Source organism: Eretmochelys imbricata, chromosome 25 (genome assembly GCF_965152235.1).
Source record: "Eretmochelys imbricata isolate rEreImb1 chromosome 25, rEreImb1.hap1, whole genome shotgun sequence".
Lineage (NCBI taxonomy): Eukaryota > Metazoa > Chordata > Testudines > Cheloniidae > Eretmochelys > Eretmochelys imbricata.
This window is the reverse complement of record NC_135596.1, coordinates 4,361,979-4,505,743: the sequence shown is the minus strand read 5'-3', so window position 1 is coordinate 4,505,743 and position 143,765 is coordinate 4,361,979. Positions and strand designations below refer to the sequence as shown.

Genomic DNA, 143,765 nt, shown 5'->3' with positions numbered 1-143,765 from the left:
TGGATGGCCTTGGCTGCACGCCTGCGAATGGTCCATGTAGAGCATGTGTGAATGCGAGGAACCTGTCTGTTGCAGTCCCCACCCTCACCTTTCTCCTCTCCTCCCACAGACAGGAGCCTGTGGCTGCTTTGACGAGTTCAACCGCTTCAACATTGTTAGCCGACGGCCAAGGATGTTTGGTGAGGTGCTAGCTATGCCCGTTTATACCATCCGTGACTTTAACCGCTAGGACGCACTGTCCCTTCGCGGCGGGCAGCCCGGGCTAGGCTGACGGATGCCCCAAGGTCCTAACCACCCGTGACTTTAACTGCTAGAGCTCAGAGCTCCTTCGCAGCGGGCAGCCAGGATTGACTGACGGGTGCCCCAAGAGTTTGCCCCGTGGAGGCGGCACAACTCAACGCTAGGCTCTTAGTACTCTCACCTAATGGCCAGGCTTTAGAGCCAAAACGACTGAGGTTCTTTCATTGTGTTGGCTGCTTTACAGTAAACCAGAGAAAACAAGTCAGGCTTATGCACAAATGGTTACCAAAATTTATTAAGCTAGATTCTAATCATGTGGTTACAAAATTGCTAGTGCCTACTTATTTAAATGTAGAGATGTTACACACACAAACAAGTTACAAAACTGAAGCCACAATCCCAAAGAAAGAAAACAAAGTATAGAGCTCTATTTCAAAATATGTGTACACTAAAGATAGGAGATCAGGTGTGGGTGCTTCTTACCCTCCTTGCATCTCTCGATTCCAGCGGTGCCAAGCCAGGATCGGTCACTCAATTCCGCGGAAAGACGAATAAGGGACAAGGCTTAGGGACCCTCTTAGCTGCAGAAGCCTTGGGAGGCTGTCACTTATCTGACCAGCAGATAGATAGTGAAAAGCACTCCAAAATCATGGTGCTGTAGGTCCCCTACTTATACCTCTGTACTCCTTTATTCTCTTTCTCCTTTCTTATGCCAAATTGAGGCTGGTCTGTCTGGGTGACGCCAGCTTTCGCAAGAGTAGTTTACACTTGCAAGGGAGAGAAACAATAAGTTTCGACTACTGGACATTCCTTTTATTAGGGTAAATATTTTCCCACCTAGGATGTTGGTGTGTGCGCATCACGCTATTTAGTAGGGGCTAAGAGCCATGTCTGTCACAGGGCCTCTGCCTGCTGTGAGCTTAATCGTTGTATCTGTTCCCAGAGGCACATTGTAGCAGCACACCTGTGCTTTCACACCTTCAAAGGCTGTGCTGGAATATATGTTAAGTGCCCTGTTCCGGCTTCCTCCTGTGTTTCCAGCAATGCTGGTCTGCGGGGGGCGGGGGGCTGTCTGTCTGGCTACAAACATTGAGATGCTGTTTGTGGTGGCCCAGCAGATCCTGTCCGTTCTCTCTGCCTTGGCTGCCAACGTGACCTCCTTCACCTTTGAGGGCCATAAGATCAAGCTGGTGTGGTCCTGTGGCATCTTCATCACCATGAACACAGGAGGGAGACACGGCTGTGCTCACGGAAAGGTCCCTCTCGCTGGCAGAGTCGCTGGCTCGGGTGTGGCAGGCCCCTCCCCATTCAGAGTTCAGATGGGCACCATATGGCCACTAGGGAAGAACCCAAGACCAGCCCATCCCTATGCAGGGGCCTCGGCTCAGCATCCCGGGCCTGGAGTTGGGGTAAAGGGAGCGGGGCAGAGATGGCAGGTGGCCAGGGCTAATGTGCTGCTGGGTGTCACGGGGCAGGTTACACTGGACGCACAGAGCTGCCCGACAACCTCAATCCATGTTCCGCCCCATCTCCATGGTGGTGCCAGACTTCACGCTCATCGCAGAGATCATCCTCTTCAGAAAAGGGTTCAGCAACTGTAAGGTACTTGCAGGCCTGGGGCCGCTGGGGCTCAGAGAGTCGTCCTTGCTGGGAACACTCATGGCCTGGTCAGTGGGTCCAGTCCCAGCCGGGGCAGGGACTGGCTGGCTCAGAGAATGTGACATGGGGCCTTTCCCATCCAGGGGCACGGGCTCCCATCTGGCCCCAGGGCAGGGACTGGCTGGCTCAGAGAATGTGACATGGGGCCTTTCCCATCTAGGTGGCATGGGCTCCCATCTGGCCCCAGGGCAGGGACTGGCTAGCTCAGAGAATGGGACATGGGGCCTTTCTCATCTGGGTTGCATGGGCTCCCATCTAGCCCAGGCTGGGGGACTGGCTGGGTCAGCGGGTGGGGAATGGGACATGGGGCCTTTCCTGTCCAGGGGCATGGGCTCCCATCCGGCCCCAAGATTGGGGGACTGGCTCTCCAGGGTGAGGGGGTTTCTGTTCTTGGCGGTGCTGGCTCTGGTATGGCCCCAGGTTGGAGCAATGGTTGTTAGATGGGGGTCAGAGGACGGTAGGTGGGGCCTTTCCTGGCTGGCGCACTGCAGCCTGGGGTGAGCTGGGGGTTCCCATGGCTCTTAGCAAGATGCCACCTCCGAAGCCTGGTTCCCTGGCCCCCTGAAATGGAGCCAGTTTGCCCCTGACTGCCTCACCCCTGCTGATGGGCTCTGCTCTGTTCCAGCTTCTGGCTAACATCTACACCCTGTATTCGCTGGCAATGCAGCAGCTGACCAAGCAGGACCGCTTTGACTTTGGCCTGCGGGCGCTGACGTCGCTGCTCCGTTACGCTGGGAAGAAGCTCAGGGTGCACCTCAACATCACCAACAAAGAGGTGAGGTGCCCCCGGGATCCTGCACTTAGGGAGGCCCTGGGTCCGTGCCAGGTGGTGTCGGGATGGCACGGGCAGCGCTGGAGTGGAGCTTTGCCGTGTAACATTTTTCAGCTGCCTTTCTGCTGGGGGCCTTAGGCCATGATGCTAGCGCCATCCCATTGGTTTAGAAGGGCCTCTAGTGCTACTTTTAATTTCTGAAGAAATAATTTGGAAAGTTTCAGGAAAAACAAACCAAGTCTAAGTTCTACAATTTGGTTTTGTTGTATCATCTAGATGAAGGACTCGGATTAGCTTCATTTTTTCCACCTCTGAAATAGATAGAGACCTGTAGGGCACAGCAGACCTCTGCAAATTCTGATTTTACGATCCTTTTCATTTGTTTAATACAATGAAGTAAAAACTGAAGTGCTCTAAATAAGATCCGCTCCCCCTGCTGAGACTTCTTTGATGTCTCTGAAATTGTGTATTGTGAATACTAACCTCTCGCTGCTTGCATCTTACCCGGAGTTCAGTGTTATGCTAACATGTGCTGCTGTCAACAACTCGCTCATCTAAGGTGCTTGTTGTTTAGTGGCATAAATGTTAGTTTAATCTTTTGTTCAGGCGTTTGACGTGGTACATATGGGATCAGGCTATTGGAGCCCAGCTAGAGTTACCTTGGCAACAAGCTAGTTTAGTCTGGACTTGGCGGTCCGACTCTTGGATATGGCCTTTGCAAGGGCAGTTATGACCCAGCTAAGGGCTGCACGCAATGAAAGGTTATGGAGAGCGATTGATTTAAATTGCATGAGGGCAGGTACAATGGGTATTCTTCCTCTTCCCGCTCTTTCATTTACAAATTTCGTCTTGTTAACTTGCACAACCATTGCTTATTTACGTTGCTACAAAAATTGACAATTCTGTGGCTGCGCTTGAAAGGAAAAGAAGAGACCCACCTCCCAGGGCAGGAAGGACACTGCTTGTACACCTACTTCCAAACCACAGCTGGCCCCATCACTTTTGTCCCTGTTCCTGAGGGAACATTTTCCACTCCCTCTTTTAAAATTTTGTTGCATAGAATAGTGCACCTGGGATGCTGTGGGTAAGACAGTTCCTCCGCCACCCACCCTGGTTCTGCAGGAATTTGTGTCCATCAGGTAACACCTATAGACTCTGGAGCTTTTTCTACCTGGCTCAGAAATCTATTTAATTTGAACTGAGAAGTGTTTTCTCTTAGATGCCTATCAACTCTACAGATCATTTGGGATATGAATGAGTTTCCAAAAGAAAAATATTTAATTCCACCAAGACACTCTCTGTGTGGGAAATTAGCCAGCTCTGCTGACGCGGGCTCTTGCGTGCTTGGCCAGAGGAATAAGTTGATTGTGTGTGTAATACGATTTCTATTTTTAGGGCAATCAGTTCACACTGTTGTGGGTTAAGATTTATTGTCCATTCTCCCAGAGCTAAGTGATTTCTCTCATGACTCCCTGAGAATTCAACCTGCCACAGCACCTGTTATCTCAGGATTTTCCATCTCATAAAGGTTTGAATATTTGTGACTCTCTGCACCCCACAATTTGCAGAATCAGCAGCACAAATGTTACCCCACTGACCGAGCTCTGCTGTGAAGCTGATCCAATAGTAATAAGCTTGACAGGATTAGATTTTTATCAGTAAACATTGATTTCACTGTACATGCACAGACAGACAACCAGAATTTACAGACAGGCAAAGCAAGAAAAATACTGCTGGAGAACTTGTTCGTTTGATTTAACGATATTACTTTGTATCTTTTGACATGTGAGATGGACACTTTGTGTTTTAACGGTTATAAACCTTTAAGTTTTTGAATGTGTCTACTGTAATTAAATAATTAGTCTGACCCCCCTCCTCAATTTCCTGCAACTGTGAAAATTTAAATAGATAAACACTGGGAAAATGCTTAAAACCCATAACTTTGCACAACTGTGAAAATTTAAAAATAGAAAAAATGCTTTAAAATAATCGCTGTGAGTGGCAATTACAAGCAAATGAAAATCGAATTCTGCCAAGGCCAAATAATAAGCAATGGACTCCGAGCCTCTCATTTCCCCTAATCCTGCCAAGTTAGGAAGTAGAATTTAGATGGAGTTATTCTTCTGGGTTCGAATTCACTAATGCAGAAGGCCAGCTGAAGGCCAGTTCATCACTTAAGTCCCATTTAAACCCTTAGTGGTGCTGAACCGTTCCTAATTCACTTGGGACTGGGAATGTCAGGGAGGCAATACCTCAGGCCCTGGTGGCATATTGGCACAGTGGCCTCTAAGCCACTCCTGCTTGTTTATCAGTATTGAAAAGAGTCCCGATTCAGTGCAGTCCTGCAGGTGAGATGGCTTGTAGCTTCAGGGGGTAATGTTTCAGAAAGTCAACTGCTGTTGCTCTATATTAACCCCAGGTTGTCGGGAGCATCAGTGTATTTATGCAGAGAAGTCAAGGATGTTTTCATTTTTCCCATCCACAATGGCAAAACCTTGATCCTTTGGCACGTTTAGCTGTGCAGTGTCTTAGAGGAGGAATATGAGCTACTGGTTAGAGAAGAACCTTGAGCTCTTTGACTATCAGGCACTAAATAAATGTCAGCTACCATTTTTCAGTAGGAAAGAGATATATTATGCCCCTCAGTGAAAAGAAAATGGATGCAGCGTCCAATGAGAAATATCTCTGCTTTGTTCTGTGTAAAGCCGGTCACGCTTCACAGAGGGCTAGCCAAAGATTTAAGAAAAGGCAAAATTTGGTTGGTTTGATGACACCCCCTTCCCCCCCATGTTGAGGGGTAATGAATAAAGATAGGTCTGAACCAGAATTCTGCATCTGAATGCACCCAATGGGAACTCTGTACTTGACCCCTAGGCTGAGCGACAACCACAGCTCTGACCCTCTCTGTGGAAAAAACCCAGATCCGAACTCTGTGGCTCCAGTTCGTTTTTGGGAATTAGGGATGTTGGGTTTGCTCCCTGCTGCTGCTGTGCTAAACCTACTGTAGGGACTGAGGCACCCAGTCTGGTGACCTGCGCATTGTTACATGACACCTTCTTCCTTAAAGATCTGCCTACCCAGTAACTGTAGCACCCAGAGTTCTTTGGAGAGGCCCTTGGGCCAGGTCACTTTCCGCAACAGTAAAACACATCGGAGGGAGATCTGGGGAGGAAGAGGTCTGTATCTCTGTAAAGATCTCCTTCCTGTGAGAGTCTCCCCAAATCCTCATGTTGCCTTGTGTGGTGGTGCCCTCCCTTGTTGGAGAAGTCACAGGATTCAACCCCAAACCCTCCCTGCTCTGCTGGCTGATTGTGGGGCTGGTTATGAGAGTATTCTATAAAAAGGAGATGTCTATATCTGTTTGATTAGTTGGTTAATAGCTAAGGTGCCAATGGACACAAGTATATCTGGGTTTTGTAAGACCAATAAAATATCTTGTTGTGCACTGCAAGTGGCTTTTTGGGTGCAGCTCTTAACAGGGCTCCCCCCAGTAGCCTGGCCCTGTTAGCTCTCTCTGCCTCTCTTTGTCCCAGGGAAGGGGTGAGGAATATGTGGAGAAGATCACATGGCCCCAGGCTGTATTATGTTTCCTGGGGAATAGCTGTAGGGCTGGACGGGGGATAGGTACAAGCTCTGCTGGCTCTAGCCTGCCTCTACCCCTCTCTCCTGCCATGGAGCCAGGGTAGAATTAACACTCTTTTTAGGGATTTTTTTACTTAAATACATTTTTCTTTTTAAAATTTTATTAAAATTTAAAATTAGAAATTGACAACCCATGTTAAGGCCTAGACTTCATATAATCTGCTAAGATAATGTAAGCAAAATTAAAAAATACTAAACATGGTTCCTGCCAAAATTTTTAAGAAAGTCAAAGCACTGGATGGGTGGAAGTCACTGGTCAGCACCTGGAACCCGAATTTGCTGATGGGGTAAATCAGACATTGCCGGCAGATGCAGAGAGACAATTTACTTCATTTCAGTTTATTCAACTCGTGCAATTCAACGACTAGGCCATTCAAAGTTGAGAAGCTGCTTGGGAGCTGAAAACCCAGGGAAGCTTATTTCCCTCCTCCAACCAATGAATAAAACTAGGGTTAAGAGAATGAGATCTACTAGTTCTAAAATCTTGAAGGACATGGTGACCAGAAACAACCAGTTCAAGTCACTAAACGCAGATAATACTTCCTTTTGCTTAATAAATCAGTATTAAATGCAGAACATGGTGCTTTTCCCCTACATATTCAGCACCTTAAGTTGGTTGTATTTAATTAATGAAAACAATTTTAAGATGCTGTTTGTGCATTTGTAATTGAATTCTTTCAATTTCCATCCAAATGCAGTTTGACACAAATTACAAGTGAAAAATTAATCATATCTAGTAAATAAGAAACGAGTCATTCACCATTTTCTAATGTAATAACTGTAAAAATTAAGAATCTCAATAAATGTGTGCTAAGCTATATAATTGCTTAAATAAAGATATACGTGTACAGATATAGTCTATCCTCTGTGACAAAGTTCTACCTTGGTGGGTCTTGTGCTTATTGGCGGATTTGCTCACCTTGGAGCTTCACGGCAGCCCCCAGCTTGGCCGTTTTTCTGAATTCACAGTCCAGGTCGACTCTTCCTGTGTCTGACCAGGAGTTGGGAGGATTTGGGGGGGAACCTGGGCCTGCCCTCTACTCCGGGTTCCAGCCCAGGGCCCTGTGGAATGCATCTGTACTGACTGCCTCCTGGAACAGCTGTGCGACAGCTGCAACTCCCTGGGCTACTTCCCCACGGCCTCCTCCCAACACCTTCTTTATCCTCACCACAGGACCTTCCTCCTGGGGTCTGATAATGCGTGTACACCTCAGTCCTCCAACAGTCCGCGTTCTCACTCTCAGCTCCTAGTGCCTCTTGCTCCCAGCTCCTCCCACGCACACCACAAACTGAAGCAAGCTCCTTTTTAAAACCCAGGTGCCCTGATTAGCCTTCCTTACTTGATTCTAGCAGCTTCTTGATTGGCTGCAGGTGTTCTAATCAGCCTGTCTTAATTGTCTCCAGAAGGTTCCTGATTGTTCTGGAATCTTCCCTGTTACCTTACCCAGGGAAAAGGGACCTACTTAGCCTGGGGCTAATATATCTGCCTTCTATTACTCTCCTATAGCCATCTGGCCTGCCTCTGTCACACCTCGTTAACTAAAAAGTACGAACTACTGTGAATTGACCTTTCTTTAGCAAAATAACTGAAAGTACAAATGCAAACCAAAATTTAAACTGATTTATTTTTATCAAGGTTTCCAGCTTGGTGATTTAAATCAATCCATACGGAGCACCTGCTGGGAGCTTTGGGGTGGGAGATGGCTCAAGCCCCAATCTACGGTTTCTCCAATGTGGCCACTATGGCCGCATGTGGCCACCAGGGGTTTTCCCTGCGGCCATGGCAGTTTCCTGGGCAGCATCAGCCCCTCCCCTTCCTACCTGTTGCTCCTGCGTGCGCCGCCTCGCCGGAGACATAGGTGGGACACACGAGCCTTAAGAGCAAGGTGAGGCGGCGAGGAAGGGGGGAGAAGGCAGGCAGCGGGCGGCGGGGGAGGAGGTGAATGGCGGGGGGGCCTGGCAGATGAGTAAGGAGGAGAGCGGTGAGCAGAGGGGGGATGAGGAGACAAAAGGGGGGGGTGGAGTGAGGAGGCGGGAGGCAGAGGGGTGAGGAGATGAGCAGGGGGGTGAGGAGGCGAGCTGTGGGGCAGTGAGGAGGTGGGAGGATGGGGGTGAGGAGACAGGAAGCGAGCTGTGGGGGGGTGAGGAGGTGGGGCTGGGGGTGAGGAGATGAGCGGAGGGTGAGGAGGCGGGGGTGGGGGTGAGGTAAGCAGGGGGTTGAGGAGGCAGGAGGCAAGCTGCGGGTGGGTGAGGAGGCGGGGGTGGGGGTGAGCAGGGGGGTGAGGAGGCGGGAGGCGAGCTGTGGGGGGGTGAGGAGGCGGGGGTTGGGGGTGAGCAGGCGGGAGGCGAGCTGGCGGGGGGATGAGGGACGAGGCAGCAACGGATATTGGGCCGCTCTGCAAATCATAACATCTTTATAGGCACAAGTTGGTGTCAGCTCTGCCCAGCCTGCCGGATGGCCCATTAAGGACCACCAGCTGTACGAGTGACCCACTGCGAGACGGCAGACACGCCTGGGGACTCAGCCAGGCGTGCAGGGACCTGCCCATGGACAGAACTCGGAGGTGTTTCCAGGCCAGGTGCTGGGCAGCTTGTCCTTGGGACAAAGAAAGCAGAGGCCACATGGCAAGAGACTGTACAAAGCTGCTGCAGCTCCTCCATCTTGTCTTCAGTCCTGCTTCCTACCTCTGGAGGGACTTTGCTACAGACGGAAGCTCTGAACAAAGGACTGAAAGACGCATCCCAGCGGGGGATGTTCTCCAGAGACTGGATTTGAACCTGCCGTTTATTCCATCACTGCTGCAAGCCTGAACCATGAACTTTGCCATTCCTGTATGTCATTGATTCCATTTAACCCATTCTAGCTCTCGTCTCTATTTCTTTCCTTTTTATGAATAAACCGTTAGATTTTAGATTCTAAAGGACTGGCAACAGCGTGCTTTGTGGGTAAGATCTAATTTGTTTATTGACCTGGGTCTGGGGCTTGGTCCTTTGGGATCGAGAGAACCGTTTTTCTTTTACTGGGGTATTGGTTTTCATAACCATTTGTCCCCATAACGAGAGGCACTGGTGGGGATACTGGAAAACTGGAGTGTCTATGGTTAGCCAGCGGGGTGAGACCGAAGTCCTCTCTGTTTGGCTGGTTTGGTTTGCCTTGGTGTGCAAAGGAACCCCAACCTTGGGCTGTAACTGCCCTGCTCTGAGCAATTTGTCCTCAATTGATACTCTCAATTGTGTCCCACCGAAGGCTGCATCCTTACACCAGGACTCCTGGATTTTCTCCCCAGCTCTGGGAGGGGAATGGGGCCTAATGGTTAGAGCAGGGGGCTGGGAGCCAGGACTCCTAGGTTCTATCTCTGGCTGTGGGAGGGGAGTAGGGGCTAGTGGTTAGAGTGGGGGGGGACTGGGAGTCAGGACTCCTGGGTTCTATTCCCAGCTCTGGGAGGAGAGTGGGGTGTAGTTGGTTAGAGTAGGAATGTGATATAGCCCACCTAGGGACTATTCTTAGTCTCATCTGGCTTTGAACTTTACCAAGTGTGACAAAGTTGGGGATTTTTGTAGTGTTTTACATGAATAGTGTGTGCGCGCCTCAGTTTCCCTGTGTACTGCATGTTTAACAACATGGTGGGAGAGGATTTATTGTTGCAGAGGACCAGGTGTGACCTCACCTACTGGCCGGGACCCCTGGACATCAGCCTGGAGATGGGGAACCCTAACAACTGGTGACCTGGTGACTAAGAGGCCCACCCCAGCTTGGCAGTCAGTGGGTTCTGGCCAGTGGGAGGACAAAGGGCTGAGGAGAGAGGACCCCAGTGACCTGACCAGGCAGTTCCATCCAGAGGGAACAAAAGACAGAAGAGAGAGGGCTCCAGCGACAGTTTACCTGGGATGGAAGACAAAGGACAGGGGAGGAGCTGTTGGGGGTGGTGATATCGGATGCTCAGCTGGAAAGCGCAGGGTCTCGGGACTGGACAGAGAGAGCAGGCAGAGCCTATGGGACGCAGGAGAGACTTAGATGTACTTGTGCTGAGGGAGGCCAGGCCTGAGGCCCGGAGAGTTTCCTGCGCTGGGGTCAGACGCTCACTAAACCCTCCTGTGTTACACTGGCTGAGAGTCGCTCCGGTCTAGAGAACAGGGGGGGCATTATTCCCTAGGGGAGGCCTGGCTCCTACCGCCATGCTCTAATCACTTCATCGTTCAGCCTCCCTTGTCCTCTCCAAGCGCAGGAAAAGGGTCCCTGGCCGATGGCCCAGCCATCCAGAAGAGGCGCAGCATGGGCAGAAGCAGCTGAGCTCTTTGTTGCGCAGGTCCATTCACCAGTGCTGTGAGATGCCCCTGGAGCAGATCACGGCGCTGCGGCAGCTGCTGGCCACCATGAAGGATGAGGAGATCACCCTGCGCTCCAGCCTGGGCATCTTCAAAATGGGACGGCCTGCTTCCAAAGACCTGCAAAAGCTCGAGAAGGTGGGAACCCCTCCGTGGCACGGCAGCCTCCAAGGCCCGAGCTCCCCTCTCCTCCTTAGGGGGCAGCGATGAGGCTCAGTCAGGGTAGGTTGGAGGGATCATGCTTGCTCTGCTGCTGTCTGAGAGCAGATCCGCATCCAGCCCCCAGGGTCAGCACACTACCCTTGGAAGTGGGGGTCATAGCCAGCTGAGGGGAGTCCACTGCTGGACTGGCCGGAAAGTGGGCCCAGGTGTCTCTCCAGCTGTTGCTAAGCTCTCTCTGTGCAGCGCCTTGCAGGCGCCGGACTACCTGCAGCACGTGTGGGAGATCACCGAAGAGTGGGAAGACAGGAAGCTCCAAAACCCCGTGTAACGAGGCTGGTTCTGGTGGGACCCAACTGAGAGTGCCAATTCAGGACAAATTGCTTCAAGCAGGGCAGTTACAGCCCAAGGTTGGGGTTCCTTTGCACACCAAGGCAAACCAAACCAGCCAAACAGAGAGGGCTTCGGTCTCACCCCACTGGCAATTCCCTTAGACACTCCAGTTTCCCAGTATCCCCACCAGTGCCTCTCGTTATGGGGACAGATGGTTATGAAAACCAATACCCCAGTAAAAGAAAAACGGTTCTCTCGATTCCAAAGGACCAAGCCCCAGACCCAGGTCAACAGACAAATCAGATCTTACCCACAAATCATGCTGTTGCCAATCCTTTAGAATCTAAAATCTAACGGTTTATTCATAAAAGGAAAAAGATAGAGACGAGAGCTAGAATGGGTTAAATGGAATCAATGACATACAGGAATGGCAAAGTTCTTACTTCAGGCTTGTAGCAGTGATGGAATAAACGGCAGGTTCAAATCAAGTCTCTGGAGAACGTCCACACCTGGGATGGGTCATTCAGTCCTTTGTGCAGAGCTTCCGTCTGTAGCAAAGCCCCTCCAGACGTACGAAGTAGGATTGAAGACCAGATGGAGGAGCTGCAGCAGTCTTTTATAATCTTTTCCAGGTGTAAGAGCCCCTCTCTGTTCTTACTGTGGAAAATTACAGCAAAATGGAGTCTGGAGTCACATGGGCAAGTCCCGGCATACTTTGCTAAGTCGCAAGGCGTATCTGCCTTCTCTCAATGGGTCATTGTATAGCTGATAGTCCTTAATGGGCCATCCAGCAGGCTAGGCAGAGCTGACCCCAACTTGTCTGGGGTGTCACCCAGAAGCACAGCATAAGTTTGAAATACAGACAGTATAGAGCCAATATTCATAACTTCAACTACAAAAATGATACACACATATAGACAGCACAATCATAACCAGCAAACCATAATCTCTCCATAGATCCCTTACACAACAACCTCTATACAATATTTGCTGCAAATATATAACAGTGGTGGCAACAGTGATCTATACAGTTACAGGTTATGTTAATAATGTCACACCCTGCAACAGAGGTGATGGATGGAGACCATGACTTATGGGCTCTTCCAGAAGCTCAACAAACTGAGTTGGGAGCTCAAGGTAAGAGAGGCTCCCCTGGCCCGGCACTGCTGGCTGGTCCCCTTGTGGTGTACAGGAAGGGCTCTTTGGAGGGCAACAGCTGGGGAACCAGGGCACTTGGAGGACAGAAGAGAGGGGGCTCTGCACCCGGTTCCTGCAGACCGTAGCTGGAGGTCATTGGAGGGGCACTGTGGGATTGTGCTGGGAGGACCAATAGGACTGGTGCAGCTGCAGGGCCCTCACTTCCTGTCCTCATTAGGCGTGGTGCAGAGGCTCACCCCGAGCAGCCCACTGGGGACGTGATCTCTTGTTCACCACTGCATGAAGTTCTAGGGGTGGGTGTGATGCACATGAAAGGTGTGTCAAGGGGCCACCCAAATGAGTATTCCCCCCTTCCTGCTAACACCCCCCCCCCACCCAACCTGACATTGCTTCCTTTCCAACCAAAGCATCAGAACTGGGAAAGTACTGAGATTTCCAAGGTGAAGGTCAAGCAGTTTAAGAGGACGTTGCCCCTGATCTCAGGAATCTGGCCTTGCAGGAGAGGTAGGTACGGCTCATCCAAGGGCACTGTCTGCACACACGTTGCTGGCCCAAGCTTCTGGGACATTGGAGAAGCTCTGCTGCCCTCTGGAGAGTGGCTGAAAGCTGCTCCTCCGTGGAGTAATATACGGGATACTGCGTCCCTAGCTCTGTCTGTGATGCCGCAGGATCCCACTGAGGGAATGAATCGTCCTCTGCCTTTCCTTAGCTCCTGTCATCTGAGAAGCTCGCACACCTTACCATGCATTTAAGAAAGAAGTTCCCCCACCGCTCTGTGACATGGGTAAATTCGCTGATCCTGTGAGGCCCAGAGAGGAGAAGGGATGTATCCAAGGTCACAGAAAGTGAGTGGTACGAATTGAACCCCGGAGTCCTGAGAGCATCCTCCCCCCCCGCCCCCAGACTACGCTCCCCTTCCCCAATAGGAAAGAGAACCCAGGAGTCCTAACCTCCTGCTTTAACCACCAGACCCCACTCCTCTCCCACAGCTGGGGAGAGAACCCCAGAGTCCTGGCTCGCAGCCCCCTGCTCTAACCACCAGACCTAGATTGCCCCCAGCCCAGTCAGGCCTGTTGACACACAAATTGTCTCACTCTAACCACGGCCCACCCAGAGCGTGGATGCATCAACCCTGGTGTAAAGAGGACTTATGCCTACAGAGCTGGCCCTGAACAGGAAGGGGAACGAGCTATACTGGGATATGGCGTCTGTAGATCAGTATAACCCTGGCCCCAGGAGAGGCTGTGCTGGTCTGATGCATGGTTCAAAATCACCTCTGAGCTCCCAAGACAAATGCTGTGTTCAAACCAGGCAAGTCCTGCCTTTGCCTGTCTCCAAGCCCATACACCGTCCCAGTCTATATGCTGTCCCCTCCCACATGCTATCCCCACTCATACACTAGCTGGTGGCCCATATACCAGCTTCCAGCCCATATGCTGCCCTGGCCCAATACTAACGTCCAACACATACAATATCTAGCCCATATGCTACCCTGGCCCCCAACCGGCACCTCCCAGCCCACAGGCTCTCCTGCTTAAAAGCGCAGGCTCCTCTGCGGGCCAGACTTTGCTCCCAACTGGAATCCCTCAAGCCCTTGTTTATTGTCTCCTAAATCCTCGTGCTCATTAGCAGCTCCAAGAGATCATCTGTTCCCTGTCCCCATTAAACAACCCCAGGGATGCGCTTCACACTCTTAGGGGAGCTGGGGAGGATTGGCAGCCAGACTGCAGGCTGGTCTGGTCCACGAGGAATCTGAAAGCGGCTGCAGACAGCACTGGCCTTGTTATTTCTGTATCCACAACAGCCTTAGGGCTTGCACAAAAGCTTCTGCTTCTCACATCCCATGCTCCAGCACCCTGGCGACCTAGAGGGTTCAATACGCTGAGCTGCGTTTCCAGCTCCCCGGCCTTTGCTGCCTCCTGCTCACGGCCAGGAAACTGCAATTCGAAGAGCTGAGGGGCCTGGGAGCAGGCACTGGGAGCGTGTGCCCTTCTTGGATGGGGGCAGACCCTGGGCCCTCCTTGCCGCCCTCTCCCTGGGCCCTCAGCCAAGGCGAGATGGGTCTGGAGAAGGAGCTGTCAGGACCAGCCCGTGAGACTTCCACTTGGCTTAAAAAGGGGGGTGGCAGGGGGAGATGCAGCTGGAGAGGGGCAGCTTGGGAGGTGCCAGCTGCTGACAGGCCAGGACTGTCCTAGGCACATGGCCCAGGTGACCATCTGTAGAACCGGACAGCGCGCTCGATCCAAGTTCAGCAACAGAGCAACAGCTGGTGGGTAAAAACCTCCCTGCATGGCCCCCTGACCCCGTGCTCACCCTCCCAGCTAGACACCAGCCCTCAGCTACTTTCATCTTAGCCCCGGAAGGCAGTGTGGGTCCTGGAAAGGGGCAGAGGTGGTATCAGCAGGAGCAGAGGGTGCTGGGCTCCCAGCAGAGAATTGAATCTAGGCTAGCTGAGAAGGGAGGGAAGCATCCCAGGGCAAGCTCCCAAAGCAGGATCTCTCATTGAAGGCCCCACAAGAAAGGGCGTTGAGGCCACTTCTGGGGAACATCTCCATTGAGAGGAGTCTGGCATGGGCTGCTCAGGCCTGGAAACCATCAGCAGGGGAAGGCCCAGTCAGCTGAGGACACAGAGTCAGCTCCTCGGTGCTAGGCCTGTCAGCACACAGGGCGCTGGCTGCTAGTGTGTGACCCTTGCTCCCTACAACAGGGGAGTTAGGAGCTTGCAGAGTGGCCTGGCAGGGCAGGCTGGGGTAGCAGGGGATAGCCCCACATTGAAGGCAGGCCACTGGTGAGCATATGGGGCAATTTGAGTAAAGAAGGCTGGGAGGCAGGACGCCTGGGTTCTATTCTGCACCTCTGTACCCCTCTGGACAATCAGGTGACAGTGGGAGGGGGCACAGAGCATGGCAAGGGGCTGGACTGATGCAGTCAGACTGGGGCAGCAGGTGCTCAGATGACTGATGGGGAGCCAGGGAGGCTCAAAGGGACCCTGGAGAAGCAAGGCCCCAGCTGAGGGCTGAGCCAGGAACGGAGCGGGGGGGCCTGTGTGCCGAGCAGCAGTTGCTGGAAGCTTGCAGCACCTTGCTGGCTGCTCACCATCCCCTCCCCCTGAGACACCAACTGATGCCTTCAGCCCCGCTACGCTCTCACTGGCCCCCAAGGCTGGGAATCGTCCCAGCAGCGAGGGGAAGGGGGCAGGTCTGGCACAGTGGTTTTACTTCATGCCACATCCCTCTGCTTGTGCACGCACACTTCCACTTCCACACTAGTGCACCTGTGGGGGGGGGGTTCCCAGGAGCGGCTGGTGGCAGCTCAGCGTCTGTGGTTATCTGGGATGGGCTGATGGCTATGGGCGGCGCCCTGGGATTCTAGCTTCCCACAGCAAGGATGGACAGGGGAGAGGAGGGGAGCTCCCATGGGAGCAGACGGCTTTTCCATGGAGCGACTGGTCGAACTGAAGACACAGTTAAGCATGAGTGCTGGCCACCCTCTAGCAGCTGCTTTGCAGATGGCAAGAGGAGGATAGCACTGCCTCAGGGCTCTCCTGGCCCCTTGCGGCCCAGACGCCATGCGGGGCTCTTGCTCACGGAGCGCCAGGTTTAGAGAATCTAGGTTTATTTTGCTGGGTGAGTCGCACCACACCCATCCCAGGATCCCCTACCAGAGCTCATTAAAAACACAAGGAGAGGAGAGCCCCCTCTCTGCCCTCCTCCCCCCCCCGACACGAAGCAATATACAGAGTGCGCCAGAGGGCCCACTGGCAGGGAATGCCCCTACAGTACAGGGCAGGGGCTGTGTACGCAGAAGGTGAAAGAGCTCGCCCACGGGTCCGGCAATGACGCAAAGGGACCCTCCAAAAGGGAGGCAGCCCAGAGTCAGCGGGTGGAAGGCCGACGCCCTCACCTGCGGTAACGGTACCGCTTGAAGTGGAACCAGAGCTGGAAGATGCCATTGGCGAACTGGCAGCGGAAGCCATGGCGGTGCGAGTACTCCCACTCGCGGTTGACAATCTTGAAGGCGATGTCTTCGTAGGGCGGGCCAGCGTGGAAGCGCAGGATGGCGAAGTCCTTGTTGTCCTGGCAGGCCTCCAGGAAGTACTCAGGCGTGGAGCGCTTGTCAATCAGGTCGGGGTAGAAGATGTTGAACTTGTAGCCCTGCACGATCTTGGGTGGCGGGTTGTCGAAGTCATAGTGCGTCTGGTTGTACTTGTTCCACTCAAAGCCTGTGTGGACCCGGTTGAAGAAGCGGGGCTTCCGGGGCCGGTACTTGTCGGCCCATAGGTAGGCCTTGCCCGTCAGGGGCATCTCCACACTGAACTGGGCCTCGTCGGCTCCCATTCCCTCCTTGGCCCTGCGGAAGAAAATGTCCTCGGCGCTCTCGCTAGCATCTCCTGTGGAGAAGGGGCAGGGGGTTGGTTAGAGGGAAGCCTGGGGGGCGGGGCCTGCAGCACGGCTACTCCGGGGGCGCAGGCCTGGCACCCTCCCAGGGCAGCCCAGGATGAGGCAACACCACTGGATCTACCCCAACAGGACCCAATCTGGGAAGGGGGACTTGAGGCCTGACGGTTCCACCCCCAGCAGCCCGAGGCTTGCGCTGGGGGCCAGTCTGTGGCATACTAAGGAGGGAAGGGAGGAGCCCCTTCAATTGGTTACAATGCAAGTGGCCACGCTGGAGGCTGCTGAGAACAGGGGAGAGCAGAGGGCTCCGGCTTGGGCTCCAAGGGAATGGGCTGGCTGCTTGATACCCAAACCCCAGGTTAGTGGGTCCCAGGTCTGCTCAAGCTCCTCCAGCCCCTCATCTCCCACACACCCTGAAGCAGGCACAGACTCCCCAGGGCTTTGCCGAGTCTGTCCCCAGCAAGGAGGCTGCTAGGCCTTCCCCAGGGAGCTGCTCTGCAGCCCCCATGCGAACTGCTGTTATCTTAGAGACCCAGGCCTTGCGCCCAGTGGGGAAGGCCCTGAAATCTGGACATAGGCAGTGCCTTAATGAACTTGCCAGCCAGCACCTCTCAGTGACACAGAGACCCTGAGAAGATGGGCACACCCAGGCCATGGGGCACCCGCGCCATCCAGCAGCTGTACCTGTGGCCTGGAGCTGTTGTCTCAAGAGCAGCAGTCGCTGGAGATCCTCCTCAGCCTCTAGCACATGGGCGTCGCAGGGCAGCTCGTGGGAGTTCAGCAGCCTGGGGCTGTACCTCCCGGCGTCGTAGTCATCCAGGCTCTGCTGAATCAGGTCCTCCTCCATCAGCACTGCTTCCCCTTCCCCCTCGCCCTTGGCCTCTGCCTCTCCACCCCCCTCCGAGGAGGCTCCCGCTGTGGAGGGGCCAGGGTGCGCTGGAGCGCTCTCCTCTGGGTCCGGCCTGCAAGGCAGAGGGGAGAGAGGTTACGGCACTGGGGGCCGGGTGAGAACCTGGACGGACAGGTCACACAGGGCAGGCTCAGGCAGCGTGGAAGGACAGTGAGGACAGCTCTAACGCCTGCGGGTGTCTGTGCTCCCACAGGGCACTGCCTTCTGCAGGGTGAATCCACCATGCCTCTTCTGCAGACACTCGTCCTACCTGTGCCGTCCTGGCACCGTCCAGCTTTTGCAGCCTACAGAGGCCAAACACAGTGAAGCTGCCTCACAAATATGAACGTTCCGCGGGCTACTCCTGCTCCAGGGCAACCCCACCCTGCCCTTCCTCCCAGGAGAGAGGACTTCTGGCAGGCGGGGGCATGGGGATGGGCTGTTGATGTGAACACCCCCAAAACACTACACTCAGAACGGGGCATTCTGTTGTCCAGGGCTGGTGCAAGGCTGCTGAGGGAGGGTGGATGATCCATGCCCCAGAAGGGAAGAATCCACCCTGCAGTGCTCGTGACAAGGCACTGATGCTGGCCTCTGGAAGGATGGTGGCACCTTGATGGATCCATCGTCTGGGGGTCAATGGGGGGGAATATTTGCCTAAAACGGCAGGAACTCGACTGGAGGGAACCCCCTCAGGTGCCGTTAGCCTCTCTGATTGAAGCTGAGTAGGTGGAAACGAGGAGAGGTAAGCCCAGAGATGGAGGGGGTCACATGAAACCTGCCCATACCTACGCTTCCTATCTGTGTGCACAACAATGCTCAAAGCCAGCCGACCTTCCCATTGCTTGGGAGCTGGCTCTTGGGAACTTCTCAGTCCAATCAACTCCCCCCAGCCCGACACGGCAGCTCAATAGTCAACCCAACTTCACAGGTGGATTTTAGAGAGGTTTGAGAATCCAACTGTTACTAAAAACCTCATTGCAAACCTTGTCCATGGGACACGCCAGCAACCCTCTGTCCTTCATCCACAGATCTCAAGGCACTTTATGAAGGAGGCTTCACTTGGTTAGCACTGCTGTGCAGATGGGGAAGCCGAGGACAGCAAGGGGAAGTGACTTCAGCAAAGTCACAGCGAGGCAGCAGCAAAACCTGGAACTGAACCCCAGATTCCTGTGCTCTACCTGCTGGGCTGTGCTGTTCAGCCATCACTAGGCCTTGGGGGATGCTCAGCAGAGGGAGTACTCTCAGGGGTCGGAGCTAAATAACCCTGCTTAGCTTCTGGCATCAGAAGGAAATTGCCCACCCTGTCGGATGCATACCGTGGAAACTGCAGAAGACATTATATACACACAGAGACCATAAAACAATACTTCCTCCCACCCCACCGTCCTGCGCATGTCTTCTGCGGTTTCCACGGTATGCATCCGATGAAGTGAGCTGTAGCTCACGAAAGCTCATGCTCAAATAAATTGGTTAGTCTCTAAGGTGCCACAAGTATTCCTTTTCTTTTTGTGAATACAGACTAACATGACTGTTACTCTGAAACCTGCCCACCCTGTGTACCTGTTGCTGGGAGAAGACGGCTCCTTCTTCAGGATGGGGAAAAGAGGCTCACTCTCCACTCCCTGCTCCTGCTTCAGCTTGTACAGCTTCTGGCGCAGCACGTCCTGGTGCCGCTCCCGAAGCCTGCAAAGAAGCGACGAGAGCAAAAGGGTGAGGCCCCCAGCACAGCCTTCCCCCGAGCCCTCTGGGCTGGGACCCCCTGGGCATCCAGCAGAAACTCACTATGTTTCACTCACACAACACCAGAACAAGGTGCGAAACATGGGCTCAGCGCCCAGGGTCCTGCCCCGAAGGTTTCAGCAATGCTCCCAGCGAGACCTACACAGACAGGGTCCATGGTGGGCACGCAGCTGACTCCTGCAATCTGATGGTTCGTGATCAGACAGCTTGAGCCCCAGTCATTGTGGGGGGGCGACGAAAGAAGAGCGGACTCCTTATTAGCCTTTGTCCTGTGCAGCATCTGAACCAGTCACCCAGGCTAAAGGAGACGTTAGGCACTCTCCTTCCCCTCAACCCCAGAAGGGAAGCAACCCATAACCAGCTGGGAGGGGACTAAAATGCCCACGTCCAGCTTGGCATCTTGGCACACCTCCCACTCCCGTGATCTGTGCCACAATTCCCCAATACCACCCACTGCAGGCAGGTGTTGATACCCCACCTTGAGGGTGCAGCCCTGACGGGATATGTTCCCCCTCCTGCTCACCTGGCCCGGGCCATATACGCTTTAAGTTGCTGCAGCAGACTCTCCCAGTAACCGATGTCCAGGTTGGGCCCCCCGGCTCGGATCTTGCCCTCGATCCCTTGGAAGATCACTTGCAGCTGGTTGTATGTCTTCCCCTTGAACACTGACTGCACGTCCAAGCTAACGGAGGCATTGACTCCTTCTCGGCGCTCTCCTGTCGCAAGACAAATGAGGGTTAACACGAGTGAGTCTCAATGGGCGCTAAGGGGGAGAATGACCCACCAGTTACTGAGCCACAGTGCAGAGTCTAGGCCTGCACTGGGCCACCCTCCAAAATCGGACACTCCATCAGTGCACCTCACTGCCTGGTGCACGAACCCCACTGAACCCCTGCTGGATTCTCCCTGCCCAGATGTTAGGTATTGCTCGGCTAATCCCAGCACTTTCCGTCCAGCCAGAGCCCACCAGTTACAGACTGAAGGCCATTTGAACAGGGTCATTTGGCAGGGCCCAAACCCGCCAAGCACAGAGTGCCCTCGATTCAGAGAATATTAGAGTTGGAAGGGACCTCAGGAGGTCATCTAGTCCAACCCCCTGCTCAAAGCAGGACCTACCCCAACTAAATCATCCCAGCCAGGGCTTTGTCAAGCCTGACCGTAAAAACTTCAAAGGAAGGAGATTCCACCACCTCCCTGGGTAACCCATTCCAGTGCTTCACCACCCTCCTAGCTAAAGTTTCTCCTAATATCCAACCTAAACCTCCCTCCCTTTGATGTGCACTGAGTACCGAGCACCATTCAGGATGGGGGCCTGGGCTACGATGCACATGCCACACGCAGTCCTTTACCAGGCTCTTGGCTGAGAGTTCCTAACCCAGGAGCTTTGGCACAAGCTTGGGCTCAGGTGACAGGATCGTGCTCTGAGCGTGGGAAGCTGTCGCTCACTGTGCCAGTGGTTCTGCAGCGACCTCCGGGCCCCATCTCTTCGCAGGCAGGACGGAGCCATGGGGCCTCAGTTCCACTTAGCTCAAACAGGAAGAGCAATAACTGCACATGGGCACTCCCTGGCAGCAGCAACAGAAATTGCAACTGCCAGCGAGCAAAGCTCTTTGATACAGGCCATGGAAGCAAGGCTGGGGAGCCGCAATCATGAGACTCAGGATTTTACCTGCCAGAGCTGACATCACCACTGGGCAGACAAGCAACTGTACACGTTACTGAGTTCTCTGTACAAAGGCAAGGGAATTCACTTGGCTTGGTTACAGCCTCCAGGCTCAGCCTGCACCTGCAATCCGGGACAGCTGAGGGCTCTTTACTAGAGCCAGACAACCAAGAGTTCCAGGCCCGGGAATCGCCCACACTCCAGAACCACGGTTTCATGTAGCTCTGTGATTATTTTACAGCACCCTCAAGCCTGCTTGGCACTATACAGACAGTGCAGACCTCACAGCAGGGAGGTCACCGCATCAGTGACAACAGCTCAGAGTGGAGAAGCAATTTGACAAAAGGTCAGAGAGTGAGATGGGGCAGAGCAAAAGCACAGGCCTCTACTCTAACTACTAGGCCATGTTCCCCTCTATCACCTGCACTGCTGTGCATAAGCAATGCAGGTGCCAACAGCCAGCATTCTCCTCCCCCTTACCTGGGCCTTTCCCAGAAGCCTCTAGTTTACGGAGTTTGGCTATCTCGTCCTCAGTGATAATGGTCATGTCCCTCCAGAAATCCACATTCTTGCCCTGCTCCAGTTCCATATAAACCTGAAACAAAGAGCCACATGAAGTCAGAGGCGAAGCCTGGCCTGGTGCTGCTATTTGAATCAGGCCATTTGCAGCTGCAGGTGTTGCTATTCCAGTGAGCACTGGAGGCAGGGCTGATGAGCACCAGAGGTGGGGCACAGGGACAGCGTGCAAAGGACAGGAAGGAAGGTCGGACAGCACCTAATCTCCCCAGCTAGAGAATGGAGGCCTGGAAGCAGCAGTACTGGGGAGAGGTACCTGGATATCCTCCAGCAGATCCTCCATGTCGGAGACCGTCAGGCCATTCAGGAACGTGTATGGCTCATGCATTTCCACCGCCAGGTCATCATCCTCTGCACTGATGTACTTGGCCAGCAAGTCGATGGGTTTGGCACGGCCATCCCGGATCCGGATTTTTGATCTGCAGGTAACAAGAGAACACGCTGAGCTCTGGCTACCAGGTCTCAGACCGTGCCTGCCCCCAGCACACAGGCCTGAGACAAGTCGCTGGTGCCCACCTACCGCAGCTTAGCCTGGTGGAGGTGGAAGTTGTCCTCTTGCTCCTCCCAGGTTTTGAAGTGCTCCGCCTCCTTCTCCCGCTGCAGCATCTCCAGCTCCTGCTCGCGCATTGCCTTTTCTCGCTCCCGTTCCAAGCGCAGCTGCTTCACCTGTCTCAGAGAGAGGGAAAACTGTTGCAGTGCAGAGCCTGGGGCACCATCCATTCCCCAAAGGCTCAGCCGGTCCCAGCATGTGAACTAATGGATGCTATCTTCAAATCCAACCCAGCGCAAAACTGCCCCATTCCCCACGACTGGCCCTGCTGGCTGGGGGGCACCGAGATCTCTATTGGTTTACTAGTGTGTCATTAAAGAGACCACGGACCAGCTCATTCTGAGGATTCAGTATTGAGAATAGGACACCATCTCTGTGCAGAGACAAGAACCTGCTTGGACCACCACATCCCTGTCACCACACATGCCAAAGATGGGAGCGTTAGACTTGGTGGAGGCAGGGGGGAATAAGACAGCCACCAGTAACCAAGTGACTTATATTGGGGTCAGTGCCCTCGCCCGCATTAAGCTCCGCTGCAGATCACAGGCAGAGAAGGTCTATTGGCGCTCACCTTCTGCAGCTCCAGGCGGTTGTCTTCCTGGATTCGTTTGTTTCTTTCCTTCAGTTCTTTCTCCTCCAGGTGACCGATCCCTTTCTTCTCCAGGGCCTATAATCAATCACACACCAAGAGGAATTAGGCCCCCAACAGGCCTCTCAGTTGCCATTTGTGAAGTGGCAGGAAGTCCCCAACACAAGCCCTCTGCAGGGTGCTAAGTACATACCATCCACACACTCCACCTCACTGCAGATGATGCTGTGGAACTAAAACTCAGCCAGTGGACCCCAGGAATTTAGCTGGGGCAGCCTCAATGTGGATACACAAGAACCCACCATCCCATTTAAATTAAGTTCTATGTAATGCACAGGTTTTCAGCAGCAGGATGAATAAAACTGCACTGGATCTTTAAGAGAATTGCTCAAAACAAGTGGGTGCCTCTCCAGCATGTCCTCAGTGCAGGTTTCACCCTCACTTTTGCTTTGCTGTTCCTAGCATTTTCCAATTCCTCCCTCAACTCACTCCAGGCAAACGCGTACCTCCCTGCGCCTCATCATCCCTGACCCTGCACCATCACCCCTTGGCCCTCTCCGCAGCAGCTCAGCCAGTACGTGCAATGCTGAACAGACTGAGGGTCCATGGGGGAAGCTCTACCATGGGGAGCAGCACGGCCCTGATTATCTCAGGACATGGGATGCTTGGGGGAGGGAAGACCTCATTTATCCCCCCACCTCACTGCCAGCTGAGGTAGAGAGAGGCCTCACCTTGCTCCAGATGAAGGTGCCTAGCAGATTGTTGTCCCCGAAGGGGTTATCAGTGTTGGTGTAGCCCATGTATTCCTCCCCCCAGCCCATCTTCTCACGCTTTTTCCTCTCCTTGGCTTCCTTCTTCGCCAGCCGCCTAGCCCTCTTCTCCTCTGGTGTTTCCAACGCCTTCATCATCTCAGCCTGCTTCTTCTTCTCCTCTTTCAGCCTGAGTCGCTCCTGAAGGCTCAGCTGTTGCCCCAGCTCCTCCCTGGAGCTGTGGGAACGTGAAGGAGAGGGAGATGTGACGGAGGACACAGAAGACCTAGAATGGGATCGCTTTCTTCTCCTCTCTCTGCTGCGGCCTCTTTTTTTCTCTCTCTCTGCCTCCGAGTCCGAGCTAGAGAAGTGATCCCGTGACCGAGAGCGGCGTTTCTTCTGGCTTTTGCGGTGCCGGTCCCTGCTTTTGCTTTTCTTCTTTCCCCATCTCTGCCTCTCATCAGAGTCAGAGCTAGAAAAAAAATAATGACACTCTAGTGATAGCTACCACCTCAGAGAAAGACTGCATAGCAGCACAGGGCTGACATAGCACCCTGCCCATCTAGCCGTGCAAACGTTCGTTCATTCACTCATCCTCACAACAGCCCTGAGATGGGTAAGCGCTCGCCACGTTTCACCGGCAGAGAAAGTACAGAGGTAAAGCGGGCTCCCTAGAGCCAGGCAGCGAGTTAATGGCAGAGCCAGGGAAAGAACCCGGCTCTCGTGACTTTCGGCCCTGGGCTCGTGCCTCGCAGTCAGGCCGCCTCTCCTGCTGCCAGCTCGCAACTTGCATTGGGGATGAAGCCACAGCCAGCCAGACAACGCACGTACGAGACTCAGGCCTCCAGGGGTGACCCAGGAGAAGGCTGCGGGCTGGGGCTGTGATTTCTCAGAGCCCTTACACCCGAGGCTGGGCACAAAGGGGCTTGACGCCGCTTCGCTCTCGGGCCGGCTCGGACTGCCCCGGGACGGGGGAGGCGCTGGCGCTTTGGAGCGGGGCCCGGACCCGGGAGCTGGGCGTGAAGCGACGCGCCCCAGGCCAGAGACCCCCGGGCTGGGGCTGTCCCGACCCCCCCCACGCCCCCGCGTCCGGGGCGGCGCCTCACCCCGAGCCCGGCTTCCTGCGCCGCCGCGTCTCGCGACCCCGAGCCCGGCCGCCTCCATCGCTGCTGGCGCCGCTGGAGCCAGAGCGGGACCGGCGGCGGCGGCGGCGGCGCCTCCTCTCCCGGGACCCGCCCGCCTCCCTGCGGCTCCGGTGCCGCGAGCGCCCCGCGGGGCTCCGCGACCCGGACCCCATCAGCGCGCCGCTGCTCTCCGCCGCGCGGCCGCTTCCGGGCCAACGGGGGCCTCTCTCCCCAGCGGCGCATTCCCAGGAGACTCCCGGCGCCTGACTGGAGCGGGCCTTTCCCCAGCGGTCCCGGTCCCGGCCGCCGGCTCCCACGCCCAGCCGCCCCCCCTCCCCGAGCCTCAGCGATACAGAGCGGCGAGGCCGAGGCAGCAGCAGCAGCTCCGACCCCTACTGCTGGGCTCTCCCGACAGGCACCTACTAGGGCAACCATAAGCGCCGGCGGCCTCGCAGGGATGAAAGCCCTGAGCGGGAGCATCCGGTGCGTCACGGCGATGAGGGGCGGGACCAGCCCTTAAAGGGGCAGGCGCCAGGAACACTTGCGGGGGTCGGGCCCCCGCCGAGGCTGCAGCAGCGGGTGCTGGGCTTGACGCCGGGCCGGGCCGGGCCGGGCCGGGCCGGGCCGACGCGCGCACAAGGGGCCTCCGGCTCCCTGGGGCAGGAGCCAAGGGGAGGGAGAGCTCAGTGGTTTGAGCATTGGCCTGCTAAACCCAGGGTTGTGAGTTCAATCCTGGAGGGGGCCATTTAGGGATCTGGGGCAAGAATTGGGGACTGGCCCTGCTTTGAGCAGGGGGTTGGACTAGCTGACCTCCTGAGGTCCCTTCCAACCCTGAGATTCTATGAGGCGGGAGGCGATGGGCCAGGGCCCTGGTGTAGACAGCGCTCTGCCCTTGGGGGGGGGGCTTCCCCCACCGGCCACAGCTGCCCCCGCCCGTGGACGAAGCTCTCCCGTCAGCAGAGGTGAAATCTTCGCTAAGCACTACAGGGGTGCAGCCGCACCAGTAAACAAGCCCTGTGAGCATGGAGGAGCCCTGAGAAGGGCCTGGGGGAGGGGAGGAAGAGGAGGGTATTTTTACCTAGTTGCCATGGTCGATCCTTGTTTTTAAACACCCCTGCCATGCAGAAGTCTTGAGGTTAAACTATCCACAGCCTCTTTGCCACTCCTAAAGTTTCCCCTTCTCAGGCTGGACAGCATGGAAGCTTCTTGCCACAACAAGTCCTGTAAACAGGTCACCACACCCTGTCCCCTCTCTTCCAAGAGGCTCCCCCTCTTCCAACACAAAGTTCTTGTTATTACTTACAAAGCTTCCACAATTTAGCCTCACCCCCTCTGACCTGTCATAAGATCATCAGAACGGCCAGACTGGGTCAGACCAAAGGTCCATCTAGCCCAGTCTCCTGTCTTCCGACAGTGGCCAGTGCCAGGTGCCCCAGAGGGAATGAACAGAACAGGGAATCGTCAACTGATCCAGCCCCTGTCGCCCATTCCCAGCTTCCGGTGAACAGAGGCTAGGGACACCTTCCCTGCCCATCCTGGGCAATAGCCATTGATGGACTTAGGGTATGTCTACACTATGGAATAAGGTCGAATTTATAGAAGTCGGTTTTTTAGAAATCGGTTTTATATATTCGAGTGTGTGTGTCCCCACAGAAAATGCTCTAAGTGCATTAAGTGCATTAACTCGGCGGAGTGCTTCCACAGGACCGAGGCTAGAGTCGACTTCCGGAGCGTTGCACTGTGGGTAGCTATCCCACAGTTCCCGCAGTCTCCTCTGCCCATTGGAATTCTGGGTTGAGATCCCAATGCCTGATGGAGCTAAAACAGTGTCGCGGGTGGTTCTGGGTACATATTGTCAGGCCCCCGTTCCCTCCCTCCCTCCGTGAAAGCAAGGGCAGACAATCGTTTCGCGCCTTTTTTCCTGAGTTACCTGTGCAGACGCCATACCACGGCAAGCATGGAGCCCGCTCAGGTAACTGTCACCGTATGTCTCCTGGGTGCTGGCAGACGCGGTACTGCATTGCTACACAGCAGCAGCAACCCCTTGCCTTGTGGCAGCAGACGGTGCAATAGGACTGGTAGCCGTCATCGTCATGTCCGAGGTGCTCCTGGTCGCCTCTGTGAGGTCGATCAGGAGTGCCTGGGCAGACATGGGCTCAGGGACTAAATTTGGAGTGATTTGACCAGGTCATTCTCTTTAGTCCTGCAGTCAGTCCTACTGAACCGTCTTATGGTGAGCAGGCAGGCGATACGGATTGCTAGCAGTCCTATTGCATCATCTTCTGCCGGGCAGGCAAGAGATGAGGATGGCTAGCAGTCCTATTGCACCATCTTCTGCCGAGCAGCCATGAGATGTGGATGGCTTGCAGTCCTTCTGCACCGTCTGCTGCCAGCCAAAGATGTAAAAGATAGATGGAGTGGATCAAAACAAGAAATAGACCAGATTTGTTTTGTACTCATTTGCCTCCTCCCCTGTCTAGGGGACTCATTCCTCTAGGTCACACTGCAGTCACTCACAGGGAAGGTGCAGTGAGGTAAATCTAGCCATGTATCAATCAGAGGCCAGACTAACCTCCTTGTTCCAATAAGAACAATAACTTAGGTGCACCATTTCTTATTGGAACCCTCCGTGAAGTCCTGCCTGAAATACTCCTTGATGTAAAGCCACCCCCTTTGTTGATTTTAGCTCCCTGAAGCCAACCCTGTAAGCCATGTCGTCAGTCGCCCCTCCCTCCGTCAGAGCAACGGCAGACAATCATTCCGCGCCTTTTTTCTGTGCAGACGCCATACCAAGGCAAGCATGGAGGCCACTCAGCTCACTTTGGCAATTAGGAGCACATTAAACACCACACTCATTATCCAGCAGTATATGCAGCACCAGAACCTGGCAAAGCGATACTGGGTGAGGAGGCGACGTCGGCGCGGTCACGTGAGTGATCAGGACATGGACACAGATTTCTCTGAAAGCACGGGCCCTGCCAATGCATGCATCATGGTGCTAATGGGGCAGGTTCATGCCGTGGAACGCTGATTCTGGGCTCGGGAAACAAGCACAGACTGGTGGGACCGCATAGTGTTGCAGGTCTAGGACGATTCCCAGTGGCTGCGAAACTTTCGCATGCATAAGGGCACTTTCATGAAACTTTGTGACTTGCTTTCCCCTGTCCTGAAGCACATGAATACCAAGATGAGAGCAGCCCTCACAGTTGAGAAGCAAGTGGCGATAGCCCTGTGGAAGCTTGCAACGCCAGACAGCTACCAGTCAGTTGGGAATCAATTTGGAGTGGGCAAATCTACTGTTGGGGATGCTGTGATGCAAGTAGCCCACGCAATCAAAGATCTGCTGATATCAAGGGTAGTGACCCTGGGAAATGTGCAGGTAACAGTGGATGGCTTTGCTGCAATGGGATTCCCTAACTGTGGTGGGGCCATAGACGGAACCCATATCCCTATCTTGGCACCGGAGCACCAAGCCGCCGAGTACATAAACCGCAAGGGGTACTTTTCAATAGTGCTGCAAGCTCTGGTGGATCACAAGGGACGTTTCACCAACATCAATGTGGGATGGCCGGGAAAGGTACATGACTCTCGCATCTTCAGGAACTCTGGTCTGTTTCAAAAGCTGCAGGAAGGGACTTTATTCCCAGACCAGAAAATAACTGTTGGGGATGTTGAAATGCCCATAGTTATCCTTGGGGACCCAGCCTACCCCTTAATGCCATGGCTCATGAAGCCGTACACAGGCAGCCTGGACAGTGGTCAGGAGCTGTTCAACTACAGGCTGAGCAAGTGCAGAATGGTGGTAGAATGTGCATTTGGACATTTAAAGGCGTGCTGGCGCAGTTTACTGACTCGCTTAGACCTCAGCGAAACCAATATTCCCACTGTTATTACTGCTTGCTGTGTGCTCCACAATATCTGTGAGAGTAAGGGGGAGACGTTTATGGCGGGGTGGGAGGTTGAGGCAAATCGCCTGGCTGCTGGTTACGCGCAGCCAGACACCAGGGCGGTTAGAAGAGCACAGGAGGGTGCGGTACGCATCAGAGAAGCTTTGAAAACCAGTTTCATGACTAGCCAGGCTACGGTGTGAAAGTTCTGTTTGTTTCTCCTTGATGAAACCCCCCCGCCCACCCCCCTTGGTTCACTCTGCTTCCCTGTAAGCTAACCACCCTCCCCTCCTCCCTTCGATCACCGCTTGCAGAGGCAATAAAGTCATTGTTGCTTCACATTCATGCATTCTTTATTCATTCATCACACAAATAGGGGGATGACTACCAAGGTAGCCCAGGAGGGGTGGTGGAGGAGGGAAGGAAAATCACACACAGCACTTTAAAAGTTTACAACTTTAACATTTATTGAATGCCAGCCTTCTTTTTTTTGGGCAATCCTCTGTGGCGGAGTGGCTGGTTGGCCGGTGGCCCCCGCACTGCGTTCTTGGGCGTCTGGGTGTGGAGGCTATGGAACTAGGGGAGGAGGGCGGTTGGTTACAGAGGGGCTGCAGTGGCAGTCTGTGCTCCAGCTGCCTTTGCTGCAGCTCAACCATACACTGGAGCATACTGGTTTGGTCCTCCAGCAGCCTCAGCATTGAATCCTGCCTCCTCTCATCACGCTGCCGCCACATTTGAGCTTCAGCCCTGTCTTCATCCTGCCACTTACTCTCTTCAGCCCGCTACCTCTCCTCCCAGTCATTTTGTGCTTTCCTGCACTCTGACATTCTTTGCCTCCACGCATTCGTCTGTGCTTTGTCAGCGTGGGAGGACAGCATGAGCTCGGAGAACATTTCATCACGAGTGCGTTTTTTTTTCTTTCTAATCTTCACTAGCCTCTGGGAAGGAGAAGATCCTGTGATCATTGAAACACATGCAGCTGGTGGAGAAAAAAAAAGAGACAGCGGTATTTAAAAAGACACATTTTATAAAACAGTGGCTACACTCTTTCAGGGTAAACCTTGCTGTTAACATTACATACATAGCACATGTGCTTTCGTTACAAGGTCGCATTTTGCCTCCCCCCACCGCGTGGCTACCCCCTCAAACCTCCCCCCTCCCCGTGGCTAACAGCGGGGAACATTTCTGTTTAGCCACAGGCAAACAGCCCAGCAGGAATGGGCTCCTCTGAGTGTCCCCTGAAGAAAAGCACTCTATTTCAACCAGGTGACCATGAATGATATCTCACTCTCCTGAGGATAACACAGAGAGATAAAGAACGGATGTTGTTTGAACGCCAGCAAACATACACTGCAATGCTTTGTTGTACAATGATTCCCGAGTACGTGTTACTGGCCTGGAGTGGTAAAGTGTCCTACCATGAAGGACGCAATAAGGCTGCCCTCCTCAGAAACCTTTTGCAAAGGCTTTGGGAGTCCATCCAGGAGAGCCGCGAATGCCAGGGCAAAGTAATCCTTTCACATGCTTGCTTTTAAACCATGTGTAGTATTTTAAAAGGTACACTCACCGGAGGTCCCTTCTCTGCCTGCCGGGTCCAGGAAGCAGCCTTGGGTGGGTTCAGGGGGTACTGGCTCCAGGTCAAGGGTGAGAAACAGTTCCTGGCTGTCGGGAAAACTGGTTTCTCCGCTTGCTTGCTGTGAGCTATCTACAACCTCATCATCATCATCATCATCATCTTCTTCGTCCCCCAAACCTGCTTCCGTGTTGCCTCCATCTCCATTGAAGGAGTCAAACAACGCGGCTGGGGTAGTGGTGGCTGAACCCCCTAAAATGGCATGCAGCTCATCATAGAAGCGGCATGTTTGGGGCTTTGACCCGGAGCGGCCGTTTGCCTCTCTGGTTTTCTGGTAGACTTGCCTCAGCTCCTTAAGTTTCACGTGGCACTGCTTCGGGTCCCTGTTATGGCCCATGTCCTTCATGCCCTGGGAGATTTTGACAAAGGTTTTGGCATTTCAAAAACTGGAACGGAGTTCTGATAGCACGGATTCCTCTCCCCAAACAGCGATCAGATCCCATACCTCCCGTTCAGTCCATGCTGGAGCTCTTTTGCGATTCTGGGACTCCATCATGGTCACCTCTGCTGATGAGCTCTGCACTCACCTGCAACTTGCCACGCTGGCCAAACAGGAAATGAGATTCAAAAGTTCGCAGTTCTTTTCCTGTCTACCTGGCCAGTGCATCTGAGTTGAGAGTGCTGTCCAGAGCGGTCACAATGGAGCACTCTGGGATAGCTCCCGGAGGCCAATACCGTCAAATTGTGTCCACAGTACCCCAAATTCGAGCCGGCAAGGCCAATTTAAGCGCTAATCCACTTGTCACGGGTGGAGTAAGGAAATCGATTTTAAGAGCCCTTTAAGTCGAAATAAAGGGCTTCATCGTGTGGATGGGTGCAGGTTTATATCGATTTAACGCTGCTAAATTCGACCTAAAGTCCTAGTGTAGACCAGGGCTTTTTCTCCATGAATTTATCTAGTTCTTTTTTTAACCCTGTTATAGTTTTGGCCTTCACAGCATCCTCTGGCAAAGAGTTCCACAGGTTGCCTGTGTGTTGGGTGAAAAAAATACTTCCTTTTGTTTGTTTTAAGTCTGCTGCCTATTAATTTCATTTGGTGGCCCCTAGTTCTTGTGTTATGAGAAGGAGTAAATAACACTTCCTTATTTACTTTCTCCACAACAGTCATGATTTTATAGACCTCTATCATATCCCCCCTTAGTCATCTCTTTTCAAAGCTGAAAAGTCCCGGTCTTATTAATCTCTCCTCACACAGAAGCCGTTCCATAGAATCATAGAATATCAGGGTTGGAAGACACCTCAGGAGGTCATCTAGTCCAACCCCCTGCTCAAAGCAGGACCAATCCCCAACTAAATCATCCCAGCCAGGGCTTTGTCAAGCCTGACCTTAAAAACTTCTAAGGAAGGAGATTCCACCACCTCCCTAGGGAACACATTCCAGGGCTTCACTACCCTCCTAGTGAAAAAGTTTTTCCTAATATCCAGCCTAAACCTCCCCCACTGCAACTTGAGACCATTACTCCTTGTTCTGTCATCTGCTACCACTGAGAACAGTCTAGATCCATCCTCTTTGGAACCCCCTTTCAGGTAGTTGAAAGCAGCTTTCAAATCCCCCCTCATTCTTCTCTTCTGCAGACTAAACAATCCCAGTTCCCTCAGCTTCTCCTCATAAGTCATGTGTTCCAGTCCCCTAACCATTTTTGTTGCCCTCCGCTGGATGCTTTCCAATTTTTTTACATCCTTCTTGTAGTGTGGGGCCCAAAACTGGACACAGTACTCCAGATGAGGCCTCACCAATGTCTAATAGAGGGGAACGATCACGTCCCTCGATCTGCTGGTAATGCCCCTACTTATACATCCCAAAATGCCATTGGCCTTCTTGGCAACAAGGGCACACTGTTGACTCATATCCAACTTCTCATCCACTGTAAAAGACGATTACTCACCTTTGTAACTGTAACCCTTCTGCCCATCAGAGTTGGCAGCAAAAAGGGCCAGGTTCAGTATCTAGGGGTTCCATTCCAATAACACAATGCAAAACCAGCTCGAGCCCCCACCCAGTGACCTGGGACAAATATATACCACCCCCGCTGGGCGCCTCCAGGAGAGGAAGCCCTCTCGCAAGCACAGAGTCTGAGTGTAGCAAAAGCCTTTTAATAACAGAGAGAAACCATGTGGCATTATGTTGGGGAAACACCACCAACAGGATTCATAACACAAGCCATGAGCAAAAAACCCACCCCAAGCAAATTGGGACGTGTCCTTTCCCTTTGGTTCTTGAGTCCAGCAACCCAAGTCCCAAAAGTCCAACAACCCAAAAGTCTCTGTCCCTGGTCAGTGCAGCGCCAGAGTTCAAAAGTTTATCTGCAGAGTTTTACCTCCCAACCTGGGTGGAGATGGGGGATTAAGGGGCACCTTACGTGGTCCAAAGCTGATTGCCCCACCTCTCCATGGGGCTCCGCTCTACCAGCCATCGCTCCGCTCTGCTAGCCACACCCCATGAGCTGCTCCAGTTGCCCCACAAACCGCTCTGCTCCACCAGCCGCTCTGCTCTGCCAGCCGTCCCATGAGCCGCTCCAGCCATCTCACGAACTGCTCCGCCATATATCTTCCGGCCCCCCCACTACTGAACACGACACTCAGTGATTTCAGCTCTTAGTAATTTTAGCTCTTTTGTGATTTCAGCATGTAGTAGGGGAGTTTCAGTGCTGGTGTACCATTGGCCAAAAGTGAATTCAGCTCAGTATAGAGTATAAAAATATTGCTCGGGCATGTAGGAATGAAATTAGGAGGGCCAAATCGCACCTGGAGCTGCAGCTAGCGAGAGATGTTAAGAGTAACAAGAAGGGTTTCTTCAGGTATGTTGGCAACAAGAAGAAAGCCAAGGAAAGTGTGGGCCCCTTAATGAATGAGGGAGGCAACCTAGTGACGGAGGATGTGGAAAAAGCTAATGTACTCAATGCTTTTTTGCCTCTGTCTTCACGAACAAGGTCAGCTCCCAGGCTGCTGTGCTGGGCATCACAACATGGGGAATAGATGGCCAGCCCTCTGTGGAGAAAGAGGTGGTTAGGGACTATTTAGAAAAACTGGACGTGCACAAGTCCATGGGGCCAGATGAGTTGCATCCGAGAGTGCTAAAGGAACTGGCGGCTGTGATTGCAGAGCCATTGGCCATTATCTTTGAAAACTCGTGGCGAACGGGGGAAGTCCCGGATGACTGGAAAAAGGCTAATGTAGTGCCAATCTTTAAAAAAGGGAAGAAGGAGGATCCTGGGAACTACAGGCCAGTAAGCCTCACTTCAGTCCCCGGAAAAATCATGGAGCAGGTCCTCAAAGAATCAATCCTGAAGCACTTACATGAGAGGAAAGTGACCAGGAACAGTCAGCATGGATTCACCAAGGGAAGGTCATGCCTGACTAATCTAATCGCCTTCTATGATGAGATTACTGGTTCTGTGGATGAAGGGAAAGCAGTGGATGTATCGTATCTTGACTTTAGCAAAGCTTTTGACACGGTCTCCCACAGTATTCTTGTCAGCAAGTTAAGGAAATATGGGCTGGATGAATGCACTATAAGGTGGGTAGAAAGTTGGCTAGATTGTTGGGCTCAACGGGTAGTGATCAATGGCTCCATGTCTAGTTGGCAGCCGGTGTCAAGTGGAGTGCCCCAGGGGTCGGTCCTGGGGCCGGTTTTGTTCAATATCTTCATAAATGATCTGGAAGATGGTGTGGATTGCACTCTCAGCAAATTTGCGGATGATACTAAACTGGGAGGAGTGGTAGATACGCTGGAGGGCAGGGATAGGATACAGAGGGACCTAGACAAATTGGAGGATTGGGCCAAAAGAAATCTGATGAGGTTCAATAAGGATAAGTGCAGGGTCCTGCACTTAGGACAGAAGAACCCAATGCACAGCTACAGACTAGGGACCGAATGGCTAGGCAGCAGTTCTGCAGAAAAGGACCTAGGGGTGACAGTGGACGAGAAGCTGGATATGAGCCAGCAGTGTGCCCTTGTTGCTAAGAAGGCCAATGGCATTTTGGGATGTATAAGTAGGGGCATAGCGAGCAGATCAAGGGACGTGATCGTCCCCCTCTATTCGACATTGGTGAGGCCTCATCTGGAGTACTGTGTCCAGTTTTGGGCCCCACACTACAAGAAGGATGTGGATAAATTGGAGAGAGTCCAGCGAAGGGCAACAAAAATGATTAGGGGACTGGAACACATGACTTATGAGGAGAGGCTGAGGGAACTGGGATTGTTTAGTCTGCAGAAGAGAAGAATGAGGGGGGATTTGATAGCTGCTTTCAACTACCTGAGAGGTAGTTCCAGACAGGATGGTTCTAGACTATTCTTAGTGGTGGAAGAGGACAGGACAAGGAGTAATGGTCTCAAGTTGCAGTGGGGGAGGTTTAGGTTGGATATTAGGAAAAACGTTTTCACTAGGAGGGTGGTGAAACACTGGAATGCGTTGCCTAAGGAGGTGGTGGAATCTCCTTCCTTAGAAGTTTTTAAGGTCAGGCTTGAGAAAGCCCTGGCTGGGATGATTTAATTGGGGATGGGTCCTGCTTTTGAGCAGGGGGTTGGACTAGATGACCTCCTGAGGTCCCTTCCAACCCTGATATTCTATGATTCAGTAGCCTGTAACTATATTCCTAATGGAAAAAAAATTAGCTCTAAGAAAAGGAGTACTTGTGGCACCTTAGAGACTAACAAATTTATTTGAGCATAAGCTTTCGTGAGCTACAGCTCACTTCATCAGATACATTCAGTAGAAAATACAGTGGGGAGATTTATATACACAGAGAACATGAAACAATGGGTGTTACCATACACACTGTAAGGAGAGTGATCACTTAAGATGAGCTAATACCGGCGGGGGGGGGGGGGGTGAGAACGGGACGAGACAACGACATTCTACAGTGGAGAGAGGAGAAAGTGCAATTAGCATGTAAGGCCTTCACCAAAGGGCCCATACCACCAATTATTAATACCTACCCTCAGCCTCTCTCAATTTGCTGAGTTTTGGAACCCATGTCCCTTGCCTAGTGATTGCTACTCAGTTGATGGCGAGTCCCTCCATCATAACAAAAGGCCAAGTACAGTTCCAGTGTCCTTGATTCACATAATCAGGATAATAATAATTTATCCTTCCTGCCCCAATAACAGAGAAACTGGGGATCCGACAGCAGCCAAAGTGACTATTTGGGCTCATGCTAGGGGGGGTGGGTGTGCCTATGCAAATGAGATCAGCCCCTGAAGTTCTTTTCCATAACTTGCCACAACTCACCACCAGAGGTCAGGGTGGAGCTTATCCTGGCTCTGCTTACATAACTGTTGTTCTTCGAGATGTGTTGCTCATATCCATTCCAATGAGGTGTGTGTGTGCTGCGTGCACGATTGTCGGAAGATTTTTACCCCAGCAACACTCAGTGGGTTGGCTGAGGCACCCCCTGGAGTGGCGCTTCCATGGCGCCGGATATATGCCCCAGCCGATCCAGCGCCCCCTCAGTTCCTTCTTGCGGGCTACTCCGACAGAGGGGAAGGAGGGTGGGTTTGGAATGGATATGAGCAACACATCTCGAAGAACAACAGTTACAAAGGTGAGTAACCATCTTTTCTTCTTCGAGTGCTTGCTCATATCAATTCCAATTAGGTGACTTCCAAGCCTTACCTAGGTGGTGGGGTCGGAGTGAGATGTCGCTGAGTGAAGGACTGCTGAACCAAATGCAGCATCACTCCTGGAATGCTGAATTATCGCATAGTGGGCAGCGAAGGTATGCACCGATTACCAAGTCGCTGCCCTACATATCTCCTGTAGGGGTACGTGTGCCAGGAAAGTAGAAGATGAAGCCTGAGCCCGCGTGGAGTGGGCGGTAAGGTGCGTAGTTGGGACACCAGCCAAGTCATAGCACACATGAATGCATGATGTGATCTAGGACGAGATGCGCTGGAGGAGACCAGAAGGCCCTTCATCCGGTCTGCCACAGCAACAAACAGCTGCAACGTTTTCCTGAAAGGTTTCGTTCACTTGATGTAGAAGGTGAGGGTCCTGTGAACGTCCAGGGAGTGCAGCTGTTGTTCCCGTCGAGAGGCATGTGGCTTCAAGTAGAAGACGGGGAGGAAGATGTCCTGGTTGAGATAGAAGACAGACACCATCTTAGGGAGGAAGGCCGGGTGGGGTCACAGCTGTACCTTGTCCTTATGGAACACTGTATACGGTGGTTCCGATGTGAGTGCCCTGAGCTCAGACACACGCCTCGCCAAAGTGATAGCTATGAGGAAAGCTGTCTTCCACGAAAAAGTACAGGAGTGAGCAGGTGGCCGTCAGCTCGAACGGGGCAGCCATGAGTTTGGAGAGAACCAGGTCAAGATCCCACGTAGGGACCGGTTGTCGAATTCATGGGAACAGGCGCTCCAACCCCTTGAGAAATCTGCTGACCATGGGATTGGAGAAGACCGAAAGCCCATTTTCGCCTGGGTGGAAAGCCGAAATAGCTGCCAGGTGCACTCTGATGGATGATATTGCCAAGCCCTGCTGTTTTAAGGACAGGAGGTAGTCCAAGATGATAGGTACTGACGCCTGTAGCGGGGCCGTATGACTCTGAGCGCACCAGCAGGAAAAACGTTTCCACTTGGCTAAGTACGTGGACCTGGTAGAGGGCTTCCTGTTACCCAAAAGGACCTGCTGTACCAAGTGAGAGCCGCACAGCTCGGATTGAGTTAGCCATGCAGAATCCACGCTGTGAGGTGGAGAGATTGCAGGTCAGGATGACAGAGTCGTCCGTGGTCCTGAGTGATCAGGTCTGGCCACAGCGGGAGTGGAATTGGAGTGTCCACCGACAGCTCTAGGTGCAGGAGCTGTTGCTTGTCCTGTGCGCTCCAGCAATGGACGCGGCTCCGACTGCAGTGCGGGAAGTGTCGGTGGCTGTCGAACCGACAAAGATGAAGATCAGTCAGCACCTGCTTGGGCTGCTTCTTCTTCTGGCCCAGAGACAGGGACCGGCACCGCGGTGGTGGAGGTGCCGGGGCGGCCTGACGCCACGAGTCTTTAGCAGAGTCTGAATGCGGTGCTGGACCAGTCGGTGCCACAGGGGCACTCCGCACCAAAGACGACGCCGAGTCCCGGTGCACGGAGGAAGGGACCAGGCTACGTGCCGCCTCCATAAGGAGATGCTTGAGTCTAAAGTCCCGCTCCTTTTCGGTCCATGGCTTGAAGGCTTTGCAAATGCAGCACTTGTCCGCTTCGTGGCATTGCCCCGGACACCTTAGACAAGAGTCGTGGGGGTCTCCGCTTGGCAGCGGTTTCAGGCAAGCCAAGCAGGGTTTGAAGCCCGGGAGACCCAGGCATGGGCCCCGGTACCGGGATGGGGGAGAGGGGAGAAGACCCCGCTCCACCCTACTAAGTACAGTGATCTAACTACACTAACTAACTACTAACAACTATAAACAACTATTAACAACTAATTACAACAATTAACAGGTACTAAGAGAGAAAGCTAGGGAGAGTGGAGATCAGCTATGCTTTGCTCCACAGTTCCAACGGTTAGAAGGAACTGAGGGGGCGCTGGGTTGGCTGGGGCATATATCCGGTGCCATGAAGGTGCCACTCCAGGGGGCACCTCAGCCGACCCACCGAGTGTTTTTGGGGTAAAAATCTTCTGACGATTGTGCACGCAGTGCGCGCACACCTAATTGGAATCGATATGAGCAAGCACTCGAAGAAGAACCCCTAGGTCCTTTTCCGCAGAACTGCTGCCGAGCCATTCGGTCCCTAGTCCGTAGCAGTGCATTGGATTCTTCCGTCCTAAGTGCAGGACCCTGCACTTATCCTTATTGAACCTCATCAGATTTCTTTTGGCCCAATCCTCCAATTTGTCTAGGTCCTTCTGTATCCTATCCCTGCCCTCCAGCGTATCTACCTCTTCTCCCAGTTTAGTGTCATCTGCAAACTTGCTGAGGGTGCAATCCACACCATCCTCCAGATCATTTATGAAGATATTGAACAAAACCGGTCCCAGTGTCCCTTGGGGCACTCCACTTGACACCGGCTGCCAACTAGACATGGAGCCATTGATCACTACCCGTTGAGCCCGACAATCTAGCCAGCTTTCTATCCACCTTATCGTCCATTCATCCAGCCCATACTTCTTTAACCTGCTGGCAATAATATTGTGGGAGACCATATCAAAAGCTTTGCTAAAGTCAAGGAATAACAAGTCCACTGCTTTCCCCTCATCCACAGAGCCAGTTATCTTGTTACAGAAGGCAATTAGATTAGTCAGGCATGACTTGCCCTTGGTGAATCCATGCTGACTGTTCCTGATCACTTTCCTCTCCTCTAAGTGCTTCAGAATTGATTCCTTGAGGACCTGCTCCATGATTTTTCCAGGGACTGAGGTGAAGCTGACTGGCCTAGTTCCCTGGATCCTCCTTCTTCCCTTTTTTAAAGATGGGCACTACATTAGCCTTTTTCCAGTTGGGAACCTCCCCCGATTGTCATGAGTTTTCAAAGATAATGGCCAATGGCCATACCCCTAATCATTTTTGTTGCCCTTTTCTGAACCTTTTCCAATTCCAATGTATCTTTTTTGAGACGGGGCGACCACATCCGCACACAGTATTCAAGATGTGGGTGTACCATGGGTTTCTATAGAGGCAATACGATATTTTCTGTCTTATCGATCCCTTTCTTAATGATTCCCAACGTTCTGTTTGCTTTTTTGACTGCCGCTGCACATTGAGTGGATGTTTTCAGAGAACTCTCCACAATGACTCCAAGATCTTTTTCTTGAGTTGTAACAACTAATTTAGACCCCATCATTTTATATGTATACTTGGGATTATGTTTTCCAATGTGCATTACTTTGCATTTATCAACATTGAATTTCATCTGCCATTTTCTTGCCCAGTCACACAGTTCTGAGAGATCCTTTTGTAGCTCTTCGCAGTCTGCCTGGGACTTATCTACCTTGAATAGTTTTGTATCATCTGCAAATTTTGCCACCGCACTGTTTATCCCTTTTTCCAGATCATTTATGAATATGTTAAATAGGACTGGGCCCAGTACAGACCCCTGGGAGACACCCCTATTTACCTCTCTCCATTCTGAAAACTGACCATTTATTCCTCCCCTTTGTTTCCTATCTTTTAGCCAGTTACTGATCCATGAAAGAACCTTCCCTCTTATCCCATGACTGCTTTCTTTGCTTAAGAGCCTTTGGTGAGGGACCTTGTCAAAGGCTTTCTGAAAATCTAAATATACGATATCCAGTGGATCCCCCTTGTCCACATGCTTGTTGAGCCCCTCAAAGAACTGTGTAGATTGGTGAGGCATGATTTCCCTTTACAAAAACCATGTTGACTATTACACAATAAATTATGTTCATCTATGTGTCACAATTTTGTTCTTTACTATAGTTTCAACCAGTTTGCTGGGTACTGAAGTCAGGCTTAGCTGCCTGTAATTGCCATGGTCTCCTCTGGAGCACTTTTTAAAAAATTGCATCATATTCGCTATCCTCCAGTCATTTGGTACAGAAGCTGATTTAAATGATAAATTACAGTCAACAGTTAGCAGTCCTGCAATTTCACGTTTGAGTACCTTCAGAACTCTTGGGTGAATACCATCTGATCCTGGTGACGTATTACTGTTTAGTTTATCAATTTGTTCCAAAACCTCCTCTAATGACATCTCAATCTGGGACAGTTCCTCAGATTTGTCACCTAAAAAGAATGGCTCAGGTTTGGGAATCTCCCTCACATCAATCATGAAGACCAATGCAAAGAATTCATTTAGTTTCTCTGCAATGGCCTCATCGTCCTTGAGTGCTCCTTTAGCATCTCCATTGTCCAGTGGACCCACTGGTTATTTAGCAGCTTTCTGCTTCTGATGTACTTAAAATATTTTTTTGCTTTTACTTTTTGAGTCTTTGGCTAGCTGTACTTCAAATTCTTTTTTGGCCTTCCTAATTACATTTTTACACTTCATTTGCCAGAGTTTATGCTCCTTTCTATTTTCCTCATTAGGATTTAACTTCCACTTTTTAAAGGATGCCTTTTTACCTCTCACTGTTTCTTTTACTTTGTTGTTTAGCCATGGTGGCTCTTGTTTGGTTCTCTCACTGTGCTTTTGCATTTGGGGTGTACATTTAAGTTGAGCCTCTATTATGGTGTCATTTTAGTGTAAGGTTAATGCCTACATTTCCAGTGTTGCTGCCCTCCAATCTCTTTCATGCTGTCTCTCATGCTGCCCCTTACAAGTGAGCAAAGCTCCCAGTCAGCTTGCAGAAAGCCCCCAACTTGTCCTCAAAGTCCCTCTTAGGTAATATATTTGGGAATGAGAATGGCTAAGCAAGGGAGAGATCACTACTACTGCCCAGATTAACAATTCTGCACATCCCCTTTTACCCCATCCCACCCAAGCCTGCTTCTTGTCTCATCCATTTGTTATATTTGATTGTTTCGTGGGTCAGCTCTTTGGGACAGGGCCGTTCATTTGTTTGTACATCACCTAGTACAATGGCTTGTGGCCTTCAGGTACTGCTACAATGTTAAATAGTGAGCTCTGGGCGGTGGTTTCTCCTTTCCCATCTCCAGATCCCTGAACAAAACAAAGAACCCATGGCATGGCTACATAGTGACCACTTCCTGTATTAACCTGTTGCATATATTAACTTCTCACTCTTTAAAAGACATTTTTATTTAACAAAAGGGAAGTGGCTTTTCATGACGTAACTGTGGCATTCATTTGATTTCTTGCACACACTGAAGAAGTCATAACTCACCATCTAGTTCAGGGGTGGGCAAACTTTTTGGCCCGAGGGCCACATCTGGAAATAGAAATTGTATGGCGGGCTATGAATGCTCAGAAAATTGGCGTTGGATGTGGGAGGGGGTGAGGGTTCTGGTTGGGGGTGCAGGCTCCAGGGTGGTGCCAGAACTGAGGAGTTCAGAGTGCGGGAGGGGGGGTCTGGCCAGGGGAGTGGGGGGAGGTGAGGGCTCCAGCTAGGGGTGCAGGCTCTGGGGTGGGAGATGAGGAGTTTGGGGTGTAAGAGGATGCTCTGGGCTGTGACCGAGGGGGTTGGAGGGCAGCAGGGGGATCAGGGCTGGGGCAGAGGGTTGGGATGCAGGCTATGGGGTGGGGTTGGGCGGTTTGGGGTGCAGGAGGGTGCTCCAGGCTGGGATCGAGTGATTCAGAGGGCAGGAGGGGGATCAGGGCTGGGACAGGGGCATGGGGAGAGGCTCAGGGGTGCAGGCTCTAGGAGGCGCTTACCTCAAGTGGCTCCCTGAAGCAGCGGTATGTCCCTTCTCTAGCTCCTACGTGGAGGCACAGCCAGGCAGCTCTGCATGCTGCCCCATCTGTAGGCACTGCCCCTGCAGCTCTCATTGGCCGTGGTTCCTGGCCAATGGGAGCTGCAGGGGTGGTGCTTGCGGCAGGGGCAGGGGCAGCATGCAGAGCAGAGCCCCCTGGCTGCTCCTATGTGTAGGAGCCAGAGAGGGGCCATGCCACTGTTTCTGGGAGCCGCCTGTGGAGCAGCCCCCGACTCTGCACCCCAGCTGGAGTACCAGAGCAGGGCAAGTCCCAGACCCCACTCCCCAGTGGGAGCTCAAGGGCCAGCTTAAAACAGCTGGATCCAGCCTGCTGGCCGTAGTTTGCCCACCCCCAATCTAGTTCTTAGTTGGCCAGGATGCCAGTGTTAACACTTCTGTTTTAGGAAACAAGTGTCAGGGGACTGGGATCTCAGTTATACATTTCATATGAAAAGTGAGATCCTTCTGTAGCAGCGTCCCATTCCACCCCTCCGGGGGTATTACTTCAACACTCTCTCTTCCCCCATGTGTACCACAAACGGATTAATCATTTCTTGCAGCACATCTGAATTGCTCCTAGGAGCTCTCCCATGCAAGACCTAGGTTAGATTAATTCTTCTTAGCATGCAAGAGAACAGGATCACAGCACAAAGCAATACACGCACAGCCATATCACGTGAGTGAAGAGGGACTAAGGGTATGTCTACCCTGAAAAGTTGTTGACAAAACTTTTGTCTTTCACGGGTACTTAAAAAAGCCCCTCCACAAAAGACAAGTGTTGCCGATTCAAAGGGCAGTGTGAACGCGGCTTTGTCAGTAGCAGCACTCTCCTGCCAACAAAGCTAATGCCTCTCCTGGAGCTGGGCATATTTTGTCAGCAAAAGTGCCAACAAAGAGCTTTTGCACACATTGACTTTTAGCGACAAGGCTGTGTTGACACAGCCTTGTCGCTAAAAGCTGCATGATGTAGCCAGGCCTTAAGTGTGACGCTCTGTACCTCAGTGGAACACCCAGCACCCCCATACTCATCCTTGTAAAATGATGGTGTGGTATCTAATGCAAAGTTTGTCATGTTGGGTGTCTTTGGAAGACTCATGATGCCTGAGCATGGTTGTGACAGTAAGGTTATAGTAATGTTTAGGTTATAATTTCATGTGTATAGTTATGAGGCTGAGAAATGTGTCCTCATGGCTTAAAGCAAGCCCAGACAAAAACTCTCTAGCAGCAGAGAGGCAGTTCACACCTCATCAGGGTGTGGTTGGGAGAAACCCAGCCCAGCCTCACAGGAACAAAGGACAATGGCCTAGGCAGCAACAAAAGAATCTCTTAGACTCTCGAGGGAGTCACCCCCCCTTCCTTTGGTCAGTTTGGAACTGTGATAGGGTAATGCTCACCTGACTCTGAAGAGGGAAGTGGGGGGGGGGGGGGGAAGAGGGAAGGAGGGCGCAAAGCCAAGAACATGATAAAAGGAAGAGATATGTGCCATGCTCTCTCTCTCTTCCACCTACATCTACGGACACCACACCAAGTGAATGAAGCACTGATCAAAAGGAGAGATCTTGACTGAAAAGTAACCAGCCAGCCTGGGTTGAGAAGCATCTAAGTTTAGAAGGACACTGAAAGTGTTAAGGCAGCTTAGAATGTGTTTTGCTTTTATTTCATTTGACCAAATCTGACTTCTTCTGCTTTGACTTATAATCACTTAAAATCTCTTTATAGTTAATAAATCTGTTTATTTTACCTGAAGCAGTTCCTTTGGTTGGAAGTGCGACAGAGACTCCTCTTGGGATAACAAGCCTGGTACATACCAATTTCTTTGTTAAATTGATGAACTCATATAAGCTTGCAGCATCCAGCAGGCATAACTGGACACTGCAAGATGGAGGTTCCTAGGGTTGTGTCTGGGACTGGAGATATTGGCTAGTGTCATTCAGTTGCACAATCCAGAGAGCCGCTTACATGCCAGAGACCATGCGTGAACAGCCCAGGAGTGGGGGTTCTCACAGCAGAGCAGGGTAAGGCCAGCTCTGAGTCAAGGATTAGAGTGACCTAGCAGATCACTGGTCCAGATAACACCAGACAGGAACGTCACACTAAGATTTTGGTACTCAACACCCTTGTAAACAAACCCTGATCAAAACACAATCAAAGCTAGTTTGTATGTAGCAAATCAGGATGGTTATACAGCATCCAGTGCAAGAGGTCCTATAGGTCAGGGTTTTTCAACCTGTGGGTCATGACCCTAAGTGGGGTCACCAAAGTGTTTCAGAGGGTCACATAAGCAGCTCTGGTCCTGTGGGTCTGGGCAGGTTTGCCTCCCTGCTCCAGGCATTGCAACCTTCAGCATCAGAGTGCCACTCAGGTTTGGTCCCACTGCCCCTCCATCGTGAGAGGTGGCTGGCTGGCGAAATTTGAGAGAGTGGTGCTGCCAGCCCATGCTCCAGGCTGCAATGCGACTTGCAAATTTGGTCCATCAGGGGCGAGGCCAAACATGAGCGATGCTGCAACCCCAGAGGTCGCAACATCTAGAGCAGGGAGCTGAGTCCAGCCTGCCCCACAGTTCAGGAGTGACCGCTGCAGGGCTCTGCAAACCTCCCCTGGAGCATTCCTTACCCTTAAGGGTAGGGCCCACCCCCAGGGCCCATTCCCTGCCAGGGGCAGGACACAACCCCCTTCCCCAGGCCTATTTACAGGGTTGTGACAGGCCATCAACATACACAAATCGGTCCTGAGGCCAGAAAGGTTGAAAACCTTTGCTACAGGTTTCAGAGTAGCAGCCGTGTTAGTCTGTATTTGCAAAAAGAAAAGGAGGACTTGTGGCACCTTAGAGACTAACACATTTATTTGAGCATAAGCTTTAGTGAGCTACAGCTCACTTCATCGGATGCATTCAATGAAGAGATTGAGGCAACTGCATGATTACCCTATTTATTAGAGAGATCCTTTCCAAAATAAAGGAAGGGGGAGGAGGGGACGCAGAATGATGAGGCTGTTGCATACAAGTTGCAGTGGTTGTACATTTTGTACAGAAATTCCACGGCTCTGGGTTCAAAGGTACAGCTCTCCCCTCCACAAAAAAGAGCTTAGAGATTGTCAAAGTATTGTCAGATTCAAAAGTTCTAATAGAACCTGCTGAAATAGTTAAGGACATACAACGTTTCATAAATTACAAAGTAAAACATGAGAGAAGATTGACCTCAATGCAATTTAACAACAAAAAAAGGTTTTGCTTTGATCAGAGTTTAATGCGAGTTAACTCACTGCAAGTTAAGTGGAGTTAGCCAACATGTCTGTGACAATGGCTGTGGGCACGTCACAGGTGGGTCAGGACACGAATGTGTGGATTGTCCACATATTTACAAACGAATTAACCAACCAAACTCGAGTGACAAACCCAAGTCTCAACAAAACCAGCAGTCCCTTTGTGAGGGTCAGGAATGAGCACAGGTTATGACTGTAGGAAACATCACCAACAGGTGAGAGAGGACTCTGCTATTAACAAGAGTATTGCCTTTTTAGCTTTCATGATTCCAGGAGAACATTGCATCTAAACTGTCTCACAAAATGCCTTAGTTTTAATACAGTACAATAGTTCAAACAGTATCCACTTTCTGAGCAATAGCAGCCATCAGAGACAAGACAAACTAGGGGTGCAATCTCACGCTGAAAGTATTTACAAAATTCTTTACACTAAAAAGGAAAACAATATTTTTAGGAACCATTCCCATGGGGTTTCGGGTAAGGCAATTAATTCACTAGACATTATAAATAGTTTGCTTGCCTCTGTGTTTACATCAAAGACGACATTATGCTTTATCGCACAGCTGAAGAACAATTAGCATCAATTTACGTTTCTCTGAGAAAAGACTTCCAAAAAAGCGTTCAGGACTTAAACTGAAACAAAAAAAAGAAAAACATGACAATATCCATGGATTCTCATCATTTTTTTCAGAGAAGAACTCCCCCCTCCCTCCCACAAAAAACCCTACTTACATTCTTTATGTGGAGCATACATACAAAATGACCTAATATGAACATCAGCTATATTATACTTGGTCTAATGTAGACTTCAAACAAATCAGACATGATCCAGTAAGTCTGAGCTCTCTCATCTGCCTTTCCATCTAAAAACGTGGGCAATGATGCTGGGTGGGAGTGTGAAGAAAAGATACCAAGGCTGGTTTTAGCTGCTCAGGGAAGGCTCTGCTAGAAGGAAAGGCTGGAACGTGTTTCAAGAGAGTCAACCGGCTGACGATGACAGGGACAAACAGAGCTTGTGTCATCCTAATGCTGCCATCAAGGATCACAGTCATGCCAGCTTCAGTGCTGAGATTAAAACTTTTTGCGGTTTCACGAAGTGTGATTTCGACACTCACCCAGATGATACTGGCAGGGGCGTGACAGCAGGATACTTGCAGTGACTGACTGCTAGCAGCAGTAAAGGATACAGCTACGGATCCCAGTCTCCTAGCAGAGCCTGGGGCTTTTGGGGGTTCCAGAAGTCTCTCTGGAGCTGCAGTCTGTTCATTTTCAGTGACTGAGCACACAGGTGGAGTCTTCTCCAGAGAAGCTGTTGCTCCTGTTCCCTCTGGGGAGTTCCCAAATGAACACAGAACTCATTGGAGCGGAGTTTGTTTTGATGGTGCACCTGTTGAATCATTCAAACTGAGGCTTCTCCCGCCAAGGAGCTGCTTGAGAAAGGCTCAGGCTTGTGATGGAACACCCAGCAAGTAACAGCCCAGAGGCCAGAACCATGCACCTTGGCAGTCAACATTTTGCATTTCTTTGCTGAAGTGGGGTCTTAATTATACCCCCGTCTGCATTCCGCACCCTGTAGTCTGGCACGAGACACTCCCCTCGGAATCCCCTACACCAGAGCTCAGAAATAGCCTTAGCAGAAGCAATGGTCACCCACTTTGAACAGGTGAGATAGGCAGGATGCAGGGATGATGGTGAGACAGTAATGACATGAAGCTACTTTGAAGCCTGGGGTCTCACTGGATTGTTCCACTAACATTTCAGTGGAAAGGGAACAAGGTGTCTCCTTTCAAAGATATAAGTAGACTAGATCTTGAAACAGGCGATAGCTCATAAGCAAACTGTCAGCTATAGTGAAGCAAACAATGAAAATCCTGGTAGATACAGTAAATGTAAGAATGCAACTTTCATACCACCCTAAGAATGAATGTGACACAGTACAGCTACAGCTCATGCTGTAGTGAGCAAGCAGATTGACTGCTGTTTAAACAGACACCCCTCAGTCTCCGAGAGAGGCCCCTGAGAAATTCTACAAACCCTTCCTTCCCCCCAGTGCAAAGCCTCACCGTAGAACTAGGGCAGAATCAACCAGCAGAATCTCGTGATGCAACCCCTCTCCTCCCCGGCCCCAAAGAAAATGTCTGTGTCATCCCTAGAGGTAACTGACAGTAGCAGACCCCTAGCTCCATCCAGCTCTAGAAGTGGGGAGCTCTCACATGCCACCTACTGTAGGATTAAGTCTTGCAAAGCTACTGTGCTGAAAGCCAGGAGGCAGGGAAAAAAAAAAAAAAAAGAGTCCAATTGATGGAAGAGGAGCCTGTTTTGAGCCCCAGGATATATCTACACTGCAATTAAACTCCCATGGCTGGCCTGTGCCAGCTGACTTGGGCATGTGAGGCTAATTGCAGAGTAGAGGTTCAGGCTTCAGCTGAGGCCCAGGCTCTAGGACTCTGTGCGGTGGGAGGGTCCCAGAGCTTGGACAGCAGCCCAAGCTGGAACATCTACACTGCAGTGAAACAGCTCCTTAGCCCAAGCCTCAGCCAGCTGGCATGGGCCACCCACAGGTGTCTTATTGCAATGCAGACATACCCTACAGCTCCCTTCCTTCATCCAGCTGCCTCTCCCATAATGGAAATGGGAGTTTAAACCTACTGCGGGGCACTTTGTAACGTACAAGATAACACAGCACAATGCTTTTGGGGATGGGACTGCACGTGAACAACATGGTTTATTTCTGACCAACTCCCCCTGCAGTGCGGCTCCTGGGAAGGGTTTTTTGATAATGTGGTTCTTTTGCATGTCCCAGGGTATCTGTATCTTTATAAGAAGTTCAGAGTCAATAACAGACCCTAAAATACTTGCTTGCTGCAAAGGGCTGAAAACAAGAGATTTACACAGATGAAGCTGCTCTAGAAAGTCACGGAGCGGAAAACCCTGTCAGCAAGGAGTAATTCTGGAACGGAGGAAGCAAGATCAGTTTTCCATCACCACAGAACAGGGCTCTCTGCTTCAGCCTCTAATGTGGGAGCAGACCAAGGAAACTCCACAGTTGCAAAATTCATCACCAGAAAGTCTTTGCCACAGAGATACTGATTGGAGTGGGTGTATTGGATAGATTAGAGATATTCCAAATGGTTGAAAGTAATAATATCCTGCTCTTTATTCTTGGGCAATCAGAAGTGCCAAACTTCAGCATATTCTTTTAAAGGCATAAGGCTAAAGATTTGATTAGCTGCTTCCTTTCAGAGCCCTGAAATGCTGGTCAGAGATGGGCCTAGCTCATCTTCATTGCTCCTCCCAAAGCCTAGTTTACTGGATGTTGAAATCAAGGGCTTGGTTGTCACAGGGCGGAACATCTGTGCAGCTCCCACTGGCTTCATTTGGACCTGGAGCTGCTCAGTGCTTCAGAAAAATCACACTGTACGTTTAACTGTGTTCTGAAATCTTTTGCCTTTAGCACTCGGCAACACCTGAATCTACACACTGCTCACCTCCCTAGCTCCTTTGCCCAGCCTTCTCTTTGGAGAGGAGACAGCCAGGTGAACCTGGGCTAAGCACGACAGACCACCAAATCCCCGAGTGAAGTTGGCTATACTTGTGTGTAATGAGAGAAGGGGCTGTGATTCGGAGAAAGCTTTTAGGAACCTGCCAGAGTTCTGTAGCAGATTCGCCACCTGACTCATGGATGTAATGGCAGCATCTGTGTTTTCACAGCTGATAATGAGAGAAGTTAATCCTTTTAAACCCACCTGGATTCCAAAGAAAGGACATTCTAGACCAATCAAGATGAAGATCAAGTGGTGGAATAGCGTCTCCGAAGCCTGGCACATGTTAGGGAGAGCAAGTCTTCGGCCTCTGCGGGCCGGGATTGAAAAGTCAGGCTCCGGGTATTTAAAGAAAGAGGAGAAAAAAGTCACCAGATGAAAACCCTCAGAACACTGACGGCTCCCGGGAAAAGCTTCGACGCTCCCCTGACCCAGCCTGCCTTCTGGGACCTGAATGACAAGTATGTCCCGAGTGCTGCCAGGACAGATTGTGGTACTAGCTCTTCAGTGCTTGGCACGCAAGCCTATAGACTGGGGACATCCTCTGATGGCTACTGCACAGGGCAGCTTGAGAACAGAGGTTTGAAGAATGTAACAGCATTAAAAAGTGATCTTTACCCCTCACTTTACACGAGAGTCCAAGGAGGACAGAGACAAGCCCAAGCCCCCTCTGAGCTCAAGACTTTCTAATTCATGGGAGAGGAGATGGGATTGCTAGAGAAGTCAGGACCTACAGCTACAGTCACGAGGAGGAATTTGAAGTCAACACCGGGTCACTGCTTTGTGCCATTCATTGGTTAAGTGAAGCCAAATCTTGTCTGGTCTAAAGACTGCAGCCTGCAAAGATGCCTCTAGAGCACTGACAGCAGCACTATCCACCTCAGAGGCCACATCACACAGCTGGCCTCCCCTGGCTGCGCGTCCAATAGCATGTGTCACATGCCCAATACAGACGCTTCCAGCTGGGCTTCGCTGACTTCCTTCAATATGGGGGAAGGGTGGCATGTTGGTTTCAGCTATGAAGGAATACACGTGAACCTCTGAGCCACCCTCACTCGCTTAAGCATCAGAGTCATGAACATGCTGCTGCTAAGTGACTTCAATAGCCTGCAATGCCCAGCCGCAGCTGTCACAGTTCTCCTCCTTCCACACCCCATGGCCGAGGCAGCAGTCTGCCAGAATATCAGTCTGCCAGCAGATCAGGGCAGATCTCCAGCCCACCACTGAGCAGCACAGTTCATGGTGAAGGCAGAGCCCCACCATCTCCAACACCCAGAAGAGAGCCAAGCCAAGAAGCCATGCCATTACAGCCAGGGTTTTTTTTGCTTCTCCCATACAGTTGATTGTAGAGGTCACTAGCGATTTCTAAATTCAGATCAAGTGGCATGTCTAACTCAGACTGCTTTAATATTAGAGCAATTCTAGTTACTGGCCTTGAATACATTGCATTTACATAGCACCTTTCAATCTGAGGGTCCAAGTGCTTTGACAAAGGTGGGGATTACCCACATTCACACATGTGGAAACCGAGGCACAGAGTGGCTAAGTGACTTGCCCAAGGTCCCACAGAGTCTGGACTCCTGACTCCCAGTCCTGTTGTCTGGGGGTTAGACCACACTGCCTCCTCATCAGTGAAGCTAGGACTGGACCTGCCCTCCTCACACCCCCGAAGTGAAGATTGCTCTCTGTCTCCTGTGAGGTTTCACACTCTTGATGAAGCACATAAATAGAATATGACAACCAAAAAAAGTGCAGTAAACTAAATGTTTAAAAAAAGCACATTTGTGCAGTGTCTGTGCAAAGATAAAAAATAAATACATGATTAAAAATTAAAAAGGTTCACAGTATCACACATGGATAGGTAGCTGTAGTGGTGCCTGTCTGGAAACAGTCACTACCCAGGACTCTTTCCAGCCCACTTTACATAGGAGCTCTGGGTGGGAGGTTTATTTGCTGTCCATGTCTCGGATAGGTATAAATACACGTTTAGAGAACATTTCGCTCCAGCCTGAAACGCAGTGCCCAGGATCCAGCAGTGCAGCAAGCTCTTCCCCATTCCATCAGAACGACTGTCAATGAAAGGGAACGCATCAACCTGCAGAGGGAAACGCTGCTCTCTGGGTCTTCAGTGTCTGCATAGAGATTACTGAAAGAGGCAAGGAGGAGGAGTTAGCAGGTGGTGGCTGTGCTGATTTCAGTTAGCTTCACACTTTGCTAAGTCCCCTATATAGAGCGAGAGAACCATGCTCCCTTTGTACCCTCAGGTAACAGAACAGTTTAGATCTGAGGACTCTGGCTCAATGAGGTTTGACTGTACTAGAAACAACTCAACAGAACCACCAGGAGTGTCGTCAAAGTGAACCTGCTTTCGGACTACACAGCAGATCTTGCCTGCTGCCAAAGAGCCAATCTAAGATGCAGCAGGACTACCCCAGCCATGCGAGTGCCACCCCTGCTAAAGCCAAGCCCCAGAGCCCCAAACCATATCCTGGCACCGCAGCCCATGTTCAGAGCTTGCCCCTCTGGGTGCACATCAAAGCTTTCTTGAACACTTACTGTATCACTCTCCTCATCGGAGACAGAGTGGACTTGAGTGCTATAGTGGAGAGGGGAGTAAACCCAACTCCTCTCGTCTGTAGGCTGCCAGAGTCGGCAGGGATAGTGCAAGAAGAGCAGCGGCAGAGCAGGGAGCGAGGGAGAGAAAAGGAGAAAATAGAGAGAGCAGGAAAATACAATAAGAACAGCTGTACACCCGGAGGAAGAACTGATTTTACAACAAGACTTCAGTGAAGGAGCCTTCCTCATCCTCAATACGTACCTTAGCCCCTAACAACGTCTGGGAGAGCCGCTAGTTGCGCTGCTAAAATGGAAATCTCTGTTCAGCTGCAGGGCAGAGGGCAACACTTTCCAGTTCCATGGCACCTTCCGTGTGAGCACCTCAAAGAGCTTTCAAGGCATTAATTAAGCCTCAAAGCCCCTGCAAGACCAGCACCAGCCCCAATGACAGATGGGGAACCAAGGCACAAAAAGCTAAGTGACTTGCCTAAGTCCCACAGCAGGTCAGTGGCAGAGCTGGAATTAGACCCCAGATCTCTGGACTCCCAATGCTGCATTTTACCAACAAGACCATTCCTTTCCCCACACCTTCAGCTGCAGTCGCATCTGCTCATGTTGGATGTTACTGTCACTTTAAAGTTAAGGGAGCTTTTATGGCAAAGCCAACAATATTTGTAACCCCCTTGTGCTGACGTGCCAAGCAAGGCGGTGGAAGTGCAGGGTTAGATCATGTTGGACCATGAAGAGGAGCTGGTTAGTCATCAATTGGAGACAGCAGGGAAATGGAGAACAGGGACTGGGGATGACAAAGGAGGCAACACAGAACTGGATTGTTTTGGGGAAGGATCCAGGGACTTAGCTACCCCAGAACCGCATTAATGCAACAGAAATGTGCTTCTGCTTCCAGATGAGCAGGGAGAGACTTGCAGTCGAACGCAAGGCAAGACACAGTTCAAGGGGGAGCCACTTTCATCGTCAATCAGTTTGGTTTCCCACCGTGGTGTCTGAAGGCACGAGGTAAAGGAAGCAGGGTTGGCACTGAGTCTACGACATACAGCTACAACCAGCCAGACAAGCTTCGGTGCACTGGGGGGCGGGGAGGTCTACGACACGGAACTCCAAGGATAACTGCAGGTTGTGCCAACAAGGAGCCGCTGGGGGGGTACCAGAATCCAGAGCTGAAGCTTTAAGTGCTGTGCTAGAGCCCCCAGAGCCCCTTCCCACTGTGCAGAGCCCGCCCTGCTCCAGATCCTTTGCTCCCCATAGCTGAGAATTACTGCTCTGGCTGAGTGAGCCCTGAACTCCACCACCCACCTTCCAAGCCTTTCGTGAGCACCAGAGGCAGGTGTCTAGCGACAGCTGCTTTAGAAATGGGTCTGTGTGGTGACAGAGGAGAAGCATTCTGAGTGTGGGCTAGAGTTAACCCCTCGGTGCTGGGACTTCCTAATAAATGGGGGACAAAGTGGGTTTACAAGATCCTGGGTGTGGGGGAGAAGAGGTTAACGATTCTCTCTCAACTCTCTCACTCCTTCCCCACCCCATCTTGCCAGGCCCAGCCTGCACATTGCTCGCCACCTACATCCCATCTGCTTAATGCCCCCAGCCTCGCACCATGGCAGAGGAGGGGCTGGGAATACCAGCACCCATTAAACAGTCCCTTTGGACAGAGGCCTTGGAAGGGGAACAATTATCCCAAGTTTATAAATGGGGAAAACAAGTGAAAAGGTGAAGTGACACTCCCAAGGTCTCAGCCTGCTGAGGGCAGGGAAGGCACTGCACCCTAGGCTGGAGTCCCCAGCAGTTTCCCTCTTAGATCCCCTAAGCTGTAGAAACTGGTCAGTACGTTAGACACCTGGAAATCAGCCAGTGTCCTAAAGGGCCATGTTTGTAGCTGAATTTTATCCTCAGCTTCATACCGGCCGAGTGATGTCTTCCTGGAATCTAGCCTTGGCATTCCAGCCTACATGGCTCCCAGGAGGACTTGGCCCAGCAGGACATGTAAATACAGGGCCATGTTTAAGTTAATGGCAGATGTTGCCAAACATGCTGGCACAAAGGATTAATGATAAAGCACTTGGCTAAATTCAGTCAATCTCATAACTGGCCGAGAAAAAGGGGGGCAGGAAGGAGGGAGACGCTCTCCCAATCAGCTCCATTACCCTGGGTCCAGCTGAGATCTTTGGAAAGAGGCTGTAGAGGGTAACTAACCAAGGGCTTGCTGGCCATGCAGCCTTTATCTGCGGAGCCTGAATTGCTGTGCAGACACCCCACAAAACAGAACTAGTCCCTGGGGCATCTAGGAGAGAGGGAACCGCTAGGCCTTTGCTTGACCCCAGTGTTTCAAAGCTGCAGCCTGGCTCCCTTGAGTGCTAGCATGTTCACTTACAGTCCCAGAGGAAAACGAGGCGGCTCGGAGTCTGCGCTGGCGGGGAGAGTAAATCCAGTACCTCCCATCCGTGAACTGGATGGCACCAGGGCAAGTGAGGTGAGAAAGGAAACAGAGGAGAAAGGATGAAGTGAAAGAAAGGATGAAAGAGAACGCAACCAAGGGGCTGGGCATCTCCAGGTCTGAAAGGATTAGCTGGCAAGGGAGCCATGCGTGGGAACAGCCGAGCCCCATGCCCAGCCACGCTGCTCTGCGCCTCTATTCCCCTGCAGTGAGTAGGGAGATAAAGTGCATCCCCATGCCCCTCTGTTGCTGCTTTAAGCACTGGAAAGCAGATCTTTCTCAAAGGTGAGTTTATGCTCCCTTGCGACTTCTCCTCTGGTCCAAGCATCCCTTCAGATTCCCCCCAGAATGCAGCTAGCTATTGGACAGGGCAGCCAGTCCGAACCAGCATCATGCTCAGCTGCTCACTTGAGTTACCACTTAAGCAGTTTTCCTAGGTGAGAACCAGTGGGAACTAAAACTCGGTGCATTTCCCTTCATCTCAGTTGTTTGGAGAGACATACCACAGCACACTACACATGGCAACGCAAAGCCAGAGGGCTCAGATGAGTTATGAAATGCTGATGATGGATTACACGATTTGTGCACACTGCTAGGCACAGCACACCAACCCATCCATCCCAACAGGCAGCATCCTTAAGAAAGGCAGGTGGGCTTGTCTATGGCTGGGTGGTGGGGGAATGGGGGGTTGAACCCTGCTAGAAGGCACTTCCCAATGAGAAGGGAAGTTACCAGAAGGCAGCTCGCACTCAACTGCCATCCACAGGCAAATAAAGAGCAGCAAATGTTAGGGAAAGCTGTTTGCATTTTGAATCGCATGCATAAAAAAATCAAAACAGACAAGCTTTTAAAACTGAGCCAATTCCTCCTGCAGCTCCCTGGAGCTGTCCAAATTACTCAGCAATGAATGAGCAATTCTGCAGTGGAGTCACATGAGCACAAGGAATGCCACAACATGATGCACGAATGCTCTAGGATACGCAATGTTTGAGGTACCCACTTTAGGGTGATCTCTGTTTCTATGGAAGTGCCAAATTGCAGGGCATGGCTCTTCCCTGCTGTAACTCCACTGCAGCCAAAACTAGCATCAACGCAAGGCTGAAGGTGTCAGCAGGCAGTCTGCCTCAACCTCTCCTTGCTGGCCTTTGGTAGTTCAGAGAGGAGGTACGTGTTGCTAGAAGTCTCCTCTCTCTCAAGTCTCCAGCAGGTGCTCAGACATTGCGAGAGCTGGTGGAGGGATACAGCTCAGAGATACTCCACGCTCTGCTGCCAACCCGGCAACCCCCTCACTTACTCCCTGCCTCAGTACTAGATTTCCACTGCACCATCTAACGCATCTGCCTGCAGGGAAAGGAAAAATCAGAGTTCACCACAGACCTCTGAAGTCAGCCAGCACAGTAACATCCTGACCTGTCTCCAGGAGGCTCTGAGGAAAGAATAGGATCTGAAGCCTCATCTTTTCAGGGAGAGAAACAATGAATTCTGCTCTGTGGGGAGGAAAGAACTTGCAGGGTAACTGTACGTTCAAAGCGACAGAGTCCCAGATATGGACAGCTGGCTTGTTTAAGCCTGTCAGACGTGTGCCTGTAGGTAGCAAAGTCGCTCATGTGGTGGACAGGCATGTCTACAATGTACATTGAAATAGCAATGCATACCTATCTCCTGTGCTTGAGCACATGCTATGTTTGAGTTATCAAAGGGTAAAACCAAAGTTACTGGGATTTAAAACCTTTCCATCTAACCAATGAGTGCATGGGCGACTGACAGCCACGTGTTTCAGATCCACAGGACATACATTACCCAGGTTAGACTATTTCCCTTCATCTGCTGCTTTGGTATCTCAGATCTAGCTACAGCGCTGCCTGAACACATTATGGGTGTAAGATGGACCAAGCAGACAGAGTATCTTACGAAGTATATGTCTGCAACTGGCACATCATCTTCATCTGAAGCCTGGCTGGCTGGCTCCGAGGCCTGGCTGGCTGTTTCCACTTCGATTGTAGCTGTGGCTGTTGCAATGGCACAGGCTGAAGAGGCTGCCTCCCTGGGTAAGAAGCAAAGAACGTGAGTCCAGTTTCCTCCATCAAAAAAGGATGGAGCTAATGTGATTTACTACAGGAGAGCTGAAGGGGACAGGAGACTGCAAATCTGGACACCATCACTGCTCCCCAGTGCTAAGGTGCAGATCAATGTGGGGTTAGAAGCAGAATCATTCAGCACCCTGGGTGAGGCACCTATGCTTTTGGAAGTTTGGTACCCAGAGCAAATCAGTCTTTATGCATCTCAAAGCTGAGATGGAGACATCAGCCCCTTCCAGGCCCTGGAGTGCCATAGGCTGGCCAGCACCTGGAGGAGCTGCGCTGAAGCAGCAGTGCCATGGGATTAAAGGCAGGAATTAGCGTTTCTTCATGGCCAATACCAACAGCAACTCCTGTCTTTTCCACATTGACACTTACCCTGCGTCGTCTTCCTCAGGAGCTATGATCTCAACATCACATTTGCTCTCCAGCTCTACGGTTATCTGCTGGAGCTCCTCTTCAACCCGAACCTCCTCCTGTGACCTGCAAAACCAAAGGTCCACAAGCCTATCTGCTCTGTTTCACATGGTCTCCTCCACCCCAGCGCTCAGGGTCTCCAAATACCACAGCACTGTAAGTCTGCTTTACGGCAGAAAAGCAATAGCCTCACGTACTGCAGCAGTGCTAGACTGGATGTGGCAAATGGCAGCCTTTTGCAACAGAAGTGGCCAGCACACCACCCATGGGCAGTTGCACAGCACACGCATAACACAGCTACATTAGGTCCTGCAGTCAGAGTCTCCTAGCGTCTGGTCCTTGGGACAACCGTTTCCGACAGCCTAACTTTCCAGCCCAGAGGGTCAATCCCCTCCAAGTTCTGCGGCTGGAGGAGAGAACCGGGGCAGTGGGATTAGCTGGAACAGGCCGGCTGACAACAGGAGACCCTGCTTTACCTCAGGATGGCTAGCAGCAGGAAGCTGCCTGCTGTAGGTGAGAAAAGCAGAGCTGCACAGCTGACTCAGGTGTGCTGAAGCTCCTTGCCCACTTCTGTGTTTCCTGCCATGCAAACATGTTCACAGGTACTAAAGGTGAATGACAAAGTCCAGACTAGATTATACACGTGTAACCCAAGGGAGAGCTGTGTCTCTGTCTCTGTGGATTGTCTGCCATTTCATTATTATGGTACCACTGCTCCTTTTCAATCCAAGTGGCTAGTCACAGTGTGGGGCGATGGGGACATTCCAGTTGGGAACAGCAATTGGTGATAGTCAGGTGTTTCTTTGCAGAGAATATATAAAGTCCTGTCTCTGAACACAAGAAATCAAATACCAGGAAACAGTTTCTTTTGCACACAGCACCAAGAACATTCTTTTCAGCCTGCACCCCTGATCCAAATCCCTCTGCCCAAGTTTCTTCCAGGGTCAGACACGGTACTTTCAGCTGCTCCTTCCTGCTGTCTGTGTTTCTCTGGTACCCAGTGTTCTGCTTTCCCCTGCCCCACAAAACACCAGCAAAAACCTCCTGGGGGATTCACACACTCTTTTTGTCCTAGGTGTGGGCTTATCCTTACAGATATGTTAATTGAAGGATGCACTCACACCTATCAATCTCAATAAGGTTTTAACTCAATCCATAATGAGGTTTCATCCAGTTCATAATATTATTTAAAGGGACGGCTTATTTTAGAGAGGCTTAGGCCTGGTTGACACATAGCTACACCGCTCAGGGGTGTGGAGAAAAAAAACTAAAACAAATAAACGTCCCCTCCCTACACACAGCCATGAGCACCAAAGCTATGGTTTCAGAGTAACGGCTGTGTTAGTCTGTATTCGCAAAAAGAAAAGGAGTACTTGTGGCACCTTAGAGACTAACCAATTTATTTGAGCATAAGCTATGATGTAGCTGCAGCTAGGTCCATGGAAGAATGCTTTCCACTGATTTAGCTACCACCACTTGGGGAGGAGGTGGTCCCACTATGATGGAAACGTCCCTTCTGTTGCTACAGGCTGCATCTACACTACAGATTTATGCTGGCATAGCTATGCTGCAATAGTCCCTGAAGACTAGACATGGCCTTAGAATAGATTATTCGTTCGATGGTCTTCATGCGAGGGGTCAATGTTTGCTAAGTGGAGGACACAATCAGCTGGGGAAGAGAGACTTATTTACAGTGTCCTGGGTTTGTAAGAGATACCTAAAGATATCGCAAACTCCCCCCATTTGCTCATTTGACAGTGCTTGTGCACACTGCATAGCCAGCAGGGGGAGCTCTCATATAGTTCTATGGGACTCAGCTTGGGAGCTTTGCAGTTTCTTATAGCGATGGCTCTTTAAAAATCCCAGAGGAAATTCTCCAGATACAGCACACAGAACCTCAACAAACTGGGTACGGTCCCTTTTGTTTTCTGAGCAAGTATTTTAAATTCACGTAGATTCATGTATTAATAAATGTGTACTTGCAGCACTTTTAGAGGATCTCAAAGGGCTTTCCACGCAAACATTAAGCCTCAGCCCCTTTATGAATAATGTAATTAGGCATCAGTTCCACAGGTGGGAAAACTGAGGCACAGAGGTAAGGGTCCACGTTTTCAAAAGCGTTTCCCTCCGGGTTGTCAGTTTTTAGGTGCCATTGTAAAGTGCTTGGAGATCTACTGATGAGAATTGGTAGATAAGAGCTGGGGACTATTATTATTTAATGTTACAGAGGGAGAAATTCACCCGTCTCTGCAGAAGGGGCCCAGCACAAAGCCTAGGCACCACTGAAATCCCACTTAAGCCCTCAAAATAGGCCTGAAGTGGTGTGCAGGCCTTGGCACTGTGGTTGCTTTTACTCAGCCCAGTCAGCTGAAGGGGATTTCTGGACACCAATTTCTAGAGCATGAAAGGATGTCTTACCTGCCATCCTGCCCTGGGGAGTGTGCACGCCTCCTGCGGAGACAAACCAAAAAACAAGTTTATCTGAGTGGCGATTTAAAAAAAACAAAAAACAAACGCCACAACAACCACGCTGTCCCTGAGAGGGCTGTTCTACTTGACAGCAATAATGAATCCCGAAAGCATGTTCCTCACTCCCGGGAGGGGTTTAATTAAAATCTTTGGCAGCACTCCATGGCAGAGCACAGCACACACTGCTGATTTGTAGGGCAGAGGCTAACCAGATTAAGAACACTGTCCTTACCTGTACCTGGGCTGCTCAGAGGTCTCCGAGGGAGACCGCTCAGGAACAGAGAGCGACGTTGAAGAGAGTGTCGTTGCTATGGAGGCTGTGGTTGCTTCTTCGAAGGAAGGAGGAGTGCAGGGTAGTAGGTCTGGCCTTCCTGCTATGCCGAAGACCAAGAGCAGAAAGACGACAGGAAAAGAACAGGCTGAATGAGTTAAATACAAGCAACACTGGCCGGTCTCCAGCCAGCTGCTGAAGCCATGTCAGTCATAGATTCATAGATATTTACGTGAGAAGGGACCATTATGATCACCTAGTCTGACCTGCACAATGCAGGCCACAGAATTTCACCCACCACTCCTGCAAAAAACCTCACACCTTTATCTGTGCTATTGAAGTCCTCAAATCGTAGTTTAAAGACTTCAAAGAGCAGAGAATCCTCCAGCAAGTGACCCATGCTACAGAGGAAGGCGAAAAACCTCCAGGGTATCTTCCAATCTGCCCTGGAGGAAAATTCCTTCCCGACCCCAAATATGGCGATCAGCTAAACCCTGAGCATATGGGCAAGATTCATCAGCCAGATACTACAGAAAATTCTTTCCTGGGTAACTCTGATCCCACCCCATCTAATATCCCATCACAGGCCATTGGGCCTATTTACCATGAATATTTAATTACCAAAACCATGTTATTCCATCATACCATCTCCTCCATAAACTTATCGAGTTTAATCTTAAAGCCAGATAGATCTTTTGCCCCCACTGCTTCCCTTGGAAGGCTGTTCCAAAACTTCACTCCTCTGATGGTTAGAAACCTTCGTCTTAATTTCTAGTCTAAATTTCCTGGTGGCCAGTTTATATCCATTTGTTCTTGTGTCCACATTGGTACTGAGCTTAAATAATTCCTCTCCCTCTCCGGTATTTATCCCTCTGATATATTTATAGAGAGCAATCATATCTCCCCTCAACCTTCTTTTAGTTAGGTTAAACAAGCCAAGCTCCTTGAGTCTCCTTTCATAAGACAAGTTTTCCATTCCTAGGATCATCCTAGTAGCCCTTCTCTGTACCTGTTCCAGTTTGAATTCATCCTTCTTAAACATGGAGACCAGAGCTGCACACAGTATTCCAGGTGAGGTCTCTCCAGTCCCTTGTATAACGGTACTAAAACCTCCTTATCCCTGCACCACCACTGGATCCACACCCCACGGGTAGCGGGCAGTCTTGAATGCTGTGCACCTGAGGAGGTGTTTGAGGGTGGTCATAAAAAGTGACTAACAGCGCTGGCTTGAGCTAGGTGAGGGCTCAGCAGATTTCCTCAGAACAGCCCTACCAAGGAGCTTCACTCCCAACTCCACCAGTACAGAGCCTCCTGGCTGAAACATGTCATTGCAATATGGGCCCAGGGCCACTGGGGATTTAACACCATTGAAAGCTTCCTTGCTCATACCCCAAGCTGGCTTTGGGCTCAGACTGTCAGATCAATACCCACATGTGCTCAGACGATGAATGGAGCCCTCAGTGTTTCACCCAACTACGCTGTAAAGATGCCACATCTATGGGTCCAACTGGCTACTGCCTTTTACCATTTGGAACTGGTAAAGATAGTACAGACGTAAGTGATGCAAGGCTGTGGAGAATCAGACCCAGCTTTCTCCTGGCAAAGTTCAAGTCTTGTACTGTACAGTGGTACCTGAGCACCAACGTAATTGGGTTCCACATCCCCACGTATCCCCAATTCTCTTCTCACTAACAGCGAGATGGTCAACAAGCCAATAGTGTTTCCACGGTGTCTGGACTGTCCCTGTCATCACTGCGAGTGCCAACTGGCAGTGGGCACCTTGCAGCAGTGATGTCAGTGACCATTTTTACACAGAACCCCTAAGGTGCTGGCTCTCTCCAGAAGTGCAGGGAAGGGACTTCACCCTCTTCAAAGCTGCTGGCGCTGCTTAACCATATACGAGTTCCCTAATACCATGCCAGAGCAATATTCTGTTAACCAGGACAGGGGGGAAGGCAAGTTTAGCACCTGCAAAGCAAAGCAAGAAATGGAATGAAGAGCTGTTGATCCAGTTGCATACTTGGTGCACAGTGGGGGAAACTGAAAGTACAGGGGAGGATGCTAAGGAACAGCTACACACCTAGGGGGAAGAGAATCGCCACAGGGCAGCCAAACCCACCACAACCGTTACCTTCGTCATCCAACGTGGGGTAACTCCTGGCGGCTCGGAGATCATACTGGGCTTCATCCTTCTCCGAGGGGATCTGGCTAGCTGAAAACGCAGCTGTTGGACCAGGCATCTTGACAGCTAACAAGGCACTACGTCCCTTCTTGGATGGAGACGATTTCAGAGCTGCAGTCAGAAGAGTTAAGGAGATGACACCACGAGCCACACTCACTGACTAGATGCTAGAGAAACCATCCCACCCCTTGGATGAACATCCCCATAACACAGCAACAGAAGGACTCTGTCTCCAGGAAGGCCTAGCTGTGGGCTGTTGATACTGTTTGCCTAAAGAGCTTCCAGCTCTGAATCAGGCACTTCGGTTATAAAGTTTGGTCAGCTCCAAACTGCAGTGAGCTCCAGCTTCCTCGCCAATGCAATTTCCTAGCTTAGGCTTGGACTGCTGTGGGGAGAGCCCAATTTCCCCACATAGTTAGCTCACATAAGGAAGGTTGACAGGAGAAAAACGAGTTCCTCTTGGCAAGCATTTGCCAGTCATGTGCTCTCACTGATGTCTTGAGGCACGGCATTCTCTGATTCCTACATACCTGCTTTAAGAACTCTGTATACCAGTTCTCCAACTGGGGGTCGGGACCCCTCAGGGAGTCACAAGGTTATTACATGGTGGGTCACGAGATATCAGCCACCACCCCAACCCCCACTTTGCCTCCAGCATTTATAATGGTGTTAAATATATAAAGTGTTTTTCATTTATAAGGGGGGTGGGGGTCACACGCCAAGGCTTGCTATGGAAAGTGGTCACCAGTACAAATGTTTGAGAACCACTGACCTTTACACTGACACAAGGGCACCAAGAGAACTATGCAAAGGTGATTATACATACAGGTGTCGGGAGAACTCAAATCACTCATGCTTTTAAAACTTTTAACAAATGCAAAGGAGTGGGAGCAGGGAGATCAACTGGGGGGGATGCAGCAGGGCTACGTTAGTATGGTAGAGCATGCAGTCAAGGTCTTCCCTCCTAGCAGGGTCAGGGGACATGGGGTGGGGGAGGCTTTCTGCCCATCTCAAAGGGAGGTGGTCCAGCGGGTGCCTCAGAATAGTGAGTCTGCATACACTTACAGGAATTCTTTCGGAACACTGTGTTGGTCATGAATTTGAAGAATCTCTCTGCATAAAAGCTGGGTCTGTGCACTGACACCGTGTCCTAGAAACAAGATAGGTGATCAACATTATGCTTAAAAACCATCGCCTTATCAGCAGTGCCCAGTGAGTCTTCTTTATTCCAACATTTAATGTTGACAGCACCTTAAGTAGATCATTTCAGGTAAGCCTTTCCATTTTAACACTATAAATACGCTTGGAGCACGTCCTTCGATTTGACGGCATTTTGATGAGGTTCTCAGTGTATTTTGCTGAGCTGGTGATTCTGCTGCTTAGAGGGTACCTAGATTTTTGGAGGAAGCAAATGGCCTGATTTCATACAAGAGGGTCCCCCGGCTTTGTTTGTTGATGTTCAAAGCACACTTGGACATGGTCACCAAAATTCAGCAATACAGCATCACTGCATTTTAGTTGTACTGTGCAGTTCATTTCATGTACTAAAGCTGAAATGGTCTTAGACAGCTTTGATGTTCTATTCTGCCTCCGTAACCATCGGCTTCTGTAAATGACGCAAAGGCATTTTATAGATGGTGTGTTTCTGATGAGCAAGTCCCACCTGAAGTCAATTTCGTAGCAGCACAATTTGCTGCTGTGGAACACATTGGAATATCAGAGGAGAACAGGTAGACAGTGACTCCTCGTTAGTAGATAATTCACGCAAGTGGAAATACAAATATATCACACCCAGTGCTCTGTGCTAGTACAAAGGTCCCTAGTACAATAGAGAGACAGAGGACAGAAGCTTGTAGTATGACAGCTAAACATTTGAGGAAGTGGGCCAAGCTAAGGGAACTCGAATGGAAGTACCACTCTACTGCCACAAGCCTACAGGTATGAAGAATTCCTCCTGTCCGTTGGATTTAAGTTGTACCCACCGAGAGATTACAAACAGCAAAGCAAAGGGCACCAAACTGAATACAAGAAAGCAAAGTAAGTAACCCTGCAGACCACAGCTAGCTGACAGCATTTCTCACACAAGGCTGTGTGTGTTGAATACTCACCCCATCATGGACAAGGGCCTTCCAAGTGTGTTCTAGCTTCTTGATGAACCTAATTTTGAGAGAGAGTGTGTTGGACACAGGTTTGCCCTCCTCGCCCTGGCCAGACCACCTTTCACACCCTCCCACAACAGAGGACAGTCAGCTGCTAATATTCCTTCCCATTCTCAGAGCATAGCTTTCCTCTCTCCAAGACAGCTGCGCTGATGCCTCTGAAGCGGAGGTTTCTAGGTCTCAGCAGCTGGAAGGTCAAGACTCCCTGGAAATATTGGAGGTGGGAGGAGCACAAGAACCACTCCCCTACACACTGTACTACCCCTCCAGAAAGGGGAGACTTTTCTTTAAGAAAAGCAGATTCAGCACCACTGGCTGATATAAATCTTCAAAATTAGCAAGATAAAAACTCACAGCTTTCAAATATGCATTGATAAATGTGAGTCAGATTGGGAAACTTGCTCTTGCAGACCGTCGTCTCAAAGGCAGGCTTTAATCTTTCTCCATACGGTATTAAAACCAGGTTTTATAGACGCTCAGAGGTCAGAGGATGCTCAAGCCCCCTTACCTGTAGGACTGCAGGATATCTATTATTCCTACGTGAAGCAGGAGGCGCTCTCCTTTGCCATTCACGGCTGGGATTCCTCCCATTCTGAAGAAAAGAAAACATTGTCACACTAAGACAGAGATGCCCTAGGATACTTGTGCTGTATGTCAGAGAGGAAAGACAGATATCCACATTAACCACAAGATTGTCCCCCTGGTAATCAGGTTGACTCTGGTGCAACAGCTTTCATTATAAGATACAGTACCTGTGGAGTTGTGTACTTTTCTGACTGAATGGAAGGTGGGGTTCTACAAGTCAACCTCTGTACAGCACTTGACCATATACAGTGCTAAGGTTTATTATGATTCAGGTGACTGCTTTCTCCTACCTGGATCGGAGTACCCCAGGGTTCCTGTCCTACGGTAGGACATGGGTTCATGTTCAGAAGCTAGAGGTAAAGAACCGGCTGCAGTGCCGCACGTGAAATGCACCCTTCAGACACACTAAGCTAACAGCTTCCTGCCATGGCAGCCTAGGAGGACATTAAGACACCTGTGGCACTTCAAGGAGGCATCCGGACAAACATCCCCTTCTCCCAAAAATATACGTTCGGACATCAAGACAGGGTGTTAGCTCCCACCACACACACACACCAGCTGCTCCCTACAGCAGTGGGGAGGTAAATCTTAGGATGCTCTTTTCAGGCAAAACGCTTTGAGAACCCTAGGGTAGAAACCCCTATTATATTGTAAGGGCCAGACTGCTCACCAATACAGATAGCATAAGCCCTGGATGCAGTCAGTGGGAGTTGTGTGCTTATAAAAGCAGAAGCTTGGCCCAAATCTTTAAGCACAAGTTTGGTTTTCAAACCGCCCCCCACCTCCACTCATTAATACCCATCTTGACTTTGCAGCACAATTAGTGTCAGCACGTGGTAAGCTGACATGCGGACATCAGGCTGTCCACTGGAATTAAGAGTTATTTGAGAGAATGGAAACACCAACGTATTTCCTGGCTCTTTAACTGTGCAGAATCCTAACTGTTCAAAATGGAGCAGCTGGTCTCTCAGCACACAGATGCCATCAGACAAACACAGCAACAATTTGTTAGTAAGGCCAATCCACCGAGCCATAAACACAAAATGCTGCAAGAGCCACATGCGGCTCAAGAACTACAGATAAGGCAGAGTGCAGCAAGCACCGGGCAAGCTTCCGCCGCCCACAGCTCCACCTGTGCACTTCCAATCCTCCCCGTCAAACCCCAAATGCCAATGCCTGGATCTCACCTGAGCAGAGGCCGGGTACTGCGAAGCAAGTCAAATCCTCAAACCACACTGGCATGCTAGGATTCCACAGGGAGCAAGTGACAGACTCATGACCCAAGCAGAAACTGAACTCCAAGCTCCACGGGCTAGGATAGTGTGTAGCCCCACTGCATCACCACACTCCTGAGCTAAGCCTGCCCCCATCTCTCCTCCCAAGACCAGTGCTGTGCCTACAGGCTGGTTCAGGGCCCAGTTACCTACTGGATGGGGTGCAATTCATGGTCCTGACCATTGTAAATAACAAAATGGGAATTGATAAAGTGTTTCAGAATGACAACGACCACATTTCACAACAAACTGCTCCGTGCTACACTACATCAGCGGCTGTGCTCCATTTTCCTTAAGGCAGATGGGTCACACAGATAGCTCAAGCCAACAGCACAGGGTGGCAACCTTGAGGGATTTACTACTTTGGCTTTTTGCTTCCACCCACTCCCATTACAGCAGTACAAGAGAACCATTTTCACCTACGTGTCATCTGTATCTATGGACTCCCCCCGGGCAGCCCCACCCTGGATGGACTCCATGGCTGTGGAGTAAAGTGCCTTCTGCCCAACGGGACGCTTCTCATCAGACGTGCTCTGGGCTCCCTCAGTTTGCTGCTCCCGTTCTTGCTGGTCTATGTTATGCACCCCGAGCAGCAGGCTGTAGTCCATGATTTTAAAGCTTTCCAACACCTATAGGTTAGTATTGAGTTCAAGAACAAATCAGACAAAAAGACAGTCAGTCCAGTAAGTTCTCACATGCTACTTCAAAGGCAGACCCAAAAGCGTGGGACAGTCCATCTTGGTTACACAAAACTCATGCCAGCAACTCCTTAGCAGCAGCATAAGAGAGCATCAGAGTTAATCACCCTTTGTTTCAACATACTTTGGGCTTGGTCTAACGGATCTCAGACACCCTTGCCATTGGTCTTTTAAGGGGGTTGCGGGATGGCAAAGAGTTTACAAGGGGCCAGCTCTGCTTCGTCACCTGTTGCACACTGTACAGCAGAAGCTCGTTCACCCCAATGACCTCGTTCTGGATGACTGAATTGTGTGAACTGGAGAATAAGTGAACAAATGTGATAGGAAAATCCAAGAATTCCACAGCATATGGCAAGCTGTGTCCCTGGGAGCCAAGTGTCATTTGGTTTTATGACATTTTGTAATGGATGTTCTGAAACTAGCAAAGTACTTAACTACTGCACTCTGCTTTTGGGTGAGCTGAGAACCGGGATGGAGACAGCTGGCTTTGGGTTTACAGATTAATGAGCTAACAAAAGCACAGGACACTCCATCTTGGTTACAGCTGCCTGAGAGCTAGAGACCCACAGTTTGTTAGTCCAGCTTTCTAGGTTTACCTTGCCCTTACCAAGCAGTCTCGCTGAAGTGTTTTCACCAGTGCACTGAAGGTGTCTGTGTCCAGCATTAGGCCTTCTGGCATGTCCTGCATGAAGTCCAGGTCCTTGAAAGTGGGGCTGGATTTCTCTTTCTCCTTCTTGGATGCCCGGCGTTTGTAGGTCGAACCTTTCAGGTCAAATTTCAGGTGCATTTTCACCACCCGGGGCAGGATATTGTTCATCACCACCACCCGAATGTTCTTGCCTCCCGACTGAACACAGTACAGTCCATAGAACTTTGGCAGCAAGGTCCGTGGGTTCTGGTTCAGGTTCTGCAGTGGGGCAAGGAAGGCAGAAGGGGGAGGTTAGAAAGAGCCTTTGTGAAAAAACGACTTCTGCTTTGTTTAGTGCAGAACCCAAGATCAGATTGGCTTTGGGAAGGGTTCACAGATTAGCATTTGTGCATCCAGAATTTATTTTTACCTTGACAGCTTTGCAGGAGAAAGATCCCAAACAAACTTCAACTAACCATTTGAATGGCTCCATCTAGGATCTGGCTTTACAAACTGGAAAGACTGCTATGCCTTGACTTGCCTATAGAAAATAACATTTTGCACATCTCTCTGACAGATTTCCCCACAAACTGCAGCTAAGGAAAGGGAAACCTAATCATACCCCCCACCCCCAAAAAACCCCCCAACTAGTTAGTGGCAATTTAAAGTTTTAAAATATCAGATATCCTCATCCAATTGGACACCTTACAACTATGAACTGTTCCCTAGCTCAGAACAAACCAATGGCATAACATTTATTACAACATCTCTATGAAGCCTCTCCAGAAGGATATACTATCATCTCAGCTTACCTTTAACAAAGTCAATTTATAAAACAGTCTGCCAGAGAGATCAGTTAACCCACCCCAACGTCAGGCCCATTTTAGGCAATCATGTTATTAGGAACGATATCACAAACGCAGCTTGCTTGTTCAGCGCTGGGAGGCTTTTAAAAGGAAACAAAAAGAGCTATGCATGCTATATGAGAGAAGAGATGAACCTGCCAGATTTCAAAACAAAGGAAAGCAGAAGCACAGCAAGTGTATGAAAATTTAATGCCCTTCATCTCATCTTTTCTAACTAGACCCATGAGTGAGTTTTCTTTATGAGCATATCAGTCGATGTAGTGCCGTACACAAAGCCACCACTGCCAGCCAGCAGCTGAAAGCAGAACTCCACTTTCCAGAGTTAGAGCAACTCGGCACCAACCGTCCCGGTGTCTTGTCTGTCTCAGGTCATTTTACACCTCAGAGGAGTTTCTGACAGCAGCAGGGAGACCCTCGTAGCAATTAGCATAGTGTAACCTTTACAACATATCGGACAACAGCACAAGCGCTTTACAACAGGGCGAGAAGTCGTGTTTGATCCTCTATAATTATTTTTATTATCCAACCATCTAAAGCTCCTGGGACAAGAAGAGTCTAGTTACTACTTTCATTTGAGATGTCCTAATCCTAGGAGCCTTGCCTAGCACGTTTTACTCCCTACAGGGAGTAAAATTTTCAAAAGCTCTTAAGTGATGTAGCTGTTTAAATCCCATTTTCAAAAGTGAGCCACTGACTTTCAGTTACACTCTGGAGCCTAGGTGCCTGAAGTGCTTCTGAATAATAATTCCTAGCTCTTATCCAGCTCCTTTCTTCAGTAACTCTCAAACCACTTTACAAAGGGAGGTAAGTATCATCACATCCTTTTTACACAAGGGGAAACTGAAGCACTGGGAGCAGAAATGGCTTGGCCAAGCTCACCCGGCAAGCCAGTGCGATAGCCAGAAATAGAATTCAGATCTCTCCAGTCCCAGACCAGTGCTCTGAGTGAGGCAGGGACGTGAGGAAAAACAGCTCATCAGGTAATTAAAGACTAGTACGATGCACACGTACAAAGGGCAGAGTGAAGGTTGTGTAGGTAACCTTAGCTCTGGCATTTCCATAGCACAGTGCTTCCCCTTTGCAGGCTTCAGGTTCTTTGAACACAGTTTTTTATCTGGAATTGGACCCTAAGATGCATTTTTGTGTAGGAGGAGACACTTCCTGCCACTGGGGGGACCCACCTTCCCTGCTACAGTGGGCTCCTGTTCTGGTTCTTATTTTCTCCTCCTGGAAAGCCTCTGCTGAGCCCCAGTGCACTGCCATGCTAACCCACCATGCTGCTGCACTGTAGAGCAGCCCACAGTCTGGGGTAGGTTAGAAAATACCAAGCTGCAGCCATGGGCTGATACAGGCAAAGGCTTCAGCTGACAGACTGGTACCAGGGCCTTTCGATGGCAGGGACCCAAGATAATAGATTGCTGAGCAGATCACTATTAAGCGGCGCACACACAAGGGAAATTCAGGAAATAGTAGGGATGGGTACTCCAGAAACAAACATGCTTGGGTGCTACACAATAGCAGGGCAATAAACACACCCACTCTGCCACACAGCTGCCTTCACAAACCTAAGAACATCTGATAGGAGACAAAGGGGAGGAGAAAGTTTCATTCCTTAAGGCCTCCAACAGTTAAGGCATGATAATCTGCTATCCTGGGATACAATAGCAGTAAAGCTGGAGGAGGGTGCAAACACTTGTCAGGACATTGCTCAGCTATCTCCAGGTTTTAAGTGGGTTGAATTTTGTTTCCACATCAGGCTTCACAATAGGCTGTTCATTTTGTCATGTGTGCTGGGCAGGCGGGCAAAGGAAGCCCTGCTAGGTTACCAAAACACCACCCTTTGTGGTGCTGTGGACAGGCAAGCTGTACATTTCTCCCACAAACCAATGTCCTGATACCCACCATGTAGTAGCCAGGGAGAAGTTTCTGTAAGAATTCCGCTTCCTTGTGCATCACAGTTTTTATGATGAACTCGTCATCACTGGTGACATAGAAGAGGGAGCCGCTGGCACCAGGATTCGACAGCTCGATCAGAGGCTCGTTACATAATGAATACTAGGAGTGAAAGAAAAAAATAAGATGTCATTCATACACCACATGATAAACTAGGATCAGAATACTACATCTACAAGGCATTCCTAAGGCACCACCCCATGGAATCTAGACCAAGAGGTCTGGGATATTAAGCAGTACAGAAATTGTGAACCTTAAACTGGAGTTAATCTCACAGTGGATTGGGTGGAAGACAGCTTACAAAGAGATGCATATACTACAGTCCAGAGTGCCCTGACTGCTCACAGAGTCAAGCTAATCTGCCTGCCCTCAGTAACACCCAGGCTGCATAACATAAAATCTTTTTATGTTTTGTGCCCTGTACCACCACCACATAAGGTTCTTTCCCTCAGTGTGTTCGGGTGCGCGCAGACAGAAAGATCAGATTTAAAGAGACAAGCCAGCTTGTTCAGCGTTCTGCATGTCTCAGTTCCAGAGAGGAACAAAATGCACTGCCTGTTCCCAAGACTAGAGCTCTCCCATGTGCTCAAACATTAGAGATACATGGTTTGCAGAGGCGTCCCTCACACCCTCAGTGCAGCAACTAAAAGAGGTGGGAAACCACCCCCAGAAAACTCGCATATCAGTAGGCATGTGGTAATTATGCTTCCCTGTATTCAGAACCCAATCCTGGAGCACAGAGCAGGGACTAGAAATCTGAACAGCAAGTTCCCAGAGCAGGGAGGCAGAGGTGTTGTGTGGATACAAATGCAAATGTCCAAAAACATTTGCATATGTCAGACAAAAGGGGTTAGGGCAACATTATGTAGGAGCCGATATTTGAAGAAGGTAAGGCAGAGGGGACATAATCAGAGCAATAAATTAAATGCTATCATTACATGCTGAAAACAGCTTACAGCACTGCATGGATTAACTATCCAAGACTTTATTAACTTAATTATCTCATGCATAATTAAAAGGCATTCACTGCCATAGTGGGCCAGAGAAAGGGGAAGCAGTGGCTGCAAATCAGATCTGACACCTTTGGAATTCAGGCAGGATCTCTCCCTCCCCCAAGTTTGTAACCACTATCAAATCAGTAGGCATTATCCCAGATGGCACAGATGGGGATTTCTGTTGTTGTCAAGCAGCCCCATCATACAGGCTCATTTCTGTTGGTATGTTTTCAGTCCTCATTTCTGACTAACTGCAGATACGGGCAAAGCGGTTACATAAAAATGGCACCTTCTTAAGACGATCTGCTCCTACCTCCAACAAACTCCTGCCTCGCTATCAGCAAGATGAGGTGCAACCACTTACACACAGGAGTCAACTTTAACTGAGGCCTGACCTACACTTCAGTTTTAAACTGACGTTGCTCAGGGGTAGGAAAAGTTCACAAAGGACATTGCAGTTATGCCGACCTATCCCCTAGTGCGGGCACGATTAGGTAGATGGAAGAATTCTCCTACCCCCTAGCTACCCCTCCCGGAGAGGTGAATTAACTACAGTGATGGGAAAACCCCTTTCTCACAGTGGGAGGCAGCTACACTATGGTGCTACAGCACCCCCACAGCTGTGCCCCTCCAGCACCCACGTGCAGACGCGGCCTCAGTCTGTTCCAAAGCCAATCAGCGATCTTACGGGAGAACACTGGTTAGCCCTGACAAGCCATTTCAGCTCTAGGAGAGCAAGCTGGAGTCTATTCTGATTTTCACCTTACCAAGTGTTAACTCTCAGATTGTTCAATCTTTATTACTGGGGATGATGCATGAGGCAGCAAACATCTTCCCTGAGGTTCCAAGGGAGTTTAGAATACTTGTCTTTTTTTCTTGTAGACAGAGTAAATTTGTTGCATTGTCAGTGAGACACAGAACCCCACCATATCATTTTAACCAAATACACTTTAAAAGACTCCATGACAGTAGATTATTCCATTCTTCCTTTAACAGAGGGTGCCCCAACAGACCTAATTTGCTGGGAATGGACTTGGCAAACTGAAGCAGAAACACCAGAAGCCTCTCAGACCCACTCTTCCAGCTGGTCTCTCTCACAGACTGTACAAGAAAGGAAGCATCACCACACACTGCCTCACATTTGGGATCTGCTTAATGTACAGGATCAGAGATTCTCTCTAATCCCAGTACTGTACCTCAGTCTCCAGCTACCAAATATTAGGTGGGAGATGTTTGGCTTTCTTTGTGTTCTCTCCTCAAATTTGACCTCAACTCCCCCTGTGATACTGACCCTATCACTTGACTCCATGCCTCAGTTTCCCCCAGCTATTAGCTGGAGACTGAATTTAACAAAAATCCAAGGAAACCCCCTAATCCTGTGCAGCTGACTGGTCACATATCAGTCTGTGGTATGGCGTTTCCCCATCTTCAGTTTTGCTGAGGCTTCAAGTAAAGCAGTTCTATCCAAGCCCATTCATACCTAGTACTAACCACAGAGAAATAAAGAACTCCATACATACCAAATAATCATCTGGACGAATCCCAAAGAGCTCCCGGAAGTACCGAAAAGCCACGGGTGCATAGGTTTTGAACCTGAAGTCAGGGTAATGGTGAGCTGGAGTGAGGTTACTTCCTTCACTGCATGGAAAGGATACAAAAAGAGCAGGCATGTTATTTCACATTAATGCCTCGCATATTTGCACATTTACACCCAGCCAGTTGATAGATACGAAAAAAAGGAAAAACTGAGCTTTGCAAAAAGGCATTCCAAGAAGCCACCAGCCTAGGCACAAAGATCTTGCCTGACCTCCTCAGGACACTAATAAAAAGATCTAATATTTTAACCACCTGGCAAGGAAACTCACTCCTTGGGAAGAGCAAATAGAAGTTTGCAAGGCTAGACGTATATACATACAGACTCTAGTTTCTGTAAGCCCTGCACATTAACAGCTCAGCCATGCAAAAGCTGAAGTGGTCCAATGAATATTGTTGGCTGGGGGGTTTCCTCAGTCTCAGTACAAAGATAATGTAACATCTGGAGGTGAAAATTCCACATAGGTAGGTTAAAAAGGACTACAATTATAAAGGCAACAAAAGCTTTAAGGCTAAGAAGCCCAGTAAGCAGATATATCACAGCCCATAGTAAATCTAACCCCATCTCTTGAGCTGCAGCACCATGGATTCTAATGCTTCCAATAATATGCCGGTAAGAAATAGGTGCACACTTGAAATTCTGAGGGCCCACCTTTCTGCTTAGAATGAAGCCCCTTTAAATCAGCATGATGAAAGGAAACAGCCAGCCCCTGCATTTTGTTTCACTTGTCCTCTTACCTGGGAAAGAAAATGCTCTCCACCACGTAAAAATCCTGCATCAGGACGTCTCTCTCTGGCTTGGAGCTCAGGTTCCCCACTGTGTAACCAATCCCCAGCTGGATGGCCCCCTTCAGAGTGGTCGAAGTGGTCTAGCAGAAGGAAGAGAGCAGTCAATGCACATTCACCGTTAAGTTACAGCAATGGCCCCCAAATATAGGTATCCTTGATGCTCTGATCATGCTGATGCCTTGTGGGAGGTCTCAGATATTGGCTGCTTTGTAAGAGAACACCACTATAGAGTGCCTCAGGTTTCTATAGAATGACAGTTGTGAAATGCTTGTAGCGTGTAAGGTAAGCACAGTACACTGCAGAGAAATTTAATCAAATTGGTTAGCCAATCGCACACCTGTATTCCCCCTTTGTTTCTTACAGTTTGAATGACCTGTTCATACACACTTGGTCGCTATTCTATTTTCAACCTCCCATTTGTATGCGTGGCCACTACCCTCCAGAAATCAATCAAGAGACGGAACCTTTTTGTAGGTAGTTTCGCCAGAAGCATCAACTCCTCGATGACCTATCTTCTTTCCTTGGCCAACTCCAGGCTGTCCTGATAATGATGGGGCCTGGCAAAGAGAAGTTTCCAGGTCAGAGTGGTGAAGAAAAGCTACGCTAGCGGAAGGAAGAAAAGAGGCACAGTGGTGCAGTCAGGACTAAGGTGCTGTGGTTATAAGGAATGCAATGGTCTGCATTTATTCCTGTGTAAAGATCTGCAGAGTGCATACAGATGTATCTGGCACCAGCAAGCTTGAAACACTAAATTATACATCCCTCAGGATGAGAGGTGAGTTGATAGCCAGCGAGTTTATCACACACAGGACTGTGGATCTTGACATACTGGGAGGAAGGATGGTCTTGGGTTAGGACACTGGATTGGGACTCAGATCTACGTTTGTTTCCCAACTCCATCAGACTCCCTGTGTAAAAGTCAGAAGGTACCATCATGATCCTCTGACCTCCTGTCTAATGAAGGCCAGCGAACTCCCCCAAAACAATTAGTTACTTAATTTCAGTACCTCAGTTCCCCATTTGAAAACTGGCGATACTTCCCCACCTCACAGGGTAATGGGAGTAGAACTGCATTCATGTTTGTGGGCACTGTGGGGATGTGAATCAAATACTAGACACACAGATCAGTCTTTAAACACCCCACTCCGATGTACCAGGCCATTTGGGCTTTAGAGCTCAAAGCCAACCCCTTATACTCCATCTGAAAGTCAGCAAGCAGAGTGGATAATGAATCACCAGTGTTGTGTTCATGGGGAGACACTTCACTTAAGCAAGCTGCTGTTTATGAACGACTGATTCACCAAGCCAGGTGAATTGTTGTAATTGTAGCAGTTTCCTCCAGAAACGTAGCAAAGGTGCGTAAAGTGCGGTCTGAGCGCCAACACTAAAACGATAGCCCTTCTGTCCCGTCTCTTTCCTCCATTTGCTCCTTCCAGGATCAGCAGCAGAGCTCTACACATCAAGCCAACTGCACATTGTAAAGCTCAAGGCAGTGTTTCTCTGCAGTCCCACCCACCTAAACACATCTCTGCCTTGGCGTGCTGCTTGAATGACTCTGCAGTTGCCCACTACCTACGGCGGTGGAGAAGCGTCACAGGCGCCAACAACTTTCAGTGGACTCACCATGTACATCTGGAGGGAGCTTGAGCATTCTGCTTCTGTGACACCATTAACAGCTGGCCATGGCTTTAGACAGGACTCATCTAGGCACAATTTGTAATGACCCAAGGCAGTCTCTCCTGGAGGAACACCGCATCAGTGGTATTGGTCTATGCTGCAGCACTTGACAATTTATCAACACTGAAGTTTACACAAAGGGAGTGAATCTATTCAGACTGCAGCAAAGTATTGCAATATTTCCTTCCAATTACCCAAGCTGCTAGAGAGCCTTCTGGACAGGACCAACTGGATGCCTTTATTTCTTTCTATAAAGATCTGTGTAGTCTTGGACATTTCTACAGCAGACTCCAGCCATTCTGACTACCATTAATCCACACATGTAGTTAATGTTACATTTTTCATCTTCCACCCAATGACCTCAAAACTCACTACAAAACATGAATTAAAACTGTTGCAATCCCACCCCATGCTGTGGGTAATTAACCCCATTTTACACACTGACCAACAGTGGCACAGACAGGTTACGTGACTGAAGTCACATAGCAAGTAAGAGTTGGGGATAGAGGGCAGGGGCTCAACGCCCAGGCCCTTGTTCTAACCATAACAGAGCATTTCCTGTCCTAGAGAGGACTGGATCTTTATTTGTGCAATGAAATAAGGAGTTAGCCTGTCCAGAAGTTTAATTTCCCACTAGGTGCTGATTTTGGAGGTGTGAGAATTGCTAACATACTCCCAGAGCCATCTCTTTATAGAAAATTATAATTGTTAGACATTTAAATGGAGGGCCCATCACAGCATCTGGGTGCCTACAAACAATGACCGCCCCCCCCCCCCCGCACCAAACCTTATTACTCAAAGTCTGACACAGCTGGACCAAACAAAAATTGGCTGAACACTGTCCTAGAGATCAGGGGCTGGCACAGGGGATCCTCCCTGCTGCCAACTGTGGCGTTTAACTCCAGAAAACGAGAGCGACTTAGCAAACTGTAACCTTATCCTAGCTAATGAGTGACAGAGGGGTGTTCCCTGGGATCCACCCCCTATGTAATTAATAATCATCTCTTCTACTGTGCTTAGTAACATCTAGCTTCTACATAGTGCTTTTCATCAGATCTAAAAGCACTTTACAAAAGAGGTCAGCATCATTATCCCCATTTTACAAATGGACACTGAGGCACGGGGAGGGGAAGGGACTTGCCCAAGGTCTTCCAGCAGGCTAGTAGCAGCATCAGGAATTTAGAACCCAGGTCTTCTAAGTCTGTCCAGTGCTCTACCCACCTGACCACACTGATGCACATTCAGGACTTTACAAATTGCACCTAGAAGCCAATCAATGGAGCATTGGGGAGATGCACCCACAATAACCCACCTCGCCCAAGACATTTATAGCAGCTTTTCTAATATTTGTTTTAACTCTACAACCACTAAATCTGCACAGTATTACTTAACAGTTAGCAAAGGGAGAAAAATTCAAGCATAAACAAGAGTTAGATGAATTTTAAGGTGAGATTTCAAAGAGTTGATGAGACGCATACACTCAGTGGCAGCATTCAGAGGTGTACCAAGAGCAGTGGGATTGTTGAAAGGTACAGAGACAAGTGGTAGGTGAGTAGCTTGCGGAGAGGGGGCGGGGAGGGGGATTGGAAGAGATGCTATATTTGCATAGCTTATATTCATCACAGGCTGTTAAATCCATGAGTATACAAAGTTTTTGCTCTTATCTGTGCTTCATTCTCAGTGGAAACACTAACCAGAGCCAAGAGCTTACTCAGATTCTAAAACCAATGCCAAAAACTGACCCACACAAGCACAGCAGCAGAGAGAGGGAGGGATTGGCAGCTACAATGCGTAGCATTGACTAGAAATCTGGTAACTAAAGTAGCGAACTGAGCAAATATTTAAAGGCCCGATTTTCAGGTGAGCACCTGCAGCTCCCATCGACTAGCTGGAGGATGGGGTCTGAAAATCAGGCTCTCAAGTTTAGTCTCAGCTCTAGGAATCTTAGCAGCAGCTTTCCCCGTTTCTGATTGAGACTTGCATGCTGCTTAATGAAGCTCAATTTATTGGGATCTCTATTCTAAGACAGACAAAATGTGCTTTGCTGAGGTTCAAATACTTAGATGGGGGCCAGTTTCAGTAGATACATTTGTTGTGTTAGACTGTAGGTGCCCGAGTTGCTCAGGACTGGTGAAGGGTTACAGAGCTTTGACCAGAAGGCCAGGGATTTGATTTTGGGCCTGCATTGGTAGCCAAGTGCTTACATGGCTTTCGTCACTGTAGTAATAAAATCCTTAAGACGATCTTCTCAAAACCCCTGAGATGTAGGAATGTTTCATCCCCATTGGACAGTTAGGAAATAGATTAAGTGACTTGTCCAGGGTCATACAGAAAGGTTGTGGCAGAGGCAGGAATCGAATTTGGATCTCAAGTCCTAGCTCAGCCCAGTGGAGAGCAATGGTGAGATGGCCCACTTCAGTGCACGCACGCTCTCTCTCTCTCACACACACACACACACACACAGGCTGAAAGCCTGTGCTATCAAAGTCATGTTGTAAAAAAAGCCAAAAATATCCAAGAAGTTAAAAATTGGACACTAATAGACTGTGAATCCCAGTGATTGAACCTGCTGAACTGTAGCAGTTGGGCCCAGAAATCCATCTGTGCACTTTCCGACATACAACCAATGAAATTGTTGCAGGAAAATTGTCTGTAGAGTAAGGGCGGTGATGGGTTGAGATTCTGCTGTCATTACAATGGTCTAGGATTCTTGGCTTGGTACAGATACATGTTGCGAAAAGTGGCTTACTTTAGCTAAAAGCCCATGCTTTCACACAGGTGTAACTTGTAGAGTCGAAATAGCTGAGAACTTAAACTGATCAGTAACAAATCCCAGTGATGAGTCAACCTGGTGACACTCAATAAAAAGAATTCTCAGCCATGCTTGTAGCAGTTTCCATTGCTCCACGTGACTCAGACATTCTAGCCTTCAGAATGAGAATCCCTGAATATTACATAGATTAGTTGGTGGGTCTCAGTCCAGTTCCAAATGGTCATATCAACGTAACAAAACCCATCACCATAATTTGCCCTACCACTAGCAGTCAGCAGACAGAAGGGCTGAATGGATCATGAAAAATACCCTCCCCAGATGTGATCACTATAGGTCAAAAACACCCCACCCCCCAATACCTTGCCCTGCTGCCAACCATTCTGTAGGAAGATAGAGGACCTCATTCTCATAGGCTGCCAACCTGGCACCTTCACCAACACCAAGATTTACTTAAAAAACCATGACTCTCCCACCTTGCACATTCCTCCGTTTCAACTGTGCGCCATAGAAGTTCTATTTGGGTTCTCTCTCCCCCTCTGCAAAAGGTTTTAAACAGTTGTATGCAACTCACCTCAGTGAGGGCAGTCTTCTTCAGTGCCAGACCTGAGGAGAGAAGAACAGTAGGTCAGTAGGAGGATGGTCACAGGCTCTTAGCAGGTGCATTTATCCCAACAGCTGATCAATCAAGCAAATAGTCAGAAGAAACAAGGCAGTAAGTTTTGCCCAGCTTTCATTTCTGCAAGTGCAGGGGTCCCAAGTTAAAGAACAAGCCTGGACAACTTGGCTTTTAGAAGCTCATAGGTTGCCCATGTCTTCTTTCCTAGCTGTCGGTGGGGTTTTTACTCTAAAGGTGTTACATTGACATAACTTTCCCCTACTTCTTGCTGCTCCTCTAGTAATGGGACTGTGCTATGCTGAATAATTATTTAATTAAAGCCCAAAGAGGCTTTTATGATGCTCTCTTCTAGATGCTCAACAAGAGGAAAGACTGGTCTGAATTGAGCCCCAGATCTACTTAAAGAACCCCAAGCACACTAATGTATTAGCTTTCACAGCACCCTGGTGAAGAAGGAAGTATTATTCCCATTTTACAGACAAGGAACTGAGGCACAGATTAAATGACTTGCCTAAGGTCACACAGAAAGGCAAAGTCTGAGCATGTCCCACTAGCACCTTAACACAAGCCCATCCTTTTCCCACCTTATCTGTAGTCAAACTTTGCAGAGTGAGCCATGCACGTTTCTAAATGAGAACAGCCCCCTTTGCTGTCTGAACCAGAGCACGCTAACAGAACAAGGGGCCTTTGCAATGGGCTAATGCAGCGCTACTAAATTTTCATTCAAAGGAAAAAAACCCCAAAAAACAAAAAAACCCAAGCAGTTATGTGCACATATCAACAGCTCAACCGCCCCTAATTCTGGAGAATTCTGGCTTTCATGAAGCTGACCCTGGATGACTTCAAGCATCAAGAGCTGCTCACAGAGGAGCCCTTTCAGCAATACAGCACACCCCTGCAGAGCTGCCCTAAAGGCTTGCAAGTTAAGTAATCATCTCCTTAAATAGAGAGTTCTGCTGGAAGAGCCAATGTGCTAAATGGGAGGGAAAAGCCCTTTTTAAAAAGAAATAATGGATTTCACTGTGAGGCTGCTTAACTAGCGTTACCTACTTTCAGTTACCTGGTTTGAGAGAGACACAGGCCTTGTACATGCTTCCAGGTTTACAGGAACGATAGGATCAGCAGACTATTGAACAATCCTTAATCCTTCTAAATGAAGGATTTCATGCTGCAAAGCAGAACACTGAAATTCATTCTGCACAGAACAAAGGCTCCATACCTGCAGCCACCCCTTCCCACTTAACCTGCCCTTGAACCACCAGACAGACATGTAACTGATGCAGCTCCTGCTCATGGCCTAAATGCAGATTTCCTAAAGTCTAAGGGAGTAGCTGTTTCAGCAAGGCAGGAGGAGCAAGAGGATGTTTCTGTCCAATTCTTTAGGACTCATGACATGCCAGCATGGAGCAGTGCAGGCCAAGGGAGCCAGCGCTGCTGATCAGACTTTCCCATTCCATCAGACGTTATGGGAACTAACGCAACTTGACCCGAAAGCTCTTCAGAAAAAGAGGGGATGCTGTCAGTAAGCTGGGATGTGCCATACCCACCCTTCTTGAAGAGCTCAGAGATTTTCAACCAAGTGGCAGTACTACAAGATCTGGTTCAAAATTAGTATTAACAAGAATTTGAGATTAGCAGGAACATCCTAATACCGTGCTGACCCCACAACAATGCACCTACAGGGTCCTATGACAAGGGCTCCCTTTGGTTATATTTCAGGAAACAAACAGAAAGAAGAGCGCTTCCTACTGGCCACCTGGGGCTGGGCCCTTTCTGAACACATGCTGGAAGATGATCTCAGTGGCTTGGTTTTCACTAGGAATATTTAAATATAAAAGTTTACCACTGCATCTATGGCCCAGATCCTGTGTTAAAAATATGAGGAGACCTGGCATCAACAGGCCTACAGCGGCTTCCACGGAGCAGGTCTAGGCAAGCTGATGCTTTGAATGGTGATGGCAGGCTGACCACCCCCGGGCTCCCGATGTTGCTAGCACAGCTAGAGCTGAACCAGCCGTAGGTAGATTGCCCTAGGCAAACAGAACCAAATATCTTATTCATTTATTTTTTAAAAAACTCCCCCAAGTGCAACAGGTAAATGACCAGTAGGAAGGATGAGCAGAAGGGCCCTGGATTCCATTCCACTGCACTTTCTTCAGTAACCAATACTGTTCTTTGCATAAATCGTATCGCTCACTCTCACTTCAGAGCTCACAGGACTAACCTCCGCTAGGACGATGAGCAGACAGAAAATCCTTTCACAACCATTCTAGGTCACAACATGGTCTCCTGTGTGCCTGTGCTGCCTATCCAGATTGTAAGTTCCTCAGGACAAGGCCCCTCTTCTCAATGCCAACAAACACGCCATCTACTCAAAGGCATGATTCAAAGGGCCAGATTCTGTTCCCAGTTACACCAGCATAGCCTTGTTGAAATCAATGGAGGTGCACAGTGTAACAGAGCAGGATTTGAGCCAGAGAGGCTATGTTTTCTATGCTGACTGTAGGAAGGTAAAGGCTAAGGCCCCTTCTGCTACAGCTTTGTATTCCACAGGAGTTAATCTTTCTGCACATTGTCCGAATTCCAGAGCAAGAGATTATCTTTAATTTTGTGATAATTACCATAAGCTGCTTTAGTGCTCAGCATCTGGAGTGTCTAATGTTGTCTGTGTTCCAAGTGCGGAGTCCACACATTGTCTGGAGTAGGGGTGATCAAAACAGCCACCTAGGGCAAGGGATCACGGCTCTTTGGAACAAATTTCGTTTTGGGGGACAACAGCATTGACAGTAAAAATCGGCTTTCAAAATAAACAGGCTTTCTGTCTGTGCAGAAATCGAAAGGATTCCATTGGCTACTCAGCGTGCAGCATTTGGCTGTGCTTATCTCCTAAGTAAGCTGACAGATGGCCTGGTGGAAAAAAACTGACTTAACTCTAGCTCCAGGCGTAATACAGCCACGAAACACAGCACTTGGGTTTATGGATGAGTTGGAGCTCTCCTTTAGAAGTTTCCACACTGAACAAGCTAATTGAAACCGTCTTACTCAATGTAACTCGAGAAATCCATAATCACACTGGGCCATTTTCAAGACAGCCACTTCATACAAGGGTACTCTACTGTAACTCCAACTCTCTGCCTGTCTCCATCTCAGCCCTTGTTTTTAAAGGCAATGTATGTTCTGTACATTTGACTTGCTGCTGTCCTATCCCAATCAAAAAAAAAAAAAGGGCGGCACCCCGCCCCCCAAAACATTCAGAGCTGAGAATTCTGATTGCAGCACAATGCAACTCCCATCTCTGTTTGATTTAACCCTTACCCCTTCCCTGACTCTTCCTCTGGCTGCTGTCACAATTTCTTGTTCTTCCAATATAAGCACTCCTTGGGGCAAGGACTGAATTTATTTCTGAAAGCACCATGCACATTTACAGAGCTATACAGAGAGAGATTCTGGGAGCCGACTTCCACTTTTAGCATTCATTTATACTGTAACTTCCTTGAAAAATCATGGGTATTTAAACTGAGACTAGACACACTGGAAGAGAAAATTAGTTGTTTCGTTAACAAATAAGCACAAGTTAAAGTACTTTTAAACAACCCAATTTATTATTTGCATCCTACTTCTTCACCATCAAGGCAAGTCCCAAAGGACGTATCCTCCTTGCAGTTGAGCAACATCCAGATTGATCTATAGCTACCTACGACACTCACATACACCACCAGTAAGTGGCCCACAAAACATCAGCAGGACAGGATACAGGCTGAATTTTCAAAGCTACCTATATGGGGTGCCCCACTCCCTTACATTCTTTTGGAAATCTTGGCCACAGTTGTAATTTACAGCTGACCTAGCATATCAGATGTCAAATGCCCCTTTAAAGAGAATCCTGCCACATTCTGGGGTTCTAATGAAAAAACTGCAGCTAAATATAAAAAAAGAAAACTGATTTTATTTTTATTTATAGAATAATTCACTCGTTTTGATTTAATTTAATACTAGAATCTATATAAAAGTAAACACCTTAACTGAAACTGGTTTCACTCACAAGTTCTATAGTAGGAGATTCTAGGGTGCCAAAACAATCCTTTATAGAAGAGAAATAGGCCATAAAGCAAACTCTTCACACTTGCTCCCTAATGTGAGTTTGAGACTCACTGCCATAAAGATTGGCACCTAGATAATCAATGACAGAAAACATCTTAACTTTAGTTGTCTGCTCCAAAGGCCGCTGAACAGCCACGACTGTACTCAGGTGGAAAAATGAGGCAACACTTAAAGATTTAAATGACGACTGCAAAGCTTTCATAGGAATTAACTCAAAGAGCCAGTGGATTGGATGCCCTAGTGCAGTACAATATAACTGCACTGTGCTAAACGCAGGTGCACTAAGTTCTAATGGGCTGAACCTCCTCGCTGATTTATTTGTGGGCCAACTTCCGGCCCTAGTTGTACAGCTGGGAGAATGCATGGAAGGAGACACAGGGTAAACTTAACAGGTGGCAAACTGGTAACGTTTGGGTTGAGACGTCACATCAGGAAAAAACAATTGAATACATTTCTATTAAGTATTATGATAGGAGCCAGTGGCAACACAGCTAAGGTTGCCTAACCCTTTCCATTACTGTCCCGATGCTTATAAAGCGTTTGCCAAACTAAGCAATTGGGTTGAAATTCTTTATGCTAGGTGTCTATCTCAGGGTAAATTTATTTGGAAAGTTTCAGCCAAAACAGATCAGATGTTTCAGAGAAGGTGGTTTTGTTTTGGGGGATTTTTAGAGGGGTAAAGGTAATCAGATGTTTTCCCAATGCAGCCACAATTTTTCCCTCACTGTGCAGGGTGTTTAAGTTGAATACTTAACCGTGGTGTGCTCCACGACTTTTCCAGTAAACATGGCAATGAAAAAAGGCTGTAAAGAGTTGTAAAGTCCCAAGACAATTCAATCTAAATAGGTTCAAGAATCTTATTTAGCTTAGCCCTAGGTTAGCTTAGTCTATTCACAGGTCTCAAAGCACTTTACAAAGAGATTTCAGAACTACTCCCATTTTACAGATGGAGACAAGTGAAGGAACATGTCCAAGATCACCCAGCAGGTCACTGGCAGAGGCAGAAATAGAACCCAGTGCTTCTGCCTCCCAGACCATGCTGCCTTCCCAAGAGTCTACAGCTGGGTGTGTGCATGTATAGGAGGCGTTGTCTACACCACACTTTCATCGGTAAAACTTCTGTCATTCAGGGGATGTGAAAAACACCCCCCCCCCCGCCAACGACAAAAGTTTTACCAACAAAAAGCGTCAGTGCGAACAGCGCTGTGTCAGCGGGAGAGCTCTCCCACCGACAAAGCTCCCACCTCTCAGTGGGGGTGGATTTATTTTGTCAGCATGAGAGCTCTCCCCTGCTGACAAAGAGTGACTACACTGCGCACCTTTTAGTGGTACGGCTGTAATGGCACAGCTGTGTTGCTAAAAGGTGTGTAGTATCGACATAGCCTAAAAAAATCCGAAGACTACCCATATGCCGTTTCTAAGCCAAATTTCAGTAAAGGCAAAAAGGCCCTCATTGGCCAAAACCTATGTAAAGACTGAAGTTTTAAAATTAAGTTTTTCAGTTATTTAAGCACAAAGGAGAAACTTGAAAAGCTAAACGACTAAAGAAGAAATTTTCAAAGCTATTCCTTCAAAAGCAGCTAGATAGAAATTTGACAAAGCCACCAAAAATGTTCACTTCTGAGCTAAGAGTCACAAGAAGTTTCTATCTAAGGGTAACTCCTTCAGAACATTTTACAGACATCTGATAATAGGGTCTTATAATGAAGATACCCCTACTACTACCAATGTTATTGCTACTGTGATGTTCTGCAGGGTAAGGCCAAGGAAGTAAAGCTTGAGTAGCTGGTGAATTTACCGAGGACTCATTTGTTGTTACAATCAACCTCAGATGTCAGTAAATAAGTACACTCCTGAATATGAAATGCCACTTAGTGGTGGGGGGAGGGATAGCTCAGTGATTTGACCATTGGCCTGCTAAACCCAGGGCTGTGAGTTCAATCCTTGAGGGGGCCATTTAGGGACCTGGGGCAAAAATTGGGGATTGGTCCTGCTTTGAGCAGGGGGTTGGACTAGATGACCTCCTGAGGTCTCTTCCAGCCCTGATATTCTATGATTCTATGATTATCCTTTTATTAGGAAGTTATATTGATAACACCAGAAAAAAAATGCAATAGACGGTGCATAAAAGACTTTTGGCTGATCAACACTGGTTGTCCATTTTAGCAGTCGCAACATAGCTGAACTTTGGAAGATAGTGTCTGAAAGCACTGGACTACATTTTTATTTTGTGACTAGCAGTGACATTTAAAATCCTGACATTTCTTCAGTGCTGACCCTTTCCAATCAACTAGAAGATTGTATGTTATGCTACTATAATGTAATGCATGTACACAAAACATTTTTATGTTTGTTCAATCTGCTCTGAATGAAACTGAATTGCAGGAGGAAGATGATTGTATGAGGAGGGGGTTAAACTAGTAAAATGGGAGGGTAAAAAGAGGGAAGATATGAGCACTCAGATGGCACAAAATTGAGATGTTGAGAACAACATTAATCAAGGAACCAAAGGACATGAAGAGAAGGAATTCTTGAATTGCCTATATACCAAAGAACCATGCACATTCTTAACCTGTCTAGACAATATGGAGAAGCAAAGAGAGCATCAAGGATGTGAAGATTGCTTGTAAGGTCAGTTCTAACTGCAGCTTGTTCTGGTCAATGTATTACATTACAAAGCACTGGAAGAGAAAGTGGAGAGCGCAGAGGTATGAGCTATAAAAAGGGAATGAAAACACACAGACATGTTAAGAGAAATATGGTGGGAAGTACTGGAAATGAAATATCCATCTTAAGAGACGGCACGATGCTGTTCTTTTCCATTAGAGACTGATCTTAAAAGAAATTAAGGAAAAAGCAATTCGGAAAAGATGCCAAAAAAGGACTTCACGCTGAGACTCATAAGCATCCTAAGTAGGCAAGCCAGCCAGGCTAGGTTGTAGAAGAGAAATCAGTGCTGGCATTCAGAATGCATCAAATGGAAAGAAGTGGACTGGGATGAAGCCAACCTCAGAGCGCCTCCATCTTGTCCCCACAACATGCAGTCTCAGTTCCTACCCAGCGGCACAGCAGGAGGGCAGTAATTAGAGGGAAAACAGAGTAACATCACTCTGAAGGGGAAGCTATTTACAAACTGGCCTTCCCAGAGACCTACAATGACCTACTTTACCTTGTTAAATAGATAAGACTTCCCTTTAAAAAGCAACACAGCTTGCTGAGGATGATATACGTAAAGTAACCCACTATTTAAAAAAAAAATACAGCACATCCCTGCGAGGAGCTGCTGTGGCTAACTGTACCCAGAACAAAGAAAATTCCGCAGTTTATGCCATTTGTGAGCTTACAGAATCAGTGAAGTAAAGCAATTTGAGAGGTTGTACTCATTAAGGGGGAAAGACAACATAAGATGAGCCTGTAAAAGGCAAGCAAACTTTATATACTGAAATGAATCCATTCTCCCCTAGAGCATTCAGGACAATTCAGTGAGTTACTTTAGGCCTGTCTATACATAGGAGTTGCACCTGTTTAACTAACAAGCCACACTAGTTCAGCTCTGTGTTTAGATGAGGCATTCTACAGCACCATAAGTGAGCATGGTGCATTATAAGTACCACACAGCTCAAGCCCTGGAGAGCTTACCATCCAAGCAAGCTGTATCGAAGAGGGTAGAACTGAGTAGCATCCAGCTTTCCATAGCCACTGGCTGGAGCAGGCTTCACAGGAGACTTTCAGAGGCCCCCAGACATGAGTGGAGGTATCAGACTACTTACTTCAATTTGGCCTCTGGAGTAAACGACCCATCAGCAGAGAGGGAGAACGTCCAGCTACCTCCCAGTCCCACCACTACAGCTTCAACTGCTTGGTCCTCCATACTCCCCTCTTTATCCTCCCTTTCTTCCCTCCTCTACTCCTATTAATTCTTCAGCTCCCTCACAGTATGTAAAAAACCAACCACCACCACCACCAGGTGGAACTACCATGCCATTTGCCAACCAACATCCTCTACACTCTGATTGTATGTTGCACACAAGTGTGCTGAAGAATATCCATGCAATCCTCTTCAAGATCCTTCCTATCCCACGAGCGAAGGAAGACAGAAGTCAGAAGATTATGAAAGTCAATCGCTGACTCAGTAAAGTGGAGTAGAGGTTTGTTTTGTGGAATGTTGGTCCACCTTCTATGGAGAGAGGGGGCTAGATAGTTTGGATGGACTCCACCCCACTAGAACGGGACCAATCACCTTGGGAACAGACTGGTCAGAAAAGTCAGGAAGGGGTTAAACGAATAACGAAAGAGGAAAATATAAACTCTTCGCTGGCACAAATCAAGATGCTGAGAACAATATTAATCAAGGAATCAAAGGACATGAAGAGAAGGCATTCTGGAATTGCCGATACACCAACGCTAGGATGACAAAGAAGAACTGGAATTGCTCATTTGTGAACGTAGATTCGATCTAGGTGATATTACAGAAACCTGGTGAATGTTCTGCACAACTGGAATGTGAAAATCTATGGTTAAAACCTATTTAAGAAGGATTGAGTGGACAAAGCGGGAGGAAGAGTGGCACTGTCAAAAATGCCATTGCCCTGTTTCTGAGTAACTGATAATTCAGAAGAAAATAATACAGAATATTGATCCATAAGCATTCAAACAGATACAATACAAGGTCGGGTATTAGTTGGTACTGACAACCAAATCACACTAAGAAACAGGATGACTGCTACCTTATGCGCCTATCTATAAAGTGTAGAGGAAAAAGCTATGTGATCATGGGGGACTTCAACTGGAGTGACATATGCTGGAAGTCTCATGTTGCCAGTACTAAAACATCCTTGGAATTTCTAAATATTACACATGACAATTTCTTAACTCAAAGTGTTGTAGCCAACACAGGACAATTCGATATTAGACGTTGTCCTAACAGATAAATAGGAACTGATCATTGAACTAAAAATTAATATTAGCTTGTGTACAAGTGTTCAAGACTTGATCACATTTATAATGTGCAAGTTGAATGAAGTCCAGACCAGTAAAATATATATATATACACACACGGTGCTTTAATAGGGTGAATTTCACAAAGCTGAAGACAATTGTGAGCCAAATCAGCTCAGGGAAGAATTTAATCAGAAAAATGAGAATGAATACCAGATATCCCAAAAGCCACAAACCCGTAATCAAGGAAGAAGGCCGTGCTGGTTAAAAAACTGACCTGGTTTAGAGAGGAAATGAGGGCAGCTGTAACAAATAAAAAATAATAATATAACGAATGGAAGAAAGGGGAAATTAATAGTAATGAATATAAATGAGAAGTTAAGTACTGTAGAAAATTGATAAGGGAAGGAAAGGGACAAGGAAAAATCTATAGCCAGCAGAGTTAAGGACAATAATAAAAAGAATCCTGCCAATGGTATTGGTCCATTACTCAATGTAGGTGGTAGAATTATCAATAATAATGTAGAAAATGCAAAGTGTTCAATAAATATTAGTTCTATATTTGAGGAAAACAGATATATTCTCATTGTATGGTGATAACATTCCATTCAGCTAGTAATCTTTGGAGGATGTTAATCAGAAGCTACTAAAGTTAGACATTTTTAAAATCAGCAGGTCCAGATAACTTGCATCCAAGAATTTTTAGAGAGCTGGCTGGGGAACTCGATGGATCATTAATGTTTATTTTCAATAAGTCTTGGAGCATTGGAGGAGTTCTAGAAGCCTGGAAGAAAGCGAATGTTGTGTTAATTTTTAAAATGGGTAAACAGGATGACCCGAATAATTATAGGCCTGTCATCCTGATACCAATCCTGGGTAAGATAATGGAGCTGCTGATTCAGGACTCTATTAATAAAGAATTAAAGGAGGGTAATGTAATTAATGCAAATTAACATGGGTTTAAGGGTAATAGATCCTGTCAAACTAACTTGATTTTTTTAATGAGATTACAAATATGGCTGATAAAGATCTCAAAATGTAACCATAAATGGGGAACTGTCATAGAGCATGTGTGTTTCCAGTGGCATCCCACAGGGATCGGTTCTTGGCCCTACTCTACTTATCAATTTTATCAATGACCTGGAAGAAAAGTGAAATCATTGATAAAGTTGGCAGATGACAAAAATTGTTGGAGCGGTAAACAATGAAGACAGGTTATTGATTTGAGTGATTTGACTGTGGTTCTCAACCAGGGGTCTGGGGACCACTGGGGGGCCCCAAGCAGGTTTCAGGGGGTCCGCCAAGCAGGGCCAGCATTAGACTTACTGTGGCCCAGGGCAGAAAGCTGAAATCCCACTGCATGGGCTGAAGCTGAAGCCAGAGCAACTTTGCTCCACAGGGCCTCCTGTGGTGGGGGGCCCCAGGCAATTGCCCTGCTTGCTACCCCCTAATACTGGCCCTGCCTTTTATATGCAGATGGTTGTTGTGGCACAGGTGGGCTGTGGAGTCTTTATAGCATGTTGGAGGGCCTCAGAAAGAAAAAGGCTGAGAACGCCTGTTCTAAACGACCTGCTCTAGGAATTATTGTGGGGCAATTCTCCGACCTGTTTACACAGGAGGTCACACTAGATGATCATAATGCTCCTATCTGGCCTCAGAATAGATTAATCTCTTTCCCACACCCTTTGTCTTGCCTATTTTGATGGTAGGCTCTTCAGGGCAGAAAAATGTCTTCTTATATCTGTTTGTACAACACCTAGCAAAAAGGGGCTCTGATCTGGGCTGGGGCCTTTGGGTGCTACCGTAATATAAATATTACTATGTAGCAACAGCAGAGAGCTCTGAGCCCCCCAGAACAGTTTCTATACCACACTGTACATGGTCTCTCTCAAGATAAAGTGGGACTGGGGTAGCTTCAAGAATCCCAGGACACTCATTTTAGGGCCTCTTGCTGGCACAGTCTATAGCTGTGAACTCCCCCATATTTGGCTACAGACTGGCTAACCTAGTGAGGAGGGCTTTAAATTAGGTTCGAAGGGGGCAGGTCACCAAAGCCCACAGGCAAGTCAAAAAATACGGAGACCTGGGAGAAGGATCGGACTTTGTGGGGAGCATGGGCTGTTATAGCAGAAATAAGGGAGAGACAACACAGAACTGGGAGTGGGGAGAGGGAAATCAAATCAGTATCGTAGATGTCTGAGTGCTAATGTGAGAAATATGGGGAATAAGCAGGAAGAACTCGAAATGCTAGTAAACACACACAATTATGAAATAGCTGGCATCACGGAAACTTGGTGGGATAATCCGCATGATGGGAATATTGGTACAGAAGGGTACAGCTTGCTCAGGAAGGGCAGGCAGGGAAAAAAGGGAGGAGGTGTTGCCTTATATTAAAAATGTACAAACTTGGATTGAGGTTGAGATAGAAATAAGAGACAGACTTGTTGAAAGTCTCTGGGTAATGATAAAAGGGGTAAAAAAACAAGGGTGATGTCATGGTTGGGGTCTACTACAGACCAAACCAAACCAAGAAGAAGTGGATGAGGCTTTTTTTAAACAACTAACAAAATCATCCAAAGCCCAGGACTTGGTGGTGATGGGGGACTTCAGCTACCCAGACATCTATTAGGAAAAACAACACAGCAGGGGACAGATTATCCAACAAGTTCTTGGAATGTATTGGAGACTATTTTTTATTTCAGAAGGTGGAGAAAGCTACTGGGGGGGGGGGGGAGAGGGAGAAGAGGCTGTTCTAGATTTGATTTTGACAAATAGGGAAGAACTGGGAATTGGTCCTGCTTCGAGCAGGGGGTTGGACTAGATGACCTTCAGGGGTCCCTTCCAACCCTGATATTCTATGATTCTAACTGGTTGAGAATTTGAAAGTGGAAGGCAACTTGGGTGAAAGTGATCATGAAATGGTAGACTTCATGATTCTAAGGAATGGTAGGAGGGAGAACAGCACAATAAAGACAATGGATTTCAAGGAGGCAGACTTTAGCAAACTCAGGGTGTTGGTAGGTAAAATCCCATGGGAAGCAAGTCTAAAGGGAAAAACAATTGAAGACAGTTGGCAGTTTTTCAAAGAGACATTATTAAGGCCAAAAGAGCAAACTATCCCACTGAGTAGGAAAGATGGGAAGTATGGCAAGAGACCACCCTGGCTTAACCAGGAGATCTTCAATGATCTAAAACTCAAAAAAAGAGTCCTACAAAAAGTGGAAACTTGGTCAAATTACAAAGGATGAATATAAACAAATAACACAAGTATGTAGGGATAAAATTAGACAAGCCAAGGCACAAAATGAGATCAACCTAGCTAGAACATAAAAGGAAACAACAAAACATTCTACAAATACATTAGAAGCAAGAGGAAGACCAAGGACAGAGTAGGCCCGTTACTCAATGGAGGGGGGAAGACAATAACAGAAAATGTGGATATGGCAGAGGTGCTTAATGATTTTTGTTTCGGTTTTCACCAAAAAGGTTCGTGGTGACTGGATGCCTAACATAGTGAATGCCAGTGAAAAAGAGGTAGGATCAGAATCTAAAATCCTAAAAAGGGAAAGAACAAGTCAAAAATTATTTAGACAAGTTAGATGTCTTCAAGTCACCAGGGCCTGATTAAATGTATCCTAGAATACTCAAGGAGCTGACTGAGGAGATATCTAAGCCATTAGCAATTATCTTTGAAAAGTCATGGAAGATGTGAGACATTCCAGAAGACTGGGAAAAGGGCAAAAATAGTGGACCTATAAAAAGGGAAATAAGGAAAACCTGGGGAATTACAGACCAGTCAGCTTAACTTCTGTACCCAGAAAGATAGTGGAGCAAATAATTAAGCAATCAATTTGCAAACACCTAGAAGATAAGGTGATAAATAACAGTCAGCATGGATTTGTCAAGAACAAAAAAGTGTCAAACCAACTGATAGCTTACTTTGATAGGGTAACAAGCCTTGTGGATGGGGGAGGGGGGAGAAGCGGTAGAGGTGATATATCTAGACTTTAGTAAGGCTTTTGATATGGTCTTGCATGACCTTCTCACAAACAAACAAGGGAAATACAACCTAGATGGAGCTACTATGAGGTGGATGCATAACTGGTTGGAAAATCGTTCCCAGAGAGTAGTTATCAGGGGTTCACAGTCATGCTGGAAGGGTATAACGAGTGGGGTCCTGCAGGGATCAGTTCTGGGTCCAGTTCTGTTCAATATCTTCATCAATGATTTAGAAAATGGCATAGAGAGTACACTTATAAAGGTTGCGGACGATACCAAGCTGGGAGGGGTTGCAAGTGCTTTGGAGGATAGGATGAAATGATCTGGACAAACTCGAGAAATGGTCTGAAGTACATAGGATGAAATTCAATAAGGACAAATGCAAAGTACTCTACTTAGGAAGGAACAATCAGTTGCACACATACAAAATGGGCAATGACTGCCTAGGAAGGAGTACTGCGGAAAGGGGTCTGGGGGTCATAGTGGATCACAAGCTAAATATGAGTCAACAGTGTAATGCTGCTACAAAAAAAGCAAACATTCTGGGATGTATTAGCAGGAGTGTTGTAAGCAAGACACGAGAAGTAATTCTGCTCTATTCAGCACTGATTAGCCCTCAACTGGAGTATTGTGTCCAGTTCTGGGCGCCACAATTCAGGAAAGACGTGGACAAATTGGAGAAAGTCCAAAGAAGAGCAACAAAAACGATTAAAGGTCTACAAAACTTGACCTGTGAGGGAAGACTGAAAAAATTGGGTTTGTTTAGTCTGGAGAAGAGACAACAGAGGGGACATGATAATGTTTTCAAGTACATAAAAGGTTGTTACAAGGAGGAGGGAGAAAATTTTTTCTTCTTAATCTCTGAGGATAGGACAAGAAACAATGGGTTTAAATTGCAGCAAGAACGGTTTAGGCTGGACTTTTGGAAAAAAAATTCCGAACTGTCAGGGTGGTTAAGCACTGGAATAAATTGCCCAGGGAGGTTGTGGAATCTCCGTCATTGGGGATTTTTAAGAGCAGGTTGGACAAACACCTGTCAGGGATGGTCTAGATAATACTGAGTCCTGCCTTGAGTGCAGGGGACTGGACTAGATGACCTCTTGAGGTCCCTTCCAGTTCTATGATATCTAGACTTCCTGCCCTATCGCATGAGAGACTTACACTGCGTGAACCTAGGACCAGAGGAAAGAGCTCCCCTGTGACTCTACAATCATTTCCTGAACTCACTCCTATAGGAAGGAGACCACCAGCTGAACTGTAGCCATATATTCTTTGAGCTAATCATTGCACACTACATTATACAGCATAACCAGAGCTATGGAATAAGATGCCTTGCTCAAGGAATCTCTTTAGTATAAATGACTGCAACAAACAGGATACTTCTGCAGTAAAAAAAGGCATCTAACCAGGCTATTTCTAAGAAGTTCTTCAGCAGAAACTCATGCTGTCACAGGAAATAATCTGCTGTTATCCAGGATCACAAGGTGATTCAGGATAGCAATTAACTCATCCTACTCCAAGCCTAGACTACTTCTCACCATAGGGTATGCTCTTTCTCTCCTGACTCACTACAACGGGGCATTCCTCCCACAGCGGGAACTGCTGAGCTAATACATACTGTGTTAAAATGTCTCCTTGACAACGAACCAGGAAACATTTACAGCAGAGAGGCCAGTTCCAGCTCTGAATAAGCAGAACAAATGCAGTGAAATTTAAAACAATGAGCTATTTTACTGTTTTAAATCAGCTGCATGGCTAGGAAGGGCTTTTCAGAGAGCTTAGCATGAACTGTATGATAGGTCATCTGGAAAATGAATCAAAAATCTAATCAAGAAGAACATACACAATACCTAGTCGCAGAGTACACTGCTTCACATTCAGCTGTATCATTATGTAATCCAGTGGTACGTTCAGACATTTAACTTTTGCAATACAGTTTACCACCACTAAAGATGAAGTGCAGATTTTAACCAAAAATAGTACTTCTTTCCACTTCTATGCCACCTGTCATTGGAGGATTTCAGAGATTAATCAAGAAAATTTCTTAACACACCTGTGTTGTCACCAGTTTACAGATGGGAAACGACAGGCAGATATGGGAGTGACTTTCCCAAAGGTCAACCAATGAGTCAGTGGTGAAGAAATGGAATCCTTTTCCTAATCCTTGGCTTCCCATTATTACAACCTCCAAAATCAAGCATTCACTATTGGCAAATTTTGACCTACAGACTAATTTGAGGTAGTCAACACCATTGGATCTCTTTTATCCCACAATGAGGGTTGTATAAGAACTGTAAACTCTTTGAGACAGAAACCCATCTTCCTACATCTATGACATATCCAATGCCCTTTGACAGACACACCTTAGCAGCACATTATACTGCCATGTTGATTTGTAGCAGAGGAAATAAGGTCCTTGGACATCCCGCAATGGATGTCTCCAGAGCCAATCAATATCATTCTGAATGCTCAAAAGCTATCCCGGGGTGTGGGGGAAGAGGAGAATCTCACTCAAGAGCAAGAATGCACTCTCCTCAATCTACCCAGGAGAGAAATGTACTGTCTAGACCATCTCTGCTCCTGCCACATGACACTAGGACCCCAAAACAACAGACACTGAGCTTCCTCATTTGATCACTGGAGTTAACTGGGCAGACCCTACAGCTTTAGTATTTAATACAAATCACAGCTACTTTACCCATCTCTTTCAAGAATGGAGGCAGCAGGAGGTAGAACAAGAACCACGCTGCTCCTTTGGTTAGACTAAAAGGACAGGCTAAACTGACCATCAGCAGATTCCATCAGAACCACAAGCAGCATGTTGGACAATTAACAAAGGGGTCTCCAACTGTCCCACAAGACCCCAGACAACCTATTCCTGACACTATATTGAAGCCTGAAGCTGACCTGGAGAAGCCTGACAAGAGCTGATATAGTCAAAGGCCTTATAACTCAGCTCAGAATTAAATTCCCCTCCCTGTCAGATCCACACACTTTAGCAAAGCATTGATACTTCAAAACAAACCATGGATTCCTGCAGGAAAGCAAGGCGTAAGCAGCTTTAAAACCTCTGGGCAGGGAGAGAAACTGATCTGCAGTGTCTCCGCTGGTCTCTTCCTTCTAACATGTTAATAAAGGGGAAGATTTAGTGAGTTCATGAGTTCCACCAACCTACCTGGCATCACAGACTGCTTGGGAAAGCAGTTATTCTCCCCTTAGATACCACTCTACTCTATTTCCCCAGACACACCCCTTTTGTAATGGTACATGTTCCAGTGGGATTAGGTGCACAAGGCTCAATTCCAAACCTCCCGGCTTTGCACTGCAGAGGGGGCTAGCGCTGGTGGAGGGGGTTTCCTCAAGCGACAGCAAATCAACCCACCTAGTGCCCTCTGACACTTGACCACCAACAGCCTTTGAGGAGGTGGCTAGTCCTCAGCTACAGAGTTAGCATGACAGTATGCGGCTATGGCTGACCCTGGAGTTAGGAATGAACAAAGAACCTGCAGCCAAATCGAAGACCTTCACTCAACTGACAAAGTATCACAAACTAACCAAACAAAAACCCTGTACCCAGTGGTCCTGGAGATTAGCACCGGGCAACATCTTTCCATACTAACCACACTTTGATCTCCACTGCCTGTGGTAATACTTCCGGAATTCCACCCCCCGCTCCCCAGTGGTTCTAGAAACATCCGGTGGGGCAGGGAGACCCAGTGCATTGCTCACAAGAACACTGTAGCAGACAGAAAGGAGTAGGGAATTTAAGTGGAACTGAAATACTGCTGATTTTCCCCCTTACAGAGTGCTCCACAGAATGATAAAATCAGAACCTCTGCACTACATGAGAAAGATGTAGGAGGGATAAATTAGACAGATATGTTCATTAACTATTTCCTTCATTATGTTGTGTTGCTAGAGGGGACGCAAGCTATCTGCTTACTACCAACCACTGTTTGAAGACTAGAAGTTACATTTACTAACTACAAACTCCTCCCCTCAAACTGCTAAAGACATTTTGCTACCACAGAGAAAGATTCTGGCCTTCTGGAAGGGCAAAAGATAGACACCCAGTTGAGAAACTAACGACTGAAAGAACTAAAGGTAAGTACATCAAAACACTCCTCTAAATCCAGTGCTAGTGGGGAAAAGGAGAAGATCCAGAATTTCACTGCCCTAGTACCAGGATCTGCTGGCACCGCTACAGTCAAATTCAGTGCAGGCGTAAGCAAGTACAACTCTGATGTCAGTGGGAACTCAGCACCACAAGATCAGACCCCAAAGATGTAACACCCTTTGCTCACAGTAAAAGCAACTGTCTGAATACTAAGGCCATGTCTTATGCGTCACTCTGGAAATATACCTGGATTTTTCTTAGCGGGTGGGGTATTTTCCGATTTGCTTTGCAGCAAAAGCTGCTTGTCTAAATCCTCTAAGATTTAATTCTACTCTTGCTAACGTTGCATGACAGGGAGATTTTCCTGGGGGTGCTCAAAGCAGCACAGACGAACAGGGGATTTGTGAATGGGGCTGTGTAACAACATGCGTCACTGAACATGCAGCCCCTTTGCTAGGCTGCTCACATCACACTGACTAAACTCCTCTCCTTCATGAAGCACTTTCCAGTGGCCAGAGGCTAGAGCTTACAATGTTGAAGAGGCTGGGGGAGAGGAGGAGAAGAGGACATTGAAATTAACCTCAAATTAGATAAAATGTTAAAGAGAATGTTTCAACTTGATTTATTGAAACTGATTAAAAAAAAAAGAAGAGTTCTTGTGTCTTATACGGCCCTCTTTAAATAATATGTCCAACATTTTCAGACAAATGTGGTTTTCAAGTTGGTGATGGCCCTTTAAAAATGTACAAGTATAGGAAAAAGAGGATCAAAGAGAGGCACCTAAACTGTTCAAACAAAACAAGCTCAAAGTGAGCTGCCAGAGACCATAATGAACCTTAAAGATGAAACTTCAGTAGAAATCCTATTTCCAGAGGAACTGTCAGTGAGGTATGGCACCTTGTGACTCAGCCGATAAGCCGAGAAGTATGGATGCGTTAGCTACATGACACTGTACACCATTCTCACAGGCGCCTCCAACATGGCCAAGCCAACCCCGAGCTGAAGAACAGGCCCTTCCTGGTACAGATCTGCAAGTTTGCTCAAAAGCAGACTGATAAAAACGAGGCAGTATCTCCAGCCCACTGAGCAGCGTTCTCTCTTATACTCCTAGCTTGGCATCTATTACTTCCATTTAACAAATACGGCTGTGTCAAATTTTTATTCATTCAGGAACGAGTTCTCCCCATTTGTGTGCCCAGACTTTGTAAGGGTAAATGGTCCAAGCTAAAGAACAATGGTCTTTTCAGACAGGAATCTTAAATTAGAATATAAATAGAGCAATAAAATTATATATTAAATATAGAAAACTTCCAAAGACACTGGGGTTGCAATGTCAAGCATTCAAGACTTAGGAAGTGCCAGAATTAAGAGTGATCATGCAACTTTCATTCTGGCCTCCTGCACTGGTACATTGCAATAGTCGTGCCCACCGTCACAAGCAGTTAGAGGCAGAGCCAGAAACCGAACCCAGCTCAAGTTCTAGCCTAGTGCCTTTTGCACAAGAGAGAGAATCATTTCTCTTCATGCAACACACCGCCTCATTCACTGTCCATCCTGCACACTGAATAAGACAGGGATGCTTAGACGAGTAAGTTATGTCACATGCAATTCAAGATTATAGCTTGCAACCTTAAACTTAACATTTCTTAATGTCTGAGTGCCTGATTTTGCAACCTTAATGTTCTTTTAAGATCTTTACAATAGTTTCCTAAGATTCTTAAAAAACAGAAGTTAGATCATGTAGAACATGAAGACCCTCTGCATGGAGGGTTATAACCCAGAATCCTCGGGTCCAAGGCACAGACCTCTACCACTTGAGCTAAAAGAGTAAGTAGCTAATGCCTCTATGTGGATGAACCATAAGGTGGCTTGACACAAACTTGCCCATGGCTTACACAACTATTTGTTAGACAAGAGAGGAATGCTGAAAATCTCTGGCTCTATTCCAGATGCTGTAGGAATAGTGGGAGATGTGGTCTGCACAGCCAGGCACATAAACGTCACACATTCATTCAGGGCAGGGCACCTAAGAAGAAAGAGGCTTGGGTCTGTCATACTAGAGACAGAGCTTTATTCTTGGTTCTACTGGAAGTGACCTTGTGCAATCTCTCAGTTTCCCTCATATGTGAAAAGGGAGGGGGAAAAGTGATACTTGCCTACCTCTTAAGGTAGGCAGATGGACCCCCTCTCAGTGAGGGCTGTGAAGTGCACAGAATTAAGTCAGTGGAAAAGCAGGGACTGCTCCTGGGGGAAATCCGTGCAATGCAGAGTTTTGCAGAAATTAATGTTGTGCATGCAGAATTTCCTTTCCCCCACAAAATAGGCTGCAGTGCTGCTGGTCACTGCTAGGGACCGCTGGACCCAGCAGAGCCCAGAAGACACTACTGGGGCGAGGTGGGGGGCAGAGCTAGAGGGGTCCCAGCAACTGCAGTTCCCAGCACCCTCTGAGGGAAGGAGACAGCGGCACACAGAAAACTCCACACAAGCCTGGGACCCAGCCTCAGACTGATTCTCCCTCTGGATCCCTGGGCTCTGAGGAGTGGGGGGGAGGGTGGTTTGGTGCTGGGGGAGGTAGGGGGTTAGGGTGTATTGGATGGGGGAGGCCCCCAGATGGGCTCAGGACGGGGAGGAGGCAGAGAAACACGAACTGGGTTGTCCTAAGAGTTTCTTTAACACACTACTCCTGGTGGGAAATTTCTGTGTCTCTGTATTGTTACAGACATACTTGCTGACAGGTATTTTGAAATAAGTTACCAAAATAATTGGAACTGGCATGATTATGTAGTGTTCTTTTGAGAAATAAAATTTGCAGAATTTTAAAATAGTGTGCAGAATTTATTTTTTGGGTACAGAATTCCCCCAGGAGTGTAAGACTAGAACTCATTATCTTTTCCTAGCTCCCAACCCAGCGAATTTTTCTTCTCAGACACAGGGAGTTGTGGCTGCTGTGATCCCTGACTGGAGCTCTAGCTCCATGTCCACCATGAAAGAGGCTCAGTGGGGGCTCGCACCATGACCAAAGAAATTTTAACAAGCTCTACTGAGCATGTGTAAGTGGATGATTGGGAGGGGGAAAGCAAAAGGCAGTTATCTGACCCCAGCACTATTACTTTCAAGTTTCATGATCTTACTTCAAAGGATGGGGATGCTAGAGCTCAATGGAACAATGTGTAATACTGGCAAAGCTACTTTTCTTGCCCTCATTCTCAGAAACGAATGAACCACTGAACCAAAAGTCAGCCTGAGGGAAAGAGCAAACATGGAAATGTCCAACCCAAATGGTTAGCAAGCAACTGAAAAACAGGGCTCGTTATGGAAAGTGTCAGGCTACTTTAACTAAAGACAATCCTACCAGTTCTGCCAAAAATATGTTCATCAATCAAATGCTCCTATAAACGATCACCCTCAATCCAAGTGCCTGTTACTCTCCTTTCACAACAGGCTCAGACACTCCCTATTACAGATTAAAATGGTTTTCCACATCACCTTGGCACAAAAAAAACCCTTAAGTCTGTCCCAAGGTGCAAATCCAGCTTAATTTTTATGCTTCTGCAAATTCATACTGGTCAGTTTTAGCTTTCTGGTTGCTAACTAACAGTCATTTTCACATTTTGGTTTTTATGTATTAGTACAACACTGCAATGCTGGGCTCACTAACTAGGCAGAAGATGGTTTAAAAGGAAAAAGATTCACAAATCTCAATATTAATAGAAGTGTTTTCATGAAGTTTGAAGTTAGTTTTTCCAAAGTTCATTTCAGTCACTCTGCTTTTTTAAAAGCAACTTTGTCCATCCATCGTACCTTTCCATCTGAAAATCTCAAAGTACTTTACAAGCATTAAGCCCCAACACCTTGTGAAAGCTAGTTTTATGCCCATTTTATTAAGGAGGAAGTGGAGGCACAGACACATTAAGTGACTTTTCCCCCAAGGCCATGGAGTCAGTAGCAGATTCAAGAACAGAATTCAGGAGTCCTAATATCCAGTCCTCTACTCTAACCCTTATCATTTCTTCTCCAAATGTTCTTAAAATTGGCATCAATGTGGGGTTGCCATCCCTGTTCACACAAAACACAACGAGAGGTAAACCTAGTTTACGATTTAGAAGCAAAAACAGGCCTCCTGATTCCATTCCTTAGGCCTGGTCTACACTGGTCAAATTTAGCCGTGTTAGGTCGATTTAAAAATGACTGCGTCCATACAACCAACCCCGTTCCATCGACCTAAAGGGCTCTTAAAATAGACTTCTGTACTCCTCCCCGACGAGGGGAGTAGCACTAAAATTGACCTTGCTGGGTCAAATTTGGGGTAGTGCGGACGCAAATCAACGGTATTGGCCTCCGGGAGCTATCCCAGAGTCTCCATTGTGACCGCTCTGGACAGCGCTTTGCACTCCAGTGCACTAGCCAGTACACAGGAAAAGCCCTGGGAACTTTTTAGTTTCTTTTCCTGTTTGGTCAGCTTGGTGAACTCAGCAGCACGGTGACCATGCAGTCCCCCTAGAATCGTAGCGTGTAGAATGTTTCTACGCTCCCCCTATTATCTCCATCCCTGCAGTTATTGCAGATTAGAAGATGAAAAAAAACGCACTCGCAATGACATGTTTTCCAAGCTCATGCAGTCCTCCTGCACTGATAGGGCACAGCCTAATGCCTGGAGGCATTCAGTGGCAGAGGCCAGGAAAGAATTAAGTGAACACGAAGAGCAGAAGCAGAACATCATGCTGAGGCTAATGGGGGAGCGAACGGCCATGATGAAGCGTCTGTTGGAGCTGCAGGAAAGCCAACAAGAGCACAGCCCCCCGCTGCATTCTCTGTATAACCGCCTACCCTCCTCCTCCTCGTGTTCCATAGCCTCCTCACCCAAGAACGCGGCTGGGGGAGGGGAAGAGAGGGAGAAAGGCCCAGGGCACCACTTCACTTCAGAGAATGGCTCGAGCAACAGAAGGCTGTCATTCGAACAGTTTGATTTTTAGTGTGGCTACAATAAGCCATGTGGCCTTGTCCTTCCCTCCTCCCGCACCCCACCTGGGCTACCTTGTCCATTATCTCTTTTTTTTAATTAATAAAGAAAGAATGCATGGTTTCAAAACAATAGTTACTTTATTTTGAAGGGGGGAGGGTGTTTGTCTTACAGGAAATTAAACGTCAACAAAGGGGGCGGGTTTGCATCAAGGAGAAACACACAACTGTCACTGAAGCCTGCCCAGTCATGAAACTGGTTTTCAAAGCCTCTCTGATGTGCAGCACGCCTTGCTGTGCTCTTCTAATTGCCCTGGTGTCTGGCTGCTCAAAATTTGATGCCAAGTGATTTGCCTTAACCTCCCACCCCCCCATAAACGTCTCCCCCTTACTCTCACAGATATTATGGAGCAAACAGCAACAACAATGGGAATGCTGGTTGTGCCGAAGTCTGACCAACAGTGCCAGCGAGCTTTTAAACGTCCAAAGGCACATTCTACCACCATTCTGCACTTGCTCAGCCAATAGTTGAACTGTTCCTTACTGCCGTCTAGGCTTCACAAGCCATGGGAGCAAGGGGTAGGATGGGGTAGGTGCGACTGTGCGGTGCTGCCGGCTGGGAGAGCAGCCTGAGGCAGAAGGCTCCAGCTCACAGGACAGCAGAGTTGCAGCAGAAGCAGTAGAGCCGTACACCATGGACAAGGATGGCCAGCAGTCCTACTGCACCGTCTGCTGTGAAGGCACCCAGGAGCTGCTGCTGTGTAGCAATGCCAGCTGCTGCAGGTGCTTCTGTGTTGAATGCTTGGAGGTCCTGGTGGGGCAAGGTACCTCGGCCGAGGCAAAAGAGCAAGAGCCTCAGACCTGTTACATGTGTCAACCACAGAAGTACTGTGGGCTGTTACAGCGCCAACCGGACTTGAATGTACAGCTGTAAGACTTCTTCACCAGAGACAAAGGACAGAAATATGATGCACCTAAAATCTAAAAAGACCCGCACATTTCCCAGAGTCACTAACCTTGATAACAGACCGTCAATGATTGTATTGGCTACTTAAATCAGAGCAGCCCCCACAATAGACTTGCCCACAACAGCAGCGGTGACAATGAGCTGAGCGGGCTCCATGCTTGCTATAGCATGGCATCTGCGCGAGTAACCCAGGAAAAAAAAAGGCATGAAACGATCGTCTGCCCTTGCTTTCACGGAGGGAGGGGCGACTGATGACATGTACCCAAAACCACCCGCAACAATGTTTTTGCCCCATCAGGCATTGGGAGCTTAACCCAGAATTCCCATGGGCAGCGGAGACTGGGATAGCTACCCACAGTGCACCACTCCATAAGTCGATGCTAGCCACAGTAGTGAGGATGCACTCCACTAACTTAATGTGCTTAGTGTGGACATAATCGACTGTATAAAATCGAATTCTAAAAATAAACTTCTATGAAATCGACCTAATTTCGTAGTGTAGACATACGCTTAAATTGTCAGCATCTCATTGCAATAACTGTCTTGTTCCACTACAAGCATAGAGTCAGGACTTAGATATTTAAAAACTCAGGTTTGCAGGGACTTCAGTGGCCTTTTGGGGGGTGCTGGGATGAGAAGGAAGGGCTATATATAGTTACACATGATTAATAAGTGAACAAGCCACAAAAAGTCATTAGCAAAATTTTAGGAAGTTCTCCCCCCAAGATTCTCATTTTCTTTAATAAGCATTTTCCAGCATTACTGGATCAGAAGCCATTTTCTTAGAAGAGAGCCCTAGAAAGTTAATCCACTAGTGACTCCTGTTTAATATTGAAGTGAAAAAAACAGACATTCAACCCTGACAGACTGAAGTGGAGAAAGAGGCTGCATAATCAGTTCTCTTTCATGAGAACAAACCGAAGACAGAAGAGATGCCCAAATGCTATGTCTAAGGAGAGAGATCCTATACCCTCTACACTGGAAGGATTAACTTCCCACCTGCTTTCATGAGGAGATTTAATAAACCATTGCTGGAAAAAGAAAAGATTGAGTGGTAGAGAATGAAGCATAATTTGCATTCCACTAAAGAAGCTTAATTATTGATCTAATAATTGGTGGTCTTAGCATTATATAATAAAGTTAGGAATGTAACAGATCCTGGTTAATCTTCCAGATCTCAGCTTTGATAGCTCAAAGAACAATCCTTGTGAACACAACAATATTACATGTGTTTGATTTAAATCCAACAGGAGCCAGAAAACACAGGATTCCAGCGTGAAACTTTACCCTTACTTCTCCATTCTGCAAAGGCAAGCATTAGCCCAGCAACTGAATAGGACATCATTTCTTAACTCTCTAAAGTCTTAAGACCCTGGAAGAGTTGCAAGGCTGTTTTTATCTTAGTTCCAGCTTTGAATTTACATACTATTTCTACAGTTTGCATTTCTGTCAACAAACTCTACTGAGGTTTCAACACGGTGTCCATGAACACGTATGTGGGCAGATGGTGAGAAGGACCATTGTAGAGCAAATACAGAAAGGGAAGCTGCCCTTTAAAGGGACATCAATTTGAAACGGACAATTAAAAAAAGTACTTTCAGGTGTTCCATTTGAACAGAGTCCCTCGGACAATTTTTGTAGGTTTTCAATCACATTTCCAATTCCCCCCCCCCTTTTTTTTCTTTTTAATTTAAAATTTCTCCTGTTATTGCACAAAGCCCAAAAACACACAGGGAACTGACTGACTTAACAGGGGAAGCAGGAAAATTGACTATATACAAAGTGCTCTTACATGAACAATGTAAACCTGAAAAACATTCCTTTAATCTTTCAATCACATTCATTTTAGGAGTTATTTGTAACCCTTGTAGGCAAGGAATTTTCAGAGAGAAGGGTGGTTATTTAGTTGACTGACTTTCTTTAAAAATGGGGTGAGACATTCCTATTGTGAAGGGTTTACAAAAGTCAGTTTGCGAGATGAACAAAGATTTGGCTGAAAAAATCCCTAAACGATCAAAATTTGCATCCAATAGAAATCTTCCATGGAAAGTGAAAGTCTGATTCCTTTCCCATCTCTTTCTATGGTGGAGAAAGAGCCAGTGTGTCTTTGGAAGTTTTCATCAGAGTCCATTGCGTTCCCTGCACACCAGAAATGACAAACACAATGGCTGAATGATTCTAGTACATCCTGCTGCATAGCCTTTGGGCAGCAGCAACTGAGAATGACTGGGAAAGTGCCAACCTGGGCAGGCTCTCACCATCCTCATGATGAGATCCAGGTAGGCCAGCACCAAGCACCAAAGCCCATGTAGCACTTTAGAAGATTCATTTTTCAAAGACAAACCAGAACAGTTTGAACCTTAAATCCACCAAAGAAAATTTGAATTGAAGTTTTCAATGCTACAATAAGGTCATATCTACACCTTTTAAAAACAGAACAGCCAACTTAGTGGTAGCTCTAAGAGGCAATGGTTAACCATCTTAATTTGACTTGTAATTGAGACTAACCTTCATTTCTAGGACTTGTGCCAAGACTGAAGTTTTTCTTCCTATTCCCTAACCTTTGAAGGCCCTGGGTGAAGTCCTGGCCCCCGTAAAGTCAGTGACAAAACACCTACTGACTTCCATGGGGCCAGGATTTCATCCCATTTCCAAAAAAGCACCAGTAATGAAATATTAACGATGTCTTATCTTAACTGCTGTAACCACAGAGTTCCTACCAATTTTGTTAACACAGTAAGAGTGCTTTGTATACAGGTTATTTCTATCACTACAATGCATGCCGATAAGATTTAGCACTTCAAGGCACTGTGATCTGCTGGGAGATGTGTGATGATAAACTGATTTTACAGATGTGTCTTGAGTGATGAAAAGGTCTCAAGTCTGCCCACTGCATGGAAGCATTCATCTGACTTTATAACTCACACACAACACAAAAGGATTTAGCCAATACAATATGTACCAAAATTACTCAATTCCCAAGCTCCCCAATTTGGCCTAAAGTGACCTCAATTACCTGAGCTTCTAGAGAGTCCTAAACAAAGTGAAAATCCACATACCATCCTTATTGACTAAACTCTCATTGCTATAGACATTACATGACTGGTATTAAAAATATGGTCATGCTGTTATTTCAGTGGTTGCTTCAGTTAATGCAACATTGCCTGGTTCACAACAACTCAAGACAAATGAATATTTACGAGCTTAGAAAGACACAATCAACTTGAAACTTTAATAGTCCCACTGCATCCCCTTTAAATATGTCCTTGTCCTGAAAAGAATAGAGAGTACCTTTAAACCTTTATGTTATACATACAGTCTTATTCTGCTCCACTGCTGAGAATTTTATTGGTATGTAATAAGCTATGACAAGAGAAGGTTAGGGTTGGAAAGCACTCCACAGCTAGAATGTGGCAGAATTGGGGTTGTCCACGCATCCTTCATTCAGTCCCCTTGGGCATATGCCTTATTCATAGACTCCAAGGTAGACGAGACCATTGTTATCATCTAGTCCAGGGGTTCTCAAACTGGGGGTCGGGAGCCCTCAGGGGGTCGCGAGGTTATTACATGGGGAGCTGCAAGCTGTCAGCCTCCACCTCAAACCCTGCTTTGCCTCCAGCATTTATAATGGTGTTAAATATATAAAAAGTGGTTTTAATTTATAAGGCGGGGAGGTTGTACTCAGAGGCTTGCTATGTGAAAGGGGTCACCAGTACAAAGGTTTGAGAACCACTGATCCAGTCTGACTTATATATAATACAGGCCAAAGAACTTCCCCAAAATAATTCATAGTGCAGATCTTTTAAAATCAAGATTGGCTGTATTTCTAAAACAAACCATGGTAAGTTATTCCAGTGGTCAACTACTTATTTAAAAAAAAATCTACAGCTTATTTCCAGTCTGAATTTGTCTAGCTTCAGCTTCCAGCCACTGGATTGCGTTAAACCTTTCTCTGCTAGATTGAAGGGACCATTATTAAACATTTGTTCCCCATGCAGGTACTGTACTTATAGACTAATCAAGTCAACTTTTAACCTTCTCTTTGTTAAACTACATAGATTGAGCTTTGTGAATAATGCTATAAGGCAGGGATTGGCATCCTTTGGCACGCAGCCCACCAGGGTAACCCCCTTGGGGGGGGCCGGGCCGGTTTGTTTACCTGCTGCATCCGCAGGTTTGGCCGACTGCAGCTCCCACTGGCCACAGTTTGCCACTCCAGGTCAGTGGGGGCTGTGGGAAGCAGTGACCAGCACATCCCTCAGCCCGTGCCGCTTCCTGCAGCCCCCATTGGCCTAGAGCGGCAAACCGTGGCCAGTGGGAGCTGAGATCGGCCGAACCTGCGGACGTGGCAGGTAAACAAACCACCCCAGCCTGCCAGGGAGCTTATCCTGGAGGGCCGCGGGCCAAAGGTTGCCAATCCCTGCTATAAAGGCATGCGGTCTAATCCTTTAATTATTCTCATGGCTCTCCTCTGAACCGTCTCCTATTTACCAACATCCTTCTTGAACGGAGGGCACCAGAACTGGACTATTTCTCACAGTGTGACCACTGCTGGCTATAGAGGTAAAAACATTTCCACTCCTACTGGAGATTCCCATTTATGCATCCAAGGGTCACATTAGCCATTTTGGCCACATCATCATACTGGGAGCTCATATTCAGCTGATTATCCACCATGATCCACAAATCTTTATTATATTAGTCTGATCCACCACATAGAAGAGGCAGAGATGGGGGCAGAACCCAGCTCTCCTCAGTCCCAGTTCAGTGCCTCAGAACTAACAGGACATCATTTCTCTTCCTATAACCCTTTGTCTCATTCACTATCCATCCTTTGCATGGAATTAAGTTTAATCCAAAGCATGGAGGAGCTAGAGCACTTCAAAGAGAATACTGAGGAAATAATTTAACATTGACAAGACTATTTTCCCTTAACCTCATCCTCAAGCAGCTGATCAGCTGAAGTTAAGTTGCTGAAACTTAAAGAAATATCAACCTGAGGCAGAGCAGGCAATGAAAAATTTCAGCCCGAATAGTTGAGCGTTTGGAAAAATTATATAAGCAACAATAGGGAGCAACTTATCAGGGAAAGTGCTGGCAACTTCAACTATAGACGGTGCTACAGGCTCTGCATAGAAGGGTCCTTCCTGTATAGTCAGTCTGCCTTCATGCTAAGGAAACAGTGAAACTGACAATACAAAGTGTTGCCAAAACCACAAAATAAACAACCTAATCTTTCAGTTGTACCCATTGTAAATTATACCTATAACTATCGCGCGCACACTATTTTCAGACAAACGTGATTTCTTTCAAGTGGCCATGCCCCTTTAAATGCTGTATCTCAAAAGTTACACACACACACACACACACTCTACACTTGTGCGCTAATGTACGGTAGACTCAACAAGCGTTAGCCACTCATTGCAGTTCACCTGGTGCTGAAGATGATTTAGCTGCACTCATTGCAGACAATCCTTATAACAATGGGTCGCTTTGATAGTGTAGACATGGCTTTGGTGAAATCCAAATTAACGCAATTTCCATTGTAAAAGCATCAAAGGCTGACTGTCTAGTTATCAGTGTTTGGATTTAAGGTTTATTAATAGGCACACAATCTTTTCCATATGTTGCTGAAGACTTTTACAAGGTTATACAGTAAAGGAGGAAGATGTATTCGAGCTACCCAGCTTTGAGTACAATACAAGTTCATTATCAGTGCTTTATAAATAACAGATACAGTACCAAGTACATGCTAGGTCTTAACAGACCAGAAAGATGACAAGATCATCATCATAGAAAATCCCAAGGGGACATGCCTTCTTGCAGACTGAGCACCACTTGGATTGATCACTACCTAGGTCCTTAAGGTGGCATGGCTGGATATTCACTTTATGTCCAACACTGACAGTTTTAGTGCCACTGAAGCTTTTCTCAACCATGTGATCATCAGCCATGTAGTGACACTGAAGACAAGATGACACTGCTCTCATCTTGTGGTCAACTGACATCCTGCTAATTTAAGATTAGAATAGTGTTCCACAAAATGGAAGAAAAAGTTGTTTGCCCTGTGTTCAAGTTGTCTGAAAAGTTCCCATGCTCAGCCTGTTTACAGATCATTTCAGAAGCAGTGTGTTTGTCACAAGATTGGCTTGAGCACAGACAAGTTCATAAGCAATAAGGAAGCACACAGCTACCTGTTGGTTTGCCAATATTTATCCCTGCTTTTCTGTGTAGTGTTTACAGATGAACGGGTAGATATACCCACTTCCAAATGAATATTTCTTGTATGAAGATTTTTTAAGCCAATAGTCTCATGGCAAAAGGCAGATTAATATTACTATTGCAGATACTGCTAATTCTAAATTAGAGACAAGACTGAAGAGCACATCCCCATCCTGAATAGTCTGCGAAGTGACTTGCACTCTCAGCACTATACAGATGGCTGTGCACTGTGATATTTCATTTATTGACATTGGGTCCCCAGTGACAGAAAAGCCATGCAACTGTACAGAGGGATAATTCCAGTCGGCACTGTTTACTACAGATGAAATTTGACTGCATGTGCAGTCTGAATACTATAATCATTCCCCTTTCCTGTTCTACAGTAAATATTTAAGAACACCATTTATATCACAGTCACTCACTGGCTTCACTTATTTAGATATAACAGAATCAGAAGGGCAGTGGCATTTTGTTTTACTCGGTAATATTGTAGGAAAAAATTAGTGACAGTAAATAGCTCACTACGAACTGGAATTGCTCAGGGATGTGCAGTCGCCTCTGCAATCTAGAGAGCACAGAAAGAGGCCGGTTGAGCATCGCTGGCAGTTCCGAACAGCATAAATTGGTGGGAATATGTTGAATCCTCCAGATTTACCCACCACACACACTGAGTCAGTCTAGTTATTCACCACAAGCCAGTGAGGAAACTCACATGTAACCTGGAGAAGCCACAAGAACACATCGGAAAACAACTACTGTACACCTAATTATAGGTTGAAGAGATTTTGTTTAAATATGTGGGTGAGAAAGAGAAAGTGAGAAAAGCTACTGTCGTCGGTTTCGGCCTTTTCTTTATTACTAGAAATGTCTCCCAGGAAGTTCTGAGGTTAATTAGGCTACCTACAACACTGGAAAAACCCAACACAAACACACACCACACAGCCCTACGAGCAGAATATTTGCCTAAAGGAAGGCAAGACAGCACTATTGGCTCTTAGACTATTCACAGGATTTCAGCGTTGGTGAAAGGTGTTGGATTGATATCTTCTACAGATGAAAGCCCTCTACTTCTCAATAGGTCAGGCATAGCAGGAAAGCCTTTCCCACTAGTGTGTGTCAACCCTGATCTCTGGACATGCAATCTTTGGGCTCTCTGCTGGGAGCACTAGTTGTGATATAGATTAAAGCTAAACTCATTTCACACAGGCCACCAAGCAAGTTACAGGCTTTTCCATCACCTCCTTTTTTGGATTTTTGTTATTTAATATCAGCATCAAGCAGCCTTTTGTTGGACATCACTAACTGACTGACTTATCTTTGTATTGAGTTACTGATGTTTTGCCATCATAAAAGGTATCAATATAGTGGAATTGTAAAGCTGCATGCAGTAAGGTGCTTGGCATGCCACAGATCTGCATTAAGGAATCTTCCATGCCACAAGAGAGAACATGCGGGTGCTTATGCGTGTACTGAAAGAGTACAAAGCAGGTACACAACCAACATACTGTAAATGCAGGGTGGATCTGCGGGGCAAGCAATTTGCTTTGCCAAAGACTTACAGACAGTGAAAATATTTTCAAGAAGCACAGGAGTACTTGTGGCACCTTAGAGACTAACAAATTTGAGCATAAGCTTTCATGAGCTACAGCCCACTTCATCGGATGCATTCAGTGGAAAATACAGTGGGGAGATTTATATACATAGAGAACATGAAACAATGGGTGTTACCATACACACTAACGAGAGGGATCACTTAAGGTGAGCTATTACCAGCAGGAGAGTGGGGGGGAAAAAACCTTTTGTAGTGATAATCAAGGTGGGCCATTTCTAGCAGTTGACAAGAATGTCTGAGGGACGGTGGAGGCTGGGGGGGGAATAAACAAGGGGAAATAGTTTTACTTTGTGTAATGACCCATCCACTCCCAGTCTCTATTCAAGCCTAAGTTAATTGTATCCAGTTTGCAAATTAATTCTAATTCAGCAGTCTCTCCTTGGAGTCTGTTTTTGAAGTTTTTTTGTTGAAGAATTGCAACTTTTAGGTCTGTAATCGAGTGACCAGAGAGATTGAAGTGTTCTCCAACTGGTTTTTGAATGTTATAATTCCTGACGTCTGATTTGTGTCCATTTATTCTTTTACGTAGAGACTGTCCAGTCTGACCAATGGACATGGCAGAGGGGCATTGCCAGCATATGATAGCACACTCTCAAAGAAACTGCGGAACCACCTGATCAACATCCTCTACAGCAAACAGGGAAAGATTAAGAATGAGCTCTCAAAACTGGATACTCTCATAAAAAACCAACCTTCCACACAAACTTCCTCGTGGCTGGACTTTACAAAAACTAGACAAGCCATTTACAACACGCGCTTTGCTTCTCTACAGAAGAAAAAGGACACAGTATGCCAACGCTCTCACAGATCTTGGGAGACAGGCCAGTCCTTGCTTATGATCAGCCCCCCAACCTGAAGCAAATACTCACCAGCAACCACACAACAGAACCACTAACCCAGGAACCTATCCTTGCAACAAAGCCCATTGCCAACTGTGTCCACATATCTATTCAGGGGACACCATCATAGGGCCTAATCACATCAGCCACACTATCAGAGGCTCGTTTACCTGTGCATCTACCAGTGGGATATATGCCAACACCCATTGTTTCATGTTCTCTATGTATATAAATCTCCACACTGTATTCTCCACTGAATGCATCCGATTAAGTGAGCTGTAGCTCACGAAAGCTTATGCTCAAATAAATTGGTTAGTCTCTAAGGTGCCACAAGTACTCCTTTTCTTTTTGTGAATAAAGACTAACACGGCTGCTACTCTGAAACCTGAAAATATTTTGTTTCTACAAGTCTCTTCAACTAGATCAAGGAACAGTAAAGTGCAGTGCAGAGGTACCTAATGTAAATTTATTATTGGGAACTCAAGCCACAGAACGAGAGCTCTTTTAGAATATATCAAACCAGTTCAACTTCATATCCTGCTCTGTGCACATGAAACTGAACAAGCTCAATACTTTGGGCCTATTGAGTGCATGACTAACTCTTTATTAATGTGGCTAAGAATGGAGCAAGTTCTGCTCTCAGTTGTATTCATGCAGGTTGCACAGCTGTCAGGAGACCAGAACAAGACACGGCATCTCATGGGAAAGCCATGTATTTGAATTAAAGGACAGTCACCTAGACTTTTAAAAATTAAGTAAAAATAACACTCTGATAGAGTCCCCTTTAATCTTTTTTAAAAGATTCCTTTATGAAAAAATATAGACAGGATTTCCAGGTGCTCTGCTGATATTTATACAGGTCCAAACGTACTTGGGCTCACCCCTCCTCTTGCCTCCATGCACTTGCATCTTCAGCAGGAGTAGCAAGGCAAAGCCTCTCTTCTAACCTCCTCTCCAGGACCTGCAAAGAACACCTGGAAACTGAAGTACTACTTCTCCCACAGTCCCTGCCCAAGCTCTCACTGCTCCACAGCCTGTAAAAAAGAAGGGGGCTCCCTGGCACCCAGATTTTATATTCCCTAGCATCAGAAGGGTCTAGAGAACAAGGGGACTCTGTGACCCACCAAGCTCCCATTGCAATCCAGCACTATAAAGATGTCTTGGGATTGAAGAAAGTGATTCTTAGCTTCTGCTGTTCCCCACCTCAGTGGGGGGATCCTAGAAACAGGAGACAAGCTCCTGGAGCTAAACTCCAACTGCTACTGTGTTACTGGTAAATACTGGGGAAGAGAAGGCTCAAGACAAGAAGTCAACAGATCAGAGTGAAACTGACTATGCACCAAGTATAGACACTGACAGGCAGAAAAATGTTTTCCCTCTAATCTCAGTTTTAGCCATCTCTGCTGTAGTTACACGAGACTAGGGTAGAGGCAATCTTTTCAGACAAATGTGACTTTCAAGTCTATTACATCTTGAACAACTCTTTGTTCCCACATGCACAGAGATGGGAACTAATCATGTGCTGGAAAAAAAGCCTCTTAGAAAATACTAAGGTGCAACATCACCACTGCCAGAAGAAAGGCACCCGCCAGGCTCCTGCAAATTAATTCTGGCCTGCAGGAACATGCTCAGCAGTCCAAAGAGATGGATGGGAATAAGAAGTGACAAAGATGTAAGCAGCACCTGATGAGCACAGTACTCCAAACCTTTGTCAGAATATCACATGACCATGTCAGACCTATTTCTGGATTTAATTTGTTTCAGCAGAAAGGTGCCTTCATGAAGAGAGCTAGCACTGTAAGCTGGACTTTGTTTTTATACTGCAAGATCTGTATATGGGAAAATTCACATTTTAATCAGATTACGGGCTCTTGCCAGAAGCACATAAATCATGTGAGTGAATTGCTTTAATCATTGGACTCAAATTATACACTACTTGTACAGTCTCAGATCATTTTCTAAGGAAGACTTCTTCAGAGACCTATAAGAAAGCTCCCTGAATGGAATACAGCAGCAGCAATTCACTCAGTCCTACCAGTACTGGATTGGGGGGTATGAATCAGTGTTCACGCCGCACTGCCAGTCGGTACCCAGTGCAGGACAGGGAAGCTAATGATCCAGCCTGCGGACCAAATTTGGCAATGAATCCTGGTCACGTGCCACCTGAGGCATGTTGCACATATGCTAAGTAGTAGTACTGGATTATGCAACTAGCTGTTACATACAGATCAATGCTGGCTAAGCCAAAGTGTTAGTAAAAAAAAAAGCAAGTCCAAAATATTTTAAAAGAGTGGCTAGAATACTCAGTGCCAAGCCGGAAAGTCTCTAGTTCTTATGGTCCTTCCTCAGCTCTCAACCTCCACTAGAAATCCTCCAGCCCTTCGTGTTCACTTCCTGCCTATTCTCATTTAAAGGGGCAATTAGTTTGCTAAACCAGTTATAACTTTAGTTCAAAGGCTTTCTTCTAATTTGCCACAGATAGGCTATGTACTGGGCTGACTTAGGGAGAAGCTATTGCAGAGGGTCTATAAAATGTCAATGGGTCTGGGGGTGGGGGTCTTCTAACTAGCCACCATCACCTTAACTGGCACCGTTTCCAAGGGCAGTGGGCATGCACCACAGCACCATGCTTTGAACCTTCATCACACGTGGGATGATATTTATATCTGATTCTTCCTCAAGCTTATAAGATCTTTCCATTCCCAGAGCGACCTCTCCAATTTCCTTTTCCACCACACTGATTGATTGAACTGTTTCTGGCCTGCAGGTAGACTTCTTATCTCAGCTTTTTAATCTGCTCACTGGATAAAACCATTTCCCACATCCCTTGTGAAGTTACTTATGATTTTATCTTTGGGCTGAGGAAGAGATTTTCCACCAATGAGCAAACACTTCATTGTAATAGTGTTCTAACCAGCACCCCTAACACCAACATGTCAAGATTGACTGAAGCTATAATGCCAGTGTCCACGGAGGCTAAGAGGGTGAACACCTAAGAGTGAACAGACTCCACCCTGCACTCCCCCTTTGTCTCCAGGGAGGAGAAAGCAGACAGTGAGAAACACTGTACTGAGCCAAATAATGGAATCCAGCTATTAGATCATCTAGCCCATCTCCTGACAAATAGAGGGCTCACCCTCTAGACACTGGAGGATTCTAGTATTTTGCCCAGTCTAGCTTTTAAGAGTCACAAGTGATGGGGCAAGACTTGAAAAACTGACCAAACACCAACTAGATAGAGAGATCAGAAAGATGGCGTGGGGTGAGAGAGAAATCCAGGCCTCACCTCCCTAAACTGCTGCGATTCCTACAAGTATGTTGCCTTTGGACCCTGCTTGGGGGCACCATCTTTGTAACGCCATTATGTAGTTGGGGTCTCCAATAATTTGAGCCCCACTCCCTACAAGGAGTTTTTGGACTCTTCTCATTCCCTCAGAGCTTCCTGGATGCTGCTAATAGAGGGAGGAGAGAAGGATGAGGTCATTGCTATTCACCCTTCCCAACCATGCTCTAGGGACAGGTACTCCATTCTGAGTAACTCCGGGGCCTGCCACTACTACTGCTGCTTATCAGAGCTTCCCCGAAGACCTGCCATGTGAAGATAATGGGATTTTCACCACTTTCACTGCCGCTCACAGCAAAACTCAGTGAAGTCCTCAAGTGCTGCTTGGTAAAACTGCATGCAGCTGTCCAGGCTAGACAGTCTGCAGACTCAGGAAAATGGTACCGTATCAGTTTACATGTGATTCAATTTTCAAAACTGTTCTCTGAATCATAGAATATCAGAGTTGGAAGGGACCTCAGGAGGTAATCTAGTCCAACCCCCTGCTCAAAGCAGGACCAGTCCCCAGTGTTTGCCCCAGACCTCTAAATGGCCCCCTCAAGGACTGAACTCACAACCCTGGGTTTAGCAGGCCAATGCTCAAACCACTGAGCTATCCCTCCCCCCACAATGGCTAAAACCAGGTGGGGGGGGGGGAGGAGCAGAGGAAGAAAGATCAGACTCTGCAGAAGTTGATGAATGAGACCCTTGTGCTCATGAATGAGCACTTCCTGCTTGCCAATGTCAAGTGTGATTTTTTCCCCACGGACATCATGAAACTTCCAAAATTCCCCTTGGGAAATCCCTCCACAATTTAATCCATCTGATTGCCAGAAAAATGTTTCTGATATTCAGCCCAAATTTCTTCTTACTTCCATCCCATGACTTCTAGTTACGTCCCTGTGCATACTGAGTCCTCTCTTTCCTTGAAGTTCACATCATGCCATTTCTCCCCATGCATTCTGGAGGCCTTTACTGACCTGGACAAGGCTGTTAATTAACTCTGTCAAGTTCATTTAATAAGGAAGCACAGCTCTCAGCCAATCCAACTGCAAAGTGGCTTTTGTCTATACCAGCAATCTTCCATTAATGTAGCAGCAACGGGTGCTGGTGCAGTGAGTTTCCAAAGCTTTAACCATCACATCAATCAGCATTTGTGTACAGCAGCTACAATGGTGGGAAATGTAGGAAAACTGCTAGTGGAGAAACAGAGGGTGAGACAAGGAGAAGTTCTATCTGGGAGGAATCCATCCCAAAATATGCCTGGAAGCAAAGGAACAGCGTTCCCATTCATAGGAATGCAAGTTCTCAAAACACATACGCACCCCGCTACTTCACTCAGTGCCCTGCCCTCACAGGATTTCAGTGTAGTCCTTATGGTGACAGCGTGCCATAACCATGCATTTGGGAATATTTCACAGAAGAATGCATGCAGTCAGGCTTAGGTCAAACTTTCTTTTGACAATGTTTTTAAAACGTTTCTGTGTGCTGCCCATCTACCCCCATTCCCGGTTACCTATTTTAACAGTCAGCACTTCAGGGCAGGGACCTGTCTATATCTAGTCATGTGGCACACTTGGAAAAAGCTATGTAAGTACCGAGTAAGCAGTTTTTCAAATGAAAACATTGACAACATTATTCTTTGCCCTGTATCTGCCTGGTGCTAGTCAAATGAGACTAGATCTCCTACAGCTTTAGGTCAGCCAGTGTGCTTTTTTTGGAGAAGGAAAAAAATTATCCACTCATTGTTTTGTTTTAAGTCAGCAGCTGAGCCATAGCTTCCACAGACTCCTTGCTGTGTCCTAAGCATCACAATAATATTCTGCTGTCCTCCGACACTCTTAGGAAATTAAAGAGATTTAAAAAAAAAAAAAAAAATCAAAAGAGCAAGTGAGATTTTTGTTGCTTTGTGACAAAGCGTTTTCTTTTTTCTACTCAGCATCAAAAGCCATAAAGCCTGCTGCCTGTATCGCATCTTGCTAAACAAGCCTCACACTGTGCTCCAGAAAAGGAAGCCTAGAAAAATCTCTGATTTACTTTTTTAGATCTCTCTTGCAGCAAGCCACATGCAGTTGTTCCCTCCATTATCCTAGCAGTACTGACCAACTGAAGCAGAAAGTGCATGGCCCGGCTGGGAGTCTCTAGAAGTGTGGCTACGACCACCTTTTACAACATTTGGCTTATTAAACACTGCCAACCCCATTAGATGGCATCTCCACCAATTTCTGTAGTAGATTATTTAAGTTCTACTGCCTCTAAAAACCCAAAAGAAATCAGATCATTGTGTTGTGACATCAAAATTTAGCTGGTTCTGTTAAATACTATGAATAAATTCAGTGTTCAGAGCCAGAGATACTCAGCATCTCTCTGAAAGGGACCCACAATGGGAGTTGTTGTCCGCTTAACAACCTGGAATAGTTGCACCATGGTCATATGAAAAACTGAACCTAAAAATTGTAAAGTTATAATGAACTGTAAGTCAGCGAGCAAGAACAGATGCACAGGGATTTGCCCAGCAATGTGTTTCTGATTTTGTCAATTTGAGACTCCCAAATTCATTTAATATTATCAGTAATAGCCAGGCCTCCTCAGGAGCTTGTTTCCAGCCTTATAATCACTTTCAAGCAGCCTTGAGAAAGCAGAGCTTTCTGATCTTGCTTTGGAAAAGATGAACTGATAACTTGACAGAAATATTTTCCTGTGACTGGAAAAGGTTCTCACAACTTATACGGGCTACAGGGGGGAGGTCAGAGGAAGAGCTTGAGTAAGCAGGGGGTTGGACTAGATGACCTCCTGAGGTCTCTTCCAACCCTCATCTCCTAGGATTCTATGAAAGCAATGAAGACCAGGGATGCAAGAGAGGAGACCCCTCCCATCCCATTCTCTATGGGAATGAATATGAACATAACATTGTAGTTATCAAAGGAACAGAGCCAAATGGATGCGCACTTTCCAGAGAAAGTTGTGGTTGGTGCACAGGACTGAAACCCAGACTTGGTGTGTGATCCCTGGGCAAGTCATTTAAAAGCCCTAGTGTCTATAAAATGTGGTTTACCATTCCCCTACCATGCAGGGATGTTGCAAGGATAACGTCAAAAATGCCTGTGAGGCTACACAGATATTACAGGGACAGGAGGGCTAAGAAAAGCCAACAAACCCAGGCAGCAATAGGCTTCTTGTCTGCTCAGATGTCACCTCCTAGTATTTGGTTGGGAGAAGAAGGGTAATTTTTCCCTAAGACCCTGCATGTTGCTGATATTCCAGCACTCTCCTTTCAAGAGAGATGACAGAGAAAGCCTATTCAGTCCCATCTAGTTCATCTCAGTAACGAAAGACTGTGCCCTATTCGCCAAGGCTCAGTCCTGTGTAGACGAGGCACCATCCCCTGATGTCCTACTGCTAAGCAATGGGGCTCCCACCTCTCTCATTCTACAAGCTGCTGCACTGCACTATTCCCTCCCCACAAACCAGGGGCAGCCCAGATTGCCCCTGCCATTAGTACATTACTTTCAATGCCCCTCCCCGCCCGAGCTGCAGGGTCTTCCTCACCACCCAGAGCGCCCAGCTCCAGGGGCTCCCCACCCCAAGCTGCCCCCTTCCCGACTCCTGAAGAGTGAGCAGCAGGGCAGGCTCAGGGCAGTGCCACCCTGCAGAGCGGAGCAGCCCCAGGCTCGCTTCTTAGAAGGGGGGCCCCCACAGGAGAGAGTCATAGAATATCAGAGTTCGAAGGGACCTCAGGAGGTCAGCTAGTCCAACCCCCTGCTCAAAGAAGGGCCAGTGCCCAATTTTTGCCCCATATCCCTAAATGGCCCCCTCAAGGATTGAGCTCACAACCCAGAGTTTAGCAGGCCAATGCTCAAACCACTGAGCGATCCCTCCTCTCGATGCATGGAGGGATTTTGCCCAAGAAACATTATTGGGGTAGGGGGGGCGCTCAGCCCGGACGGGCGCCCCCCGGGGCAGTGCGGGGGGGGGGGGGAGGAGGGGAGGGGAGGGGAGGGGCGCTCAGCCCGGACGGGCGCCCCCCCGGGGCAGTGCGGGGGGGGGAGGAGGGAGGAGGGGAGGGGAGGGGAGGGGCGCTCAGCCCGGTACGGGCGCCCCCCGGGGCAGTGCGGGGGGGGGGGAGGAGGAGGAGGGGAGGGAGGGGAGGGGCGCTCAGCCCGGACGGGGCGCCCCCCGGGGCAGTGCGGGGGGGGGGGAGGAGGAGGAGGGGAGGGGGAGGGGAGGGGGCGCTCAGCCCGGACGGGCGCCCCCCGGGGCAGTGCGGGGGGGGGGAGGAGGAGGAGGGAAGGGGAGGGGGAGGGGCGCTCAGCCCGGACGGGCGCCCCCCGGGGCAGTGCGGGGGGGGGGAGGAGGAGGAGTGGAGGGTGAGGGGAGGGGCGCTCAGCCCGGACGGGCGCCCCCCGGGGCAGTGCGGGGGGGGGGGGAGGAGGAGGAGGGGAGGGGAGGGGGCGCTCAGCCCGGACGGGCGCCCCCCGGGGCAGTGCGGGGGGGGGGGGGGAGGAGGAGGGGGAGCGGGGAGGGGCGCTCAGCCCGGACGGGCGCCCCCCGGGGCAGTGCAGGGGGGGGGGGAGGAGGAGGGGAGGGGAGGGCGCTCAGCCCGGACGGGCGCCCCCCGGGGCAGTGCGGGGGGGGGGGGAGGAGGAGGGGAGGGGAGGGGCGCTCAGCCCGGACGGGCGCCCCCGGGGCAGTGCGGCGGGGGGGGGGGAGGAGGGGAGGCGGAGGGGCGCTCAGCCCGGACGGGCGCCCCCCGGGGCAGTGCGGGGGGGGGGGGAGGAGGAGGGGAGGGGCGCTCAGCCCGGACGGGCGCCCCCCGGGGCAGTGCGGGGGGGGGGAGGAGGAGGGGAGGGGAGGGGCGCTCAGCCCGGACGGGGCGCCCCCCGGGGCAGTGCGGGGGGGGGGGAGGAGGAGGGGAGGGGAGGGGCGCTCAGCCCGCGACGGGCGCTCCCCCCGGGGCAGTGCGGGGGGGGGGGAGGAGGAGGGGAGGGGAGGGGCGCTCAGCCCGGACGGGCGCCCCCCGGGGCAGTGCGGGGGGGGGGGAGGAGGAGGGGAGGGGAGGGGCGCTCAGCCCGGACGGGCGCCCCCCGGGGCAGTGCGGGGGGGGGGGAGGAGGAGGGGAGGGGAGGGGCGCTCAGCCCGGACGGGCGCCCCCCGGGGCAGTGCGGGGGGGGGGGGGAGGAGGGAGGGGAGGGGAGGGGGCGCTCAGCCCGGACGGGCGCCCCCCGGGCAGTGCGGGGGGGGGGAGGAGGAGGGGGAGGGGAGGGGCGCTCAGCCCAGACGGGCGCCCCCCCCGGGGCAGTGCGGGGGGGGGGGGGAGGAGGAGGGGAGGGGGAGGGGCGCTCAGCCCCGGACGGGCGCCCCCCCGGGGCAGTGCGGGGGGGGGGGAGGAGGAGGGGAGGGGGAGGGGCGCTCAGCCCAGACGGGCGCCCCCCGGGGCAGTGCGGGGGGGGGGGGGAGGAGGAGGGGAGGGGGAGGGGCGCTCAGCCCGGACGGGCGCCCCCCGGGGCAGTGCGGGGGGGGGGAGGAGGAGGGGAGGGGAGGGGCGCTCAGCCCGGGACGGGCGCCCCCCGGGGCAGTGCGGGGGGGGGGGAGGAGGGAGGGGAGGGGAGGGGCGCTCAGCCCGGACGGGGCGCCCCCCGGGGCAGTGCGGGGGGGGGGGAGGGAGGAGGCGGGAGGGGAGGGGCGCTCAGCCCGGACGGGCGCCCCCCGGGGCAGTGCGGGGGGGGAGGGAGGAGGAGGGGAGGGGGAGGGGAGGGGCGCTCAGCCCGGACGGGGCGCCCCCCGGGGCAGTGCGGGGGGGGGGAGGAGGAGGGGAGGGGAGGGGCGCTCAGCCCGGACGGGGCGCCCCCCGGGGCAGTGCGGGGGGGGGGAGGGAGGAGGGGGAGGAGAGGGGCGCTCAGCCCGGACGGGCGCCCCCCCGGGGCAGTGCGGGGGGAGGGGAGGAGGGGGAGGGGCGCTCAGCCCGGACGGGTCCCCCGCCGGGCGCCCCCGTGGGGAGAGCCTCAGGCCCCCCCACCCCGCGGCATCCGCCGCCCGTTCACCTCCTGCCGAGTCCGGCCCCCCCCCATCCAGCCTCCCGGGCTGACGGCTCCGGCCTCGGCCGCGCTCTCCCGCACCGTCCGGCACCTCCAGCTCCATGGCCGCCCAGAGCGGGCAGGCCCCCGGCAGCGCCCCCGCGCGCGCTCCCCCCGGCTCCGGCCGACGGCAGCAGCGAGGCGGACGCGGAGGAGAGCGGGGAGCGCGCCGGGCCGCGCGGACCATAGAGCCAGGAGCGCGGCGGCTAGAGGCGCCCTACGAGCCCCGGCGGGCGGAAGGAGACCATAGAGCCCGCAGGGAAGCGGAAGTAGCGAGCCCCTAGGCACAGAAACGGGGACCCCATTGGGCGATGTGGGGCGGCGGGCGGGGGCGGGGGCTGGAGAGCGGGACTGGGCGTTAGAAGCCCACAGAGCGGGGCCGGGCGGGTCACCACGGCAACACGGCCTCGCCTTCCGCGGGAGGCTCTCATTGGCCGAGCGGCCCGGCCGGGCTCCACTGCTCCCGTGGCCCCAGCGCTGGGGCGTGCAGGGAGGGGACGTGGCATCGCCCCCGATGACACCGTGGCCCCGCGCTGGGGGCGTGGCAGGAGGGGACGTGGTATCGGGCCCTGATGACACCGTGGCCCCGTGCTGGGACGTGGCAGGAGGGGACGTGGTATCGCTCCTGATGGGACCATGGCCCCGTGCTGGGGCGTGGGCAGGAGGGGACGTGGTTATCGCCCCCCAATGGCCCCGTGGCCCCGTCCTGGGGCGTGGCAGGAGGGGACGTGGTATCGCCCCCCAATGGCCCCGTGGGCCCCGTGCTGGGGCGTGGCAGGAGGGGACGTGGTATCGCCCCTGATGGCCCCGTGGCCCCCGTGCTGGGGCGTGGCAGGAGGGGACGTGTGGTATCGCCCCTGATGGCCCCGTGGCCCCCGTGCTGGGGGCGTGGCAGGAGGGGGACGTGGTATCGCCCCCAATGGCCCCGTGGCCCCGTGCTGGGGCGTGGCAGGAGGGGACGTGGTATCGCCCCCCAATGGCCCCGTGGCCCCGTGCTGGGGCGTGGCAGGAGGGGACGTGGTATTGCCCCCAATGGTACCGTCGCCCCCGTGCTGGGGCGTGGCAGGAGGGGACGTGGTATCGCCCCTGATGGCCCCGTGGCCCCGTGCTGGGGCGTGGCAGGAGGGGACGTGGTATCGCCCCCGATTGGTACCGTCGCCCCGTGCTGGGGCGTGGCAGGAGGGGACGTGGTATCGCCCCTGATGGCCCCGTGGCCCCGTGCTGGGGGCGGTTGGCAGGAGGGGACGTGGCATTGCCCCCGATGGTACCGTCGGCCCCGTGCTGGGACGTGGCAGGAGGGGACGTGGTATCGCCCCCCGATGGCACCATGGCCCCGTGCTGGGGCGTGGCAGGAGGGGACGTGGTATCGCCCCCCCAATGGCACCATGGCCCCGTGCTGGGGCGTGGCAGGAGGGGGACGTGGTATCGCCCCCGATGGCACCATGGCCCCGTGCTGGGGCGTGGCAGGACGGGGCATGGCATTGCCCCCCGGTAACCCAGTGCTGGGGGCGTTGGCATTTGCCCCCAGTGGCCCCGTGGCTCCGTGCTGGGGTGTGGCATCGCCCCTGATGGCACCGTCCCCCATGTTCAGACGTGGCAGGATGGGGCGTGGCATCGCCCCCCAATGGCACCGTTGGCCCCGTGCTGGGGCGTGGCAGGACGGGGCATGGCATCGCCCCCGGGTAACCCCGTGCTGGGGTGTGGCATTGCCCCCGGTGGCCCCGTGCTGGGGTGTGGCATCGCCCCTGATGGGCACCCGTCCCCCCATGTTCAGACGTGGCAAGATGGGGGCGTGGCATCGCCCCCCGATGGCAACCGTCGCCCTGTGCTGGACGTGGCAGGACGGGGCGTGGCATCCCCCCGTGGCCCCATGCTGGGGCGTAGCAGGACGGGGCATGGCATCGCCCCCGATGGCACCAGGGCCCCGTGCTGGGACCTTGCGGGATGGAATGTGGCATTGCTCTGATGGCACCACTGCCCTTGTGCCAGGATGTGGTAGAATGGGACATGGCATCCATGGCTTGACTTTGCAGCACCTGGATGCTTCGCACATTTGACTGCACATTGCCTAATACAATAAGCCCTGATCCTGGGGTCTCCCTTGATGTTACTGTTATATATGTGATAATGACTAATACATGTGAATCAGCAGCACTTCTGTCACCCCCTCCTCTCCCTGGTAGAGTCAGTCAGTTTCCGCTGTTGTTTGTGTGGGGTTTTAATTCAGCAGCAGAGGAGAGGAAAATCTTTTTAACTAGAGGGTCACGCTTCTGTGCCTGTGCATGCCGTGTCCATTGCACGCCCTAGGAGTTCTCAGCATCCCTCCATTCCCCCCATGAGCACCCTGTGTGCCACCCTCCCAGTCCCCTCTATTTCAGGGACTCCTTGCAACCCTCCCACCCACCCCCTCATTCCAGCAGCATTCTGTGCCTCTCCGTATTCCCCCTTCTCTCTATGTCAGTGTCCCCTCTTTCTGCCTCCCCCTTCCAGGGATTCTCTGTGCCCCCATTCCCATCTTTGCTCCATTGTCCCATGCCCCCCTCCATTCTCCTTATTTCGGTTCTGTCTGGGAGAGAAGGCTTTCAAGGTGCCAACATTTTAAACCAGGCCAGATCAGAGCTGAGGGATGTTGTTATGCTGAAAGGCATTAATTTCTGCCATGAGCTGGCTTTTTGATCTACAGACAAAGGTGGTAAAAGCAGACACTCTGTTAACCAGATGGCAGGGGCTCTGTGTGTGCCCCGTTTCCCACCCACCCCAGTTTTCACCACCATAAACAGGTTTCTGACCATTGATACCATTCCTAGACATTTTAGCATTAATCGGATGCAGCATTCAAAAATTATCATAGTACCGGCACACAGAACAATGCAGTCAAGTTATCGGATTACCAACATACAAACAGAGCAATGCAGTCAAGTGGAGTATTAGACCTCACTTTGCATCTGCACAAATAGGGAAATGTGATTGGGAAATGGATGGGGAAGAGGGGCAGTGAGGAGCAGTTGTGGAACCTGCAAGTATTTTACAGCATAGTTGAAACTGACTAGATTTGAAATTGATGCTCCCCCTTCCAATTTGAATCAGCAGCTCTGTGACCAACACCCTTAGGTTCCAAAGTTCTTTTCTCTACATTCTTTAAAATTCAGCCATGGTGTAAGTGAATGCAACAGCATTCCAGTCAATAGAAGTTTGTCCCCTCACATCAGGGCTGAACCGGGGTGAGGAAGTCATGCAAATGCCGGTGTCAGGCTGGCTTGGTCAATCTAATTGGTGATGTTGGGATGTTTGATTTCTAAAGAGCCACTAACAATCCCTTAGGAAAGCTTTGTTGTCTAAAAGGAGCTCTTCGAAGAAATTAGCCCCGAGAGACACTTTGGCTTTGGATTTCAAGGGGGGATCTCAGACCATGTTCGAAAGAACCCACTCTGAAAAGCCTAGTGTAGACAAGGCAGCAAAAACATTAACATGTTACACCACTCGAAAGTCTAAGCTCCCACCCATTTGACCCGTTTATCATGTGTTAAAACAGTGGTTCTCAACCTTTCCAGGCCACTGTACCCCTTTCAGGAGCCTGATTTGTCTTGTGTACCCCAAATTTCACCTCTCTTAAAAACTTGGGCTTTGGCTTCAGCCCCGTGTGGCTTTCTGCCCTGGGCCCCAGCAAGTCTAAGACTGGCCTTGGTGACCCCATTAAAATGAGAACTGCTGAATAGTATATAGAGCGCTATAAACATGTCAGGTTTCAGAGTAACAGCCGTGTTAGTCTGTATTCGCAAAAAGAAAAGGAGTACTTGTGGTACCTTAGAGACTAACCAATTTATTTGAGCATAAGCTTTCGTGAGCTACAGCTCACTTCATCGGATGTGTACTGTGGAAAGTATAGAAGATCTTTTTATACACACAAAGCATGAAAAAATGGGTGTTTACCACTACAAAAGGTTTTCACTCCCCCCACCCCACTCTCCTGCTGGTAATAGCTTATCTAAAGTGATCAGTCTCCTTACAATGTGTATGATAATCAAGGTGGGCCATTTCCAGCACAAATCCAGGGTTTAACAAGAACCTCTGAGGGGGGTTGGGGGGTAGGAAAAAAAGAAGGGGAAATCGGTTACCTTGCATAATGACTTAGCCACTCCGAATCTCTATTCAAGCCTAAGTTAATTGTATCCAATTTGCAAATGAATTCCAATTCAACAGTCTCTCGCTGGAGTCTGGTTTTGAAGTTTTTTTGTTGTAATATTGCAACTTTCATGTCTGTAATCGCGTGACCAGAGAGATTGAAGTGTTCTCCGACTGGTTTATGAATGTTATAATTCTTGACATCTGATTTGTGTCCATTTACTCTTTTACGTAGAGACTGTCCAGTTTGACCAATGTACATGGCAGAGGGGCATTGCTGGCACATGATGGCATATATCACATTGGTGGATGTGCAGGTGAACGAGCCTCTGATAGTGTGGCTGATGTGATTAGGCCCTATGATGGTGTCCCCTGAATAGATATGTGGGCACAGTTGGCAACGGGCTTTGTTGCAAGGATAGGTTCCTGGGTTAGTGGTTCTGTTGTGTGGTATATGGATGCTGGTGAGTATTTGCTTCAGGTTGGGGGGCTGTCTGTAGGCAAGGACTGGCCTGACTCCCAAGATTTGTGAGAGTGTTGGGTCATCCTTCAGGATAGGTTGTAGATCCTTAATAATGCATTGGAGGGGTTTTAGTTGGGAGCTGAAGGTGACGGCTAGTGGCGTTCTGTTATTTTCTTTGTTAGGTTTGTCCTGTAGTAGGTGACTTCTGGGAACTCTTCTGGCTCTGTCAATCTGTTTCTTCACTTCCGCAGGTGGGTATTGTAGTTGTAAGAATGCTTGATAGAGATCTTGTAGGTGTTTGTCTCTGTCTGAGGGGTTGGAGCAAATGCGGTTGTATCGCAGAGCTTGGCTGTAGACAATGGATCGTGTGGTGTGGTCAGGGTGAAAGCTGGAGGCATGTAGGTAGGAATAGCGGTCAGTAGGTTTCCAGTATAGGGTGGTGTTTATGTGACCATCGTTTATTAGCACTGTAGTATCCAGGAAGTGGATCTCTTGTGTGAACTGGACCAGACTGAGGTTGATGGTGGGATGGAAATTGTTGAAATCATGGTGCAATTCCTCAAGAGCTTCTTTTCCATGGGTCCAGAAGATGAAGATGTCATCAATATAGCGCAAGTAGAGTAGGGGCGTTAGGGGACGAGAGCTGAGGAAGCGTTGTTCTTAGTCAGCCATAAAAATGTTGGCATACTGTGGGGCCATGTGGAAACCCATAGCAGTGCCGCTGATTTGAAGGTATACATTGTCCCGAAATGTAAAATAGTTATGCTTAAGGACAAAGTCACAAAGTTCAGCCACCAGGTTAGCCGTGACATTATTGGGGATAGTGTTCTTGACGGCTTGTAGTCCATCTTTGTGTGGAATGTTGGTGTAGAGGGCTTTTACATCCATAGTGGCCAGGATGGTGTTATCAGGAAGATCACCTATGGATTGTAGCTATTACCAACAGGAGAGTGGGTTTGTGGGGGGGGGGAGGGGGGAGAAAACTTGGATTTGTGCTGGAAATGGCCCAACTTGATTATCATACACATTGTAAGGAGAGTGATCACTTTAGATAAGCTATTACCAGCAGGAGAGTGGGGTGGGGGGAGTGAAAACCTTTTGTAGTGGTAAACACCCATTTTTTCATGCTTTGTGTGTATAAAAAGATCTCCTATACTTTCCACAGTACGCATCCGATGAAGTGAGCTGTAGCTCACGAAAGCTTATGCTCAAATAAATTGGTTAGTCTCTAAGGTGCCACAAGTCCTCCTTTTCTTTTTATAAACATGTCAGTGTCTGTGAAATTTTAGGTTTCAGAGTAGCAGCTGTGTTAGTCTGTATTCGCAAAAAGAAAAGGAGTACTAGTGGCACCTTAGAGACTAACCAATTTATTTGAGCATAAGCTTTTGTGAGCTACAGCTCACTTCATCTGATGCATTCAGTGGAAAATACAGTGGGGAGATTTATATACACACAGAACATGAAAAAATGGGTGTTATCACTTAAGATGAGCTATTACCGGGGGAGGGGGGGCGGAGGGGACCTTTTGTAGTGATAATCAAGGTGGGCCATTTCCAGCAGTTAACAGGAACATCTGAGGAACAGTGGGGGGTGGAGGGTGGGGAAATAAACATGGGGAAATAGTTTTACTTTGTTTTTCTTTTTGTGAAATTTTAGTTTGTACTGACTTCACTAGTGCTTTTCATGTAGCCTGTTGTAAAACTAGGCAAATATCTAGATGACTTGACATACCCCTGGAAGACCTCTGCATATTCCCATGGTTACACATACCCCTGGTTGAGAACCACTGTGTTAAAATGTACACCACCTTGCCTATGCTACACTTCTAATATGTTAGCTAGAACAGGTTAGATAGCACATTTTAACAATGCACCTTTAAATTCTAGTCTAGATTCTAGACAAACCCAAAGTGGCCTTTGGGCTACACCCTGCCCTCCTAGGGAACTGAGCCAAAACAATCCTCTTCCCCACTCTCCCTTTTATTCTTAACCCACATAGGCCCAGAACTTTACAGTCAATTATTACCGGTTGTTGTTGGCATCTTCTTTTTCGCTCATGTAACAGCACCACCTAGTGGTAGAGTTCTCCTCCTCTGTTGCCCTAACACACAGGATCTAGTAGTTCTGTGTTGTTGGCATCATTTCTTCAACTTTGGCTGCACTTTTCCCCTCACCTTTTTATTTACACATTCCCCATCCGTGGCCCCACAAAGTCGTGGGATTTCCTGGTTAACCTCCTCCTAGCCCTAGCTAAAACAGCCATCTATAAAACCAGAGAGAAGAGGTTGGCCAATGAAGCATCCTGCGACTGTAGGGCCATTTTCCGATCCTCAGTACATTCACTTATCTGGGTGGAGTTCCTCTGGGTGGCGTCCACCGACTCCCTTGATGCCTTTGAGGACCGGTGGGCGCTGTCCGAGGTTCTCTGCTCGGTGACCCCGTCCGGTTCCCTCCGTCTGACCCTTTGATTGAGGGGAAGAGCAAGAGACCCCAGACCCAGCCATTGCCGCTGTGGATACCATCATCACAGTCACTTACTAGGGGTCCTATCACACGTGGGTGTACGTTCCCCCCCCAAACTGCCCATCCCGCAGCTGTGCCCATCTTGTCAGGCACTCTCAGGAGAGGAATAATCGGTGACACTGGGCATGGCACTAGGTAACTCGAGGGGGTGGAAGACCACGAGTGTCGAGGAAGCCCCCCCGCTCTAGGCCACCAGGTAACTCAGGAGGGTGGAAGACCATGAGTGTCGAGGAAGCCCCCCCTGCTCTAGGCCCAGGCTAGCCTGAACACTTCTCCCTCCTGAAGGCTGCTGTGTTATACCTTGCAATTGCTTTTGTTTTGTTGCATAGTTTTGTTTTTTCCTTTTTGGTGATTCTTTGTAAGTGTTATACAAATAAAATTCTTTTCTGCTTCAAAAAAAAATAATTTTTTCAACCAAATACAACGTATGAGTCTCACCTGGGATGACAAAGCAGTTGCTGTTGAACATTACGAAATACATCACCCCTCCCTCCTCTCAAGGAGAATACTTCTCATGCATCATAGCCAATCCCTGCTTGACCAAAGGAGCAGATCCTCAGACCAGCCCATTGCACTGAAGCCTCCAATATGGCAGTGTGGAAGTTTTTTATCCAGGAGATGGGTGCATCCTGATTTTCATGGTATTTCACAGAGGGCAGGGTTAGAGTTGTCTGGATATGACCTTGGTGACTCTGGTTGATTTCATGGGGGGTATAGTACAAGAAGATGGAGTAGGTAGATATATAGCTTTATATTACGTTGTTCTGGTGGTTTTGACTCAAACGGAAGAAGAGCAGTGTGAGTTCCTGCCCTCCCCCATAAGGGCCCCATGAGGGGTGCTCTGCTTCTGCAAAGCTGCATGCCCACTTCCTCCTCAAGCACCACTCTGGCATGGCCTAGCTACCAAGCAAAAGAAGTGTCACCCTGTGTCCCACTCCCATTTCACAAAATGTGGCCGGACAGCACAGGGCAGCAGGAAGATGGTGTCACACACAGGTGCCTGGGCATGGTAGGGGATGCGCTGACCTTGCAAAGGCACCTGCATACACCACCCTCCCCCTCCCTGTAAATGCTGGGACGTGGCTAGAGCCTACATGGAATCTCTTCTGCTCCCAGTGCAGGAGTGCCTCCTCTTCTGCAGGGACATGGCAGGACCACACAGGGTTTGTGTGACTCGACTCAGTTCCACACTAATGCTTTGTACATTTGACGGTACTTTGTGTCTCGTCAGTGTCACTGTTTCCCCCCCCCCCCCCCGAGACAGTCACTTCCTCTTGATATTGGGAGCTTTTCCGTACAGCAACTGGGGGGAAGAGAAACATTTCTAAAACAGGCAGGTGGGATTGTAAAGGGGGCAGGAGAGGGAGCTGTCAGAACCCGCAGCTACTGTTTGCAGTGGACTAGATTTGAAATAGACTCTGGTCCCTTTAACTGTGAATCAGTCATTGGTCCTTCTGGTCCAACAGCCTTTTCCATCTCTCCGCGGCTCCCTAATATTGGGTCCAATTCAGCCCAACTGTAAGTGCGCTCAGCTCCACTGAAGTCAGTAGAACCGTCCCCCCTTTCACCAGGGCTGTTGGCCCCTTGAGAGTGTGTCTCTTTCCCTTCCTTTTCTCTCTTTACAATACTTGTGTTGCTGGGAGGCTGCCAGCTGGCTATGCTGCTGCCAGTGTTTGTTTTCTGTGGTGGCAACATGACGTACTCTCCAGGGGTGAGGAAGTCACGAGGATGCCAGTGTCAGGCTTAGTTGGCCAATCTAATTGATGGGCACTCCGCCTGTTAACAAGAAGGACGATCCCAAAGCAGCTTGTTACAAATGAAACATCCTATCAGCTGTGGAAGATGCTTCATCTAAAAGAAGCTCTTCAAAGAAACAATCCCCTCCTGCCTCATAATAACCCATTTATCTTAGAGTTGTGCCTTCAATATTGTCCTTTCAGGATACTGGGCTGAGAAAGCGCTGGCCTCCCCAACCCATTATGTCCTGTTTTCAACTCTCATGAGCCCAGGACTTCCCAATAACTCATGGCAGGCTGCTGGCAGGTCACCTCTTTTCCACTTAGAATGGCACCATCTAGTATAGAGATCTGCCCTGGTCTCTGATTTTATTTTCTCTCAGCCTTGTCTTCATTATGAGAGGGGGGGAAAGGTGTGTTTTTAACAGGTGTTAACCAATGGCACCACCCTAGAGAAGACTAGGAAGGCAGTTGTGGTTTAAATGTGTTAGCTGGTGTTAGGGTGACTAGACAGCAAATGTGAAAAATCAGGACAGGGATTGGGGGTAGTAGGTGCCTATATAAGAAAAAGACCCAAAAATCAGGCCTGTCCCTATAAAATCAGGACGTCTGGTCACCCTAGTTGGTGTGGTGTATTGAAAACTTGTTAAAATATACATATACATCTGATGAAGTGAGCTGTAGCTCACGAAAGCTCATGCTCAAATAAATTGGTTAGTCTCTAAGGTGCCACAAGTACTCCTTTTTTTTTTTAAAATAAGTTGTCACTTTAAATTCTAAGGGGTTTCCTGCTCCTGCTTGCAGATGAGGGGGCTCCTAGAGAAGAGTGCAAATCTGCTCCTCAGCAGTGAGTCTGCAAAAGAGCCAGTCTGGTGCAAGGTGGGGTGAGTTGTGCTCCTCTGCTTTAGGGAGCAGCCTGCTTTGACTAGCTCTGTATTTGCTTGGTGCGTATTAGATTTCTGGATTCTAGGAAATAAAGTTCAACCTTCCAGCAAGGGCATTTCTGTTTTGTTTCTAGCTCTGTGCGTATGCTGTGAATGTAACAGCTGGTATAGGTTTATCTTGCCCTGCTAGGCCCTGTTAAAACTACAACTGCCTTTTCTTTACCAGGATATTAACATTAAAAATACCCCTTTTCTCTTTAGCGTAGGCATGGCCTCACTAGGGCCGGCTCCAGGCACCAGCGTTCCAAGCAGGTGCGCAGGGCGGCGGTCAGAAAGGGCCGGCAGCTTCTCCCTTCCGCTGGCCGCAGCGGCAATTCGGCGGCAACTTCTCTCTCTCCTGCCGGCCGCAATTCGGCGGCGACGGGTTTTTTTCACAGCTTGCGGCGGCAAAAACAGCAGAGCCAGCCCTGGGCCTCACACCTACACACACCACCTGAATGGCCAATGTTGTCATCACTCATTCAGCCAAATACAACCAAATCTCCAGAGAGCAGCTATAGGCTCCCTCTGCAGCCTTTTTCTGCTGCCAGCTTCCTGGCTTTGTACCAGCCCTGCCTATTCCTTCTCAGCTGGGCTCCAGCATCAGTCCAGGGTTACCGAATTCCCCTCAGCTGTGGTCTATTTCAGGGCCTAGGGGTGGCAAAATCATTAATCCGCCACTGGTGAGCACCCATCACACTTGCTCAGTTTCTAAGCAGCATAAAACTTTTAAGTACTTCCTAATTAGCTCCTGTATTCCTTGATGGGTATACTGTAAACCTTTATGTACAATTGGGGGCCAGGAAGAGTAAGGTGTAGTGCAGCCTTATTCTATAGAGACCGAGGCCCCCATCCTACAAACACTTATACACATGCTTGATTTCACCGCGGTTAGTTGTTCCACGGATGTCAGTGGGAGTACTTGTGCTAGTAAAGTTAAGCATGTGAGTGTCTGCAGAATCAGGGCCCTAGATAGATTCCACAACAGGAACACCCCAGCTTTTTCTAAGTAAATATTACCTAGCATGCCAATATGGCACCTGGGTGGGAAAAGCTCCCCTATGGTCTTGTGCCTTCAATTATTCTTTGATTATACAGATTTGATTAAGGGAGGAAGGGAGTTTAGTGGTTCATGCACTGGGAATCGGGAGACATGGGCTGCAGCATGGTCTGGGGAATGAAGGGAATCAGGAGACCTGACTCTGCTACTGACTTGCTGTTTGACCGTAGCCAGGTCACTTAACCTATATGTTCATCAGTTTCTCTGTGTGTAAAATGGGAATTATAATACATACTCACTTTTATAAAGAGCTTTGAGATACTCTGATGGAAAGTGCCATCTAAGTATCAGTCACCATGATATGCCTAATCTATTAGATCAGTGTTCAGCTGTGTTTGTTTAATTTTGGAAAGCATGTGGAAGTTACCTGTTACTCCGGGACTGTCAAGAGATTCCTCACTGGGAGAGCCATGTACTTGCAGTGTGGAACTGCCTCTGCCACTGTTCAGTTTTATTTGGCTCTCCAGGGAGGAGATATCTGCTTGTTTAAAAATAGCCCCTTACCAATATCAGATGGGTTAAGTGAGAATCTACAGCTCAGAAGAGATCTGGTCTGTGGGTTGAGGAGGGAGAGAAAAAGCCCATTGGCAGTTGGTCTGTAATTTGGAAGGGTCAGTACTTTAAGGAAACAGCACCTGAGTTCCCCATTATTCTCAAAGCAATGGAAACCTGATTCCCAAGACAACACCTGTGCAGCCACATAATGTGGAGTCAAACACTGTAGCTAGTGAGAATATTTAGCCTTCCGTATCATTCAAAGTGCTATGCAGACATTGACCAAGGAATCGTCACAACCCCCCATCAGAGAAAAATATCGTTATCTCCGTTTCACAGCCCAGGAAGCTGAGCTATAGAGGAACTTTCGGGCCTTGGTCCCCAGAGAGAATCCTGGTCGGAGATGTGATTAGAGCTGAGACGTTCCTCCCTCCTTGTCTTGTGTTCACACCACTAGACTGTGCTTGATAGCAAACAAAGCGATGGACAGTTCCACGAGCAGGGATGAAATTGGTGGCCCTGCAGGCTAAGACTATAGCATAATCCTGTCTCATGCGCTGGGATGGAATGAAGCGGATCACTGCTGACGTTAGGGAAGAATTTTTTCTCCTTGTTCAGCATTGCGCAATCAGGCTGCTGTCTAAGGTGACTTTTATGCCCTCCTCTATAACATCAAACATTGACCACAGTCCTAGGGACACACAGCAGGACTTGGACTGTTGGCCTGGTTGGGGGTGGCAAATGGGCCAAATTCCACACTGGTGCAGGCAAGCACTGCTCTACTGAATTCAGTGAAGAAAAACCAGCAGCCCAGCCCCGTGACTTAGCGATATTGTTCTGCATTGGCCCCAGGGAGAGGGGAGTAGGGCAATTCTTATTGTTCTTTATTATTTGTATTATGGTAGCACCTATGCAGCTAAGGGCCAGTTGAGGATGGGGCTCCATTGTGCCAGGCGCTGGCCAGACAGAGTACTAGAGAGTCCCTTCCCTGGAGAGTTTCCATCCAAAACAGACCAGAGCCAAGGAGGGAAGGGGGCGTAACAGACGTGCAGAGCAACAGGTGTAAATGTCACTGAGTGCTGCGTGTTTTGTTTAATCCTTCAGAAGGACTTTCATGGGTGCAGGGGGATTTGCTAGATGAGGAGACAAGGGAGGGAGCGGGGCCATAGAAATGGGTAGGGGAGATGAGGGATGGAGCATGCAGGGCAGGTGGGGATTGGAGCTAGCAGCTAGTCAGCACAGGGGAGAGAATGCCCCACTCTTTTTTGCTCCCTGGTGCTGAGGGTGCTGCAGAAGAGAAAGCCCTGGGGATGTGGGGGGGAGGGGAGACACGACAACTCTTATTGCTCAATAGGGACCCCTCTGGCTGACTGAGATGCATCTTGCCCACCTTGGCCAGAGGCTTGTGGTACTAATGCAGGTGGGAAGGTGCCTCGAAACCACAGAGTCATAGCAGGCTAGGGAGGAAAGAGCCATTTGATCCCCCTTGCAAAAATGCCATGCCAGTTTCCCAGCCCAAGCACCCAGCCCCTCACCTGTCCTTGCTAGGGAGATGCTAAGGAAGAAACACCCCTCCCAGGTGAGCAGGGGAGGGTGAGAAAGAAATGTGCAAGGCTGTTTTAGATCAGCCCCATCCCCTTGCAATACAGAGACTTGTCTCTCCTACCTATTAATTTTTTAGGGTTCCCCCAGGTATAAGGAGTATTTTCTGGCCTGCTCTCAGTCTTCCTGTATGTTTAATTGCCAGCATAATTGCCCAAGTCCTGTTTCCCAAAGGGTTAATTGCCCAAGTCCCAGTTCCCCAAAGTTACGGTTTTTTTCCGCCCTCTGTTTGCTTTCCAGTGTGTGGCCCACAAAGGGTTAAGCGAGCCGCCCTGAAATGAAAGCTGCTGCTGCATATTTCAAGGAGGCTCTACCTGGGGAGTGAAGAGTTGTCTTCTTCCTGGTAGGGGAGCACCAGGGAGTCGTCTCTATGTGTGGCTGAATCCCAGTGACTTTCTCTGTTGCTGAGGAGCAAACACCTCCCACTCCCCAAAGGTGAGTGTTTAATGCGGTGAAACTGTGGGTTTGATTTAACTGGGTTGTGGTGGAGGGAGAAGGAATCCCTCGGTGCTAGCCCACAGCTGAAAAACAACGTACTTTTTGACTTGGAAAAAGTACGGTCTGACCCATTTTGTCTGCACACCTCCCTGGAAGCCAGGAGAGGCAATAGAAGGGCCTTTCAGACCCTGCTGTAGTGTTTCCAAGGGACGGATGTATCCAGAAGTACTTAAAGCTCCCTTGGAATGAGGGAGCAATGTTAAAAAATTCCTATTTACTTTTATAGGTGCTTCTTAAAGGATCAGCCTTCAAGTGCTAAACTGAGGGAGGGCAGCTCTAGGACTGAATTTTGCAGTTGGAACCCATCTCTAATGGCAATTTTGTAAAGGAAACTCACTGTTAGGGGGCTTATTTCTTCACCCGCTTACTTCCCTGGTCCTCGCATGAACAGAGAGCAACGATACCCGAAGTCCAAAGGTGCAAACAATTCAATGTTTATTGGGGTGAACTTCCAGCAAGCATGATTCCCGTTTCCTTCCTTAGTGTCCCCCTTCCCAGCTCTGACACCACAGAGCCTTACCTGTGTCCCTGTTCCCATTCCTACCCTTAGCCAAACATAATTCCAATTCCCCCCCTTACTTCCTGATTGATTACAGACTATATAGTAAAACTTGAGTTCAGCTTAGCTATACCTTAACCAATCATTTTACTGAAATTTAACTAACCAATCTTAACATATTGTAACATGATTATTTAACCAATTATATCCCACCACCTTAATTAGTTTACACCCAGCAAAATTAATTATACAGCAGACAGAAACAATCACAGAACCAGACAGAGACCATGACAATAAACAATAGCAAAGTGGGAACTATAATGACAAAACAATACAGAAGTGAGTATTTCACATCCCAGCTATTGATAAGTGAGTTCTTGCCAGACAGGATGCTATCAAACTAAGTTTCCTTTTGCATTTTCTAGGCACTTCCCTTTCTCTGGAGGCGAAAGGCACTATCAGGACAGGATTGTATTCCTAACAGCCCAATAGCACCTTATTTCAATGTGACTAGTTTGGAACGTGAGGATGTGACCGGTCGCTTCCCAGCTTATGGCAGCCTCTGCTGTTTAGCCAAAGGCCTTAGCCTGAGAACAGGGCCTCAAGACTGTCACAGTAAGAGAAGGCCCTTATACCAGCAGACAGTGATTTTGATTCTTTCTTTTATACCTCTAGAACTAGCTAAGTGATAAGAATATACCTAAATTCTTAGAGTATAGGCCTTTATAGACAGGCCTGAATATCTATATCCTAACACTCACCTTTCACTCTTGTCAGCTCTACATGATTTGCTATGGCCAGTGACTTTAACACAGAGCTGAGCCTAGAGCCTGGAAACAGAAAGTTAAAATCAATTAAACTCCCCAGCATTTCATTTCAAATATGAGCTCTGAAGTGTTAGGCTGACTTCCCCAAAGCCTGACTGATTTCACTCATCTAAACTCCATCACACTGGTGTGTCTCAGGGGCCCTCCCCTGCACCTGGCAGCGAAGCAAACAGCTCTTTGCTGTAGCCACAAAGTAGCTTGCTTGGATGTAAACAGTCTCTCTGATGACCCTGAAGCATGTTGCTGAGCAGAGTGAGGCATAAGTAGGTGAACTGCAGACAACGAAGGCGCTTTGACGAAAAACAAGTTTTAAGAAATTCTAGGCAGCTTTATGTAGTTACTCTGGATTTATACAAGTGTAACTTAGAACCAAATCTGCATATGTGACAGGATACACTCTCGGGGCCAAATCTATGCTGCAAATAAAACTAAGTCAGAGGATCTGATTATACCACTGTTTCCATCTGTAGCACAGATGGGACCTGATCTGAATTTAAGCCCTGGGGAAAAGTCCTAAAAGCTTTTGTGTCCATGCATGTTTGTTCAGCCACATCTCTGCTGGGCAGTAGGAAAGGAAAGGAAAAGACAAAACCGCTATTTGTAGTGCGCCCAGTGCCGTATATACAAACCAGGGGCCAAGCTCCCTGCCTCAGAGCTCCCAGCCTAAGACTCCAGTCCTGCAATCGCATCATTCCTGTGGAGCCCTCCTGGATTGCTAGGGCCTGACTCAGAAACTGGTGGGAAAGGCATCATGAGGCGGTGGATTTTAAGAGACTCTCTTAGACCAGACCCTCCCTGCCTCTAGTTTCCCCACAACTGTGGTTGTTTACACTGTGAGCTGTCAGGGTCTGTGCTCAGTTGGTGCTTAAAGCACAATGACACAATACTGGGCTGTTGCTGTCTCCTTCCTTCTGTAGTAGCCCTGTGCCATGGGCTGCAATGGGAGTCAGGCTCATAGGTGCTGGAACTAGGGCGGCCGGGGAAGGGGAGCTGCCCTGGCTTGAAGAGGTTCCATCACATACAGGGTTTACAGATTGGTTCAGTAGCTCTCAGCACCCTCACTGTACAAACTGTTCCAGCCCCCCAGCCAGGCTAGGGCTACGGTCAGTGTTTTCGAGATACTGCTTGATTTAGCAGGCTGAGAGTGTGGGGGTGGTTTCTGCAATGAAACCTGCCAAACCAGCTTCTCTGGCTGTTTGATCGGGTGTCTTCTCTCCCTCAGCATGGGCACACCCACCACAGCTAGGCTGGTGTTTAAGTGCCCCAAGGGTGGAGCAAAATTCCATCAAGGCAGAAGCAAACCTGTGTAGGCACTTGAATTGCTCCTGTAATCTTGCTCCTCAGAGTGCAAAAGTGGGGAGGGTCACGGGGAATTGCAGGGGAGGGGCTGCAGATCCTTTCCCAAGGGCCCTGGCAGAGCGGTGGGGGTGGGGAGGCCAAGGCTGGACTAGCGGAGGGGGGCTGCAGGTCATTAGTAAGGGGTAGTGCTTTGAGGTAAACGAGCGCTTACTAGAGCTAGCAATCTGGCTGTCGCCTCTTCTGAGTCCCCCACTTGGACACTCCCAAGTGCAGTGATAGTAGAGAGCCCTTTCCTGGGGACTGCATGTGTGTTCCCCTCTGGGCCTCCCTTCCTCAAAACCACTCGGTTTATCTTTGCACTAGGCCTCTCAGAACTCCCTGTGCTGGGCAGCCAATAAAGGAGAGAGCTGGGGCTAGGGGCAATAGAAACTGCTCCTCACCTTGGGCAATGTAGCAGGGTGGAGAATTCAGGATGGCTCTGATTGCCTCCCTGATGCCAGTAAAACTTGCCTGTTTTAACGCCCACTGTCCCGCCCTGCAGAGGAGTTTCGGGTCAAAGACTGCAGCCAGTTCAGACCTAGGCTAGGAGCCTGTTGATTGCATCTGCTTCAGCAGGTGTCTAAGCAGCTGGGCTCAGTCACTGAGCGATCTTTCCCTGTGCCACTCCCCACTGTGCTTTCTTTCTGGTTCCAAGAAAAGGCGGACTTGTGGCACCTTAGAGACTAACCAATTTATTTGTAGCTCACGAAAGCTTATGCTCAAATAAACTGGTTAATCTCTAAGGTGCCACAAGTCCTCCTTTTCTTCCTGCGAATACAGACTAACACGGCTGTTGCCGGCACACAGTGCCAGAGGCGAGCAACAGCGGTGGCGGGGGGGGTTCGCTACCCAGTATGCTTCACCCAATAATCGCAACGGGGTGGAGAAGCAGAAAAGTTTATTTGAAGCTTCAAAAAGGTACAGGGAGATTAGAATCTCAAATCCTGTACACAGAGCAGAAAGTTACACAGGCTTTTATACATCCTTTCTTCAGTATACTTACCAATAGCAAGCTGCCCTAAGTATCCATACAGCCGGCCAATCCAGTTCCCAGCTAGTTTCCTTGTTTTTTGTATCATTTGTTAAACTATACATAAAGCTGCTTTATTCAGCATTGTTCTTCCATGTCTGCCCTGTTTGGCCTTGTTTAGTTTCAGGCAGTCTGACTCTGCAACATATTGTTGCAGATCCTCAGCATAACTGCTGTGTGTGCCTCCAGGCGGGGGGCAAGGATACTTGGGCCTAGTGCGAGGGGGCTTCATCCACACTTGTGGTCTTCCATCCCCTCGAGTTACCTAGTAGTCATGCCCAGTGTCCCCAACACGGCTGTTACTCTGAAACCTTTCTGGTTCCAGTCCACCTCTAGCCACAGCCGGGGAGGGCCCAGCTCCCCATAAGGCAGGGGGATTCTGCAATCCTTATCTTATCCTTCTGCAGTCCTAGCCTAGGAGTGAGCTCTGCAGCCTCTCTCTGGAGTTGAATCCTGGCCCTATGCTGGGGTTAGAACAGAGGTGCCCAGGGCCCAGCCTCGCAGGATTTGGCCCTGCCTACACCTTCCTTTTTGTTTTTAAACACAACAGTCTGCTTCTATGGCTCCTCTCTCTGATGGTCCAGTGCTTTACAAAGCCTCCCCGCCCCATTTTACAGGGGGGAGATACTTGCCCTCCGTGTGGCTAACTTGCCCAAGGTTATGGGCAGAAAGGGAACTAGCGCAGGAGTCCTGACCCCCAGGCTCCTGCTCTAGCCACCAGACAATGCTGCTTTTGTGACTCCGCCTGTGAAAAGATGATTCTGTCTAGAGTGCAGCTGCCCCCTCCCTTAATTTGTCCCTCTCCTCTTTGCACATCTTGGCTTTCCGAGCAGTTGTGTCGCCCCCCTGAGAAGGCTCGTGGCTCTGTGATGGTGAGAGCTGCACCGCTGAGATTCTAGAGCTTTTAGTCCAAATGTTCTGGTGTGTGTTTCTTTTGAAGTTGGGCTTCTGTATAAATTGGTACCCAAACTGGCTGCTTCACTGTGCCTGTCTGCACCGTGCATCTCTCCCAAGGTAGACGTGCCATCGCACACACGGTGATCACTAGCGCAGCAGGGATCTTGCAGTATGGAAATAAAAGGTCTGCTGAAGAGTAGCAACCAAAACAAAAATGCCCCTTGCCGGTGTCCCTAAGAAATGTGGCCCCACAGAATATCAAACACTATGGAATGTTCCCACTGACAAAAGCAGGGACAAAACTGGCTTTGTGGCTAATGTGTCGGACTGGGTGATCTGGGTTCTAGCTTTGGCTCTGCCATAAACATGTTGTGAAACTTGCTCTGTGCCTCAATTTCCCTGTCTGTAAAATGGGGAGAAAACAATGGCTTACTTCACAAGGATTTAATGAGACTTAAAGCCTTCATGTTTGTAAAGAGCTATGAGAGCTGTGGGATCGAATGCACTAACAACAGCGAGGCTACATCACTGCCGGTCCTTATCCCTATTGTACAGATGGGAAAACGAGCACACAGAGAGAGAGAACAGTTTGACCCAGGTCATGCAGCGAGTCAGCAGCAGACATGAAAATAGAACCACGTCCTGTAGAAGGGAAAATAATACATTACAGTTGTTTGTGAAGAGATTCTGTAGGACTGTAAGTGGGGTCTGAAAAGAAAAGATGAGATCCCTCCCCAAAGAACATCCTGATGATGTATGGCTTACATATGGGTCTGTCACCTTAGTGGAATAGTCCTTAATTGTATGTATTCCAGCAACTGTGTTTTGTATCTTGCATGCATCACCAATCTGGGGACAGAGCATTTAAGTGGCTGGAAATTGAAGCTAGACATATTCAGACTGGAAATAAGGCATAAACAGTTAGCAGCGATGGTGATTAACCATTGGTACAATTTACCAAGACTCGTGGTGGATTCTCCATTATTGAGAATGTTTAAATCAAGATTGGATATTTGTCTTGCTAGGAATTATTTTGGCGCAATTCTCTGGCCTGTGTTATACAGGAGATCAGACTAGATGATCACAATGGTCCCTTCTGGCCATGGATTCTATGAATCTATGAAAAGTCCTTGAAGCAAATAGGGCTTCATGTCTTGATGGCAGAGACTAGAATAGAAATGAAATACTTCTGTATAGGGCCTGGGAAGAAAATCCCCAGGGTTCCCTAGAAATGAAGTGTCTCTGAGGTCTTCCTCACTGCTCCATGTGGTGGTCAGATCATGAAAGTTGATAAGGACTGTGCAGTGCACGTGAGCTCAGAACAGATACCTGGACTCCAGATAATTGTTAAACTATCCATAATAGATACAGACAGGACTGACTCCTGTAGGAATAACTGGAGTCCTTTTTGGTAAAGAACTGGTGGTTCATGACCTGTTTGATCACGTTTCTCACCTTGGCACATCTCATCCATGGTCTTCTCCCAGGAACCTGCCTGTAGATTTTCATCCAGGCAATGAGAACAATCTTGTTGGTTTGTTTTTATTTATACCTTTGTATTCATTTTTCAAATACAACAAATATACCAAAACACCAGATTCAACATAATACAAAAGTAAAGACAGTAGGATAAAAGCAGTGAAGTAAGATATCTATCTTCAGAGTATACATTAATCATAGACCTCTTAAAGAGTCATTCCAAATTGTTTTGAATTTTTCAGGCATACCCTTTCTGCAGAATGCCAGTTGTTCATTAGCTGCAAGGTCAGCTGTATCACTGAGCCAGGCATCACTATTTGGTGGGGATTGACCATTTTTGCAGGATTAACTTTTTAGCAATCAAAGATGCACATTGGAACCATGCTGCCTTGTTACCAGGTAATCTCCAGCTATCCAGAATATATACAAGAATGAAACTTAAGTGGGAGGGCTCCAGTTTAGCATACAATATCAAATTGGTCCTTTGACGCACCTCATACCAGAAATTCTTTATACAGGGGCACTCCCAAAACATATGAGCTAATGTAACACCAAGGGAATTATATTTCCAACAGTGGTCAGTATTTATGAGACCCATTACCATTAGCCTATATGGGGACAACTATATTCAAAAAAGTGTCTCTTTTGGTGAATGAGCTGTAGTCTCAGGTCTATAGTTGCTTTTTAAACAATAGATAAAATTGTATTCCACTGGGCCAGAGATAGCTGTGTATCCAAATTTCAGTCCCAAATTTCAGTAGAAAGTTTGCAATCTTTGGCAGAGTTCTTTGGACCAGACAATAATAAAAGGATACCACTGGCTGAGAAAATCCAGGACATTTCCTTCAAAATAATAAACGTTCTGGAGCTCTCAATGCATCCAGTGCAAATACATGTAGAAGTCAATGCTTTAACTGAAGATATTTCCATGGTCCAGAGCAGGGCATGCCAAATTGTTGTTGAAGGTCTACAAGTGGTTTAAATTTATCCTTGTTAGTTAGCTGTGACACAGTCATAATTCCTGTGGCCATCCAGTCCCTCCACATCAAAGTTTTGCTGCTGATTTTAAGGATAGGATTGCTCCAGAGGACCACATCTACATGGAAAAATGGATGGAAACAGAATTTTTTTAGCTAAATTTGACCAAGCTTGCCTCACAAATGCTATTGTGGGAGCTCTGGAGCCATCAAATCTATAATAATGTGATCCTACAATGCCTGAAAGTGGGAGAGAGTATACTAATTCTTGTTCAGTCTGAACCCAAGGTGGGGTCTGTGGGGTCATATCTAACAGCCACCAAGATGCCGGGCTTAACAAAAAGGAGATATGATAATTTTCCAAGTTGGGAAAATGAAATCCTCCCAGAGACAGGGGGAGCTGTAATTTGTTCAGAACCAGTCTAGGTTTCTTACCTGCACTCCTAAGGAACATTCTGAAAATATTATTGAATTTTTTTAAAATGAGTTTGAGGAATAGAAATAGGGAGCCCCGACAGGACATAACAAAATTCTGGGAAGGACATTCATTGTCAGTATATTAATTTTATCCAATAAACAAACTGAGGGTTAACACACTCTATCTCCCCAAATTGCCAGCCACTTGGGCATTAATTGGATCTGTATTTATCTTAGGAATGTCCTGAATAGTTTTGAGAATTGGTATTTTTAAATATTTCATATAAGATGATTGCCCTTGAAATTCCCAATTTGAGGAAAGGCCTTTGTGGGCATATTTGTTAATGCCTAAGATTTCTGATTTCCCCCAATTAATTTTATATCCTGAGGAATCCAGATTTATTAATAGTGGTTAGAAGATTAGTGATGGTAACCTCAGGCTTAGACACAAATACAAGAGCATCATCCACAGAGCATAATTTTGTGCTCTTTTCGGACCACCTTGATCCTGTGAATATATTGACTAGCTCGGATGGCAATGGCTAAAGGTTTTAGAGCTAAATCAAACAGAGGAGGAAGGGGGTAGCCATGCCTCGTATCATTCTGTAATGGAAATGGGGTAGAAATAATACCATTGGTAACTACCCTGGAAATTGGGATAGAATATAAAAGATTCATCCAAGCAATACATGGGTCACCAAATCCAAATTTTGCTAACACAGGAAAAAGACAGTCCCAGACTATGCAGTCAAAGGCCTTTACAGTGTGTAAAGAAATGACACCTAAGGGCAATAATATCAATCAGTTGATGCAAATTATCTGGGCCTTGTCTATTATGAAGTAAACCTACCTGATTTATGTGTATAATATGGGATTGGACAAAGTTCTCTCATACAGCAAGAACTTCAGCTAAAATTTTAGCATTACAATTGATTAAAGAAATTGGCCTGTAATTACTATATAGTTCAAGGTCTTTCCCAGGTTAGGAATAACAGAAATTATAGCTCCTTTAAGAGTAGGTGGGAGGGTTAGCTCATCCTGGGCCTCACTGAACATATTCAATAATCTAGGTGTTAAAATTTCAGATAACATTTTGTAAAATTCAGTTGGGAACCCATCTGCACCAGGAGTCTTTCCACCCTTTATTTCTGTTATAGCCTGAGTCAGTTCTGTGATTTCTAGAGAAGCATCTAAAAGTTCCTTCTGAGAGTCCGAGATCTGTGGCAGAGGCAACCTAGATAACTTTCTAGTGGACTATCTTCCCTCATCAGCTACATAAAACTGTTGAAATTCTTTGAATATCTGACTGTGTTGTATATAACTTATTGTTGCTATTTGTCATGGTAGCAATCTTCTTTCTGTTCGCTTTTTGCTTAAGTCTATATGCCAACAGCTTGCCAAATTCCCAGCAGTTTTGCTTTAAACAGATTACAGCAAACTTAGCTTTTTGGGACAGATGTTTGTGATTTCATGTCTTAGATTAGGGGTGGGCAAGCTTTTTGCCCTAAGGGCCACATCTGGGTGTGGAAATTATATGGCGGGCCATGAAAGCTCATGAAATTGGGGTTGGGGTGTGGGAGGGGGTGTGGGCTCTGGCTGGGGGTGCGGGCTCTGGGGTGGGGCCAGAAATGAGTTCAGGGTACGGGAGGGGGCTCTGGGCTGGAGCAGGAGATTGGGGCACTGGGGGGCTCTGGCTGGGGGTGCAGGCTCTGGGGATGAGGAGTTTTGGGGTGTAGGAGGGTGCTCTGGGCTGGGATCAAGGGGTTCAGAGGATGGGAGGGGGATCAGGACTGGGGCAGGGGCATGGGGAGAGGCTCAGGAGTGCAGGCTCCAGTCGGCGCTTACCTCAAGCAGCTCCCGGAAGCAGCAGTTACTCTGGTGAGCTGTTGGGTGGATGTCATGGCCCAAGTCCTGCCTGGGGGCCCGTAGGCATGGATGCAAGATCTGTGATCCTTCACAGGGTGATAGGGATGAACTTCCCCAAGGGGTAGGGGTGTCTTGCACCTTCCTCTGAAGCATCCGGTTCTGACCCCTGTCAGAGACAGGACGCTAGACAAGCAGGGGAATTGGCCATGTCTAAGAGACGGAGTTTATGGTAATTCTACACAGCAGCGTGAGCCCAGACTCAAGCCAAACCCGCCTTGTGTCCACACTGCAAATGCCCTAACCTAGGGCTCGGAGCCAGGCTCCCAGGAACCTGCAGGGCTGGAGGGCCCAAGCCTGTGTTGAGCTGGGTCCTAGGGTCTGGGCCCTATTGCTTTCCTGCGTGCACGTGGCCCTGGCTTGACTCAGGTCCCAGAAGTCCTCTAGATGTACCCCAGAGTTCCCGGCAGCAGACAAGCAGCGCTGCCGGCAGCCAGTGCAGCGGCCACGTGCGCCATTGCTGCCTGGCCGAGATGCTCCCTGTTCCTGTCCTCTTGCAGGGCAGGCACCAGCATGCTGCACGCCCAGCCCTGGAGCCACACTGCGCCACTCCACACTCGGAGCCTACATTTTGTGTCAAACTTCACAACAGACAAAAATAAATAAAAAATCAACCAACCCAAACCCCTTCATTGAACAACCCAGTTACAAATGAAGAATGGCAGAGTTTCACTGTGACAGTTTGACGGCCCTTCTCCTCAGAACAGGTGCACAGGGGCATTTTCCTGCCTAGAGCTGGAGAGCCCGGCTCTCACATTAGACGGCTGTTCAGTATAAGCCTTCTCAACCTGCCGTCGGTCTACGGAGACGGCCCCCAAAGGAGGCATTATATGGTTTGAGTCCTAATGCACCTCATGGGTGCCTGAGTCCATCCATAGCATCGGCACAGTTAGGAAACAGGGTGGGCAGTAGAGTTTTCCCCCAGGCACCATGCCCATTCCTGCTCTAGGACAAACTCTTTGGCCCGAGGGCCACATCTGGGAATAGAGATTGTATGGCGGGCCATGAATGCTCACAAAATTGGGGCTGGGGTGTGGGAGGGGGTGAGGGCTCTAGGGTGGGGCCAGAAATGAGGAGTTCAAGGTGTGGGAGGGGGCTCCGGGCTGGGGAGTAGAGTGTGTGGGGCGGGGGGTGAAGGCTCTGGCTGGGGGTACAGATTCTGGGGTGGGGCTGGTGTCACGGAGTCACAGAGCGATGCTCTGGAACTACTCCATACGAAGCTAGGCAGGACACTGAGGGAGCCTCCTCTCTGTGAGCAGACTGTCTCCAGGGCAAGAAGCTCACACCTTACACAGCTTTGACCTTCCTGGGTCTGACCTCGGAGCACTCAGCATCCCCTTCTCACACCGTGTGCTTCCCACAGTGAGTCCGCCCAGGCGGGGTCCTGGGGAAGCCAGAGGGCCCTGCACCCCAATTCCGCAGTCAGACGTGACTCTCAGCTAGCCAGTAGAGCAGAAGGTTTATTAGACGACAGGAACACAGTCTAAAACAGAGCTTGTAGGTACGGGAAAAAGGACCCCTCAGTCAGGTCCATCTTGGGGGACCAGGGAGACCAGAGCCCCACCTGGGCCTCCCTCCATTTCCCCAGCCAGCTCAAAACTGAAACTCTCTGGCCACTCCTCTGGCCTTTGTCTCTTTCCTGGGCCAGGAGGCCACCTGATCTCTTTGTTTTTGAACACCTTCAGTTGGCATCTTTGCAGAGGAAGGTCATCAGTTGCCTGGAGACAGAGTGTTGGCCATTCGCTGTGCAGACACCATCACACTGGCCCTCGAGGGCTCTGCAACAATCACACACCCTTATCCCACCACCTAGATACTTAAGAAATGCCTAGGGGAAACTGAGGCACCCACACAGTATTCAGAGAGAACATTAAGAACTTTCCCACTTCGTCACAGCTGGGGATGAGGAGTTTGAGGTGTAAGAGGGTGCTCTTGGCTGGGACTGAGGGAGGGTGGGAGTTTGAGGTTCAGAGGGTGGGAGGGGGATCAGGGATGGGGAAGAGAGTTGGGGTGCGGAAAGGGATGAAGGCTCTGGCTGGGGGTGCAGGCTCTGGGGTGGGGTTGGGGATGAGGGATTTGGGGTGCTAGAGGATGCTCCGGGCTGGGATCAAGGGGTTCAGAGGGTGGCAGTAGGATCAGGGCAGGGGGTTGGGGCATGGGGAGAGGCTCAGGGGTGCAGGCTCCAGCCAGCTCTTAACTGAAGCGGCTTCCGGAAGCAATGGCATGTCCCTTTTCCGGCTCCTACGCAGAGGCACGGCCAGGCAGCTCTCCATGCTGCCCCATCTGCAGGCACCGCCCCTGCAGCTCCCCTTGGCTGCGGTTCCCGGCCAATGGGAGCTGTAGGGGCGGCGCTTGGGGCGGGGGCAGCGTGTAGAGCAGAGTTCCCTGGCTGCCCCTACATGTAGGAGCCAGAGGAGGGGCATGCTGCTGCTTCTGGGAGCCGCGTGGAGCGGCCCCCAACCCTGCTCCCCAGCTGGAGCGCAGGAGTGGGGCAAGCCCCAGACCCCATTCCCCAGCAGGAGCTCAAGGGCCGTCTTAAAATGGCTGGCGGGCTGGGTCCGGCCCACGGACCGTAGTTTGCCCGCCCCTGGGCTAGAGTGTCAACACTGGTAGGTGGTGGGGACGCTAGCACT

The 143,765-nt window shown here is 48.8% G+C and overlaps 2 protein-coding genes across 3 annotated transcripts; both read right to left on the bottom strand.

Moving 5' to 3' along the window:
* Positions 1-15,887: 15,887 nt before the first annotated feature.
* CACTIN (cactin, spliceosome C complex subunit) lies at positions 15,888-25,004 on the bottom strand. The gene is given in 11 exon segments (XM_077841932.1): positions 15,888-16,679; positions 17,371-17,648; positions 19,139-19,261; positions 19,842-20,034; positions 21,462-21,576; positions 21,814-21,976; positions 22,078-22,223; positions 22,679-22,774; positions 23,428-23,917; positions 24,552-24,901; positions 24,903-25,004. Coding segments are annotated over 11 exon segments (2,547 nt in total). The 3' UTR covers positions 15,888-16,188.
* Positions 25,005-44,255: 19,251 nt separating this feature from the next.
* Positions 44,256-118,495, bottom strand: PIP5K1C (phosphatidylinositol-4-phosphate 5-kinase type 1 gamma). Of its 2 annotated transcripts, XM_077841798.1 has the most exons (17): positions 118,292-118,495; positions 77,130-77,161; positions 72,573-72,665; positions 72,058-72,188; positions 71,247-71,364; positions 68,681-68,833; positions 65,892-66,191; positions 65,010-65,215; positions 63,236-63,319; positions 62,677-62,725; positions 61,634-61,718; positions 60,518-60,679; positions 58,348-58,489; positions 58,065-58,097; positions 55,608-55,712; positions 55,063-55,195; positions 44,256-50,292 (listed from the first exon to the last, which is right to left on the bottom strand). In XM_077841798.1, exons 1-17 carry the CDS (start codon positions 118,386-118,388, stop codon positions 50,290-50,292), a joined length of 1,926 nt encoding a protein of 641 aa, XP_077697924.1. In that variant the 5' UTR covers positions 118,389-118,495; the 3' UTR covers positions 44,256-50,289. The 2 variants fall into 2 exon arrangements, 1 of the variants encoding a protein (XP_077697924.1); XR_013348725.1 differs by lacking the exons at positions 44,256-50,292; positions 55,063-55,195 and adding an exon at positions 59,396-59,564 and having other exon boundaries at positions 55,609-55,712.
* Positions 118,496-143,765: the final 25,270 nt, after the last annotated feature.

What these genes read in the sequence shown, in the direction of transcription:
- PIP5K1C (XM_077841798.1), bottom strand. Translation starts at nt 118,388, where the DNA reads ATGGAGCTGGAGGTGCCGGACGGTGCGGGAGAGCGCGGCCGAGGCCGG. An exon ending in CACTTCAGCGAGACTGCTTG is followed by an intron (nt 65,216 to 65,891) that starts GTAAGGGCAAGG and finishes ACTAACCTATAG; the next exon opens with GTGTTGGAAAGCTTTAAAAT. An exon ending in AGGCCCTTGTCCATGATGGG is followed by an intron (nt 61,719 to 62,676) that starts GTGAGTATTCAA and finishes TCTTGTTTCTAG; the next exon opens with GACACGGTGTCAGTGCACAG.